We start from the raw sequence: 131690 nt of genomic DNA on the forward strand, positions 1-131690 counted from the left end.
ATCATCGATCATTATTCACATGAAAAAGTAAAACACTGTAATTATTTTATGTACTTATATTGCAGTAAGAGTATTCTTTAAACTTGTATAACAAGATTTTGAATGAGCCAACAGGCAACAGCTAGCTGATTCTTGTCGTCTGAATAATTCAAATCAATACAGTATTAATTACTCTTATAACAGCAACATACTTCACATAAGTCACGGATATGATTTTTTGACTTTGCACTTATTTTAAATAATCGTTTCACATATATTAAATACTTAAACACTTTCTACGTAAGACAAGCCAGGTCCAACCTCAATCTCTTTATAAAAGCAATCAAATGTGTAGATATTATGTAAAAATCATCATTGATATACTCAAGAAACATGAAAATGGTTTCAATAAAATTAGGGTTTGTGATCATTTTTGCTCTAGCAATTACTACTTCAGCTGATGATGATGAGCCATTAAGCTCTGATTTCTACGAAAAATCATGCCCTCAAGCTTTGCCAACTATCAAGCGTGTGGTTGAGGAGGCCTTGTATCAAGAAAAGCGCATCGGCGCCTCGTTGCTGCGACTGCACTTTCACGATTGTTTCGTACATGTACGACTTACTAGATTCCTTGTTATTTATGTGAATAACACTAGTTCTGTATATTGTTATAATGTGTTTTCATGTGCAGGGTTGCGACGCGTCCATTCTTTTGGATTCGACTCCAGAGTTTCAGAGTGAAAAATTCGCAATACCTAATAATAACTCGATCAGAGGATTTGAGGTGGTGGACCGAATTAAGTCGGCGGTGGACGAAGTCTGTGGCGCCCCAGTGGTATCATGCGCCGACATACTCGCAGTTGCTGCTCGTGATTCTGTCGTTGGGGTAAGCCATACCATTTTTATTCATTTCCCTGACTTGATTCATCTTTATAATTCAACTTTATAAAAGTGATAGTATAGGGTTCTATCTTGATCACAATCCTATATATATATATATTCTAATTACATAATCTATATATGACCCAAATTAAATAATTGTCGTCACATAACAACTTATATTGATCAGAAAGCATGGGATCAGTATGTGGTCATTGACAATAAGTGATATTTTCAAAAAATTTAATTTGAATTAATTGGCAGTTAAAGTTATTTTTGAACTTGTGTTAAACTATAAACGATTTTGCTTGTGAGATTTAGCATGCATTATTTGTTAGCTAAGGTTTGATGATCGAATATATCCTTATTTTTAAAGGGGGGTATTGATCCCTACCTGCTACAACATCGAAACTTTGTCCTAATTTTGGTATTTTTTTACTAAATTTAAAATTGGTCTAAAATATTATAGCTAGGAGGTCAGTCATGGGAGGTCCTCCTAGGGCGGCGCGACTCCACATCCGCCTACATTGACGAGGCCAACCGCGACATCCCGCCGCCGTTCCTCGACCTCCCGCAGCTCGTGATCAATTTCGCGAACAAAGGGCTTGACGTCAACGACCTCGTAGTCCTCTCGGGTGGCCACACGATCGGCTTCTCCCAATGCACCTCCTTCCGCGCCCACATCTACAACGACGCCAACATCGACCCCGGATTCCGCCGCCAGCTCCAGGAGCTCTGCCCCCAAAGCGGCGGCGACGCTAATCTCTTCCCGCTCGACGCCACGCCGGCCGTCACCGACACCAACTACTTCAGCAACATAATTGCCGAAAAGGGACTCCTTCACTCCGATCAAGAACTGTTCAATAGCACTGAAACCAAACATTTAGTGACGCTTTATAGCCACGATCTTGAGGCTTTTGGGAAAGCATTTGCGATTTCGATGGTGAAGATGGGGAATATCATGCCGTTGACGGGAGAGAGTGGCCAGATTCGTCACAATTGCAAGGTTGTTAATTGATTGATTGTTGAAATTGCAGGGTTTATTTGATTTAAATTTCTTATGTCACATTTTCATGTAATGTATACGTTGTATCTCACTTCTTCAATAATATGTGGTGTATGTTTGTGATGTTAGTATTTGATAGATTTACTGTATTTGATATGGTGCACATAGAATAGTACCCACCCATGTCATATTGATTCGGTATGAGTTTTAAAGATGTAAAAAAAATATATGGAAAAATTAGTGAAATGTAACCGATACACTTTGGATCAGGAATGAGAATGAACACTAGGTGACAGGACAATGAGGCGTTGACCATGAGGGGCGGTGTCAATTTTCGAGAGCGGATTTTTGAAGAGAAAGAGAGGAGAGAAAAAGAGAGATGAAAGGATATGTTATTTCTATAGGTGGTTCGACTCTCTTCGATTATCTGACAATCAACTCCCAAAAAAAACTCATAAAGAAGTTTATAATACAATAAATTCATTACATTAAGTAAATGACATAATTTAAATGAGGAATTACATAATTATTCATTATATGCCTACATTGAATTCTGCCAATGAATGTGGTTATTTTTTATATGACATATATATATGTGACTTATTCTATGAGAGTGGTCTTTACCTGATATATATGTACCATGAATATATTATATTCTCATAAATTAAATTATATATATAGAGGAAAAGGGTGTCAATTTTTTGTCCCAAATGAATGATGTTGGGTGTAGGCAATATAGTTTAGGAGAAAGAGTGTCAAATTTATATAATTGACATAATATAATTATTTAAAGTGTCAGCAAAACGTATGAAGGTAGGAAACAAAAAAACAAAGACACGTAATTGGCTGCTGGTGATTTTGCCCATTTTTTTGAGAAATAACACTATATTAGCTAGGTAGTCAATGTGGATCAATGTTTGACTGTAAATTATTATTGCATACCATATTTTTTTAATCTTAAACTAGCTCTGTCAAACACCGATATGCAATTTGCCATTTGGGTACAACTACATTAATTAAATTCAATTATTCATGACAAAATAATACTCCATTCGTCCATAGTAATGGATGCGTTTCTTTTCGGCGCGAGGATTAAGAAAATTGTGTTATGTGATGTAAGTAAAGGGAAAATAAAGTGGAAAATGAAAAAAGTAGAAAGATGAAGAGAGAATAAAGTAAGAAACAGTAAAGTAGATGTGGAGAAATGTGTTGACTTTTACTAAAAAGGGAAATGACTCTATTACTATGGAACGTACCAAAATGGCAAAATGACTCTATTACTATGAAACGGAGGGAGGAGTAGTCTGTATACAGCTGGAAATTGGTAACAATTTCGATTAAATCCACCAATTGAAGAAAATAGTTGAAGACAAAAAATAGGGGTAATTTCGATCAAATCCACAAATTCGATATTTTTTATTATTTCCATTAAATCTATTTTTTTTACTTGTATGTTTATTGTTAAAAAATTTAGTTTAGATATGTGGGAAATCTTATTGTTGTATTTCCAATATTAGTCCTTAAATGTAAAATAAATTAAATATAATATTCATAAAATATCCAATTTTTAATATTAAATTATAATTGTATTTTATTTATGATAGAAATCCATATGTTCTATTCTAAGTTATACATGTTATTTTTTAGTTTCAATTGCTAACACCCTCCCTCAAACCCTTCAAAGTGAATATTGGAGGGGTTGGACTTTTTTCATATCGGTTGGATGATTGACCCAAATTTTTTTCGATCGGTGGGATCATTGGCCCAAATTTGAAGTTCAAATATACTATTGGATTAGTCATTTTTTTGATTTTAGCCCAGATATACTGCTAGGTCAGTTAAATTTGGCCCACAATCGGTAACCTGCTTTGATACCATGATAGAAATCCATAGATTTCATCCTATAAAACAAATCGATAATAAGAGGAGTGATCCATGAAATTTATATACTAGTCTTAGTTTTCTCTTGAAATTTATACACCGTATGCAATAGTTATATACTGTATTATTTTTTAGTTTCAATTGCCAACAATTTACTTCGTACATATCACATATAGTACATATCATGGAAAATGTCAATGCATTCCTATCATCAATACATCACAATCCTACCTCTTAATTTCATTTATTTGTAGTTGTAGCAATCACAAGTAAAAACCTTTTGCAAAATAAAAAAAATTATGTAAGATACTAATTACTACATAAATCTCTGACGAAGCCATATTGCAACTAGATCCTATGATCACAATGAAATAAAATAAGAAAGAAATTTAAAATATTAAGGCCCAATAAGTTTAATACACAACTACAGTTAGACAGCTCTTTTGCTGTGTTTGATTTCCAAGGCCCATCTAACTCTTCAAAGATAGCCCAACCCACTATATTTAGTGAATTAGTACTACTATATAAACTATCGAAATATCTGCACAAAATATTCATTTAAAACCAATGAATCCATAGATGCCAAATATTATTATTATTATTATTCCGAAAAAAATAAAACAATAATATGATACATAAATGGGAATATTTCAAAGAATAATAACACTCAATAATGGTATATCCTAACTGATAAAATAAGGGTTGGAAATTGATATAGTCTGAGACATGAAAATCACTCCACATTCATTAGCAGTGCGACAAATTGACAACACATGGCCACATACATTATTGTCCACAACATTAACGGTTCGTATTTTTTTTTACAATTTTGTTTTTGTTGTTTTCGTAAATCATAATCTAAAAACTTTAAAATGATAATGCTATGCTTGGCAGGATTCGCACACCAGTATATATTTATAATTGCAAGCACATATATGTTTTACTTATCTGATAGTGACCTGCACTTACCAATCTGCAGCTATCGTACAAGCAAATTTAATTTTTAATTTAATTACTTGTGGTAACGCTTGGCTGTGCATTACTATCATTTATCTATTTATAATGTGATGATCAGGAAGTTATGAACATGCACCCTTTCTGAGCTGTTATTAAATTACTATTTTGCTTGTACTAAAATGAATGCATAAAATAAAAGAACTCTATTATTATGAAACGGGGAGAATATATTGTTACGAACTCCTATAATTTGTCACAACATGGTTTACGAAGTAATAATTCTGATTTTAACCATTGGGAAGTATTTGGGGAAAAGTTAGAAAATTTAATAGTAGTTAAATTTCAAAAGATACGGGAATGGATTGATCGGAAGCTATTAGCTAGTCTTTTGAAATGTGAAGACTAGAGAGGGAATGCAATTGAAGTAGGAGTATATACTTATATTACAAGTTGCAAACCCCGTTAATGACCGGATAACGACGGTTGCGATTCGTAAACTAAATCATTAACTGCAAGCTTAAATTTATCTCGCCACAAATCACGTCCAAGTCCACTTGTTTTAACCTCCACCACCACCAGCTCTTCCGTTAGCCGGTTAATCTCCACCATAATAACGTATTTCCAGTTCTGCCCGTGCAGCCGCACCCCCATTCCCTTCTTCGTCACTCCCATCCCCTCTTCCCCCGCCGCCGCCTCCAGCCTCCCGATTATCGTCTCCGGCGACTTCTCCGACACGAACATCTCCGATTTCACATGGTAATCGAACAAAACCGACAGATCCGCGCCGGAGGAGTAGGAGATCAGGTCGAACGCATTCAGAAATCGAGATTCGTCGCCGGAGTCCTTGAATTCGAATTGTTTGTCGATCGGGTGGTTGATGCCTTTGTACCCCTTTTTAAACCACGGATCGTTCAGGATCTCGTGGATCGTGATTCGAGTGCTCGGATTCGGATCTAATACGCGGGAGAGGAAGTGGCGGAGCTCCGGCGAGGTCCATTTAGGGCAACGGAATTCGCCTTTGTAGATTTTTCTGTACATCGCCATTAGATTTGTGTCGTTGAAGGGTAAATATCCGGCATTGAGGACGTAGAGGATTACGCCGCACGACCAGACGTCGATCTTCGCGCCGTCGTAGCCTTTCTTCGCGAGGATTTCCGGCGCAACGTACGCCGGCGTGCCGCAGAGCGTGTGGAGGAGGCCGTCCTGCCTCGTCTGGCCGGTGACGGCGCTGAGGCCGAAATCGGTGATCTTCAGATCCCAATTCTCGTCGAGGAGGAGATTCTCCGGCTTGAGATCGCGGTGGAAGACGCCGTGCGAGTGACAGTAGTCGACGGCGGAGATGAGCTGCTGGAAATACTTCCGGCTGAGATCCTCGCTGAATCGGTATTTGGCGATCTTCGCGAAGAGCTCGCCGCCCTTGGCGAATTCCAAGACGCAGTAGACCTTGGTTTTGGTGGCGAGGACTTCGTGGAGGCTGACGATGTGCGGGTGGCGGAGGCGGCGCATGATAGAGATCTCCCGCTTGATGTTGGCGGCGAGCTTCCCCGTCTGAATCCGCTGCTTGCTCAAGGCTTTTATCGCCACGCTCTGCCCGGTGCGAATGACGTGCGCGTGGTAGACCTTCGCGAAGGCGCCGCAGCCGAGCAATCTGCCGAGCTCATACTTTTGAAAGAGGTTAGGGCTCAGCTCCTCTCCGCCGCCACCGGCGGCGGTTGCGTCGTCGCTACTGCTGCTGCTGCTGCTGGCGGCCGTCGATGTATCGGATGACATTGAATTCGATTCCTCGTCGGTGATCTGTGACATAATTTGATCCAGAGATGGCGCAATTACAGTCCGTCGCCGTGGCCTCTCTGCCTTGCATTAATCGATCGAGCAAATCCAAAATTTGCTCGATGATAAAACCTGATTGAAATTGAGAAAGGAGTAATCGACAAAAAATTTATACACCACCAACGCCTCGATGATCAGTGATTAAATTCTTCCTTCCTTTTTTTTGCAAAAAAAAAATAGAGTTTATGTTGATTCTGTATATGAATCAAAGAATTTGGTAATGGTTGATGAATCCAGCAAAGGAAAATATAATTAAAATCTATGAAGATAGAGAGAGATGGGATGATGGTGAGAGAGAACTGAATTCTGAATTGGATAATGCGGTTTGCCAATTGGGATGTAGGGGCTCACCTATTTATTTAGGAGATCTTGTTCATAATTTACCGCGTCACACTAAATTATTTTTTAATCTTATTTACTTATTGGACTTGTAATAATTTGTAACTAAGCATTAATTAGAGAGATAATTAGAGAGAGGTCTTGAGAAAAAAATCATAATCCGACCATACACGTGTCTTTTTTCTTTATTTTCAACAATAACAATAAGAATATGGAAACACACTTCATTAGATTTTTGTTGCTATTCCAAAAATAAACCCGTTAAATATTATTGTGGTGCTAGTCATATTACCAGGATATTTGTTTAGATATTTATATATTTTTTTAATTATAAATGTTGTATTTATGAGTTATTTGACTATAAATACATTATGCTCTGACATTTTATGACTTTAAAAATTACATAATATTAATACAAAATTATAATAATTGAAGTAATTTATCTGATCGTCTCTGCACTTAATATGCTTTTAATAATATAACATTAAATTTAGTTTAATGTAAATCAGAAAGGAGAGTTCTATACAAAAAAAGGTTATCTGATCGTGTTTATTTAATTATTTCGTATCGTATTGTTGACATATAAAACGAAATATTATTTAAGTATACAATGAACTCAATTCGTCTTATATTGTTGATATTTTGTAACAATTATTATTCACGTACAATAGGAATTAGTTCGGTGTTATATTGTTGAAATATAATACTAGTAAGAATTTATTTGTCCACACAAAAGAAGAAGAACGTCATGCGTTTACCTTTTTTATTTAAATTGTTCATTCCTTTCCTCAAAATGATGAAAAGTTATAACTAGTAGTAGTAATTTTAATTTTTTTTTAAAATAAGTTGATAGATACTATATAATAGTACAATATAAAATATTCGAATCTGTAAGAACCTTTGATACTATTAATAATGAAGTTAGGTCCAATTATTTGAATATATTAAGAGATTCAGTATCACGAAATACAATATTTTTATGATATTAGGAGTTATTTTACGCAAACTGACGAGCGACAATAATTGGATAAGGGCAAGCGAAAATCATAGGCACGGCAAAATTTACCTAAAATTCCTCGCTATCTACATATATACATTCTACGAATTAAATTTTATCTTAGTTTGGTGATTAAATCTTAATTACAATAATTAAAGTTTTAATTAAATTTTATTAATTGTTGAGCGTGTGAGACATATGAAAGTGCACGAGAGAGCCTTTCCCTAAAAGAAATAATTAGAATGTTTCTTGTAGAGTGATGGGATACGAACTAAACAACTAAACCCTAATTGCGAGCCCAATAGCAGTGACGACCCATCAGCCCAAAACCCAAGAAAAAGTATCAGTTCGGCACAACCAAAGAGTTCGGTCGCAGCCTATAGCTCGGTAAAAGCCGACCAATCGAGTTCTACTCTCAGATCGGCAAAAGCTGATCGGCAAAGTCCAGCAGTTCGGTCTCAGTATTCGACCGAACAAGGAGATAGTGGACCCCTGCAGGATCTCCACGACCTACATCATCACCCACGATCTCCACGACCTCTATTACACCCACGATCTATTTAGTGGTATGAAGCAGTTATCAACCCCCCTACCAGGGCTGTAAACCACGATCTTAGTTCGAATTGTATAAATAGAACTGAGATCAGATAGACAAGGGTTAAGCTCTCTAGATCCTGAATCTTATAGCAAATCAGTATTGTAATCTGTAAGCGAGACCAAGCAATACAAATTTGCCCTCTCTTCTTCCCGTGGACGTAGATTTACCTCAGTAAATCGAACCACGTAATTTTCCGTGTTGTGATCGTTTATTACTTGCATTTATTCCCATCAAAAATTCGCCACATCATCACTGGCGCCGTCTGTGGGAAACAGAGAACCAAAACTGTGATAAAAGCGAGTTTTTGATCCTTTTCCACCAAAAAAAATGCGTACCAGATCACATAATACCCATACTTCCGTCCGTGATGAAGGTGAGGAAGCTAGTCCAGCCCGTAGGTCTGGAAAACAGCCTCGGGAGAAATCGGCCTCCAGTTCTCTTCGCACCGAGCCTCTCCAGCAGCCCGATTTGAATGAGGCTGTCAAGTTGTTCTTGGCTGAGAAGCAGGATGAGTTCTTAACATTCCTGCAAAAGAGCCAAAAGCCGGAGAAGAAAACGGCGGATTCTCCCTCCCCCTCCAGACATGAAAGTCACTACCGCAGTAGTGTCGTATCTTCCAGGAGAAAGAATCCTCACCACCGACATGTTCCTTTTCCTCCTTGTTACCGAAATCACAGGAGAACTCCATCTCCACCATACCGTAGAGATGTCGGATTCGCTATGTATGGAGCGCTGAAGACTCCATTTTCGGATGATATCACCAGAACTCCGTTGCCTCAGAATTACCGAACTCCGTCAGTGACTTATGACGGGTTAGTGGATCCTCATGATTTCCTGGGACGCTATCAGTATAATATGGCGAACCAAGGTCTCAATGAGGTTCATATGTGTAAGCTGTTTCCCGAGCTGCTCATCGGGAACGCAAGAAGGTGGTTTGATAGCCTCCCTCAAGGCAGCATTAGATCTTACAGAGATCTAATGGATGCTTTTCATAGGAGGTTCTTCCAGAAAGCGGAAACCCGAATCACTTCGGCTCAGCTGCTTTCTATACGTCAAGGTCGCGATGAAAAGATTAGCGACTTCATGACAAGATTCCACAAGGAATTCCTACAAGTAGATGATCTCAATGATCTACTTGTCATTTCGGCATTCCAAAATGGAATTCTGCCAGGAGCTCTCTACAGAAAGCTCGTTGAATGCAGTCCGCAAACAGCTCAAGAGATGTGGGACATTGCGGACCAGTTTTCTCGTGCTGATGAGGCAGACCGTCGAAAACGGTCTTTAGACAGCTCTTCCAGAGGAGACAAGAGGAAGCCCGATCATAGCGATCAGGGACATCCTCGCCGAACTCCTTTTGAAAGAATTCAAAGGGCACCGGTACAAGACAGATTGGGACCACGTCTCAATCCTGAGAAACCACTCGCTCAGTTCGTACCATTGAACAAGTCGAGAGCGGAAATTTTCGAACTGCATTCTGATATGTTCGAAAAACCAAAGCCGATGACGAAATCGGCCACGCGCCGAAGTCAGGATAAATATTGCTCCTTCCATCAAGACCACGGTCACGATACCGAGGAGTGTCGAAATTTGGCAGCAGGTATTGATGTTCTTGTGAAAGCAGGGACGTTAAAAAAATACCAAAGCAAGCCGCCGAAAAAGAATAAGAAACAGAGAAGTGCGAACTGCGCTCCTCAGGATCCTAAAAGGCAACAGGATCCCGAAGACGATGACGAGCCGCAATATGATGGAGTAATCCAGACTATTGACGCTCTCCCAGCCGGGAAGACTAAATCGTCTCTAAAATCAGAGCGCAGATGCTTCAATCGAGAGGAGCCAACACATAAAAGGCTGAAGAAGGAGGAAGTAATTACATTTTCAGATGCAGATCCCGTCCCGGCCATTTCTCCTCATCAAGACGCTATTGTCATTCAAGCTGGAGTGGCAAACAAACTGATCCACAGAGTGTTTGTGGATACAGGAGCGTCGGTTAGCATTCTTTTTAAAGAATGTTTTGATAAACTGGAAGTGGATCCAGCTCGGCTCAGTCCGGCCCCACTTCCTCTGAAAAGTTTCGCCCAGGAGGACACCGGCCCTGAAGGTATTATCAGCCTTCCGATTACGGTAGGAAGAGCGCCTACTAGCTCCAGTACGATGATCGAGTTTTTTGTGGTAAAAGCTCGATCCCCGTATAACATTATACTGGGAAGAGACTGGCTCAACACAGTTCGGGCCATTTGCTCTACTTATCACCTCACGATCAAGATCCCCACTAAAGGAGGGATAGCAGTCATCCGAGGTGATCAAAAGAGAGCAAAAGAATGTCTGCAGATTGCGCTTAAAAGTGCCGAACAATCAGATCGGCACCATCAAGCATAGCAATCACAGCAGCCGGAGTCAGAGGCAGGCGAAATGAACGAAGTCACACCGGAGCCGAACTCACGACCAGTTCAGTTATACGAAGACGATCCATCCAGAACGGTCAAGATCGGTTTCGCGGGAACACCTCTACTCCGGGAAAAGACCATCCAGCTCCTCAAAGAGTACAAAGATGTCTTTGCGTGGTCTCCGTTGGACATGACTGGAGTGTCTCCCGAGGTAATTACACATCGGTTAAATATTGATCCTTCAGTCCGGCCTATAAAACAGAAGCAAAGACTCTTTGCGGCAGAAAGAAATCAAGTCATCCATGACGAAGTCCGCCAATTACTGAAAGCGGATGTATTATTTGAAGTAAAATATCCTTCTTGGGTGGCCAATCCTGTGATGATCAAGAAAAAAGAAGGAGGATGGCGGATGTGCATAGATTTTACAGATCTAAATAAGCACTGTCCTAAAGATTGCTACCCCCCTTCCCAACATAGATAAAAAAGTAGAAGCTTTGATAGGCTTCGAAATTTTCTGTTTTCTTGATTTGTATAAAGGATACCACCAAGTTTTAATGGATGAGAATGATGCTTCAAAAACGGCTTTCATTACTGACTTCGGTATTTTTGCTTATAAAAAGATGCCATTTGGTTTAAAGAATGCAGGAGCCACATATCAAAGGATGGTAGATAAGCTATTTCGGCACCTGATCGGAAAAGAGGTTGAAGTATATGTTGACGACATAGTTGTTAAAAGCAGAAGCACTTCGTAGTACGAAAACAATCTCAAATCCACTCTCGACGTGCTCAAAAAAGCCAACCTCAAACTCAATCCCCAAAAATGTACCTTTTTGGTAGATTCGGGAAAATTTCTGGGTTGTTGGGTTTCAAAGGAAGGACTCAAGGCAAATCCCCTAAAGGTTCAAGTTGTTCAGAACATGGTAATGCCGAAGTCAATACATGATGTGCAAAGGCTAACTGGATGTCTAGCCGCACTGAATAGATTCCTTTCCCAAGCAGCCGAGAAGCAAATGCCGTTCTTCAATGTTTTGAAGAAGGCACCAAAGTTTGAGTGGGGAGCCGAACAGAAGAAGGCTTTTGACGAACTCAAATGTTATTTAACCGAACTTCCTATTCTCTCTGCTCCAACAGATGCCGAAGTGATATTCTTATATTTAGCAGCATCAGATCAAACCATTAGCGCGGTGCTTGTACGAGAAGAAGGCCTAAAACAGCGTCCTATCTACTTTACAAGCCGAGCATTAAGAGGTCCCGAAACAAGGTATCAACCTCTGGAAAAAATTGCTCTGGCATTAGTAAATGCAGCAAGGAGACTGCGGCCATATTTCTATGCTCACAAAGTGTGCTTCTTAACCGATCTTCCACTTCGGCAAGTTTTGACTAAGCCCGAAGCATCGGGCAGAATTGCCAAGTGGGCCATAGAGTTGGGAGAACATTCAATAGAATATCTACCTCGGAAAGCCATCAAGGGACAAGCCTTGGCAGATTTTCTTGTAGAGGTAAAGTTCGATCAGGCAATCCCTACTATTGCCGAACAGAAAAATCCTACCAATGATGAACTAACACTGCCCCAGAAACCCGAAGTAGAGCCGCCGGACTGTTGGATTGGATTCGTGGATGGAGCTTCGAATAAGACAGGAAGTGGAGCTGGTATTCTACTTATCGCTCCCGACGGACACGAAGTAACTTATTCACTTCGGTTCTTATTCCCAACCACTAATAACGAAGCCGAATACGAAGCCCTTCTTGCCGGACTTCAGTTAGCGCAACGTCTACTTGTCAAATCTCTCAAAATTCATTGTGATTCACAAGTCATAGTGAATCACATGCTGGGTACAAGTGAAGCCCGTGGTGAAAGGATGAAAAAATACTTGGACAAAGCGCAAAGTATTAGCCGAAATTTCTCTTATTTTCGGATAATCCACATTCCCAGAGCGGGAAATAGCCGAGCAGATACTTTAGGTAAGTTGGCCTCATATCCGAGCTCAAGGGTGGAGGAATTACCGCACAGAAGCATTGATGAAGCTGAAGTACACTCAGTAACCAGTTCACCAAACTGGATGACGCCAATATTAAAGTATCTAGATCAAGGACAACTGCCCGAGGATAAGAGAGAAGCAAGGAAAATCACATGCCGAGCACGTCGGTATGAACTTCATGAAGGAGTCCTATATAGAAAGTCCTACCTTCAACCGTTATTGCGATGTGTAGGACCAGAAGAGACGGATTACATCCTTAGAGAAGTTCATGAAGGATCTTGCGGTAGCCACATCGGAGCTAGAGCATTAGCTAAAAAAGTTCTGAGATGGGGATATTATTGGCCAACTTTGGTACAAGAAGCAGTACGGCTAGTTAAGAAATGTACGAAATGCCAAATCCATGCAAATATCCCAAGGATGCCGCAGACTGATCTATGTGCTATGCAAAACCCTTGGCCTTTTATGCAATGGGGCATAGACATAGTAGGACCACTACCACAAGCTCCCCGGCAAATGAAATTCTTGATCGTTGCCGTGGATTACTTCACAAAGTGGGTGGAGGCTGAACCATTAGCTACGATAACGAGCTCAAAGGCATTAGATTTTGTCTGGAAGAACATAGTTTGCCGATTTGGCATACCCCATATCCTCATTTCGGATAATGGGACTCAGTTTACTGACAAAACATTCAAGAATTGGTGCCAAGAGTTGAATATTCAACAGCGGTTCACTTCGGTCTCTCACCCACAAGCAAACGGACAAACGGAAGTAACAAACCGTATTTTGGTGAAAGGATTAAAAGCTCGGTTAGAACAAGCCAAAGGACAATGGGTAGAAAATCTTCCTCAAGTCCTATGGTCTTACCGAACTACACCAAAAACCTCCAACGGTGAAACTCCGTACAGTCTAGTGTACGGCACTGAAGCCGTAATTCCGGTTGAGATCGGCATACCCAGCCCCCGAACCCTCAATTTCTCAACAGAACTGAATGACGACGGACTGAGAGCCGAACTAGATCTTGCCGAAGAAAGAAGAGAATTGGCCTGCATAAAAGCAGCCAAGTACAAGGAGCAAGTAACCCGGTATTATAACCAAAGGGTGAAAAAGCTGCAGTTTCAAGTGGGAGATCTCGTATTGAGAAACAATGAAGTAAGCCGAGCAGAAAAGCTGGGCAAACTTGAACCCACATGGGAAGGTCCGTATCGGGTGTCAGAAGTACTGGGAAAAGGGTCTTATAAATTGACTCACATGTCAGGAGAACAAGTACCCCGAACATGGCACATTTCCAACCTCAAGAAGTTCTATTTGTAAGAGACAAGGTCCGGTCAGTCTCGTGTCTAGTTCGGTCCTAGGGGTATGTGCTTTCATATTTGTATTGTTCTTTATACTTGTCGTTTTTTAAAAGATTAAAATCTTTTTCGTCCTTTTTATTTGTCTCTCTATGTGCGTTTTGTCTCTCTATGTGCGTTTTGTCTCTTATAAATGTTACTGAGGTATATTGTTCTTTAAAGGCTGATCCCCTTTTTAGATCAATTATTAAAGACAACTGTGAGTCCAAGCTTCTAAGGAAGATACAAGATTCCACAATTCAGCTTAAGAAACAAGCAATTCGTCTGAAACGAACTGCAATAAGCCGAAAACCACTCTGGTTAACTAGGGAAAGTCCAATCCAAGCGATAAAACTCGCCAAATAAGGACACTAACTAAGTCCGGTCAAAGAAGAGTTTACTTCATAAGACCGAGGACGAGTACAGGGAAAGTCCAATCCAAGCGATAAAACTCGCCAAATAAGGACACTAACTCAGTCCGGTCAAAGAAGAGTCTACTTCATAAGACAGAGGACGAGTACAATAAATGAAATAAAAAATCGCTGAACTGTAAATACGCAGTGATAGAAGCGAAATGAAAAAATTTCATTTACTAAGTCTTGTTGGGCATACAATTCCGCTGCCCTACGAGAATGCGTTACACTATTACAAAGGACTATTCTACTGTCTACGATTGCTAAAGTTGAGCCACCTATCCGAAAAATCCTCATGATGCTGAGTTCGGGCGTTCCGAGCAGATGAAGAATAAGTAGGTGGGCGAGATGCTCTGATCGATCTACCGCCTCTTCCCTGAGTCCGGGAAGTTCTAGCACCTCGGCGGCGAAGAGTCTCTTCACGAAGCATTCGCTGATCTTGCTCACTCATATTCACAACTCCTCTACGAACTTCAGGGCGTTCTTGTCTTGACGTTTCCGGTTGCTCCTGAGTCCGTTGCTGATTTGGAGTAGAAATTTGAGTAAGTGGATTAGAGGTTTGAGTTGGAGTGTGAGCATCTGTTAGCGGGAAATGGCTAAGGAATCTCTCGATTGAGGGACGCCGGGAAAGAATGATGTCGTACAGAGAAGCCAAGCGCCGCAATGATTTCACAACTTGTTGGCAAGCCGAGCTCTCCAGCACATTGTTCTTCCGGAGTACATGAAGCTTCTCCCACTGTTCATCAACTTGATTCTGAACTTCAGATATAGCCATTCCCCCGCGCCCGCAGATGAAATCTTCATATGCAGTCCTCTCAGCGATGACAGTATTCAGCTCGGCCTCCAAATCTTTCTTTATGGACTCTAAGTCCTTATTGTTGGACTCCAGCTCCACTAAACGAGCCAAGAGTTCATCATACTTCATCTGGTCATCTATAGCTTTTTTCTCAGCTTCATTTAAAGCCAAAGAGTATAGCCGCTTCCAGTGAAGTACCTCCAGCTCCTTAGAGTTAAGAATACGAAGCAGCTATGTCAGTTCGGCATTTCAGTTTACCGAGCAGGCAGTAAACCACAATAGGAGTAAAAGAGATTAAGAAGAGCTATAAGGAAGACACGAGTGTAGAAAGAAGAATTTTTTTCATTCACAAGAAAAAATTTACACAAGGAGGGCTTCAAGGCCATTTTACAAATAGAAAGAAAGAAACTAAACTAAGAGAAGGGAGACGAAATCATACTTCGCCAGTTTCGTCTCCGGCTTCCCTGTGGGTTTCAGCTTCTTTCTCCTTGTCGACCTCGGTCTCAGCCTCGGCCTCCCTCCTCCCTCCCTCCTGCTCGGCGCCCCCATCGCCGATCTGCTGCACCTCTTGCTCGGCGTGCCCGTCGCCGGTCTGCCGATCCTTCTGCTCGGTCTCCTTGCCGGCCTCATTTTCCTGCTCACCCTCTTCTTTGAAAATTGAAGCGGGTGAAACAGGCCCCAAGGAGGCAAAGATGGCCTCCATGTTCTCGTCACGGTCAGCACGGCAATTACGGACTCGTTCAGCAGAAAGCAGGACCGATGAAGACGCAAGCTCCTCAAGGAGCGGCAGACTCTGGAGACGCGCTGCAATCTCTCGGCCATACAGCGGCAAGACGACTTCGGGTTCCTGCTCAGCATTATCGGTCATCAATTTCAGCAGATCACCGATAAGGGCCGAAAATTGATTGCTCAAAAAGAGTTTCTCCGTGTAAACACGGAGAGCCTCCCCCTGAGCAACCACGGCAGCCGCTTCCCTATGTGTCGACCGCTCTCTCTGGATGATGAGCTGGTCTTTGGCACGCTGGGCTTCATCCTGAGCCGAGATCATAGCGGCCCTTGCCCTCTCAAAGTCTGCCCGAGCCTGTTCGGCCTGGTGACGAGCAGCATTCAAATTCCTCTGCATCTCATCATAATCGCTGGACGCTTTAGAGAGTTCAACTGTGACGAGTTTGCAGAGCATATTGTTCCTCTGAAAATGGAAAAAGGAAAAAAGTCAACAGAGGGGCCACAAAAAATATAGGAAAGAAGCAAAACCAGAAAATCAAGAAGGAAATTCACCTCCACAAAGTCCTTTGGCCATAAAAAGGGCTCAGAGATATGTTCCGAAGTGGCCGCAACCGCTCCGGATCCACAACCCCCCAGGACAATGTCTCTCTGTGGCGCTTTTGGGGGTTTCTGAGTCTTCGCCTTCCCCTTTGCCGAAGTCGATTCCGGCTTTTTTGGATCCGAAGACTGACTCGAAGAGGTCTTCTGCCTCTTCGGATTCTTCTCGGCATCAGACGCCGAGCTGGTGGCTCTCTGTTTCTCCGGCTCCTTGGATTCGGAGGATTTGCGACCTAGCCTGCTTAGCATGTTCACTGCCAAAAAGCGAGAAAACAAAGTTAGTTTTCGCCGCTAAAGCAGTAAAGCATAAAAAAGAAATCCTCACCCTCAGTCTCTTCGTCCGAAGACGAGGAATCGAACACGAAGTCACCCTTGACGAGCTCAGATTCCGAATACTGTTTCCTAATCATGGGAATCTTATTGAGCTCGCCCTCGAGCTCGTCCAACGGTTCTACCCGAGGATGAGGAATTACGGACTTCGGCCCTCTCCAGGAAAAGTCCGGAGCCGCTGTCCTATTGTAAAAAAAGAAACGATTTTGCCACTTCGGCCATTTGGTTTTACAGAATGCTCTGAAGGGCTGTAAAGGGATCAAGTAAAACCAGGATTCCTTTCTCTTAAACTGAAAGAAATTAAGGATTGCCCTCAGAGACAGATCCTTTTCTAGTCTACGCAGCTCGGCAGCAAAGGCCGATAAGTGCCTCCAAGAATTTGGAGTCACCTGACCTAAAGGAAGTTGAAAAAAATCAAGAAGCTCTACAAAGGCAGGGGGAAGAGGGAAACGAAGCCCGCATTCTAAGCAGGCTTCGTAAACGGTGGCATAACCCTCCGGCGGCGAGTTAGCCCTATGAATGTCGTCGGGAATCACCACTAACCCCCCAGGAAGAAAATATTTTCCGTGTAAGGATATCACAGTATCCTTACTCAAAATGCTGTGAAAATATTCTACCGTCTTCTCCCCGGACCTTTTCCGGCCAGAAGACCCCTTACCCCCCTTCCTACCACTACCTGATTCAGAAACAGATTCAGAAGAAGAAGACATGATTCTTACTCTTTGATGGTCGAAAGTCTCTGAAGAAATTCTTGAAGAAGCGGAAGAAAATTTTACGAAAAAGAGAGAGAATACAGAAGAAATAATCGCAAAAGTATTCCAATGATGAAGAGAGGAAATATTTATCAGATTCGCAAAGGCATTTCAAATTCGTCGCACCGTTTCAAATCCCACTTTTTCTGGATTCTCTGGCCGGATTTGCTGTCACATTTAATGCAGACACGTGCAGAGCACGCCTCCTGACCCCCTTACAAAATGCCGAAGTGATTTACTTCGCTTTTCGGGGGGGTGGTGATGGGATACGAACTAAACAACTAAACCCTAATTGCGAGCCCAATAGCAGTGACGGCCCATCAGCCCAAAACCCAAGAAAAAGTATCAGTTCGGCACAACCAAAGAGTTCGGTCGCAGCCTATAGCTCGGTAAAAGCCGACCAATCGAGTTCTACTCTCAGATCGGCAAAAGCTGATCGGCAAAGTCCAGCAGTTCGGTCTCAGTATTCGACCGAACAAGGAGATAGTGGACCCCTGCAGGATCTCCACGACCTACATCATCACCCACGATCTCCACGACCTCTATTACACCCACGATCTATTTAGTGGTATGAAGCAGTTATCAACCCCCCTACCAGGGCTGTAAACCACGATCTTAGTTCGAATTGTATAAATAGAACTGAGATCAGATAGACAAGGGTTAAGCTCTCTAGATCCTGAATCTTATAGCAAATCAGTATTGTAATCTGTAAGCGAGACCAAGCAATACAAATTTGCCCTCTCTTCTTCCCGTGGACGTAGATTTACCTCAGTAAATCGAACCACGTAATTTTCCGTGTTGTGATCGTTTATTACTTGCATTTATTCCCATCAAAAATTCGCCACATCATCATAGAGAATGAAACTCAACAAATTTAGAAATGATACCATTAGTTATACACAAACCAAAATACTAAGCATTAGTAGAAAACATTTCATCTATTATCATATACAGTATATTTGGTTTGTGCTATTAGTTTAAACTTACAAGAAAATACATATGGGATTTATTTTATAAAGACGTTTCCTCTATAATTAAAGACTCATGATATCGTCTTTCTCATGTACTCTAATAGTAAAAGTTTTTTTTTTTGTATTAATTAATATCATTATCCTTTAATTAAATAAACAATCCAACATCAGTTGTGAATGATTATATAATGACAAATTGATAATAACAATGAGTATATTTTGATAGTAAATACGGAGTACTAAACTCTAATTAAAAGTTAAAAACTTAGTATTAAATTACCAACAATTAATACGGACTACTAGTAATTAATAAAGTGCGGATTTTTTCTTGTCATTTGTAAAGCGTTGTTACACGTATCAATCAAATTTGTGAATTATATTATTGTTAAAATAAAGGAAAATCGTTGTAACTTCAAAGTGAGAATAAAAATTCCAGTAGAAGCAACACATTATGAAACTTTTACATCTCGTGAACCAATTGAATGATAAAAGGTAAAGAAAGTTGTGCATTGATTTTGCTTTAAAGTGAAATTTTAGAACCATGATATATGGCTTAAACTTTAAAGTAACGGAATTTGTTTGGAATTTTGCAAGTGATCGTCATCCAAAGGGGGGTGAATTTGTCTTAACTAAATTAATGTATATCTAAGTTGATGAATTGTAAGTAATTAATTTGATCCAACGCTAACTATAAACATGCCAAACTTGTTGTAAAATTATATAGTATAATACTCTATTCGTCTTACAAGAGTATTTATTTTTAATTTTAAGAACTTTTATTCTAAAGAGAGTCCTATTCTTCAAATAATACTTTAATAATTAGTACTACTACTTTTTAGTCTATTTTTTTCTTACTTTATCAATTGTGCATTAAAACTCGTGTTCAGCCAAAAGTGCATACTTTTATGGGACAGAGAGAGTATTACTTTTATAATTAATCTTTTAAATAAACTTTTATCAAATCTATATCAAAATTCCATTTTTAGCATCACAATATTGACATAACATACTGAAGACTTATGTGTATATTCTCTCATGTGAAATTTTCCAAACAAAAAAATTATATGCCTACCTAATTTCCCATAAGCCTTCGATATGCTATGTCATTACTCATTATTGTGATGTTGGAAATTGAATCCACAAATGTTGACATTAAGTTGAAAATATTATAAGAGATTGGGATAAAAACTATATATAACTAACTCGTATTTTTATTAAAAATATATATTTTTTAAAATATTGGATTTCATAAAATTCCCAAAAAAATATCAAATCAATAGATAATAGTCCAAATCCAAAATATTCTTTATGGTTAACAAGTGACTAAGGTTCCTTTACCAATGCCATACAACGACAATTTTAATCCCTTCCCTATAATTTATTAGCCTTAATAAGCGAGACAATTTTTGTTTTTTGTCAATAATACGAAAAATGGGTGTACGTAATCATAGAAATAGTTTTTTTTTTCTGGGCCGCGAAAGATTGACTAAAATACAATTGTATTATTGCAATAATTAATAGTGTTATGGGTAGTCGTCGTTGTCATTAATGTTTAGGGACATTGCTTAATCTACCACACATTTGGTATATTACGTCACTTTTGATAGAGAAGAGACGAAAATATGGCTCAATCGGATTGAGAAGGCTACACCCAATGAGAAGTGGAGTTCAGTTGTAATGATGCATGCCATTTAAATATTAATTGCAATAGCAACAGCAGAAATATTCAATCTCTTACATTGATAAGCGAAACGGAATGATTGTAGTATATAATTTAATAGTAATACCTAGAACAACTGTTATTAACACCAAAAGAAAAAAAAAGTTTACTCTATAAATCTTACAGTAATTGCCTTTTACAATTGATATGAAATGGAGTATTAAGGATTTTAATAATAGATATTCCTTCAGGACTAATGTTCTCATAGGATGGTGATCATAATATGTAACAATTAACCACTTTTTCAGGGCAAATGTTCACGAGCCATTAGAGTCTACAACAATTGATATGAAACATTAAAGTATCTAACAATTGATCCCTCTTCAGGACCAATGTCCTTATTGGTTAGGGTACTAACGTTAGTGTCTATAACAAGCAATCACTACATTCATAATTTCATATAATCTTTACAATCGATATGGGACATTAGAGTTTGTAACAATAAACTCTTATATAAGATCAACATTCTTGTTGGTCACGATACATTAGCGTTTGTAACAACTAATCTCTTCAATATGTGCTCATTACAATCAATGAGAGACATTAGCGTCCATGACAATCGACCAATGTCCTTGTGAGACATCAGAGTATGAACAATCGACCCTCCTTCAGGACCAATGTTCTCATTGGTCACAAGACTTTCGAATCCCCCTTTATACGCTCTCTATAATTGATGTGGACCATTAGAATAGTAACAATTGACCCCCTCAAGATCAACGTCCTTGTGGAACATCATAATTTATAACAATCAGTTTTACTTCAGAGTTAATGTCTTTATTGGTCACAACAAGTTCATTGTTAGATGATACTTATAAAAGCATCAATATTACATACCAAATAAAAGAATTTATTCTAAGAAGATCAAATGATTAAGGAATAGATCATTTGATTTATAAACTTTACACGAAGTTGTCATTAGCAAGAATTTATACTCCCTCCGTCGCAATAAATATGTAACATTTAGTTTCCAGAATATGATTTTATGGAATGTTGTTTTGTGAGTTAATAAATAGGGAATAAAATAAGTGATGAAAAAATAGAGATGGTGTTATTTCTATTTTAAAAATATTTTATTTTTAATAGGATTACCGAAAAGGAAAACGTTTCATTTTTAATGAGACAGAGAGAGTACTACGTAACATTTTTTTAATACAAGTGGGAGGGCAAGGCCCAAAAGGAAAAATCAAACAAATTATAGTACAACAGAGGATCCCATCTTCATCCTTTCATTCTCGAGCAGTTGAATGGAACATTATTATAGATCTTCAGCGTATCGTCCGCCAACTGATTCAATTCACGAAAACAATGGACAACTTTCACGTTCGGAACTTCCTGGATTTAAAACTTAGATGGTGTCCACCAATGTGATGCCCAATCATTTTCTTTTTTCTTACGATTATATTCTTTCGATTTATTACTAAAATATGTAATGAAATAAATATATTTGTCGGATACTAGTTTCAAATAATTTCAACAAATTCATTATACGGGGCCATTTGGCATCTCACAAATTCAACAAACATAGTGTACTTTCTTCATCTCAATTATAGTTTTTTTTTCATATATTTTAAAATATAGACTTATTTCTCACTTTTAAATAGTAAAAATTTGCCTGAACGTAAACAATTTGGAGGGTTTAGTGTTTAATGAATATATATATATATATATATATAGGGAGATGATCAAAATAAGTATGTGTTTAAATCCAGAAATGCAGACCAAATCTTGGCCCTAGGATTAGATGATCTAATGGTCAATAATTAACCAAAAACACGGAAGGTCATAATTAAACAATTTTAGGTCATATTATAATATTTGGGTTTAATGTCATGCTAAGATCGTTTTAGGTCTTGCTTTGTTAGCATGACCTAAAAATTACCTAATTATGACCTAAAAGTGCCCTAATTATGATATTGTTCTGCGTTTCTGTATTTAAATCTAGTTTTGCATAGATCAAAACCTTATATATATATATATATATATATAATTTATGAGGTAAATTGAACAGGTCTTTTTTATTTTAATTTATTTTATTTACTAAAAGGTATCCGAAGTCTAATTTTGAATAATAAAGAACTATATTACCAAGTATTCCCTCCGTCCCAAGTTACTTGAGTCGTATTCCACTTTGGGTTATCTCAAGTTACTTGAGTCATTTCTCTTTTTGACTAAAAACAAAACATCTAATCACACTTACTTTATTATTTCTTTTACTTTAGTCTCTCTTCTATCTCTCACTTTATTCTCTCATCTACTTTATTTAATTTACTAAACACAACTTTCTTAAATCAGGTGTTCAAAAGAAACGTCTAGTAACGTTGGACGGAGGGAGTAATTGTTTTTTACTGAATAAATAAATTGACTAGGATGCTATGCTTGAAGATTCGATTATTTGGAGTTGGATAAGAATTGAAATTCTCAAATTTGTACTCAACGCTCACTAGAAAACGTCAAATTCAAGGGGCCTACGCAGTTCTGTAGAAATAAATGATAGTATAACAGCCACGAAAAGTTAATGAAATAATTCAATTTAGTTGAGTGATATTGCATTTAAGGATATTGGTTAACATTAGTTTTGGATTACTTAGCTATTTGAAAAATGGAATTTTTTTTGAATGCTCTTGCCTTATGACGCGGCGGAATAAACTACCACGCAATTGGTGTCAATTATTTGTGCCGCCAAAGAAATGGGGAAATGAAAATACAAGTGACACAAGATAAATGGTTCTCTTATTTTCGTGACATGACTTAATTATAATAATTAAATTCATGAAGTGTGGATAGAATTAGGATGGGAAATTCCGCTATTGTGCAATGAGAATTTCGTATGACGTGGCAGGGCAGTGGGAAGTCCGTATGACGTGGTAGGAGGTGTTTTTGGGAATTCTGCAGGGAATTCCGCTCCATTGCTGACGCTCTAAGGGCATTCGCAGTGGCGCGGAATTCTAGGCGGAATTCCCAAAAACACCTCCTGCCACGTCATAAGGACTTTTCACTGCCCTGCCACGTCATACGAAATTCTCACTGCACAGTAGCAGAATTCCCACATTAAAAAATTCACAAATTCACAAATTAAACAATTTCCGGAATTAAACAATTTACGGAATTAAAATTTCAACACAAATAGGAAAAAAATTTCATTAAAAAAAGAAAAGTACATTTCACCAAATAAAAAAAATACATTTCAATAATTAAAAACTACATCAACGACGACCCCTACGCTGCCACACTTCTTCAATAATATCGTTATGGAGTCGAACGTGGGCTTATTTTTTACGTATGTCGGCAAATGCACGGACTCGATCGACTTCGTCATGTGGTATCCCCATGCGTACATTGCTAGTGGCCACGCCATGGCTTGGACCCGCAACATCAACTTCATCATTGACCCAATCGGTCAGTGTTAGACCTTCATCTTCGACGATCATGTTTTGTATGATAATACATGCGTACATGATGTCGGCGATGCTGTCAACGTACCACAGCCGTGATGGACCCTTAACTTCCGCCCATCGAGCCTGGAGCACACCAAATGCCCGCTCCACATCCTTGCGCGCTGCCTCCTGACGTTGCGCAAAGTATATCTTCTTTTCATCTGATGGGCACCTGATCGTCTTCACAAAGACAGGCCACATCGGGTATATCCCATCCGCCAAATAATAGCCCATGTTGTGTTGGTTGCCGATGGCGACGAAGTTGAAGGCCGGACCAACGCCCATGCACTAGTTGTTGAAAATGGGCGACGACTGGAGGACGTTGATGTCGTTATTCGCCCCGGCTACTCCAAAATAGGCATGCCAAATCCACAAACGGTAGTCAGCTACCGCTTCAAGGATCATCGTGAGATTCTTGGCCTTGAAACCGGTAGTGTACATCCCTTTCCAGGCAGTGGGGCAGTTCTTCCATTCCCAGTGCATACAATCTATGCTGCCCAGCATCCCCGGGAAGCCGTACTGAGACCCGTGCATATCCAGCAGAGCCTGACAATCTTCGGGGGTAGGCTTCCGAAGATACCTATCCCTGAATATCTCCCTAACGCCCTGACAAAAATACTTCAGACAATCGCGGGCTGTCGACTCGCCGATGTGGAGGTACTTGTCGAACATGTTCGTCGCACCTCCGTACGCCAACTGCCTGATTGAGCAGTGCACTTCTGAATCGGCATGTGGCAGGGTTTACTAGCTGCATCCTCCCGCACCCTGAAATACACGTATCGACGCTCCAATGCTCCAATGATACGCATAAACAGCTGTCGCTGCATCCTAAACCCTCGCCGGAATAGGGTCTCCCCAAACCGTGGCTTCGGCGCAAAGTAGTCCTCGTACAATCGACGGTGGGCAGCGAGGTGGTCGTGGGGTACTATAGTGCGACGATGGATGGGTCGAGGCACCGCGGGTGCCGAGGCCGCATGTTCCTCTCTCGCCGTGGCCTCCCGCACACGTGCCCAAATCGGAGCCATTATGTCTTCATGATGGCCACTACCACTACCACTACCACTACCAGCCATTACTATTATAAAAAAGAAATTTAGAGAGAGAGAAACTTGTTAAAACAAGTGGTGAGAATGAAATGAAGTTCAACGAGCAGTATATATAGACGGTACCAAAAAAATGAAATAAAGTTGAATTCCACGAGAGTCAACGCAATAGCGGACTTCCCCGCGGAATTCCACTTAACGCCGCAGACTGCGACGTCCTCGGGGGAATTCCATATCCGTTGCGGGCATGCACAACGGCGGATGTCAGCGACGGAATTCCCGCACGCCGATGGAAATTCCACCCCAATGGCCGCCATTGCGGATGCTCAAGGATCAAATATTGTGGTCGACACCAAATTGTTGAAACGCGGCATTCCGCCGCGTGGGTTTAGCAACTTGGCCACGTGACCAACCTAATTGAGCTAGGTGCAAATCTAACCTATAAATATTTATTTATGTAGGTTAATTTATCAAGTAAGATATTTTAAAATATTCGAAAAATGTGGTGATATTGGTAAGGTAGATGAAGACAATTTTGAAGAAATGACTGCGAACTTTCCCCATTATTTGGTCATTTTCCCTCTGAAATTACTGAGAAATTTCCTGTGATTTGGTCATTTCTACTATTGCAGGACCATTACCATGATTTCGAAAATTTTATTCGATTAATTCGTTGCAGCAAAATATTATTCTTTATGTTCTGATGCTCGTGTATATGAATGTAGATGTAAATCAATCTTTTATCGAAAAATATTACAGCATGAATTTGTGGAATATTGAATGTGACATGTTATGCCGTACTGGTTTGTTTTGTCACATTTTGGAAAAGAACAAAGGGGATGATGTATTTCCTTTGAACAAGTAATTTCACTTTATAGGTGTAACATGTACACACTTAATCCATGTACAATAATTAATTAAGAGATAAACAAACACGGCACGAATTTTATTGTTTGTTGAATCAATAAAGTGCATACATATGGAGTATATGCTATATGGATAATTGTAGTTTAAATCACAATTTATTTTGCATGATCAATCCATAATTCTTTTAAATTTGAATATAAAATCAATATTTTTTAAATTTTTTGCGGTAAAAATTCGAAACTAATATTCCATCCGTCCCCATAAAGTTTTGTGTGATGGAGGGAGTAAATGATCTTATTTTGGACAAAACAATGTCATTCTGTTTTGATATTAATTACCTATTGTGGAAGTTATGTATAAATTATGTTATTATACTGAAGTTTGATGGTTTATCATCCATAACGCACGCTGTCTGAATATATATACTCCAATTGGAGGGATGAGAGTATTTACTTCATAAAAGAAAGCATATCAAAATAATATTCGAACGAATAAAATAAATAAAGGTCGAAGCCCAATAAAACTATTGAATCAAATCAATATAAAACTGGGCTGTAATTGGGTCAAAAGATGGGCTTCTATTAGATAGTGGAGATTATATGTCGGAACCACTAACAACATCAATTTATTTCATAATTTTCCAATTTGCCACACCAACGCAAAACATGAAATATTTGATATATTTTCAATTTGTCACACTAGAAATATTTTCACTATAAACAAGAAATATATTTGATATATAGTAATCATTAAATCATGTCTATAAACGAGTGATCTAGAGTTCAGTCCTCACGGTTTCTCACACCATTCATGCACGAAAACATTAGTGTACAATCAAACTTAATTAGACAGCCCCTTGAGGAAGATGATTGGGCAGTTCGACTTGATTGTCCAAGGGCATGTACTGAGCCATTATAGCCCTTATCTCCGAATCCATGTAACCCTGCACGCATTTTCCATCTAAATCAAACCTGCTCGCCATAAAAAGTACTCTATCCGTCCCGGGCTACTCGCACATTTCCTTTTCGGCACGGAGATTAAGGAATGAGTGTATAGCAAAGTCAACAATTGCGGCTGTAGGTGATAATTTTTACTAAAAATGGAAATAGTGCAAATAACTTGGGACGCCCAGAAAGGAAATAAGTGCAAGTAGTCCGGGATGGAGGGAGTAATACTCTGTTGAGGCTTACTCGAAGCCTATATTTGTAAAGAGCATAGCCAACTACTCCAGCCAGGCACAACCCTAGGATGACCACCCACATTATGCCCCAACTCACCTCACTAATACCACCACCACCCTCTTTACCTGCACCATATATATTTCCTTTTATTTCCACTTCCTGATAAAATTAATTTGGCCAATCACAGGCAAATTTTCGCTAATATGTATATACTTACTAATACAAGTATCATGTTCATGAATGTAAAGTAGATGGTTTTTGCAACTGCATTCATAACTCCCCCATGTGTTTTTGCATTTGCAATTTGGGCATTGGCATGCTTGCTCTTCCTTGCATTCATCCACATCTAACAAATCATTCATCACCAATTAGTAAAACCAACAAACCCACTATTCTCATTACATAAGATGTTCTTACCTTCACAATCTCTTACACCATCTCCTCTAAATCCCTGTGGGCAACTGCAACCTGATATATGATCATCCTGCAACTTTCACACCACAATCAACAATATTTCAATAGTTCAAAATCAGCCATACTACTCACAGTGCAAGCCGTATACGTTCGACCGTGCCTCTTTTCCTTCCAACACCCTCCATTGCTTATCCCACACCTCAAAGGCCCTGAAGCTGCACAAAGAGATGAGCAAAATGCATTATTCATCACTCTCGCAAGCCCTTTCATGCTGTTATAATACCTTCACAGTGAGTATAGCCATCGCCTACGAACTTAACCCCTTGCACGACCGGGCAGTGGCACACCCTACCCCGGAAAGTGTCCTACAATACTCTTTGCTATTTAGTACAACAACAAACCACAACCACATTAAGTTGAGAAATGAAATAAAATACCCTGCAAGCGGTAAAGTTAGCAGAATCATCCTGCCAGCATCCTCCATTGTTCTGTAGGCACTCGTTCGTCTCCATATCTCGACTCAAGCAAATGGCAGGCTCAGTAGTCTCTTCGAAACCCGAACATATGGCCTTGAGAATTGCTGCTTTTTCCAGCTTGCCTAGATCAAACAATGCACAAAATCATTCTTGTCACATCTGTCATATCACAAAGGCCATTTCTTGCTCTTGATACCTCTATATTGCCGATTGTTTATAACTAGCGTTGGCAGTATAGTCACGTCTCCGCGCGGGCCCTTCCCAACCTGATCACAAATTGCATCCACAAGTTTCAGCCAAAGAAGGCAGAGTAAAGAAAACTAAATCCAAACCTGTGCTTCTTGTTCTGCTTTTAGGACAGGGTTGTCTACGTCCGCCTCAATGTCTCCAATGCACTGATCGATCTTCCTAACATCGTATCCTGTAAAACAAGACTCAATCAGATCATCAAGAACCATAGAAAAACATACTCAAACTTTGGCCTACCAAGTGACTTGATCACTCTATCAGCACACTCTTTGTTATACTTCTTGTCTTTCATGGGACACCTGATCGAAAAGTCTGTCACGTAGTCCCACCATTGCCACGGCTTCCCACTTTCCTTCGCAACCTTAAAGAAACACGCCTGCCTCAGGTTTTGGACAACCACATCCTTGCCATCATACCCTCTGCTGAAGTCCTGCTCGGGGTCAGGATCGCAGTACCTCCCATAGTTTATGCACTGCGACTTGCACTGCTGGCTCATGATGAACGCCACGGGACAGTACCACGTGATGTAATGAGGAGTGAACTCGGTGTAGCCCTTCCGCTCAAGAATCTGAGCAGCCCCTTTGAAATTCATCAAAAAGTTCAACTGGCTCTCACACTTTGGGCCACATTCGTCGTTGCTATTAGTCCAAAACTCATACTCAACTCGCTCATCCGGGTGTGGGAGAGCCTCTCTCCAATCAAGATTGATGCTCACAAGCTCCCCTTTCGACAACACTTCTTTGATCCTATCACCTAGCCCTTTGCTGATCAATGCTGAAGGAATGCTTATGTTTTGGAGGTAATCCGGCTGCGTGTCACCATTCTCGGGTGTGTCCATTGTGATCAGAGGCTCGACTCGGTCATCTGCAACGAGGATGGCCGCCACGCCCACTTTCTGTGCGTTCCACGCCTTCAACGTAAAATAGCATTCTGCCACACAACATTCAAGAATGTTTAATACATGCAAAAGGAGTATATATGTAATGAGGTGGAATAGATATCTGTATCATATTACCTCCTCGATCTGCAAGGAGGAAGACGGGGATGCCACCGGGCTTGTTCTTCCACGAAACGTCAGAGTCTTTGAAAGGCTTGCAGCCCTTCTGATTGGATTTGGGGTAGAATATTGAGCCAACCATTGTTCCTCCATATTGAGGCACTCCAAAATTTCCTATTGCACATTCATAGACGCCTTTCACTGACTCAGGTGATGTCACCTTCAAATTGTTCTTCTCCACGAGGAAAGCTCCCCAACACATTGATCCAAACATTAACACACAAACACACACAAAAACGCTCACTTTTTCTCTCATCTTCTTCTATCAATGTGTATATCTTTTAAGATTCTCACTTTCAATCAAGAAGGAAAGAGCCCTTTTTCTCCAATACTCCGATTTTACATCAACAAAACAAATCCCACAAGTGCAATATAATAAAGTTTGAATCTTTAATTCTGAAGACTGTTTTCTGAATGAATATAAACAAGAGAAACAGATCAAGGAGATAGATTTTGTATTTATTAATTATATGCTCAAGGCATGAATGTATGATTAAAACTCAAACTCAACGAGTTCATACATGTAGAACTATTTTTATTTTTATTTTTTTAACAGCTGCAAAGACACTAATTTAGGAGCGTGAAAACAGTATGCATGTAGATCTAAGAAACCGCAGTTAGTTGATCAGGTCTAAATCGGGAATAGTTAGTTGGTCAAGACCTGAACACAGCAATTAAAGTTATCATTCACACTGAATTCTTTAGTATTACATGCTCATTTATCTTGAAACCAAATCTGTTACACTGAATTCTGTACAATTTTTGTACAAATTAATAATAATGTTGAGATTGTGTAATTGTTGTACTACTTAATTCAAAGAGTTCTTTTAAATAAAAAACAGAAACATTACAACAAAAACATTCTCAAATAAAATATTACTATTATGTACTACTAATGATAATGATAATCTGCCTCTGATTTTCCAGAGGAAAAACAGAAATGGCGATGAAAAATAGTATCCAAAATCACTTCAGTTCTCACTCATCATGCTTTCTTCTTTCACTTCTTCAGACTGATTCTTGGCCTGAAAAACAAACACAGCAACTAACTCACAACAAATTCCATTTTCAATTTCGCAGCTGAATGAATCAATAGATGAAAGTGAGAAACAAAAGATAAACCCTAACCCCCAAAATTGCACTTGCCTTGAACTGATCCTGCTGCTGATTCATCCTCTTCGCTTGCTCCTTCTGCCTCAACGATCGAATCGGCGATACGCTCTACACATTTCCACCAACAATCAGCTCCGAATCAATTCGACATTTATCAAAAGTGTTAACTATCTACAATGCATACCTTGCAGGAAAGCTTGATCTCCTTCAATCGGAAGAGGCGATCGACCTCAATCTCGAGCTGCTTCTGCAGCATCCCTCTATCGACGATCTCCTTCATCTGCGAATCGAGCAGGAGCGCTCTCTCTCTCAGCATCTTATCGGTCTTCTCCTTATCGATCCGCAGCCGCTCGACCTTTTCCCGGATTGCGTTCAGTTCCTCCGCGAGAGAAGCATCGAAGGAGTCAAACTCGATCTGAAATTGGATACGCTCCTTTTTCACAGGGGTGGAGTAGATATTCTCCTTGTTACTCTGATCGATTTCACTCCAAAAAACAGCTGCGTGATTTGGATTTGGATTTGGATTTGGATTTGGTTTTAGGTTTGTGGCGGAAGGAGTCGCCGGAGAGTTCTTCGGCTGGAGCGGTTTGCGGCCGCTGCTCGGGCGGTGGTGCATCTTGTGGCCGGAGATTGGGGATCGAGCTACCAGCATTTTATCTTCGAAGAATGTGATTGAGATTGTTGGTGAGAAGAGGAGTGGTTAAGAACATAAAAAAGAGTGAATGAAGAGGATGAAGAATGAATGGATTTGAATTTTTTTAAAAAAAGCAACGGCTAGTTATGTGGGAGTTGGTCATACAAAATTAAATGATTCAAATTCAAATCAAGATTAACTACTGATAAATCAATACTTCGTCCTATCTCATTCAAGATCACCATTTTCTTATATAAAACATAATTTTAGATGAAAATTTTGAGTCCAATAAAGTAGAGAAAAAAATAGTGAAGTATAGTAATGAAGGGCGATTATAAATATAGAAACGTGATCATTTTGAATGACACTAAAAAGGTATTTTTACATTTTCATTCTGAATTTTACTTTATGGTTCTATTCAATTTTTGACATGTTATGAAATGCATTTATTGTGCTTATCATTTATTCAAATTTAAAGAGATTTGTAATGACAAAATAAAAGGAATTTAGCGCACTTTGTGATCATGTGATTTTTGCATGTTTTTTACTTTTAGTGTCTATCCATTATTGATTATTTTGTTAATTAATGTTCAAATCATGATATAATGTGTAACTTTTATAAAAAAGAAAAGATAAATGTACCAATTGTACATGTACATAGTATCCTTAAATTTTTAAATTTAAATAAATTAATTAAAAATTAATTTTGTCATTTATCGTATTATATGTAGCAATAAGAAAGAAGTGATATAAAAATTTTATGTCAAATCGTAACATGATTATTTCGAGCTTGATTCAAATTAATTATACAATTTTTAGTAAAAAAATATTTTTTTACTTGTTTATACAAATATTTAAATTAAAATTTCAATTTTTTTTGAAGTGTTGCAAAATGATTAGTATGAAATTTATTTTAAATCAATTAATATTTATAAAACAATTTTCAATGTTAAATGTTAAAAAGAGTTCGATTATATACGTACAATTGTACATTTATCACTACGTGGTGACTATATTGTAGGGTTTAATTTACTATTTTTTTATTTAAATTTAAATATGAAGATTATAGAATCATTATGATATATCCAATACTTAATCCGTCAACAAATATTTGTCTCATATTTTCCTTTTCGGTTTGTTTAGAATCCATAGCATATTTACTTTTACTGTTTTTGGTAATTGGACTAGCAATCTATTTACATTTTATTAACATATAATTCATATTTCAAATAAAAGTAGAACTCACACTTTATTAATATTTTCACTTATTTTTTAAAACTTATGTCGTGTCAAAATTGGTCGAATATGCGCGATAGTATTATTTTTTTAGTAAGAGGCTACACTGAATATTATGATAGCTATTTGGACTAACCCTTGTGACAATTTACTCTAGTTGAATAAGTTAACCTCATCATAAAACTAGCCCAGCCCAAGAAAAGGGAAAATGTAAATAGATTTATATCAATTTTTAGTTTGTTTTATTATTACAATTGAATCTTGACTAAGACTGAAAACAGTTTTTTTTTTTCGAAAATAATCCGACTCATGGTAGTGATTGACCTCGGCTAATCGGCTGCTTGATTTTTTTTTATTTTTTTTTCTGATTTGTGTTGTGTACTGGCTAGTTGAGTTTTATAATTGTATTATTACTATTATTATTTCTTATTATATTTCAAATAAAATAATATGATTAACAAATATACTAATGCTTAGGCCATCCACAACGCTGTTCCTATACCGTTCCTATACCGTTCCTTAAACCACTATTTGAGGGCCCCACTGTACTTTTTTACTCCATTCCTTAACTAAGGAACGGAACCTGCAACCCTCCGTTCCTTAACCGTTCCTTAACCGTTCCTTAAATTACTATTCATTCTATTTCAATTTTTATTTTTATTTCCAACTAAATTAAATTAAATAAACACACTACAAACATACTTTATTAAAAAACAAACATACTTTATTAAAAAACACACAATATTAAAAAAAATTACAACTTAAACTTAAAAAAATTAAAAAAAACACACAATTCAAATCCTAAAAAAATAAAAAACACACAATAAAAAACACACAATTAAACGTGGGAAAATAAAAAAACTACTCCGCCGGCGAATCATCCTCCGGAGGCGGTCGAGGTTTAGGGGGAGGGGGAAGACCAAGTAGTCCTGCCATATGCACAATTCCGTTCCACCAGGCCGTGAATTGGGCGTACGAGAAGCGGGAAGTGTCCGCCATTGTGGCGGTTATGTACGCCACCATAAGTGTGTTCGAGCCTCCTTGTGAGCCCGATCCCGAGGCCGACTGGCTTGATTCTCCTCGGCCCTTCCTCGCTCTAGCCGCTTTCGCCGCCTTCGTCCCTTGCGGACGACGGCGCCCACGGCTAGATCCCTCGTACTCGGCGGCCGTAACCCCAACCTCCTGCGTGCCACGATCACTGGGCGCATCGGTGTCACCAGACGAGTACTGGCCGCTCGTCGTGTGCTTCGTCCGCTTTGAGGTTGATCCCGAGCTGGAGCGGACACCACCGGCCCACCTTTCCTCGTCCTTGACGAGCTGCCAAATATCAACATATTTGAACTGTACACCGGTGTCCTGGTGGAAGGCGCGCATAGCCGCCCTCAGTATGTCGGCGCCCGAAGCTCCGCTTTGGTAGTGCGCCGCTTCGGAGGAGTAGATCCCGCAGAATTTTTTGACCTGTAAATCGACTCGGCCAAAGTGAGCACGAAGCATTGTATATTTGCGCTTCCGGGCCCCTTTCGGCTTAGTCTCGTGGTAGACATCACGGACCTTTTCCCAGAAGCACTTGGCGGCTTGTTGGTTGCCGACGATGGGATCATATGAGACGGTGAGCCAGGCGGTGTACACCGCCTTTGTTTCTTCGTTGGTGTAGGGATGCCGGCCCAGATCCTCCGGCTCCTCCTCCTCATCCTCCTCGGGTGCCTCAGACGCAGCCCTGTAGCTTCCACCGCCTCGGCCTCCTCCCTGAGTGGGTTCAACGGGGATATCCTCCCGAATCTGGGACAAACCCTGGGAAAGCCGCGAGCCGGAGCCTCGAGCGTAGGCATCCACATCGAAAGTGGGTGGTTGGTACCCACCCGGCGTCGCCGACCCCTGCGTGCCCGGCGTCGATGACCCAGAACCACCAAGTGTGTTGTACATGGTCTCCCAATCGCCGAACGCGTTGAGATCCCACCCTCCGGCGCCGCCACCACCGTAATTGCCGTCGCCGGACATTTTTTGAAGAGATAGAATATGAAAATTGGAGAGAAATTGATGTTGATGTAGGAAGAATAGATGTGTAGTTGTGTATAAAATGAATGAATTAGGTGTATTTATAGAATAAGAAAATAAAAATAAAAATTAAAAAAATTAAGAAAAAGTTAAAAAAAACGGTAATGTTACCGTTTAAAAAAATTTTTTTTTTTTTTAAAATTCGATTTTTATAAAAAAAAATAATTATTGCGTCATTGCTGACGTGTCCCACTCGCGGGCCGGCGAGTGGGAAGCACGCACGCACGGGGATCGGCCACGTCGCCCAGGCGCGTGGCGGCTTGTTCCGTCCCGCGTTACGTGCCGTCGGCACCCGGCACGGAATGGGAACGGGACGGGAGCGGAATGCAGCGCCGCAACGCGTTCCGCGGCGAAACCGTTCCGGCGGAACGGCACGCGGAACGGTTTCGGCACGCGTTGCGGGTGCTCTTAGGTCGTCTCCTTCATGCAAGCCAACATGCAATTGAGTAGCTCCCATATAGTGCAATGGGTCACATCGTGTTTAAGGGAGTATTCATTTAAAAAAGTGGAGTACTTTTTAACTTTTGGTTGTGGCTGGTTTCGCAACTTGACTGCTACCAAATTTCATATACTACTAGTAGTTATATATTAATGATAGTAGTAGTTCATTAAAAGAACATTTCATTATCCTCACAATTCATTGTTTTCCTGACATAGACATTGCGTGACTCTTTCAGCATATCATCGACAACCATTATACTAGTAATACTATAGTATATAGTATTACTCTTTTAATATGTTTACGTTTTACACATTATGTTCCATTTATGGATGGTATGCTTAAGGGGAACAACTAATTAGTTTATATACTGCACTATTATTAGCCATCGATTTGCCTTAAACAATTACCTTAATTCATTATTATTAGCCATCAATTTGCCTTAAACATATCAATCCTTTTCCCCTAAAGCGTATGCAAAGAACTCTCATATGCACAAAACGAACACTTCTATCTGTTTAAATCTTTGGCCAAATTGTCGAAAAAATCATCAAAGTCAATCTTGGAACTTAAAAAAATAAACCAGTTATATTATAAATTTCACATTTTTGTCAATTATTCCATAATCTTGAATTCAGGGAAAATTATGTATGATATGACATACGGAAAATATTATGTGAACAAAATGTTCGGCCATGTATATAAACAATGTCATTTTAAATTTTTAATACATTTAGTCAATCATGTCTTTAATTTTACTTATTCACATGCCACATCAAAAAATTTCATTACTAGACAATTAAGAGAAATACATAAACCTAACATTTGTAAAAGTTGCAAGAACAACTAGAAATTAACTTGTTTTTTAGACAATTTGCCTGAAATCTTTTAAGCTACTCCTTGACAATGGAGCTTTGAGTTATAAGGTTACCCACTCAAAGTCCAGTCTACACTAGAACACAAATTTACCTTCTTTAATCCCTGAAAACAACAGAAGAGAAAAACACAAATCTCTTAGACAATAAAATAGTAGTAGTAGTAGTAGTAAAGAAGCAGGATTTTCCGACCAAGAATTAGTTAGATTGAAGTAATACTTGGTCGCAGTTTCTTGCAACTTGATTTAACTTTCTTAGCATGCTTCTGCTGATCAAACCTTTTACCCCTTCTCTCTCTCTCTCTTGCTCCTACTAGTATTATATTTGCCTTGCCATAGATGATCATGAAATTCATTACCACATTCACTTGATAACAAATTTTGTTTATCTTTTTGCCATGAGAAACATCATTCAACTTCTGGGAATTATCACTATTTGCTTCTTAACTTATAACCTAATCGATGTCAAATCCCAAAATCAAACAAACTACGTCCCAATTGATCAGATTTTCTTGAACTGCGGAGGCCCAAATTCCACCGAATCCGACGGCCGAAAATGGATCTCCGACACCACCTTCTCTCCCTCCACCACCGCAACCGCTGCCACCGCCGCCACACAGAAGCCCGACGTCAGTCAAGTCCCCTACATGACCGCCCGAGTCTCCCGCTCCAACTTCACCTACACCATCCCAGCATCCCCAGGCCGCGTCTTCCTCCGCCTCCACTTCTACTCCGCCGCATACGGAAACCTCACCGCCGCCGACGCCCTCTTCTCTGCCACCTCCAGCGCCTACACCCTCCTGAAAAACTTCAGCGCCGCGCAGACCATGGAAGCTCTCCAACTCACTCACATGGTGAAGGAGTTTTCCATTAACATTCCCGCCGGAGAAGAATCTCTCACGGTCACATTCGCGCCGGCTTCTGATCACACCAACTCTTACGCTTTCGTGAACGGGATCGAACTCGTGTCGCATCCCGACACTTTCGCCACTGCGTCTGCTCTCGCAGTCGGTCAATCCAGTGGTTTCCAGATTGACAACGCGACGGCCTTGGAAAACGTCCGCCGCCTTAACGTCGGAGAAAACGCCATCAAGCCGTCCGACGACAACGGACTTTTCCGGTCGTGGGGAAACGACGATGATTACTTGTTCGGCGCGGCGCATGGTGTCGTCAGAAGACTTGATCCCAACGTGACGGTGGCTGCGCCGGTAAACTACGCGGCGCCGCTGGGTTTATACACGACGCTGAGATCAATGGGGCCGAATTCGTCTGTTAATCGGAATTCAAATCTTACTTGGTACTTCAAAATTGATTCTGGATTTTCATACCTTGTTAGGCTTCATTTCTGTGAGATAAGCGGCGATATATATAAAACGAATCAGATTGTTTTCACCATTTTCTTGAACAAACAGACTGCGGCGGCGGTGGCGGATGTGATCGCCTGGGCCGGCGGAAATGGAGTTCCGATTCACCGGGATTTTGTGGTGTTCGTCGCTACCGGTCCGTCGCAGCAGAATCTTTGGCTGGATTTGCATCCTTATACTGCTTCGAGTCCTCAATTCTACGACGCGATCTTGAACGGATTGGAGATTTTCAAGATTAATGACAGTAGAGGGAATCTCGGTGGCCCGAATCCAACCCTAACCCTACCCGAATCCGACGCTCCTTCAAGCAATAAACCGCCGTCTAAGAATCACTCCGCCGCCATCGGAGGAGGTGTCGGCGCCGGAGCTTCCGCTCTTCTAGTGGTTGTAATTGTAATCCTAGTTGCTCGCCGCCGCCGAAATGCCGCCGCCGGTGAAGAAGATGGGTGGCTCACTTTATCAAAGTACGGCAATTCACCTTCGTTATTTTCCGGCACCACCACCACCACCGCCACATCAATCGGCAGCAGCCTCCCTTCGGGACTCTGCCGCCACTTCTCCTTCGCGGAGATCAAAGCTGCCACAAACAACTTCGATGAGGCTCTCCTCCTCGGCCTCGGCGGCTTCGGAAAAGTCTACCGCGGCGAGGTGGAGATCACCGACGGCACCACCACCAAAGTCGCCATCAAACGAGGGAACCCTCTCTCACAGCAAGGGGTGCACGAGTTCCAAACAGAGATCGAGATGCTGTCCAAACTCCGCCACCGCCACCTCGTCTCCCTCATCGGATTCTGCCAAGAGAAGCACGAGATGATCCTCGTGTACGACTACATGTCGAACGGGACCCTCCGCGAGCATCTCTACAACGCCCCGAACCCCGCCACCCCGGCCCTCTCCTGGAAGCAGAGGCTCGGGATCTGCATCGGCGCGGCTCGGGGACTGCACTACCTTCACACGGGAGTGAAACAAACCATCATCCACCGCGACGTGAAGACCACAAACATCCTCTTAGACGAGAAATGGGTGGCGAAGGTGTCCGATTTCGGGCTGTCGAAAACAGGGCCTTCGATGGAGGACACGCACGTGAGCACCTTAGTGAAGGGGAGCTTCGGGTACCTGGACCCGGAGTACTACAGGAGGCAGCAGCTGACGGAGAAATCAGACGTGTACTCGTTCGGGGTGGTGCTGTTCGAGGTGCTGTGCGGGCGGCCGCCGCTGATGCGGAAGCTGCCGAAGGAGCAGGTGAGCCTGGCGGAGTGGGCGCGGCGGTGCTACGAGGAGGGGAGTCTTGGTGGGATAAGGGACCCGTGTCTGGTGGGGAAGATAGCGGCGGAGAGCTTTGAGAAGTTTGCGGAGACGGCGGCGAAGTGCGTGGATGAAGTGGGGGCGGAGAGGCCGTCGATGGGGGATGTGCTGTGGAATCTGGAGTTCGCGCTGCAGCTGCAGGAGAGCGCGGAGGAGGGACTTGTGGTTGTTGCCGATGATTTCGATTTGTCGAGGAGTGTTGCTAGTCTGGACTCGAGTGGGGCGACTCCGAGTGCTGTTTTTTCTCAGATTATGAATGCGGATGGGCGATGAACTCATTCTATGCTGCATTTCGACATTGTATGCACCTGTGTTTTTATGTTGACTCAGAATATTGACTCGTCTGTTGTCACTTGTAGAGTATCTCAATTCTCAGACTCTCGGTATCGGTTGTGGCATTTGCGATAGGGCTGCAAGAGATACGGGTAATTAGAGAAAATTTAAGAAAAATGAATGAGCGAACCATAAAATATACTCCCTCCCTCTGTCCTATAAAAATATATGCACTTTTTTAATTTGTGATCGTGCATTTCTTCTTACAAATAGTGTGGTGGGCATTAAGTATTACGGAATAGTAAGTTGTAGGAAAAAGATAGAGACAACTAAATACAATAAGATAGCAACAGAGACAACTGCAAAGACTAGAGACCTATTTTCATACCAGAATTCTAGGAGGTAAGAATTTAATTATTTAAATTAGTTCTAATTCACAAATTGAGAAAAGCATGTATGCAAGTAAAAAAGGGGAAAATCACCATTAATACAAATAAATTACCGGTATTAAATTTGTTAATAAGTATGTAAAATTTTGGAAGCTCAGCCAATGCGACTATATTATATGCTATGAATATTTAATTTCATTTGTTGATCTGATCCAAGTATTAAATTAAGATTGACTTGGTCCATAATTTCTCCGAATTTAGAGGCCTTCAAATTCTCATCACGTTGTTTGCGGCATAGTTTTCTCTCTCCCCCTCAGTGTTTGCTATAATGCTTGATTCCCTTTTCAATGAAATGGTAAAAATCAAGAAGTGATCAAGAAGAAAAGCAGGCAAAATGAACGACCAACAAGTGTCGAAGCAGATACAGCAGATGGTGCAGTTCATCCGCCAAGAAGCCCAAGAGAAAGCCAACGAGATCACCCTTTGCGCCGAAGAGGTTGCTTTTTCTCCTCAATTTCTTACCATACTATCTCGTAAAATACTCACGATGCCTACACACAGGAATGCAATATCGAGAAACTGCAAATAGTCGAGGCCGAGAAGAAGAAGATCAGACAGGAATACGAGCGAAAGAGCAAGCAGGTTGACATTCGCAAGAAGATAGAGTACTCGATGCAGCTCAACGCCTCGCGCATCCAAGTGCTTCAGGCGCAAGACGACGTCGTGAACGAGATGAAGGACGCTACTCGGAAGGAGCTCCTGCAAGTTGCTGGTAAAAAGACCTCATACAAAGGTGATACTGATAGATGGAGTATTTATTTATTTTGTGCATGCTAAATAAAAATAGTCTCATTTATGAACGAAAATATGGTAGATGAAGTTTCCACAAATGAAAATAGACTAATTTTGATGGACATATCAAAATGAAAATATGAGACTGTTTTTCGTGAATGGATGAAATATTTTTTATTTTAAATCTCTATTGAAAGGTCTTGTCAGAGCGTTGATTATTCAGAGCTTGATGCGGCTCAAGGAGACTTCGGTGCTGTTGAGATGTAGAGAAATGGATGTGAGTGTAGTGAATTCAGTGTTGGAAGAAGCGAAGCGTGAGTATGCAAAAAAGTCGGGACTCGTGGTCCCGAACGTCGTCGTTGATAAAGTGTATCTGCCGCCTCCACTTACCGACAACAGAAACTCCATTGGTCCTTCTTGGTTAGTTAACTATGGTGGCGTTCGGTTGCCATGACTAATATCATGAGACTATCCATCTAGGATTAAGTTGTGAAATTATTTTAATTGGAGGGGGGGCTATGACTAATTATCATGAGACTATCCATCTAGGATTAAGTTGAAGGGTTCAATCTTATGAACCAAACATGATACATATTTAATCATGAGATTTAATCTTGACAACCGAACACCCCCTATATACACTATCATCTTACAACGGATTATAGAGTAACAAAATTTGTCTCACGTCTTAAATTGTTAATAGTTCTGGAGGGGTAGTTTTGGCTTCCCACGATGGCAAAATAGTATGTGAAAATACCTTGGATGCACGATTAGAACTTGTCTATCGCCAGAAACTTCCCGAGGTACGTATACTTCATTAGTTCTATTTAAAGTGATATATTTTTAAAAATGAAAACTCTACACTCCCTATTTTCTCTCATATTTTATTATCTTTTCACGTCATTAAACAATACTTGCTATATAAAATTTAGTGAGAGAAAAAAAAAGAAATGTTCCGCTTTATATTAGACATAGGAAGTAATAATATCCTTGTCACATGCATCATCTTAATCTCAACTCTTTCTTGGTTGCAGATACGCAAGCATCTCTGTGGCTAGATCAAAGCACTACAAAATTCAAGATTAATAAGTGGATTTGCATCATTTGTTCGTGTTGGAAATAAGAAACAAACAAGACTAGATCTCAGAGCTTATGCAATCAGTCGACAGAAATGTGCCTCAATTCCTTCATACTATAAAGAAACGAAATGTAACACTTTTGAAATATTACAATTAATACGAATACAATGATCTCTAGTCTCTGCTATTTCCTCTTTTTGAATTGCAATTGCGCACACACTACGAATGTGGACATTAGAAAAGGAAAAGAAAATAAAGCGAGTTCGATATAATATGTCACACCTTTAAGAAAATGGTGTAAATGAGTCATTTTTAAATTTTAAGGTTGATTGTACTAGTGTCAAACAGGCCCGTCCCTTGGCCCGTGCGGCCGCACAGGGCCCCCAATTTTCAGGGGCCTCTGAAATATTTCAGCCCATATACATGTATTCCTATTTTTTCAGCCCAACAAAGCTATTTCTCTTGTATAGCAACGCCCAGGCCTTTTTCTAGCACCGTGACTCCAATTCTGATCGGTTTCTTTTCCCGATCGTAGACCTGGGAGCCGCCTGTTCGTGTTCGGTGTTCCTCATCGACAAACGCCGCAACAGGGACCAGCTCACCAGAGCCATCGTTGATCGCTTCTGCAGCGCCTGCCATCGTCGGCCATTGCGATTGGGAGCTGCGCAAACGCATCAATTTGTCTTTTTTTCTATAGTATATTTATTTAAAATGCATTGTCTTTTTTTCTTTAATTATCATATAGCTTTAAAATACATTGTCTTTTTTTCTATAGTGGTAGGCCTCATTTTAGATTTTTGCACAGAGCCTCTGATTTTGTCGGGACGGCCCTGGTGTCAATATAGGGGTATTATTCACTTAGTTGTTGTGGCGCCAAACTTTTGATTGTATAGTTATTTTATAGTTCGATTATTAAAAAAATCATATAAATGACACGATCTTGAACTGTCAATACTCTTAATATGAGCTCGTGATCATTTATTTTTTGCACCCAACAAATTTTGTGAACATTTGTTTTTAAACACAAACTAATAGTCTCTCTTTTCAGAATTTAATGTCCCGTTATAGGCTATAGCTCCACGATTTTAAATAGTACATTAATTTTATAATAAACTAGAATGAAATGAATTAATAATATAATGTGATTTTCAAATATTAAAAATAGTAAAAATGAAACGCAGAACATTTCATTTTGAATATCCTAAAATAACAATATGAAACATTTAGTGTCATAAATGAGTACACGAATATGTTGCTTTGATTTTGAGTTGTCGCTTACAAAATGTGATGAATGATAATCCTAAGTCATAGTAGCATTATGTGAATATACGTGACGTTTCAGACAATATAACAGTGAGAATTAATATAAGATAAGCCAAAATATTGTTTATCAGTAAGTAAATTAGTTATAGAGGTGGACGTGAGATGAATAATCATGATATTGTGCAAACCGGCCAAAATATATTTTCATGGACCAAATTTTTGAAAAAAAATGCAATCAGGTAACAGATAAAATTATGCATGGCACTAAACATGACAACATAAGTTTTTTTTTTAATCTTTAAATAAAGAACAATTATAATGATAAAAGATAAGTGAAAGTAAGACCGTGTTGAAAGGAGCAAAAACTACATTTCATTTGTTCTATTATACTCCGTACCTCAATCGTATTTATTTTATCAACTAATTATTATAGTTGATTCATCTCTTTTTATTAAAAATCAATGCTTTTATCTCTTTTATTTTATTTTGTGTTTTACTTAATTTTCAATTCATTTATTTATTCTATTATTTATGTCATTTTATTTCTTATACAAACATTATTTTCTGAAATTTATATCCAAAACAAATACTTCATATTACTTGTAATGAGATGAAGGGAGTGTATGATTTGTTGAGTTCAAATAAGATTGGAGGAGTACTTGTTATAAAAGCTTTGATCACAATTTATTTACTACTATAAAAAAGTACGACTCCTATTACTAATAAAACAGATAAAATAATTATTTAAAGTAACGGAAGATATGAAATACTATATAGTGGTAGTATTATTATTTGTTTTGGTCCTTTTGGATGAGTTGTAGCAGTAGAGTTAATAAAGAAAAAAAGTCGTCCAGGTTGGAGCACAAGTTGTGAGGGAGAAGAAAGTGAAGGCTGCTGCCGGCGAAGAATGAGACGGCGACACTGCGGCGGCACAGAAGATGGGAAATTGCGGCACTAGGGAGGAGTCCGCGGTTGTATCCACCGCGCATCAACACCACCAAGGTCCGCCCTCATTAATTTACCCACATTTCTCTTTATCTCTCTCTCCCTCCCTCCACAATCAGATCTAGGTTTCACTCCTCAATTCATGCTCAACTCTTCCTCATTTTATTAATTCTTCTACCACACTTATTTACCTGCTTGAGAGGAATTTCAAGCCTGAACATGTCTGGAGATCGCTACTCGCAGTTAGGGTTTCTCATTAATTATGATGTAAAATTGCACTGTTTAATTGCTGGAAAAAAGGAGTATTAATTTAGAGCGCAATGTGCAGTGCACCAGCAGCTACAAGTGCTGTCATTGCCGACTAGGAATCCAGCCACAGATAAGAAGCACAGCCGCTCCATTTCAGATCTGAGCGATCCTTCAACCCCTCGAAACTTCGAGGACTTCCGTAAAAACGCCCTGCTCTACACCCACGTCATTGCTTTCACCCTTTTTGAGCTTGAGACCATCACTAAGAGCTTCCGTTCAGACTACATTCTTGGAGAAGGTGGTTTTGGGACTGTGTACAAAGGCTACATTGATGAGAATGTTAGGGTTGGTCTCAAATCTCTCCCTGTAGCCGTCAAAGTGCTTAACAAGGAAGGTCTTCAGGGCCACCGCGAATGGCTAGTGAGTTTCCCATGTCTATTCCTGGGACCGGATGTTAAATTCTGTTTTCCTTGTCCCATCCATAAACACGAGAAAGGTTATATGCTAATTTTGAACTCATTGATGCAGACTGAGGTCAACTTCCTTGGGCAGCTCAGGCATCCTCATTTAGTGAAGTTGATTGGATATTGCTGTGAGGATGACCACAGGTTACTTGTTTATGAATTCATGTTTAGAGGAAGTCTTGAGAATCATCTGTTTCGAAGTATGTCCCATTTCCGATCCCTTTTCAAGCAATGCTTTAGAGTTGTTTCCTATGCTTCTATGCTCAAATTGTCTCTGTATATGACTGGTATTGAAAATTTTAATGATACCTAGTGGGGTCACATAATATTTTTTTAGAAGTGAACTGAAAGAAAATTCTTCATGCATTTGCCATCCTAATGAAAAGATTGTGTTGTTATATGATACGATGTTACATGCTCAATAAGTCCAGAGATCTGAAAATGTACCGTTCCGAACTAAATTTTTTGCCCAAGAGAGATGCTCTTATGGCCCACTGTATCATCTACCACACTTTTCTGTATGATTGTTTCATTGTATTTCTTATTTAAATAGTGCATGCAGTGTTTTCTACTTATTGATTATTTCCTACTTATTTTTTCTTTTGCTCTATTTTTTCTTCACTATTACTCTTAGCGTGATTATTCTGTTCTGCTATGTGCTTGCCAATTTGAATAAAGTTTTTATTATGTCATAATCATTTGCTGAACACAATTAACCTGAAATTTTGCTGAGGCATCTAGAAGCAACTGTTCCACTATCTTGGTCGACAAGAATGATGATTGCTCTTGGGGCTGCTAAGGGGCTTGCTTTCCTTCATAATGCCGAGAGGCCAGTTATTTACCGGGACTTCAAAACTTCCAACATTCTGCTAGATTCAGTAAGTGATGCGATTGAAATTCTATGGGGACTTTGTTTGAAAGTTAAAATTATGCATTCACTTAATTTTTTCAGCAACATAGTTTTATCTGGTATCACTTGCTTTCTTGATCTGGTATTTTATGCCAAATCTCTTTGTTGCAGGATTATATAGCCAAGCTTTCTGATTTTGGTCTTGCAAAAGCAGGGCCGCAAGGTGATGAGACCCATGTATCTACTCGAGTAATGGGAACCTATGGCTATGCTGCGCCTGAATATGTTATGACTGGTAATACGAAATATATTTTGTTTCCTTGCACATTGCAAGATAACTGCTTGGGGTTTCTGTAGGAAATGCATATCCAAAAGCATTCTTTTTATCTAAATATTAAGGGCTAGAAGCTTGATTTTCTAACTGGTATTTATAGATACAGAAGCCTTCTGATGGTTGTTTTGTTGGTTTCTTTTTGTCTTGTTCCAAAGATTCCCTTCAAATAATGTATATAGGGGGTTTTCTAAATGCTTTCCTTTGGTCTTGATGTCTGGATTTTTAATTTTTTTCACTGTGGAATAAAGTAGATTTTTCAACAGGCAAGACCATGCTTTTCAGTTTAAATGAACAATGTTGATAGGAAGGACATCTGAATTGAACACAACAATTTTGGAAAAGGAAAACACTTTATTCCATGGCATATATGTCATTCTTTGTTTTCCTAATATAAAAAGATGTCAGTGTGGAGAATGATCATAAATAGATATGAAAGTATTGAAAACTTGAAATTCATTCAGATTAGCCTTGTAAATTTTGCTGCATTTTTACCTTAGATTAGATTCACACTTCAAGCCAATATCAGCATTTGAAGCGTGCACTCATTAGTCTTTTAATACCAATATAAGAAAACTGTATGTTTTTTAAAAGTATTCCAGGCAGTTCTGGGATAGATGTGAAAAGTTGATTCTCTTATTTCTCTTCAAACATCTTCAACCTTTGTATCACTTATCTATATGTAGATTCACCTCTTGTGCGTTTTTCGTTCCTTTCCCGCCATGAAATTAAGTATCTAGACTTACTGTATATATACATAGCTCTCCTATCTAATTAAACTCTACATGAGATGCACAGGACACCTTACTGCCAGGAGTGATGTGTACAGCTTTGGGGTAGTTCTTCTGGAGCTATTAACAGGGAGAAAGTCAGTAGACAAGACGAGGCCTAGCAAAGAACAAAGTTTGGTAGATTGGGCGAGGCCAAAGCTAAATGACAAGCGGAAGATGCTTCAAATCATAGACCCTAGATTAGAGAATCAGTATTCAGTAAGGGGAGCCCAGAAAGCTTGCAGTTTGGCATACTATTGTCTGAGCCAAAACCCAAAGGCCAGACCATTAATGAGCGATGTGGTTGAGACTTTGGAACCGTTACAGTCTAGTGGCGGTAATGAAGTCTCTCCATCATCGTCATCAACCCCTACGCTCCTGTGCAGTGGCAGTCCGTTTGTGACAGGAAGGATTCCAGATTATCGGGTGCATCGTAGATTTGCTGGGGCAGGCGGAACTGGTGTCGGTTGTCGGTCCACCAACCCGAATTGCTCCCCTGGTGGCCCTGCAGCTTGCCGGGTTAGGTGAGCCAAGAGTCACGGCTGTAGTAGCCTTCAAGATGTATGTACACGGTGTTAATGTGCCTGCCTGGATATGTATATCATAATTATGATAGCAACAGGCTTGTTGATTGTTAATGTAGCTAAGTGCTTTTGTGTTGATGATGCTTTGTTCCAACTTCGAAATTGCAATCTGGAGTGAGAGTCGATTTTACCGTCGATGTATGTTATATGTGTCCTTGTAGTAGTTTATTCTTTCGCATATCCGAAGATTTGCTGCCTTTTTCCACTTTCAATCTTTTGTACATGTAGTGTTACGCCTAAAAAGATCTCGAATCTGGTTCAATAGTAACAATTAGTTTTACTAAAAACTGGAGTAATATAATCATTGAAAGCGTTATACAACAAACATATAAAGACATTCATGTAAAATGATTAGATTACATGAGTAATTATCATTAGAATATACTGTACTACACTAGTAATTAAATGACTTAAATGAGATATACATAATTAGTAAACTTTAATATTCAAAACGATATGCTTCTTATAACCACTCTACATATTCTTACATTTCAATTTAAATCAAACTCGTGGGAAATTCACTACAAAACGTAGTTCATGACATTAATAACTGAATTTTAAGTTCTTAGAAAATATCAATTTCAGCCAAAATTTATAATTTTATGTACCCTCACCCTACTACTTCATTTGTCCCCTAGAAAGGAAAACATTGTACTGTACTAATTTTTTTTGCAAGAAATTTTATACTATATTGTTATCTGTGTGTTTAGTAGGTAGAAAAAAAAAAGAAATAGAACTAACAAATAAAGTAGAGAAAATGATATTTTTATTAGAAATATGTCACAAAAAATTAAAAACAAAAAAAATCAAATTGAATACATGAAAAAATGATAAAAAGAAAAGAATATCCGAGAAGGAAAACGGGTATCTCAGTCCCCAGGGCAGGGCAGGGCCAGCAAGCTGCGGAAGAAAGAAAGCCTAACCTAAGAAAATAGAAATAGAAGCAGGAGGCAGCCTCCCTCCTTTCCTCTCAATTCAACCGATTGGATTGGTTGATTCATTCACTCACCAACGTAACATACTAATCCATTCACAGCACTCGATTTCCTCTGAAACTTTCATTCACATACATACATACATTCACACATACATATATCGAAGAGGAAATGGGCTGGGAAGGTGCAAGCGGGCAGCGGATTGCGGTGTCATGGTTGATCGGCGGCCTTGTAATTGGGTTATCCGTGCTGGGTTTCCGCCGCCTTGCTTTGCCGCACAATAAGAAGAAGAAGAAGAGGCCAATTAGGGTGTACATGGACGGCTGCTTCGACATGATGCATTACGGCCACTGCAATGCCCTCCGTCAGGCCCGAGCTCTCGGCGACCAATTGGTCGTCGGCGTTGTCAGCGACGACGAGATTATCGTCAACAAGGGCCCTCCCGTTACTCCTCTCGACGAGCGGTATTCCTCAATTCTAATTTTAATTACCATTTCCTTACTTCTTTAAACTCTTTGTTTTATTGTTTATTCATACCTGATCTGTAATTCTCGATGTTGTACATCCCTAGCATGATCATGGTTAGTGGTGTTAAATGGGTGGATGAGATTATCCCCGATGCTCCCTATGCTATCACCGAGGAGTTCATGAAAAAGCTGTTTGATGAGTACAACATTGATTACATTATCCATGGGGATGATCCTTGCGTTCTTCCGGATGGGACTGATGCCTACGCCCTTGCTAAGAAGGCTGGCCGTTATAAGCAGATAAAGCGCACGGAAGGGGTTTCCAGCACTGACATTGTTGGTGTGTAGTTGCAATTCTTGTTTACCCGAAATTGGTGTTTTTGTTTGCTTGCTTAAATATGTGTGTGAATAATTACATCACAGTTGTTGTAACGTACTAACGATGTTAAGATCGGATTTATATGTTATTGCTCTATATTATGGTAAAAGCTTTCCACGAAAAAAAAATCAAAGCTTATTGTTTAAATATTTTGTTTTAGGTCGTATGCTTCTCTGTGTGAGAGAGAGGTCAGCTGGGGACAGCAATAGCCACTCATCTCTGCAGCGACAATTCAGCAGCAATGGCCGCTCAACTCTGCAGCGACAATTCAGCCATGGCCGCAACAACAAATCAGAAGATGGCGTGTCTGGTAGTGGGACACGGATATCTCATTTTCTACCCACCTCTCGCAGAATTGTACAATTCTCGAATGGCAAGGCATGTGGATTTAAAATGAAAATTTCACTCCTTATCTTAATAGAGTATATTCTTTCTAGCATCATCAAGAATTTTTAGTATTTGGAGACCATTTCATTTTGCTACCCTAAACTCTCTCTTTTCTATCTTGCTAACTAACATGCTTTAATAATTATGTCTTGAGTTATTCTTTGTGATGTTATTTTGATTGCAGACTTTGCAGTGTTACTTAACCTTTCTTCTCTCTCTTGCTAACTTGTATTGATATTATGTCTTGAGCTATTCCTTGGGATGTTATTTTGATTGCAAATGTGACTCAACCTCTCTTAACCATAGCATGGAACCAAGGAAGCTTGATAATGTGAGTGTTATGGGATTCATACAGAAACTAAGGCAGCTAAATAGAAACCTCTGGAATCAAGCAAAAAAAAACCCTTAAAAAAATATGCAGTGCCCTTGCCAGATAGTTTGGTGTGCTGTTTTGCCTTTTGAATAAATTTATAAACTGGGTTTGTTGGACATTAGAATCGAACAATGGACTCTCATGGATATCTGTAGCTAATCTGGTCCAAATCAGATACTAATTTTTTACTCCATTACCAAGTTCACGTTTTTATAATGCCATTATACTGCAACCAATCCAAGCTTTGCTTCTTCCTTCATAGTTCATATGGGATGGCGAGATAGTGATCTATTTTGATAACCATACTATAATATCAATTAGCTTTTAAAATTTAGGTATCTACAATATCAATTTAGATATCCAAGCTTTGCTTCTTCCTTCATATGGGACGGACAGAAAAGTGTCATTTAGGTATCTATAATATCAATTAGTAGCTTTTAAAATTTATCTTTGATTCTCTTTCAGGGGCCTGGACCTGATGCTCGTATAATTTACATAGACGGTGCATTTGATCTTTTCCATGCCGGACATGTGGAGGTATGTTATGGTTCCAAATTCCAATCGTTATTACTTAATGCATCTATTAATTCAGATTATATTGTAGCCCAGAATGTATGCTTTATTTAAAATTTAATGTCTATCTGTCTAATCGTATTCATCTCATTCTTTTGTCTCATGTCACGGACTTTGTTGAATTACTTTTGCTACATTATTACTACTTTTCCAATGCTAGCAATTTTTTTCTTCATCTTCTGTTAATATTATGTACTGAGTTTCTATTTGTTGTTTTATACAGATACTAAGGCTTGCCCGAGGGCTTGGTGACTTTCTTCTAGTAGGCATCCATACCGACCATAATGTCAGGTATGATCTTTATTTTTCTTCATTCCTTAGATGAATTAATTTGCATGTAAAATCTGATGTATCCTGTAAAAGATCACTATTCCTAGGTGAGAACTTTTTCTTAGAGCTAGTAGATTATAAGCTTTCGTGGATGCTCTTATATCAAATTTATCCAGAATGGGTTGTGACACATGATGCTTCACATATCTACTAGTAGAACATAATCACCTTAACTATTATAAATCCTACAACATCCGTCCACAACCAATAGTCATTTTTTTTCCATTTTTGAACTTCCACAAATATTAGTCACCTTCTATTTTTGGTACATTTCTCTCTCTGATGAGGTGGACCTTATTCTCCACTAAAAACACTCCAACCACCTTCTCTCTCTCACTTTACCAATTTTGCATTGAAAACCATGTCATCCATTACCAAGACTATTGGTAGTGGGCAGAGGTAGTATTGTATTTGCTGTTCTATCGGATGAAATATGAGTAATGATATCCTAAGTGAAGCTTACTGTTGCGGGATCATATTGTCCAGAATGGCAGAATGCACTTATGGTCTGTTTGTTTTCTTGGTTGAGATGACAATTGACTGGTTAAAGAATGAGATTGTGATTTAGACCGAGTTTAAAGTACACAATAATTACTAGTGCCTGCTTTGTGATGTTGAATAATTTGATTCTCTTTAAATAAACTGATGGATGAATGAAACCTACTAAAGTTCCAAGTCTCATTGCAAGTCACTTACTAAAATGTTTGATAGAGAATCAGTGAAGAACAGACCATTGGCTGACTACACGAAATAAATGTCTGTTAGGGACCTGGGGTCTGGTTTGATCAGATGCTTTAAGGGGGTGGGGTTTCCAATTGTCTATCAGCTCTTTTTAAGGTTTATGTGGTTTCTAATGTCTTTTGTGATAGTGGGAACTTAAGTAAAAAAATTTTTTTGATGAGGGATGCTTTTGTGATTTGTCCCTGGGCAAATGCAGCCAACCAGAATGGAATATGATAAAATTTTAGTTTTAGGATTTCTTGTCCATGGAAGACAGAAGTTATGTTGAGTTTTAGTACAGAAAGTTGTACCTGTAAAAGTTGGTGGGATGATTTATTGCATTGCTCTCCACAAAAACAACCAAATACTTGGGCCTTATTGTAGTCCCTTGCTAAGATTTAGAGAATGAAAAGAAACCTTTTATTTTCTTAGTATGGAATAGAATGTGAAACTTAATGTTTGAATATTTCTAGTGACATAATTATCTGAAGCGTGAACTATTTATTCTAAGGATAAAGACACCAAACTGATCTCCAGTATCCTTTTTATTAGTTCTTTTACATCCCTAACAAGGAAATGTGTATAGTGAAAATCCATATATGCTTTGAGATACAGCAGGGCAATGGACAGATGATGGGAGAGAAAGTGATGGGAGAGTCTCTTATTATTTATATGAAGAAACTGTCATTATTGCCTTGCTGCTTGCTCGACATAGTTATGGATGTCATTGTCAATGTTATGAATCAAACATGCTTTTGGTCATTTTTAGTAGTGCACTCTCTAATGGCTTCAAAAGTATATCCAGGTCTTTTTAATGTACACTTGTACATGATTTTCACAAACTGTGATGCTTTGTACTAATTGTGTGCCTGGAGGGTTTCTTCCACTTTGAATCGAATTGATGGTGCCTTTTAATCGCAAGTAGTAAAATCCCACTCAGCATTATGTACTGCTCATGAAAATATTTATGTTTACATAGCCAATATCAAACTTCAAAGTTCCAATAGTGTGATTAAAGTCAAATTGTTAGTGGTGCATGTTTGATTCATAACATTGATAATGACATCCATAACTATGTCGAGCAAGCAGCAACGCAATAATGACAGTTCAAAGTTCAAATTGTATTTGAATGCTAAGGCATTCAAATACAACTTATTTGAAGTTGCTTGCTAACTTTGGCCTCAGGGTGTAAGAATATTGATAATATTGCAAACTTTTGAGGCAGATATTTGATAAAACTTCCACCATGTCTGTTGTAGTGCAAAAAGAGGACGTCACCGTCCAATTATGAATCTTCATGAAAGAAGCTTGAGTGTACTGGCTTGCCGATATGTGGACGAGGTTATAATTGGTGCCCCAATGGAGGTGTCAAAAGATATGGTAAGTATGATGAATTCACATTTAACTAGTTACTTATCTGCATGAATACAATATTCCATCCCCTGCATTAATGATTTAAGTCTAGTAAGAGGGAAAAAAAGTTAGTGAGAAAACATAGAATGTGATTGGTAACAGACAGTTGGCACCCACATATATAAAATCAACTTTTAATTTCTACTTATTTCTCTGGTTAAAACACTTCTTCCTTCTTTGGTATTGAAATCATAGTTGACATCACTAGTTCTGAATCAGCAAACAAATCCCAATGTGACTTAATGTACTTTGGGATTTCTTTTTTTCAGACATATTCCTACCGTTACTATAACTCTATGCTTCTTTGACCTGGTATAAGTTAATAAGCAAGCTAAAAGGCTTCAATGCCAAGTTCAAATTAGATACTTGCAACTGCAGACTGTAAATGCTGTAGATTTGATTTTTGGTTGCATTCTTGATTCTTTTAATTAGTGTAGCCTTTTTTAGTGTCTTGAAGAATAAAGTACTATTGATTTAACACAGAAAGTAGCATATGCTTGCAGCCTTGTTCTATTGTAAGCATGTGTTAACTTACTACAAAACTAAGCGAGTTACTTGAGAAATGAGAATATAGCCTCTATATTCTGAGGTCCAGTTATACTAATAAATTTCTCACTTCATGGATTATACGCCAAAGTAATGCTTTGAAACTTAAATGGCTGAGATCAACCCTTCCTATCATCAGTTTTCCATCTGGTTTCTAATTCCTGATGCTGCAGATTACAACTTTCAACATCTCTTTGGTTGTGCAAGGATCTGTTGCTGAGGATAATGATTTTCAGAAGGTACTGCTAACAAATAAGTGTACCCATTTAGTTGTTCAGTTACAAATATGATTAGTTAGGTTTGCTGATGCTGTAGGACAAACACTGTTATTTTTGCAGGAGAAGGAGAATCCATACGAGGTTCCTAACAGTATGGGTATTCTTAAGCTCTTGGAAAGTCCTCTGGAGATTACAACCAGCACGATAATCAAGAGGATCGTATCGAACCATGATGCATACCAGGTTTTCACACATCTAGCCCTTTAGATTCACGAGTTAATTGGAAAAGGATAAGTGATTAAAGCGATTGTTGCAGAAACGAAATGAGAGAAAAGCTGAAAGTGAGAGAAGATATTATGAAGAGAGAGCTTTTGTGACAGGAGATTGATTAACTGTTATGAGTGTGGAAAGAGTAAGACCACATAAGTTGAGCCATTGTTTTCATATTGTGGTAGATGTGTTTGTACTGAGTAAGCCTAGTTTGATTTCAGGTGGAGGCGACTTGGTTGACTTGATGCTATGTGGACCACAATAAAGAGGATCCCTCTCATCACTGATGTCTTTGTCTACTCGTATTTTTCTTTCGAAAGAATTTGAATTTGGTAGAAGCTGTAGAACAGGGCAATATCACTATGACATGTAGCAAACAACGGAATACTTAAAACTTTGATGAATATCTTAACTTTGATGAATATCTTAACTTTGCTGAATTAATGATTGATGAGTTTTGGAATACATTTGAGAAGAAAACTAAATTAACTATTGAAGAATAGTACAATCGACAAGGATAAAACCTAGGCTTCCATTCGAAGATTAAGTCTTGGGCAGTCTAGAACAGCCTTCTGCATATATCCTTGTCGATGGTGCATCGTTGTCTTGTCGTTGCGGACTTGATGGGTGCTGCTGGGCACGTCTCAGCAATCCCGGTGAGAAGTTGTGTGGATCTCGGTGTCCCTTGCTCATCCGTGCGCGTCTCAGCAATCCCAGTGGAAAGTGGCGTGGATCTCGGCGCCCCTTGCTCTTCGAAAATAGCATCCATGATGGTGCCATACACAATCTCAAACAAACGCTGCTCATCATCATCACCACCTTCACCACCATCATCAGCAACATTATCAAATTCTTCAATGAGAGAAGAGGCAAAGTTGAGGCGACGAACGACGTGGCTGTGTGACTCATCCTGGTATTTGAGGCGGCGCGGAGCAAGCAACAGCTTGTCGGAGCCTGGGGCAAAGGAATCGAACAAGGTCTCTTTAGGGGTTTCGACGTCAGGAGAAGAATGGGGCGGGGAATGCTCTGCTTTTTCCTCTGGAGTTGCTGGCCCAGCTTCCTCATCACCTGTTTTACAAATCAAACTCCAATTTTTTCCACAAATAGCTTGCTGTTCATCTGCACAGACCTCAGACCCCATGGCTTCCTTTTTTTCGCAGTCAGCTGAGCTAACCAGCAGTTACTGGAATTTAAAAAAAATTAAAAAACAATTTCAGTTGGGGAAATCAATTAGGGTTCCGGTGAAAGGGGGAAAAACGTGAAATGGAAACGGAAAATCGAAGCTGAGCCCTAACAAAACGGAGACGAGGAAATCGAAAGCAAGGAGAAGAAAAACAGACCGGCGATTGATTGAATAGAAGAGGAAAGCGGCGGAGAGGATGAAATTGGCGGGCGATGGAAGTGATAGTGAAAGCTTTGTGGTTCTTCGCTGCCGCTGAAATTGGGACAATTTTGACTCTTCACCTTATTTACCGCACGTGATGGATGAACCAGATGCTCTGTGGGTCCCACTTCTCACCCCTAATTTTTCATTAGTATATAAAAGCATAACTTTCTTATCAAAAGTTTTTTAAAGTACTCCATTTAAAAGCTGTAATATTTTCTGATTATTAGTATATTTGATAAATATAAAACAGAGAATTTATTCTTTATCATTTTGTATAAAATTTCTTAATTCAAACGGTATTATTTCATATATATAATTTTCTTGTGATGACAAATGTGTATAATCAAATATTTTATTTGTTTTATTATAGAGTGAACTTCAAAAATAGTTCATGGAATATGAGTTTATCTTGCATATAGTCACTGGACTTTAAAAATATCTTCAGTAGTCCCTGGACTAAGGGTTTATTTCGAAATTGGTCCTTTTGCACTGTTTTCTTCTGAAAATGCCCTTTTTGGGGCGGAACAATTTGGTCTTTTCTCATTTTTAACTTTTTCAATCTGATATTATTTCAATGATGTATAAAATACGATATTATTTAAAAAATTTATTTTCTTTTTCCCTTTGTCATCCTTCACTTTGTTTCTTATTTCAATATTAAATTTAATTTTATAAAATAAATTTGAAATTTATATTTTTAAATATCAATAAATTATTTTAATTAAAATTATTAATTTATGTACCTATTATAAAAGAGTTTTGTGTGAGCTTACTGCATAGTTTTATTTCTATGTATATAGTTGTGAGTTGAGAAAGAATACATAAATTAATAATTTTAATTAAAATAATTTGTTGATATTTAAAAATCTAAATTTTAAATTTAATTTTATAAAATTAAATCTAATATTGAAATAAAGAGACAAAGTGAAGGTTGGTAAATGAAGAAGAAAATAAATTTTGAAATAATATTAGATTTAGTACATCATTGAAATAATATCAGATTAAAAAAGTTAAAAATGTGAAAGATCAAATTGTTCAGCCCCCCAAAAAGGGCATTTTCGGGAGAAAACAGTACAAAAGGACCAATTTCGAAACAAACCCTTAGTCTATAGACTAATGGAAATATTTTTAAAGTCCATAGACTATGAACGAGATACACCCATAGTCCAATGACCATTTTTGTAGTTCACTCTTTATTATAAGATTTCATTATTATAAGATTTCAGATCCAAGTGATCATATATTCATTCATCTAATAATATTACTTGTCAAATTTGGTTTTCCCATTAATTTTAAATTTTATTAAAAAAATCATGAATTTATCCCTTGTAGTAAATTTTCCCATGAGTTGAGAAAAAAACTTTTCAAATCATGAATTTACTTGTAGTGAATTTTCCCATGAGTTGAGAGAAAAACTAATTTCGTGGAAATTTCACTACAAAACCTATATTCAGGATTTTCGCGACAAACTTTATAGTTCTTGAAAAATGTCAAATTTTAATCAAAGTTTTTTATTTTAAAATCCAATATTCTTTATTAAATAAGAAAATCCAAAAGAAAATAGAAGGAGAAAAAACTTATTTTATTCAAATGGGTATAACCAAAATACATTGTTTTATACACAGATGTGATAACTAAAAAAAACTGGAACTTCATTAATAAATATTCACTTTATAAAAATACTAGAAATAATTATAATTAGATCAGATTTTTGTAGTTTTAAATAATTGTTAGTATACCTTTAATGAATTAAAATATTTTTAGGTATATAATTAAAGTAAAAGATATGAGAGTGGAAAAAAGAGTTGTTGCGGAATGACGAGGATATATAACTGAAAAGAGAAAAAGTCGTTAAGATTTTGGACGTCCAATTTCTTATTCTTTTTTCTTACCATAAGAAAACATCCTTAATCTGTTGCCGGAGAGAGAATGGCGTACCGGAGGAAACAAGGAGCGATGTCTAGATCATCCACCTTCAAGGAAGAAAAGAACCCCCCACCCCCACCCGACGACGGAGAATGGGCCGCTGCCTCCTCCCTCGCCGCTGCCGCCTCTGCCGCCCACCGCAACTCCACGGTTCGGTCTCTTCATATATACACATTCCATTCATTTTTGAATTAAAAAAGGAGAGATCCATTTTCTCTTATTTAATGGTTTCTTTGCATGAATATATATCATGTCCCAATTAGTAATTATATATATACATGTGATTAATGTGGGATTGATGAATGGGACAGGGAGGTCCCACGTATGACTACACCGCCATGGGAAGCTCGAACGAAACGGGGAGTTTTTGGGGAGTTCTTGCAAGAAAAGCGAAGGCCATTCTTGAGGATGATGACATTAAATCACGCCCTCATCTTCTTCAATCCCCAACCCAGAAGAGACTAGACTCGCCCAAGGCTCCTCCTCCTACTCAGGTTTTCATTTCCATTTTGTCCAAATCGTCTCAAATCATCTTTAGCTTTCACATTGTCGGAGCTTGGGGAGGCCTGAAATTTTGAGAATACAAAATAGTATACGAAAAATGGCTTCACAAAGAATATGATGGATGTGAGTGATGAAGAAGAAAATTAAAATAGGATATAGAAATGTATTGTGAATCTGCATTATACTAGTTGAATCGTTTCTTTTTGACACAAAGATTAAGGAATTAGTGTTTAGTGAGTTAGGGGAAGAGACATAAAGATTAAGAAACTATTGTTTACTAAGTTAGGTGAAGATAGAATAAAGTAAATACGTGAAAAGAGAATAAAGTAGAAGAGATAGTATTTTATAAAGAAAATGGCTCAACTATATTAGGACGACAAAAAAAGTACAAAAAAAGTACAGTATATGAATCAAGGTCAGACATAGCTAAGAAAGAACATGGTTGTTAGAAAATATGTTTAACAAAGCTATACCAATATTGTACAGTATATGAATCAAGGTTAGACATAGCTAAGAAAGAACATGGTTGTTAGAAAATATGTTTAACAAGGCTATACCAATATTTTATTTCTACGTTCGCCATTGCAGACTGAAATATCGAAGAAGCTAGACACTCCCACTCCGAGTCACGCCGCGATAGCATATTCCACGAGGAGCAACATTGCCAAAACCTTGGACGACGGAGGAGAGAGCAAGGGCCCTGAAACTCCTAAAATACAGATAGTAAGAAAAGGAAACAATCTAGGACAAGAGATGGGAGAACACCATAAATCAACAACACCTCAAGTACCTAAGAATCCCACCACCCAAGAAGATCTGCTCAAGGCATCTCGCGACGTAAGGTTGCTACACTCTCTTGTTTTATAATCACTCTGTCCCGTAATATGTGTCCCATTTTTTCACATCAGTTTAAGATCTCACACTTCATTATAAAACTAACACAGTATATAAAAGAAATCTATATCCCACAAACATTTTATATTGTCATTCGTTCATCTTTTTAAAATCTGTGCCGAGTCAAAGTGGGACACATTACTGGACGGAGGGAGTATTACTATTTCAGTTACTGCATTACAGTTTCTTGGATTGAATATCACAGGTGGCAATGGCGACTGCTGCCAAAGCGAAACTACTGCTTCGGGAGCTGAAAACGGTAAAAGCTGACCTAACTTTTACGAAGCAGCGATGCACTCAGTTGGAAGAAGAGAACAGGATCCTCAGACATAATGGTCCGGCTCACCATGACGACGACATGGTATTTATAGCGAATTCTTTTTTAAAATTTAATGCAAGAGTAGTAGTACTACTATATTTGTTCTTTTAATCTTCAAAGGTAGTTATGGTATGTCACAAATTATGAAAGAAAAACATAGAGTGATATTATACATGTGTGATGTATATTGATGAAAAATGATATTCAGATTCGGAATCAGCTGGAGACACTGCTGGCGGAGAAGGCGCGTTTAGCTCATGAAAACTCAGTGTACGCGCGTGAGAATCGGGTGTTGAGAGAGATAGTGGAGTACCATCAGCTGACGACGCAGGATGTTATCTACGTGGACGAGGGGAGTGATGAGGTGGCAGAAGTTCATCCAATCTTATACTCGGCCTCTCTCCCTGACTCCCCTACCTCTCCACCGGATCTCTCCTCTCTCTTCCGAAGCGCCTCCGCCACCGCCCACCTCCGATTTGACCCTTAGTTTTTTTTACTTTTAATTCATTTTGACTTGTTTGTTTGTTGTTAATAGGCGTTTTGGTTTGAACATCATTGATAAACACTCAACGTGTATATTGACTTCGAATATCTAGCTTCGTCTTGTTTCACTTGTGTTGAAATATCTTTACTTTAAAGAAAATGAAACAGCGTTATGTAGAGATTAAGAATGTCTATCGCTTCCTGATGATGAAAGAGATCTTTCGACAGCCAAATGTGTATCACTTGCTGCCTATACATCTGTTCTTACAGCACTCACTCTCTTCTTGTACCAAAAAATGAGATCCATAACTTAAAGAGCATTTCTAGGTTTACAGAGGTTGAGGTTTTGGTTTTCAATTATAAATGAATATGTATTTATTATTTTTCCCAAATACAAGGGAACCCAAATTTGAGAATCTAATTTGTTTCTTTAAGTAATTAATAGTATTATTTTAATATCTAATTATTACACTTAATAGAGTAGAATCTCTTCCGTTTCTATAAGTAATGCGTCAAAAATAATTCAAGAAATGAGATTAGGTATTAATGTAGAGAGAAAGAAGGAGATATGATTGAAAATTAAAAAAGATATTAGCATGCACGCTTTTAGGAGATTCGTTACGGTTTTATTGATGATACACATATATAGAATCGGATAGATGTAGCACGAAATATATATGTTAAAAAGCATGATTTTGTTGTTAATAATGTTGTGGACATGTAGAGTGAGTGGTGAATTAAGTAGTAGGGACTTGGATGGTGTCCTACAAAACTATGCTTTGGAAGCATTTGCTCGGCGGCCAAAGACAGGACGATGGAGCTGTCTCGGGCATCCGAGTATCGGCGATGAGGCTCAAGACCGGAGCTTTAAAGAGGAGAGGAGTGAGCATGTACCAAGAGTTCCAAATTCCAAAGGGAGTGGTGACACATCCCTATGTGGAGAGGCTTGCTCTTCTATACCACAACTTGGCTAATTGGTCCTTGGCATATTACCGCTACACCTATCTGGCCCTGGTGATCGGTCTCCTTGCTTACGACGCCTCGCAGTTGAAGACGCATCTCGACATACGTGCATCCGGCAAACCCATATCCATCAATTTCTCAAAGCTGCTGCTGGCTCCCAGAGCCGTGCACGCGCATCCAAAATGTGTGTTCATTGATGTCAACGGGTCGGTCTACCTCAGTGACATGATGTGGGGTAATATCTGCACGACTTTTCAAGAGGGCCACTATTCTGTTGTGACTAATACTAGTATTGCGCGAAGATGGTACTAGTACTAGTTCGACTCGTTTGAAGTGGTGGATGATTGTTGGTGGGGTGGTGTTGGAGGTGTTGGCATTGGGAGGAGTTGCGGTTGTGGCGAGGAGAAAGTACGAGCAAAGGACGAGTAAGAAGATGGTTGCGGAACTGAGTGAAGCTTTATATGAGTAGCAATGGCACACCGGCGGCTATGCCAACAAGGACTCTTCCTAAACTTGAGAATGAATATGTACCCTAAATTCACCCCTTACCATCTTTTTTTCATTCAACTGTTAGCTAGCTGCCAATTGCTTGTACACTCAAATTGACCAAGGAAATATCAAATATGATAAATCACAAGCATTAGATCCATAAATCTTGTTTTAGATGAAAGAAAGATGTTTTAAGGTCCAACAACTTCATTAACCAACTTCATAAACCATTCTGATTTCTGGTTTCAAAACCAACACTTTCAAACAATTCTAATCTCAATAAAAATAGACTTGGATGTTAAACAACACATGTATTTCAACAGATTTATCATTAACCACATCCAAAAATCACCATAATTCTTGCACAGTTTGTACAGAAATCCACCCAACACATTATTCATTCCAGCAAGCCACCAAGCATTGTTATCTACATCACAATAAAAGAAGCCAGAATAAGTGATAAATAAAGAAGCACATCCAAGAAATATGCTTAGGCCATAAGGCACATACAAGAGATTGTAAATAGTAGAATACTGGCGAACAACTTATTCAGATACAAACACTGAAGAACCAAAAAGACCAAAGGTATGGATGACAAACCAAATTGTGCCTAACTACCCTGTTTTAACATGAGCAGTACTACTACCAACTGCCACTATAAACTAGTTGTGCTTCATTTAGCTTAAATTTATCCATGATGTATTAAGAAAGTGGTGCATAAATATCCCCTATCCCATACAAAGTTATGACTGAAACACCTAGCTGTCAAATAATTCTGTGATGTACTTAATCCTTGTGAAACAGGGAAACTTACGAAATAAAATGAATGGAGAACATGGTCAAAGAATTGGATGAATGTTAAATATAATCCCACTATCTCAGTATTCAGTATTTGCAAGCTCTGGCTCAGGTTGAGATAAATTACCACTAGTATCAAGGAAGCATTAAATAATCACTCTAACTTAACCGACAAGGCCTCATTACACCTTGAGGACAAGACTTTCCTAATACGGATAGTTTTCTTACGCATGAATTATGATGAGAATGGGTTAAGGTGGGAGATGTATCCCTATGCATGATCATGAATAGGGAAATATATCCAGACCAATGTTATCAATCTCGTATGGCGGCTTATGGCGGTTTGCCTAAAAACCGCCAAAGAGATATGGCATATTAGCATGGCGGATATGGCGTCAATAATTAAATAAACAAAATAATACATATATATTTATTTATAATTCAAAAAATAAAAAATATTAAAAATATAACACATCTAAAACACTTTAAACAATTAATAAAGCATAAAATACAACTCCAACCTCCATGTTTCTTGCATAATGCCTCATTCCTAAATGCAGTACACACGCAATGTTGTCTTATGTCGGATATGGCAGTGCTATGGAAGCGACATGGTGCTATGGCGTTTCCACCACCGAATGCCATGCCATAGCGTCATGGCGCCGCTATATCCGCTATTTGATAACATTGATCCAGACCTGCCATTAACTCACCTAGTTCAAGAAAACTTTTGGGAGACTACAAGGGCAGTAAGGTGGGTGTCGTGGTTCATAATCTTGAACCCGCTAAGGTTGGGCTAAGTAACACTCATTACAATATTTTATTTAGACCTGCTCCATGTATTGAAAACTCCCTTGACATCTTTCAGATTTTCTAGTGTTTCATCTGTGAGAGAGGAGGAGAAGATGGAAGAAGACCACAAACTTTTGATTGATTGAACGGACTAAAGGAGGGAGGGAAAACCAGATCTGGAGAACAGGTTTGCAGGCCTAAACCCAGCAGTTTTTATGAGGGGAGAGACAGGTTATGGATGACTATGAAGCAGGGCACTGCAGGTCTTGGGTTTCATCAAACCCACCCAGTTGAACATTCTACACATGGATCTTATAGAGGATAATTAGTACGGCAAGGAATCAATTATTTAGATTATTTCATCAGTGGAACAACTAGGATGCCTTATCATGAGCATAATAAGTTCTAATGGAAGAACAAAAATGGTAGAAGGCAAATAAGTGTGAGGCAATTAACGATTTTCATTTTGGCCTAGTGAACAAACCAACTCAGATATGAAACCCCTGGATTCTTAGTCTTTGTTTCTATTTGATGCTCTTTGTAAAATGCACTTGGTCAAAATACTTGAGCAACTCACCATATTTGGATTCCCAGTGGCATGTCAGTTTTCAGATCAAGCATGACTCATGGCCAAAATACACTTGTTTGTGTGATTGAATGTTCATTCAACATATGTAACTCATTGCATTCATCAATACAGGGCAACAAATGAAGTTCTATGCTTAACATAAATCAGTGCAGTCATCTTTCCATTTCATCAGCAAACTGAACACTTTATTCAAGTGTGATGTTCTATGAAATATATCTTTTTTTTTAATCTCCAAAACAGATATTTAGTAGTATTAGATTTTATCACGTCTGAACTAGTTGCATATACATGTATTTTAACATGATAAACTTTCATGACTGTGGAGTGGAATAACTCAATACAACATTTCTTGCAAACAAAGCACTTGCAGCTACATATCTTATAACTTCAATCCCAACCACTCACATACTACTATAAAGTCTAGGAAATCAGAGACAAATTTGTCTACATGACAAAGAATCTTGTTCACCAGCTCAAACTTTCTAGATGTCAGTATCAAATTAGGTCAACTAATACACTGAAAATGCTTATAATATCAGATGGTAGTATATCTAGAGTGGAGAAACAAATATCATATGGTGAAGATAGAGGCAAACCTAAATCAGCTGGAAGCAGGAGGCGAAGAGAGCATCTCGATGATTTTCTTATCGCGTTTCTCCATAGCCACATCCCAGACGTCGTTCCCAATGTGCTTAGGCTGCCGAATCAATTACGAATCATCAAAGGAATGTAATCAAACAGATTTCGGAAATAGATAAAAGTGGAGAGGAAGGTACGGACGCGGCCGTGAGCAGCTTTGTGGATGTGATACTGAGCGTTGCCCATAACGCAGAGCATCCCTGCTATGATCCCCAATGGCAGCATCGCTTCCAACCACACCAGCCCCATTCTCTTCAATTGATAAGATCGGCGACCACAAATCCCTCAATCCAGTTCTGGGAGAATGCAATTGGATTTTCGATTTTCCTTTCCCTTTTTACTCTCGGTCTCTCAAAAATCAAAATAACTACTGCAGATTTCGGGAAAAATAAGTTTATTTTGGCAAATTGTCAAAAAAATATTATTCATATTCTGAAATTGTTGTTTTCTTTAAGAGTAAACAGTAGCATTGTTTAATTTTTTTCTTTTCTCTTAACCTTACTAGTTTCTTCCTATTTTTCTTTTTATTTTAAATGAAACAATTTCGTTTGAGCACCACAAAAAAATGTGATTTTATACAAGAATGAAACATTTGATAAAAGTTTAAACTTTGCAATTGTTTTTTATTTTCAAAACTTACGAGACTAACCATAATTTGATCAATATTTGTTATTTAAATGACAATCATCCCAAAACATAATAAGAAAAGGCTCAAATTGTCTTCATATCTTCGGACTTCTGTCTTTCTTCTTCAAGTACCGATGGTTCGGTTACATCAATAAGGCTGTTGAGATCATGGTGATCTCCACTGTGTTGAAGCTGAACAATTGAAGTCTTTAAGGAAACTTCTACCTTGGCATTGTAGATATAGATGATCTCCAACTAGGATTTTGAGGCTTTCAATTTTTTGACCTTGGTATCTTGTCAATCATGAAAAGTAAACTGTCACCAAAGCTACCGCAGAAGCTTTCATAAGAATGCAACTCCCCATCTCCTTCATATTTCAGAGCAAGCCACCGAGTAAGCATGTGCAGTTTTAACTGGACCGGTAGTTAACCACTAGTTCTGGGTCGAACCAGAACCGGACGCAAACAGTTCAACCATAACCATGCTACTGGACCGGCGGTTAACCACTAGTTCTGCATCGAACCGGAACCGGGCACAAACAGTTCAACCTTAACCATGCTACTATAAAGTTACCTGGTCCGGTTACGGTGTGCATTTTCATGGAACTGAAACCAGCAGCATGCATAACATGCACTACATGAATCTAACATCAAACATACTGAAAAAGGCAGCATAATGTGAATGGTAAGAACATGTAGAATTGTGGATAGTTTGTCCCAACAAAAAATCTACAAGACCAAACTTCTCAATGGCAGTCTGTACAAATAATAACACATCTCACACTAGAATCAATCAAATGAATACATATTTCAGGAACTGACATGAGAAAAACCTGGTTTAAAACCAACCCTGTACTATACAACCATTTTTTAAAACTTTTAGATGTTCTGCTTAATCAAAAAGAAAGTAAACCCAACCCAAACAATCAGCTTCACATCCATTGAACAATTATCTCTTTGTTGTATAATCAACTTGGCAGCAAATACGGATACGATGCATTTCAATAGATATATCCATGTATAACTCCATCAACCACGGAAGAAAAACTCTGACGAGCTTGTGTATTGATCTCAACGTCCTGTTTTTGCACGTTTCATGCTGGTATTAAAAGGTGAGACACTGCCACTTGGCCCGGGGCTCTCTTCTCTAAAATTTGAATTTAGCATGGCAAGCTCACGTAACTGTTGCCTCTTTATGAAATCCTGTGATTCATCCTACATGAAAGTACAAGTACAATCAGTTAGAAACTCCAAGACTACATATAGTGGTGGCCTTTTGCAATTGCCGACTGCCACATGTGTATTACAGCAAAGAAAGTTTTACTCAAGTCATGGGAGACCACCCATGGGCTCCAAGAGACCAACCGCAGCCACACTTGTCACTATGTGCAGTTCAATTTTATTCAGATATCAAGCTAAATGTTTAATATCTTTAGTAGTGTATTATATGTATAGAGGTGTAATCAATTGCAAATTGCAAACTACAAACTAAAATTTGGCCTATTAGATTTCCAGATCTGATGTCAACAGACAACTGATGACAAATAACGTCAACAAAAAATGTCTAAACAACGTCAATTGGGTGACATTGTGTTGACTTTTTTTGCTGACGTTATTTGTGATATGTTGATATCAAATCTTGCGATCTAATAGTCCAGATTTTAGTTTTTAGTTTGCAAGAGAGACGTAGGTTACAATATAGTAGGGCCTTATACATATATGTATATTTATGGGTGTGTTAGAATAAAAACCTAGTTGTTATGAGATTGTGAGACTAATTACATTTAGTGTTGTTAGGGTCCCGGGTCGGTCCGGGGCACTGAGGCTGGACCTCGGGTCGCGGGGCAACGGGGCGCTGGGGCGAGGGACCCACAAATCGGGGCTCAAAATTATTTATTATTTATATATTAGTAATAATAATGATTAAATATAATTCACTAATATATAAATACTTATACTTACATAACAGGAAGAAAAAAAATTAAATTTCAATCTTTACCTTGGATAGAAAATAATTATTGAAGGAATTATAGTCCGTTTACTTGTTTTGATAATTAAAATGATTTTTTTGAGGAAAGATGAAAAGTTGGCAGTAATAATAAATTAATATTATAGAAAAGTGGAAAAGTAAAAAGTTGAATGATTAGAGTTAAAAAGAGGCAGTGGTGGGTGCCTAGGTTTGATCAAAAGAAGGACTTCATAGTATTAAAATACTAATAAAAAGAAAAGATTCCAGCTTCCTCTCTCTTTACAGAGAAACGAATCGCTCCCCTTCGTCGCTCCACTCGCTACTACCGCCCCAGGCGCGCCCCGATCGCGCCCCACGTATATTGCTCGGCCACCCATGTTGGGGCAAAGCCGGCCTCGACCCTGGCGATCCACGCCCCGGGCGCGCCCCGAACGCATTTTTAACAACACTGATTACATTGAACATATAATAAAATTTCCTTTGCAGAGAAATTAACTTCATAAAAAAAATTAGGCCCCTCAAAGTTTTGAACCCAAGTCTACATTACATTCGTCTAATGGCTGAAAATAGTTCACAGTTTTTACATTATGAATTTTTTTTTTAACCTTATGCTATATATATATAAGGAGTTGCTAAAATATAGGATGCACAATGGATTCATCTCCTTGTTACATGAAATTCATGGTCATGGAGCATGGATCACTTATGAATTTACTAGGAGATTGTATGAATTCAAAAAATAAAAAAATATTGTCACCTTTGGGATTCAAACTCAGAACCATGGACTTATTCAATAAGGAGATGAATCAATTGTAAATCTTCATGATCTAAAGGCTGAAAATGGCGCTAGTTTATTTTTTCATTCCCTACACCAATATTCCCATAGTCATATGTACAATTATCTAATCTTCTCTACATATAACATCATTAATTTCCTTTTCCGTATTTTAGAAGGAAGGGTGAGCATCTTAATCAAGTCATATGTGTAGGAGCTACTGGGTTGAGATTGCTGAAAATTCTATGTTCTTCTCAATATTTTTTAAGAGAAGAATAATCAAAGAGTGTCACTATGGTGAACTCCCGGCATGATCATTTATCATACTTGGTAAGAAATTTGAAAATCAGGTAGGTTTTTTAAGGAGAAAAAAATCAGTACAGATCTTACCACTGGTTTCAGCAATTCTTCAATTATGTCCTGTGCTTGTCTCAGTCTCATATCAACAACATTGGCTGGTAAATCAGCCTCAATTAAGATATGGAGGGGTTCATTAAGGTGCTCATAGCCAGGTCGTCCACACAGCTTCTCTTCCTGCAACTTGACAAATGCAGTCAGTGACGAAGATTTGCTTAACACTTGCAACTCAATTTACAATGTAAATGAAGTAATGAACATCAATAATAATCGTAATTCCAAATGTTTTATATCCTGTTTCTTTTCTTTTCTCTACTTACAATGTAGCTGTTTCATGCTCAGTCGGAAAGAACAATAAAATGAAGCATCATTAAAACACTGCATTACCTTGTCAGGGTCTTTTATTGAACCTTTCCCTCTAATATATACCCGGCATCCAGTAGTGGCTTCAACTCTTTTAAGTGAATTTCCTCTAGGTCCCAACAGTCGGCCAACAAAATTGAACTATGAAGAAATTAAATACTGATAAGAGGAACATCCATTTTGTTGCTAAGAATGTACCAAACTATGAAGGATCAACAAGAGTATAAAAAAGTAAATCATGCCCATTCCATGTTCTTACATTAGGAAAGCTGTCCACAGGAATTTCTAAACGTAAAATCCTTTTGACAGTGTATGAACTGGGACTCGCTGGTGCTCCTTGCCAATCCATAGTCATTCCATGAGGCCCACCCAGTCTCTGCCAGTTAAACAAGAAGTTAGAGGGAATCATCTTAATTTTGGAAGAAATTAAAAGGAATAATTAGATACGGAGTATGATGCCAGTATTGAAACATGATATGCATGTAAGCAGAAGTTCCCTGTCAAGCAAAAAGTGATAATAATAATTATTATTATTATTATTATTATTATTATTGTTAGTATTTGGTTCTCATCCTTTGCAATGTTCAAGCCAATGAGATATGTTTCATCACTACTGCAAAGGCTAAACTTTAAAAAGCAAAAGTATATTAGATCATAGCTAACGAAATGCAAAAACAAACCAATCAATGATCAACCAGAAAGTGCGACCATCACTACGAGCTTCAGAATTTCACCTGTTAGAGTGACTGGACAAAAGATGGAATGGACTCACTTAAAATGGTGACAGCAAACATGACCTCCATAACTAAGCTTAAAGCTTACCTACAACACAGCGATAATTTAAAGCTGAAACTACGGTTGATCCTGATTTGTGTCGAAAGCAGGGCGAAAGAGGGTGTTCTCAAATCCAACCAGAAGTTCTGATTGCAACATATCGCAATGGCCAGTAACAAAACAAGCTTTTATGACAAACCAAATCAACTTACTTCTAACATTAAGTAACCAATTGGAACCACATACCATATTATAGTTCATTAACCATCTAACACTTCCACCCAGTATGTAGCCAATCGAATGTAAAAGGTCAATTGGATGGGCAGTTGATGATCAAATGAACATATCATAAAACTATTGCAAGGTTTAAATTTTAAAACATTTTCCATATAGATTTTTTCCCAATATGAAGTATGTTATGAGTATGACAAAAAGGTGACAGAAAGAAACCACAATTAGAAAGAAGTTGCAATAGCACTAAATGGATATGCAAAAGAAGTACACGGAGATTGTGGTTGATAAGTTAGGATCATACTGGACAATGGAAGCTCCTTAAATTTAAAGCACCAGAAACTTAAAAAGGCAAAGGAACAAAAAAAATAACTTTAGGAAAAAAGTTCCTAAATGAATAACATTATTTTTCAAGAATAGTTGAACCATCCTTTACAAGTCTGAATTGCATTCAAAGTCGGTACCACAACCTCACCTTTTTTTCTTACCAAGTCAGAAACCATGCCTAAACTAGTAGACATGTTTCAATCTTGTAAAGTTCAGATAAACTACCTGATATCTGTTGCATCATTTCTAAAACTAAGATTCGTTTTACAGTTACACAAGACATAACACATAGGAAATTACACCAGAGATCATACTTTTCAAAAGTTCAAAATGTCCACAATTCTAAGATTGTGAACTTTTATTAGAGCCAAGTGATTGCAAAGAAACTGCAATGGGAAAAACAATAGCTAGATATCAAACTCTCTAACAGATCCATTTTAAGCATAACAGCCCTTCCTGACTGTAAATTATAGATTAAAAAGAAAGAAAGAGAGTTTTGTTGAGTTGGGAATTTAATTACCTCTTGCGGTAGTCCATTCCAGCTTGATAATCCAGTCCCAGCAACATTTGACAGAGAGTTTGCAGAGGCCATAGGGCTCGGACTTCTGTGTCTTAGTCTCTCAAGTTCACTGAAGCCGTGATTCGGTACCATCCCAGTAACCCGCATGATCTCTTGAAGATGAAAACAAGATAGTTGTGAATAATAAGAATGAGAAAAACACATTGAGGCCTCAGAGTTCCACTACAATTTAGCAAGCCAATCAGTAATTTTATCCATAAAATGCATAAAATTACATGCTCCCATGGAAACCATTGTAACACAAGACAGGGCATTTCAAGTAAGAACTATGAATGAAGAATCTAATACTTATGATTTTACTAATATTGAGTGAAGATACAATGACAGAAACAAGTATATTTCTGCTATAAGTCATGCTTGTTTTGAAAACCGACACAACAATAGAAATCTCAATATGGTGATGATTCAGATCCAATCTCTACAAGAAACAAAGTAATCCATCAAAGTAAATTAGAGAAAGGAAGAACCTTGATTCAAGAGCCTCGTGGAAATGGGAAGAACTTGCATAAATGGCCCAAGCTTGTGATGCTCCGCCAAGAGCTCCGACAAGTACCGATTACTAAATTCGGATTAAAAAAATATAAAAACTCTAAACTAAACACATGATCAAAGAAGATAAGTAGAAAAGAAGCGATATACCTCTCTACATCAGGGTTAGTTGAAGTAATCTGCGGAGAGGCAGCCCGAGCAGGCGAAAAGTTGGAATTGTAAAGACCCGACATAGACAGGAGCTCCGCAAATCAGATGCAAGCGGCACAGCTAGCAACGATTTGAATCAAATCGATACAAAAGCATCTAGCAAGCAAGCAAAGCTGGGAAGAAGACGATGGAGAGAAGGTCACAGGACTATTCATGGGATGCCCTCATTTCCAGCTCAACGAGCTTTTATCCTCTTCTCCAACACATGGGCTTGGTTTGGGCCTCTTTTTTCAATAATATTTTTTTTTTCTAAAAAAAAAGATGATTTTTTTGGGCTTCATTAAAACCAGAATAATATTTTTGTATTTTCTCCTCCAATTCTAGGGGGTAGCAGAGGGAAAGGGAAAGGGAAAGGGAAAGGAAAATCGGAAATCAATCTGCATTCTCGTAGAGCTGGAATTGAGGGATCTGAGTGAATTTTTGGTCGTCGATCTTATCAATTGAATAGAATGCGGTTGGTGTGGTTGGAAGCGATGTTGCCATTGGGAATTATAGCAGGGATGCTCTGCGTTATGGGCAACGCTCAATATCACATCCACAAAGCTGCTCACGGCCGCGTCCGTACCTTCCTCTCCACTTTTATCTATTTCCTAAATCTGTTTGATTACATTACTCTAACATTCCTTTGATGATTCGCAATTGATTACGCAGCCTAAGCACACTGGGAACGACGTCTGGGATGTGGCTATGGAGAAACGTGATAAGAAAATCATGGAGATGCTCTCTTCGTCTCCTGCTTCCAACTGATTTAGGTTCGTCTGATGTTTCTTCTTTTACTATTAGTATGTCTTTATTCTTCATTATCTGAAATCTGTGTATGTAAGTAGTGGAGACATGATAAAAACTAATCTAAAGATTAATTTTTGGGGAAAAACAAAGCATACATTTTCTCCCACTTGAATAAAGTGTTCAGTGTACTGATAAAGTTGGAGTTTTTAGCATTCTCCGACTTTGAAGTGTAACTCCATTCTTTGGTTTAGGTTTAGGACTTTTATTAGCCTTGTGCTACTTTGGTTCTTTTCTCTAATCCTGGCAATCACTTCAATTGCCCTCTCTATGATTTTTAATTCAAAAACCTCCCCATTCGTCATCTTGTCCTGATGAACCAGGAATACATCTCCTTCGGTGTAAGGCTTAGTTATGGATCCAAATAAATCATGGCCTAATATCTATAACTGTATGTGAACTCTTCTTATGATGTCTATTGTCTACGAAAAATCCTTGGCAATTCTTATTTTTTAGCATTCACTAGTGCATTCACTATTAAGTTCTAACATGCATGGTATCCTCATGATCAAGTAGTAGTTCTTGCTCCATGAAATGTAAATAAGCTCTTCAGGTTGAAAAAAATATCTCGACACTTTATTGTGCTCTAGCTCGTGCTCTAGCATTACCTTCTCGATTAGTTAGCCGAATGAAAACTAAGCTATGGGGCAGCTCCATGAGCAGTGGTGGGAGTCTGCTAGTTCCTTCATATTCCTATGCACAATTACCGGAAGGACCATATGGAGAGTGCACATCCAAACTCTTAGACCACCCGCAACGCGTTACGCGGGTGGCCCGTGTTTCGTTCTGCAGTGACGGAACCGGGACGTGACGCGTTGCAGCGTCTCGTCCCGTCACCAGCCCGTCCCCAGCACGTCCCGCAACCCGTCCCGCAGTGACCAATCACGTGACGTCTCGCCACGCATCGAGGCGACGTGGCGAGCTCCCAGGCGATGCGTGACGCCCACTCACCGGCCCGCGAGTGGGATTCGTCACGCTGACGCAATAATTTATTTTTTTTAAAAAAAATCAAAATAAAAAAAATTAAATTGTGAAAACGGTAATGTTACTGTTTTTTATAGCCGTTTTCAATTTTTTTTTATTTTTTTACTCTATAAATACTCCTAATTCATCCTCATTTCACACACAACTACACATCTATTCTTCTCAAATCATCTCCAATTCCTCTCCAATTTTCACACACACACACACATCTATTCTTTCCAAATCATCTTCATTTCCTCTTCAATTTTCATATCAAATCATCTCTATTTTATTCTTCCCTCGAATTTAATCGATCTCATGGATCCATATGAGCAAATGCGTCAAATAATGGAAGAATCACTTGAAGAAGATCGACGCCGGGAAGCGGAGGAAGCCGCACCGCCCCAAAGACGCTCCCGGACTTACATCCATCGTAACCGGGAGGAAGCCGCCGCAAGGTTAGTCCGCGACTACTTCTGCGATAATCCCGTGTGGGGAGATACCTACTTCCGTCACCGTTTCCGCATTCGGCGACCGCTATTTCTCCACATCGCAAATACATTGGCGGACCGTGAAGAGTTCTTCCAAGAAAGGTTCGACGCCGTCGGCCGTCCCAGCCACACGACGCTGCAGAAATTTACTGCAGCAATCTGTCAGCTTGCGACTGGACAAACGGCGGATGTGTTCGACGAATACCTCCACATTGGAGACAGCACTGGGAGAATATGCTTGCTCCAATTCTGCAAAGGCGTCCGGGCAGCCTTTACCGACGAATTTCTCCGGAATTCAAACACGACAGATTGCAAGTTCCTGCTCCGCCTTCACGAACAAGTGCATGGCTTCTCCGGGATGCTTGGCAGCGTCGACTGCATGCACTGACAATGGAAGAATTTACCGTTGGCGTGGAGGGGGTCGTACACGAGCTGCCACAAAGGCACCCACCCCACCGTTATACTCGAGGCCGTCGCCGACTACCGGCTATGGATCTGACATGCGTACTTCGGGGTCCCCGGCTCGAACAACGACATAAACGTGCTCCAGCAATCCGACCTCTTCGCCGAAGTTTTAGATGGTAAAGCGTCGGCCACCAACTTCACCGCTAACAACTGGCGCTATAGAATGTGGTACTATCTTGCCGACGGCATCTACCCGAAGTGGCCAACCTTCTTGAAGACGTGCGCTAGGCCTGTGAACGTTAAGCAGACGCTTTTTGCGCAGAAGCAGGAGGCTGCTCGGAAGGATGTGGAGCGGGCGTTCGGGGTTCTCCAAGCGCGCTTCAACATTATCAAAGCCCCGGCTCGTTCGTGGTTCATGGAGAACATGGTCGACATCATGTTTAAGTGCATAATCTTGCACAACATGATTGTCCAAGACGAAGGACCCGAGCCGGGAAATTGGTTCGACCCCGAAGCCCCCGGAAGCTCAACTGCCAGTAGTCCACCTCGAAGTGGAGTGCATCCGTCTATACAAGAACGGTTGTCTATTCGGGCAAGGACACGTGACTCTTCTGCCCACGCCCAACTTCAAGATGATCTCATGGAGCACATTTGGGCAAAAAATAAAAAAAAATAAAATTGAATGAATAGTAATTTAAGGGACGGAGGGTTTCAGGTTCCGTCCCTTAGTTAAGGGATGGAGTAAAAAAGTACAGTGGAGCCTGCAAATAGTGTTTTAAGGGACGGTATAGTGAGAGCGTTGTGGATGGCCTTAGGCAGTTTTGGCACTTGACTTCTCATGAGTAGTAAGCATTGATTAGGTGGACCATGTCGAAGGCATGTCTTGTTTGAGTGGGTAGTTGGATTTGCCAGTGCATTCTATGTGCACAGAGTGAAGTGTGGAGACCTTTTCAACCAATTCATGAACATAATAAATAAGGTCAAAGTCCTTCATTTCTAATCTTGCTAGTTGCTACCATTGACTTCCAATATTACTCATCTTTCCATTAGAGGTTTTAACAATCATCTGAAGCAGCATAGATTGATAGGATGATCTAAATTTCTATCTAAAGTTCTCAGATCTTGAAAAATGTGAAGCACCTTATTTTAAAAAATGTTTCAGTGCATATTGATAAGTGTCATGACTGATAGGTTTCTTTGCAGCATTTGTTTCTGGGGCATTGTTCTATTTACAATCTCTTGTGTGAGCCTTATTGCCTACGCATTTTTCGTGGATGTGCTTTCTATCACTTATTCAGCTTATTTTCTTGTGACGCAGGTAACAATGCTCGGTCGCATGCTGGAATAAATAATGTTCAGGCTGGATTTTCCCTATAAACTCTTCTGTACTTGTGTACCTTTCTACATTATGCAGAACTGTGATATTTGGATGTGGTTGTTTAACATCCAAGTCTGTTTTTATTGAGAATATTATTGGTAGAAAATGTTGGGTTGAAATGAATAATTGTAAGATTGTTGGACCATCTATATACAATGTTGTACTACCAGTTTTCACAAACAGAAGATTGTGTATCGAAAGTGTCATAACTTCTCATTAACTTCTCATCAAATACATGAAAGCTTTCCTTGTAACTGAGCAATATTTCAATAACTATAACTAATTGATAAGGTTAAACCTACAAAGACTGTAATCAGTCTGTTTCTTCTCAAACTTCATCTTCTTCGCTTATGGTCTGATAAAATAAACAGCTTTCACAGAATCCGCTGCTTATTGGTGGAGCTCTTGCTCCACAGCACCTGAGAATCGATGAGACTAAGCTTCTTATCATCGAGGCGTTTCCATGTTTTAATGGACTTGACTGTTCCCCACGATCCCTTCTGTGTTTTCTCAAGGGAAGCTACCACCACTCTCGCCCTCCGAGACCACCCTGCCTTCCCGTATGCGTGATATCCGAAGCCCCCGGCATAGCACAGATGTATGCCGGACAACTCACCACAGAAGTCATTGAGATGATCGTGGCCTGTAAAAACCGCCTTCACATCCCCTGCAGCCACCAATGTTGTGAAAAATCCAGAGTTCACCGTCGCGGAGCTTATGCCTTCTTGCCTCACGCCGGTGGAATTTGTTGGGTCAAAGCTTGCGTGCTCGGGCAACGGAATGTGGAAGTAGGCAAGCCCCGGGGCAGCACCCTTTTGCCCCTCTGGTTGGGTGCTGTAGATTTTCTGAATTTCAACAACAAATTGTCAATATTCAAACAATATAGAGTTTCAGAGCATTTACTGTAGTCAAATGGATACAAATCAAACAAGTTGTCCATTTTTACACCAAATTTGTAACTATTTAAACTAATTAACATAATAAACTCACTCCTATGCGTGTTAATCGATAAGTAAAACTAATGAATGCATTAATTCCAATCCCGATTCGTTTGATTCCTAATTAGGATTATTAATGTAGCAAGAATTTAAGAGAGAGTCAATTAATTCAGTTACGAGTTTTGATACCTGCAGTCTAGCAGAAGTGTGCTGAAACCAGAGTTGCTGAGAGGGCTTGATCCAGCCATAGCCAGGAATGGAGGGGACGGTAGAGTAATCGCCACTGTCGAGCATGTACAGATTGAGAACCGATTTGTTCTCCATTCTAGAAAATTCCGCTCCATGGACCTCCAGATTGTAGTTCCCGAATCCATCGACGACGTGAGCTCCGCCTGGATTCAGCTGCGACAGCGTGTTCTTCATCCCCACTATATGCGTCATCACACCTTCCCTCGACAGAGTCGACTCCTGGTCGTGATTCCCCAGCACCGCCGCCCACGGGATGCCGGAGTTAACCGCAGGACCAAACGCCTGGTTCATTGACTTCACCGCGTCGCTTGCATCGAATCCGAATATGTTATCCCCTGCAACCAACAGCTAATTTCAGCAAATCTATCGGCAAAATCAAAAGCAGCAAGGGTTAATTAACTAACTGACCGGTGAAGACGATGAGATTCGGCTTCTCGGCGAGGATCAAGCGGCGGACGAAGGAGGTGGTGTTGAGATCGGAGCAGCTGGAGGCCTGGCGGGGGAGGACGTCCAGGCAGGCAGTCCGCTTTCCGTCGCCGAAGTGCATATCCGCGACCTGAAGAATTTTGAACTCGCCTCGTTTGGCGTTGAACTTGAGCTGCCGCCCTACTGCTGAGGTGCCGCTGCTCAGAGAAGCCATAACCACTAGCAACGCTAGAGCTCCCATTGCCTTCGCCGAAGCCATAGGAAGCAGTGGAGTGAGAGGAAATGGAACGAGTGTGAGAGAATTGGGGAAAAGTTTGTTAGCATATAAGAGCTGAGGTAGGCACGCGATTGATGTGCCCCAACTGTCACGTTGCCCGTGATATTTACTGTGAATGCATTAGGGTTTTTTGCTTTCAACCATTTTTCTATAAACCAGATCGATAAATTGATTTTGTTTCGGTCCGTGAGACACTGTTAGGGATGTCAATTTAGCCCGCAACCCGTGGGCTGGCCCGAATAGCCCGCCAAATTTATAGGGTTAGGGCTGAAAATTTCTAGCCCTATAAAATTACAGCCCGATTAGCCCGCACCCGATTAACCCGCAACCCGTTAGGGCCAGACCCGAAAACCCGATGGGCTGGCCCGGAAACCCGATAAAATTTATATTGTTCTATTTGTTTGACTCTAATTCGACACTTCATTGATTATTTTATAATATAGATTACTTAAAAAATAACTTTCCATTTTATATATTAAATATATAAATTATATATTAAGTTTTTATTAATATAATAATAGATAAATGAATTAGAAACTTCAAATTCACTAAAAATATATTTAAATTTCTAAACATGCTTTAAAATTTCTTGTTTATGTTTTATTTTGCATAAATCTCAAATATTAGTATTTGATCATGTTTATGTTTGAGTTTAAGCATATATCTTAAATTTATAATAATTAAATATTTTACATTTTATAAATATAACTAATTTTCATCATTATTTATTGGATTGATCGCATGTTAATTTTATCGATAGCAACCCGATTAACCCGATGGGCTAGCCCGAAACCCGAGCTTTTAGGGTTAGGGCTGAACTTTTATAACCCGGAAAAATAACAGCCCGATTAGCCCGCACCCGATTGACCCGCAACCCGAATAGGGTTAGCCCGAAACCCGGTGGGCTGGCCCGATTGACATCCCTAGACACTGTTATCATTAGAAATTGAAATCATTGATCAAATGGAGATAAAATTGGCAATTCCGATTCAATCATTCAATAATAGTATTTGTCATCTTTAATTTTTACACAAATTCTAGTTTTTTAACCAAAAAATCTTTAAATATTTCCAATTCAAACCAAACCGAGGTCGGATTCAACTATAGATGCCGAGTTTGTGCATTTTTTATCCACTATTTATAGCAATTTTCTACTACAGTACCACTCAGTACTTTTTAGGATATTTTCCATATGGTGTGTGCTTGTGTGGGTCCATCTATCTTATCAACCTTGGATGGCGTGGCCATACGCGCGTAGTCATTAATTTAATGTGTTAGGATATTAATCAGATGATCAATTACTTTAAGTCAATAGATTAACCTCCTACTTATTATGCTACTCTATTTTTATTCTCTGAGATACATGAACACCAACAATAATTAGAATACTCGACTGGACCTACACCTACCTATGAATATTTTATTAGTGGTATATTTTAATTTTGTAAATTATGTGATGTGACATTCGTTGTATTGTATTTATCGTTGATTTGCATACGCATTTAAATTTCGGACTTCAGAGTTAAAGTAAAGATGTCATTTTTCAACTGATTTGACGAGTGAGTCTTCGTTGTTTGGGAAAAACACACTACATGGAATATTCCAAATAGCAGTAATTATCTTTAATCCGCACCATAAAACAATAAATAAATCTACATGACCAAATTTTATATAACTAAAAATTAGTTTTTATTTAAAAAAAACTAGTGTATTTATGCATTTAATTAAAATATATAGACACATATATATATATATATGGTACATGGAACGTGCATAATATTATGGTCATATATTAATGATTTGTGTATAAATTTTTTATTTTTTTGGAACATAAAATGTAATTAATACATGTGTATAATTTTTTTGTTTTTTTGGAACATAAAATGTAATTAATACGTACTTTAATTCAAATTTGAAAATAATAGAAAGATAATTCAAATATAAAAATAAAAAATTGAAAATGAGGTCGAAGACTAATAAAGTCTTTTTAACTTGTCCACTAACTACATTTATTATTTTAATATATAAATTAATACATCAAAATTACTAATATAATCTTATTTTGATTGTACAAAATTTGGTTGTTTATCATCATTCTTCATAAAATTAGTTTGAAACTGTTGCATTTCTTTCATTTTTTTATTATAATCATAAATAACTATATTACATAGTGATATAAACGAATTAAATCTTGGAAATTTTAATGCGAATCAGGAAACAAGTTCGTTGTATTGTATAACATCCAGAGATATTATGAGTAAATTATAATTAGACGGTCTCGATAGAGAAAGCGGCATGGGCTTTGGGATTGGTAGATCCAATTATTAGATGAACTCATATCGAGAAAATTAGTAAAATAAAAACTCAAACGTCATTCTTGCCTTTCGTGACTGTCGGGAGAGCCTAAGGCCATCCACTACGCTGTCTCTATACCGTCCCTTAAATCGTCTCTTAACTACTATTTGAGCACTATTTGAGGGCCCCACTGTCCTTTTTTCCTCCATCCCTTAACTAAGGGACGGAACCTGCAACGCTCCGTCTCTTAACCGTCCCTTAATTACTATTCATTCAATTTCATTTAGAAATTTTTTTTCTACCCAATTCAATTTAAACAAACACACTTTATTAAAAACCACACTTTATTAAAAAACACACAAACTAAATAAACACACAAAATAAAAAAGACACAAAATAAAAAAACACACAAAAAAAAAAAACTACTCCGCCGGCGAATCATCCTCTGGAGGCGGTCGAGGTTTAGGGGGTGTCGGAAGGTCAAGTTGTGCTGCCATAGCAACAATTCCGTTCCACCAGGCCGTGAATTGGGCGTACGAGAAGTGGGAAGTGTCCGCCATTGTGGCGGTCATGTACGCCACCATAAGTGTGTCCGAGCCTCCACGCGAGCCCGAGGCCGGCTGGCTTGATTCGCCTCGGCCCTTCCTTGCTCTAGCCGCTTTCGCCTCCTTCGTCCCTTGCGGCCGACGGCGCCCACGCGCGGATCCTCCAGCATCGCCGACCGTACCCGCAAACTCCCGGGATTCAGCCTCAGGTTGGCTGATGCCATCGGTGTCACCACCAGACGCACCACCAGACGAGTATTGGCCACTCGCCGTATGCTTCGTGCGCTTCGAGGTTGAGCCCGAGCTGGAGCGGAAACCTCCGGCCCACCGTTCCTCGTCCTTGACGGCCTGCCAAACATCAACAAATCTGAATTGATGACCCTCGACCTGGTAGTAGGCGCGCAAAGCGGACGTCAAAATGTCGGTGGCCGTGGCGCCGCTTTGGTAGCGCGCCTCTTCAGTCGAGTAGATGCCGTAGAATTTTTTGATCTGTCGGTCGACTCGGTCAAAGTGAGAGCGGAGCATTTTAACTTTGCGCTTGCGGGAGCCTTTCGGCTCTATCTGGTGGTAGACCTCGCAGACCTTTTCCCAGAAACACTTCCGGGTTTGTTGATTCCCGACGATGGGATCGTACGAGACCGTGATCCAGGCGTTGTACACCGCCATCGTTTCGAAGTTGCTGTACGGATGCCGGCCAAGATCCTCTTCTTCTTCTTCTTCTTCTTCTTCCTCCTCGTCCTCGCCCGCCTGGGGTTGTACACCGCCAGTGCCACCTCCACCGCCTCGGCCACCTCCACCGCCAGTGCCACCGGGAAAATCCTCCCGGATCTGGGATAATCCTTGCGAATACCGCGTGGCGGAGGGACGGACATATGCATCAAGGTCAAAATTGGGTGGTTGGTACCCCCCCGGCGTCGCCGAACCCTGAGTCCCAGGGGTTGACGAACCGGAACCGCCCAATGTGTTGATCATGGTCTCCCAATCGCCGAACGCGTTGAGATCCCACCCGCCGGAGCCGGAACCGCCGTAGTTGCCGTCGCCGTCGCCGGACATCTTGAGTTGGTTTATGAAAATTTGAGAGAAAATTTAGATGATAGGAAGAATAGATGTGTAGTTGTGTGTGAAATAAGGATGAGTTTAGGAGTATTTATAGAGTAAAAAAATCAATAAAAAATCAAAAAAATTATAAAAAACAAAAACAAAAAACGGTATTATTACCGTTACAAATTTTTTATTTATTTAAATTCAAATTTTTTTTAAAAAAATATCTATTGCGTCAGCATGTGACGACGCCCACTCGCGGGCCGGCGAGTGGGCGTCACGCACGACGCCGGGTTGCTCCACGTCGCCTCGGCGCGTGGCGAGACAGCCCGTCTCGTGGCTCGCCGGGACGAGACGCGGGACGAGATGGAGGCTGCAACGCGTCGCGCCGGCGTCCCGTCTCGCCGGGACGAGACGCGAGACGCCGGCGAGACCCGTAGTGGATGGTCTAAATGTTTGAGTTACCCCTCTTGAGTATAGAAATATATTCCTTTTCAACACATGTCATATAATGGTTTTTAACAACTAAGATATCTATGAATCAACCCTCATTCTCTGGAACCATCATTGTTTCTGCATATCTCCAAATTCGTGATAACTAATCCATAGAATCATATTCCCAACAACATAAAATTATAGGCCCAAAAAAGATAACTAATCTTGAAATTTGAATAATTAATTCCGTATTCGATATGTTTGCAGAATTGAGATCTTGACAAAAACAGAACTAACCGCATCCACAATGAATGCCCCAATGGAAGCCCTTGTGGTTGTTACATCAGTATACCCATTCTCTCTACAATGGTTTAGCCTTAGTGGGTACCCTATTTATTATTCATTTTTCATTTCAATTTTAATATTTATTTTTTATGGTTACCCATTATAAATAGCAAAATTAGACTCTAAATTAAAGAACTAGCAAAAAAAATACATTACTTAATTTTAAAAAAATACAACGAAAATACTTAAAAATACATTACTTAATTTCGTGAGCGGGGATAGACCCCTTTTGTGGGCCGCATCTTGTCGTTGCTGGAAGTACTCGTCGCGCGCCTCCAGCGCGTGAACAATCTGGGGAAACAGTTCTCACCGCATCCTAAACTGTCGGCGAAAAACCGGCGGTCCCCACCGGGGCTCATCGGCGAAGTAGTCCTCGAACAGACGTTGATGAGCTAGGCCGTGCTCTCGGCGGACGGATGTCCGATGGCGGATGGACCTCGGGACCTGCTCTTCGGCCTGCTCTTGCTCTTGTATTGCACGAATACCTGCGAGAATCTGGTTCCCGAAAGCAAACATTGCGCGTTCCATAGCCCGACCCATATTTTTCCCGGGAAACATTTTGGAAAAGTGAGTGAAAGAGAGATATTGGAATGGAGAGCGAGTTGAGAGATGTGTGAGAGTTGTGTGAAAAATGAGTGAAAATAAGGTATATTTATAGATAGAAAATTAAAAATTAAAAATTAAAAATTAAAAATAAAAAAATAGGAAAACGCGTCGATCGGGCGTCCGCGTCATCGGGCGCGACGCTGCAGTGGATGCCCGATCAAGCGCCCGATGGATTGAACGAGAGATCAGGCGCGGCCGATCTTTCGGTCTCGCCCGACGACGACTAACGTCTGCAATGGATGCCCGACGACGCCCGAGCCCGATCTCGGGCGATCGGACGACCGATCGGGCATCCATTGTGGATGCTCTAACGAAATACTCTCCTGGTCTCATTAAAAATACATTTTCCTTTTTTAGTTGTCCCATTAAAAATGAAATGTTTCCTAAAATGGAAACAACTCTATCTCTACTTTTTCATCTCTCTTACTTTACTCTATCTTTATTAACTCACAAAACAACACTACATAAAATCTCATGCCGATTTTCAAATATTTCATTTTAAATGGGATGGAGGGAGTGTATGTATAATTGAATATGAGGATCAGAGGATCAATTTAAGTGTATATCCATGCAAAATTTATACTCCATGCAATATGAGGAGTACAAATGTACAATTGTGAAGTAATTGGTCCGAGCCATACAAAATCAACATCTCCGTGCTTTTTCTCGACTTGTTGATGTTAAATGAGCAAAACTTGATCATCATCAATGTGTACACGTTTAGATTGAGTCATTTTGGAAAGGAATGACCTTCTTCAAATTCTTGACGGTTTTCTTGAGCATGTTGTTGATCAGCCATGTAATGTAAGCACTGATAATGTGATCTACTGTGGATGTTTCCCCTTGACTAGAGCTCTTGAACCGACTCCCCAACCAACAAGATGCTCAAGAAATCCATCAAGAATTTGAAGTAGGTCATTGATAATGTGATGTATGGTGTATGTTTTCCCTCGACTAGAGTGGAAGTACTCCTTAGATATTGAACTTTTAATTTGATAGAATTTAAACGCAAAAGATGTCATTGCCTTTGCCCTTTATGTACATAGAGAAACAAAGAAATTAAAAGGAATTACAAATTGAAATAAAATATGTTGGTCTATATTAGATAGGGTGAAATTAAAAAACCCTAATGATTCATATATGGTAAATCAAGTGAGAGCTATTTATATGTGTTACTAAAAAATAACACAAGAGTTTAACGAAATTCGAACTAATTATTAATTTCACAATCGATACAATCATAATTGAAGCATAAGCACTTGATAGGAACAAATGAGAATTATTATAGTATTAAAATTAACGTCGGAAGGAATGAACATAAACTGAAACTCATGAAAACCTAAGCAAAAACATAAATATTGTAACGAAAAGCAACATAATCTAAACTCCTGAAAACCTATTCTTGCGAGCAACGTCTTCGTCGACGAATCTCTTCCAGTACGGATGCGTCTTCCAAACCTCAGCAATGTCCTCAATCGGAATCCCCTTGGTCTCCGGCAAGAAATAGTAGATGAAAAGCGCCATGACGAAGACGAAGGCGGAGAAGAATATAAAAAGCCCAAATTTCATGACGCACAGCATTCTGAGGAAGCATTGAGCAATGATGAACGTGAAAATCATATTCACCGACACATTCACGCTCTGCCCCGCCGACCTCACCTCCAGCGGCAGTATCTCCCCGGGCACCAGCCACCCGAGCGGGCCCCACGACCACGCGAATCCCGCCACGTACACGCATATAGTGAACACGACTATGCCGGCGTACCACACCGGCAGCTCCCCGGGGTTGCCGGAGACGCCGAATTTGAGGCCGATGCAGATCGCGACGATGATCTGGCAAATGAACATCTGAATCGCACCTTCTAGAAACCAGAAGCGTCGGCCTAATCTGTCGACGGTGCAAATTGAGACTAATGTGGCGACGCAATTGACGCCGCCGGAGATTAGGGCGGAGGCGAGGGAGGCGTTGCTGCCGAATCCGATCGTTTTGAATAGTACCGGAGCGTAGAACATGATGACGTTCATTCCGGTGAATTGCTGGAAGAAGGGGATTAGAACGACCATCACCAGCTGCGGACGGTACTTGCGGCGGAGGAGATTCGACCACGGCTTCTCCACCTGTTTCGCCGCCTCACTCGCCAAAACGATGTCGGCGAACTCATCCTCCACGTCTTCGACTCCGCGGAATTTCTTCAACTGTTCCTTCCCCTCTTTGAGCTGACCTCTCTCGATTAGAGAATTAGGGGTATCGGGGAGGCAGAGTGATCCGATTAGAAAAATTAGGGCGGGGATTCCGGCGCATCCGAGGCTCACGCGCCACCCTTCCCCATTACTCATCTTCGCGCTGAAGAAATTGATCAAATTAGCCGCTAAAATCCCCACCGTGATCATGAGCTGGAAGAGCATGTTGAGCTTGCCGCGGTGGTTCGCCGGAGCCACCTCGCAGAGGTAGACCGGAGCGGATTGATTAGCGAAGCCGATGCCGACGCCGAGGAGGATCCGGCCGATTATGAGCATCGCCACGTTGTGGGCGAATCCGTTGACCGCGGAGCCGGCTAAGAAGACCAAACCGCCGAAAACCATCGAGGGTTTTCTACCGAACTTTCGAGTAATGAAAGAGGCGAAAACCGACGCCACAAGCGCGGCCAAATAGAGTGAGGATGTGAATAGCGTGAGCATGGCGTCGTCGAACTTGCAGTACTGGTTGGTGCCGCCGGAGTTGAGCTCCTCGCGGCGGTAGACGCGGGGGAAGAACTTTTGGAGGAAGGGAGCCATGGAGGTGACTCCGCCGGAGATGCCGATGTCGTAGCCGAAGATGAGGCCGCCGCAGCCGGCCATGATGCACGTGATCACCATGCGCCACGTCATCTTTCCTGGGTAATCCTTCCGCTCGCCGCCGCCGCTAGTAATGAATCCTGCCGCCATCTTTCAATATTTTTTTTTCGTTTGTTTGAGATTAATGGATGATTGATTAGCAATGATGCGAACCCCTATTTATAAAGCTCCATATCGTATCTAATTAGATACGAAAAAGGAGTAAATCTATTCTAGCTTATCTGTTTAATATTTTGAGTTGATTTAGGTAACAAATTGAAATTACTATGATTCTCTCTAACTAATCTGACCGCTTATTCACAATCAATAAAAATCCGAACAAACTATAATCCTTAAATTATCCACTTGTCCATCTAATTGTAAGATATAGTAACATCCAATAAAATATGCAGGAGTATTACTTTATGATTGGCTAGTGATCTAGAGACATAATGTCTCTATGCCATAATGCCGCTATGTCACTTTGACATAATTATATTTTATATTGTGACTAATTTACCCTATTGTTATTTTAGAAAGACAAATCTTAAATTATGAAGTTTAATTAACACATGCTTATCATGCTTACATTCAATGTAATCGTAATTTTAATTAGACTATTTAAAATCTTAATTAGAGTAATATTAAATGTACGTTTGATAATTTTATGAGAAATGCTCATAGAAAGTTTAAAATATAAAATTAAAAATGATTGTTCTTATAAATAAAAATAATTGTTTTTATAAATAAAAATAATTAAATTTATAAATAATATAATTCTTGTGAGTAAAAGTTATTAATATTATTTTATTAAATAAAATTTATTATATTCATTGATAAAATTTATTGTCGTAATAAATAAAGTATATTTTTATTTTCAAGAAAAAAAAATATTTTATGAATAAAAATTATTATTGTAAACAATGAATTTAATTAGTTTTAAAGCATCAATCGTCTTTTTCAATTACTTAAACCTTTTGATTTATTGGATAGATGGGAGCTTATTACCAATTGAACATGAGCTTGTTTTTGGCGTATGTCGGCGAATGCACAGACTCGCTCGACATCGTCATGGGGTATCCCCATGCGTACATTGCCAGTGGCCACGCCGTGGCTTGGACCCGCAGCCGTAGCATCATCGTTGGCCCAATCGGTCAGCGTTGGGCCTTCATCTTCGACAATCATGTTGTGCATGATAATACATGAGTACATGATGTCGGCGATGCTGTCAACATACCACAGCCGTGATGGACCCTTTACTGCCTCCCATCGAGACTGGAGCACACCAAATGCCCGCTCCACATCCTTGTGCGCTGCCTCCTGACGTTGCGCAAGGTATATCTTCTTTTCATCCGTTGGGCATCTGATCGTCTTCACAAAGATGGGCCACATCGGGTATATCCCATGCGCCAAATTATAGCCCATACTGTGCCGGTTGCCGTTGGCGACGAAATTGCCGGTCGGACCGACGCCCATGCACTGGTCGTTGAAGAGGGGCGACGACTGAAGGACGTTGATGTCGTTGTTAGACCCGGCTACTCCAAAATAGGCATGCCAAATCCACAGCCGGTAGTCAGCTACTGCTTCAAGGATCATCGTGGGATTCTTGGCCTTGAAACCAGTAGTGTACATCCATTTCCAGGCAGCGGGGCAGTTCTTCCATTCCCAGTGCATACAATCTATGCTGCCGTGCTGATTCTCGTGCATATCCAGCAGAGCCTGACAATCTTCGGAGGTAGGCTTCCGAAGATACCTATCCCGGAATATCTCCCTAAGAGCATGCGCAGCGGTGGCGTCCGTCGCCACCGCCGTCCGCGCCGCTGGCACGGACGCCATCCGCCGCCGCCGCTGCGCTCGCGCCTCTGGCACGGCGCTGCTCGATGTATCGAGCACGTCCGCGCCAGCGGACGCACACGTGGCGGCACGGGATTGGGCAACGGCGTAGCCGTTGCATTCAAACTTTTTTTAAAAAAAATCGGTATTTAATTATAAATAATGCTAAAAAAAATATATATTTTCCAAATCCCAAAAATATGGCCATTTTTTCCCGTTTTTTCTGAATTTTTTTGATTTTTTTTAATTTTTTCCCCAAAATCATCTATAAATACACACATTCATCACTCATTTATCACATCAATTCATCTCTCATTCATACTTCTTATACAAACTATCAACACATTCAACCTTCACTCAAAACATCAAATGGATTTCACTCATCTCAGCGCGGAAGGACGTCGAAAGAGCCTTCGGGGTCCTTCAAGCTCGATTCAACATTGTGAAGGCCCCGGCTCGGCTGTGGTACGTGAATAATATCGCCGACATCATGTTCACGTGTATTATATTACACAACATGATTACAGCCGACGAAGGGCCGAGGGCGGCTAGCTTCTACGACGAGGACGAAGCCGGAAGATCAACAGCGAGGTCTCCCCCACGCCGAGGCGAGCATATGACGGTTGGCCAGAGGATCGAGACAAGACACACAATGCTCGATACTCGAATCCACAATCAACTACAAGAAGACCTAATCAACCACATGTGGGCGAAATTCGGCAACGAGTAGTGGTTTTTTTAATTTTTAGGATTTTAATTATGTAATTTTTAATTTTTAGGATTTTAATTATGTAATTTTTCATTTTTAGGATTTTGATTATGTAATGTTTAATTTTATTTGTCATTTGTAATATTTATTGTGGTTTTTAAATGAATTTTAATATTATGGAAATGTTATTGTTTAATTGAATTTTAAATTAATTGTGCTCGTCCTTGCGGAAGAGCACAGTTGTGGGTGTTGTGCTCTTGCCAAAGAGCAGGCATGAATAGTACCGCCCGGGCCCACAACCGTGCCGCTGGCAAGAGCACGGTTGTGGATGCTCTAACGCCCTGACAAAAATACTTCAGGCAGTCGCGGGCAGTCGTCTTGCCGATGTGGAGGTACTCGTCGAACATATCAGCCGCACCTCCGTATGCCAACTGCCTAATTGCGACAGTGCACTTCTGAATCGGCGTGTGGCCGGGTTTACCAGCTGCATCCTCCCGCACCCTAGAATACTCGTGTCGACTCTCCAAAGCGCCCACGATACGCAGAAAGAGAGGACGATGCATCCTAAACCGTCGCCGGAATAGGTTCTCCCCAAACCGTGGCTCCGGCGCAAAGTAATCCTCGTACAACCGACTGTGGGCAGCGAGGTGATCCCGGGCACTATAGTGCGATGATGGATGGGTCGAGCCACCGCCGGCGCCGAGGCCGCTTGTTCCTCTCTCTCCACGGCCTCCCGCACACGTGTGTGTATCATCTGCATCATGTGTTCATAATGCCCACCACCACCACTACCACTACCACTACCAGACATTACGGAAATATAAAAGAAATTTAGAGAGAGAGAGAAACTTGTTAAAACAAGTGGTGCAAATGAAATGAAATGAAATGCAACGAGACGTATTTATAGAATTTTTTCAAAAAAAAATAATGCAAAAATCGGGAATTCCGCGCCGACGTCCGTGGGAGTCAACTCAATGGCGGACGTCCCGACGGACGTCAGCGGAAAGGCCATGCGGTGTCCGTATCCGCTGAACAGTTGCACAATGGCGGACGTCCCGTGCGGACGTCGCGCACGCCGATCTGACATCCGCGCGGAAGTCCGCCATTGCGGATGCTCTTATTATCAAATTATAGATATGCTATGGAGAAAATAATAGCTAGGCTTTAATTATTTACTGTATTTATTTTATATAGGTGCATTTGTATTTATATGCCTATAGAAGAAGGATCAAATGATCACAAACTTTGTCATTATGTTAGCAACACACCAAGAGATGGGTCCTTCCCAAAAGTTGTTTTTTTTTTCTTTTTTTCAAAATTTTCAATATTTTTATATTCTACTATTGATTTATTTTTTTTTCAAACATTTTTCTTCAATTTGAAATCTTTCATTTTACTTTTATTTCATGAATATTAATTAGGCTTCATTGTATCAACAACGGATTTGAAATATTTTTTAATATATCTAAGCCAAGCCAAAGAAAGAAGAGAAAAGATAAAATTTCTTAATTATCCTAAAACATCATCATGTCTAGGAAGCTGTACAAAATAAAACAAATACTACTAACTAAATTGTCAATTTTATCATATTCTTATTTTCAACAGATTATAATCACCTAGTCAAGTACTACAATAAATGCACACATTATCCTTCATTATTTGCCCCATAATTTAAAAGTTTAAATGGAGTAGTAGTAAAATAAAATAATTAGCGTCATTAAATTCACACTAGGTAGCCCCACTCAATATTTAAACATAGTATTGACAATTAAATTTTCCAGGCAACTGACAATGGTAAAATTTAAGGAATCAGATTACTTTCTCAGAGAGAATCCTGGCAACCAAACATGGCATAAATATTACTCCCTCCGTCCCCGAATAAGAGTCGCTAATTTCCTTTTTGGGTCGTCCCCCATTAAGAGTCACTCTTCATTTTTACCATAAATGGTAGTAGGTCTCACATTCCACTAATTCACTCTACTCACATTTTATTATAAAATCAATATAAAAAAGTGGGTCACACATTCCACTAACTTTTTCAACCAACTTTTCTTTACATTTCTTAAAACTCGTGCCCGGTCAAACAACGACTCCTATTAGGGGACGGAGAGAGTATATGAACTCTAAATTTTGATTTGGACCGTTAGAAAATGTCAATAGATAACAAAATAATATAACAAAAATTAGAAAAAGATAACAAAATAATTGAAAAAAATAGATAATTCATAAAATATTTTAATTAATTAACTATAAATTTTAAAATACATATTAACTAAAACACTTTAAAATTATATAATACATATAGAGCAATCACACTTCAATGACATACTACAACTTCGTATAAAAATAGTTGTATTATTTTAATATTCAGTTAAACTCAAGAATAATTAAAACTTTCGGTCATTCAATTGAATCGAATATAAAAAATATCTTTATTTTTATGAGGATGAAATATTAAATATTTTAATTAAATAAATATAGCATGAAAATTAAATTATATATTTGTGTTGCCATTTAGTTTATAGATTAATTCAGAGAAGAAATTATTACAATGATGAATAAAATTTTAATTTTAACCCAAATAGAATGCAAATTAAATTCTTTAGCACAATTCCAATTTTAAACTCTTTAGCACAATTCCAATTTTAATTCAAATAAAAGGCAAAATAACAATACATAAACTTAATTACAAAGATGAATTTAAATTAAAAAAATATTTATACAAAGTCCAATAAATTAATAGTTCAAAATTAAAACTTAATTTTTAAAACATAAATATAATGATATATACGTAACACCCAATTTAAAAAATTCATAGTCCAAAAATAAAGTTTTAATGGTCTAAATCAATTAACATTCAGTAGCCCAATTTAATTAACATGTAGAGGCCCAAACAAATATACTCCCATCCGTCGCTGCTTCCTCTCTCTCCCCCTCATTTCTTCTCTCCATTCTTCCCCAAATCCTCAACCCTAGTCTCGCCCTCTCTCTCGTCGCGGCGAATCCTTGCTCGCGTTCGGCCGGTGCCGCCGTCGTTATGCACCGGCGACGTTTCCCTCTCTCAATCTCTCTCCGATTTTTTCCGTTTTTCCGCCGCCATTTGCCTCCGTCGTCTCCGGTGAATCAACGCCAATCGTCCGTCAATCCCTCGCCTTCTCCGTCCTAGAATGGAAAAACCAGGGTCTGGCTTATTGAGGCAGCAACGTTCTCCTTTCGCGGCTGAGTCGCCGATGAGGCAGAGATGTCGCCTCGGTGGTCGCGACCTCGCCGCCTACGGTAGCCTCAGTGTCGCGTCGAGGCAGCAATCGCCTCCGTCGGCGCTGTCCCCTCTCCAGCAGTCTCGTCGAGCCGCCGCCGCCGAAGCCCAGCGGGGAGGCAGTCCTACTCCCCGTCGTTTCAGTCGCCGTTGCTGCTGTCTTTCAGCCGTCGCCGGGTTGATTAATCAATATTAATGCAAATTCAATTAAAGGTGTGTGTATGTATAGGTGTTTTATCTTGTTTGAGAAGCTAGGGTTTCATTAGATCAATTTTTTGTCCAATAATATCTGCCTCTTTTCTGTCCAATGTTGCCATTTTTTAAATGACCAAAAGGGTAAACAAAATAGCTTTGCATTTTCCCGCCAAAAAGGGTAAATAAGTCTTTTCATTAAACTGACACTTTAGATTATGATAGATGATAGATTATATTCTAATTAGTACTATACTAATCACGACTACTCACCTTGTATCGTTCTTATTAACATGGTCTTCGTCATAAAAAAATAATCATATTTTTCTGTTTAATTCGTTTATTGTGTTTATCTATAAAAAATTTCTCTCTAATCACATTTTCTATTTCGCACTTTCTTATTTTATTGATTTTATACATTAAAGTTAATTTGTATTTTTACTAGAAAAATATTTTTATACTATACAACACATTAAATATCATCATAATGTAAGAAAAATTAAGGAAATCACTTTAATTTAACTTAGAATTTTTCGTTAGACTTGGGTTGAATTTTATAACTTTTATAACTAGATTATAAAATCGTAACTTTTCAATTTTTAACAATTGTCACGTAATAAACTAGTACTACTAATATGATAAAAGCAGATACTCCATAATGTGATAACAAAATAACGTCATTTAATTTTAAGTGTTAATTAAAATAACATCAATGTATCTGACACAACTTAATCAGTTTCGATTTTGAGCATTGTGGCACAAATGGAAAAATAAAAAGTTTGTGATATTATGTACTTTCAAATTAAACAAAATTATGGGATAAACCAAAAATAATCAAGAAACTTATCAAAAGATCCAAGAAGTTGGAGTACAATGTTATGGGATAATCCAAAAATTATCAAAAAATAATAATTAATTAAATGATAACTTTACCGAAAATTAATGCCTCAAATTTTTATGGCAAAATTTTAGTGTGCACCCAAGTGGGTGGCAATTACAACTGTTCACCAAGTGTATCATTACTCGAGTTCATACCTACACTTAATAGGGGTGCAAGTTGACGACATAACGATTGGGAAATGCATTCTAATTTCTAAATAACTCTAAATTTAATACTTCTGTCTCCCTTTGTTCCACAATATGATTATAATAGGGGTTTTAAAAAATGTTAACACAAATGAGTTAAACAAGTTAGTGGAATATGAGTCACACCCGTATATATTAATTTTATAACAAAATATGAATAAAATAAGATTATAGAATGTAGAGTTTACTTACCATTTATGGTAAAGTGAAATAATACTATTATTGTAGTACAGGCCGAAATAGCAAAACACGACCGACTCATATCTTTATTGGGCGGATCCTTATAGTGGTATGGAACGAAAGGGAATAGTATAAAGAAGAAATAAAATAAATTAATAGTATACTGCATTATAACAATCAATTTTTAAATATTATTGTAATAACTATGAAGTGCAGCTGAGCTCGTCCATCCAAAAAGTATTTTAGAATGCATTTGCCAATCCTACCACCAATATAGAATCCACTATCTCAAGCTTAATTCATTTATTAACTATTCAGATGTATTAAATTATTAACTTTTTTCAGAAAATATAATGTACAATCAAAGAAGGTTATCTCAATGTTTAATAGTGCATAACTTTTTCTCTTTAATGAAATAAGTCTCATTTATATTAATAATATTTTAATCATTTTTTTTCTATCTCTTACATTGATAGAAAAAGTTTAATAATGCATTTTTGTCTCAAATTAGCTTTATTATATTGTTGATATGTGATTTTTGTCCTTGTGGCACTATACAATATTACGTATGAAGTACCAGAACAAAAATTAGCTTCAAACACTGTATAGCAGAAATCACAAGTCAACAATATAGTGCATTTTCAAAATACTACTCATGTTTCAATTTTATCATGAATGACAAGAAACTAATTTATATATAAAGATTGAATATTCATATGATGTTAAAAATTTTAGTTTGAGCTAAATGAAAATTCTTAATAAAATATCAATAAATATAAATTCGTCTCAAAGTTAGGCTTAGATTAACAAATTAGTTCGATGATATATAATGAAATAATATTTGTCAGTGTTTTCAATAAAATAATTACTGTATCATTTAATTAATTGTGAAATATTTTTTTTCTATGTATTATTGATTCAGATTTCAGATTTTATTTCATAAATTAATAGCTTCACTTTTCCATATTTTTTGTTGTTTCTCAATGAATTCCCTACATGATATTACTAGTATATTGTTACCACTAACTAAAAATAGAGGAATATAAGAAGTTTTTTTTTGTATACAAATATTGACAAAACCTTAATCACGTATGAAGTACCTAAACTTATTAGGAAATCACATAAAAAATTGCTGACAGAAATGTGACATAATTCATATGTCAGTGAATATAGGGATTGCCAAAAATGCCCTTCAAGCTATTTGGGCATTTTCGTCCGAAAAGTGGCTAAAAAACATAATTCGTGATTATGTTTAACGTTAGGGTCATTTGATGATAATTTTTTTGTTAGAGACATGTAGTGTCACAACCCGAAAAGTTAAGGACTTTTGAGGCAGTTGTTCACTCTTATTAAAATTCGTATTATTCACTATTAAATTCTTTTGGCCGATGGAGTATATACTGAAAGCAGATTCTAGTTAATATTCATTTCAATGATTTTAATTTTAGAACGTAATGATGAAAAACCGAAATTCAAATACTATATTATTATTCATTGATAATATAGACAAGCGGGGATAGGTCAGTTGGGAGAGCGTCAGCGCTGGTTTTATTTTCTAAAGTACTCCTATTAATTTTTTTCATGTTCTAGTTTATAAGTCTATACTTTGTTTAATTATCTCAAATTAGCTTCTTTCTAGATCGAGATTTTTCATATTATTAGTGGGAGGATAAACTATGATTTTGGTGAGGCAGTAACCACTAATCCACCATGTTGCATTCTGCCAAAGCTCAACTATATATTCTAGGAAAGATACCAATTTTAAACATTGATGATACAGATAAATACTATTCAACATATAAGTTATACAAAAAATATAACCAAGAACATCTCTACTCATGTTCCCTCCCCTCTGTATATTGTACAACAATCACAATCTCAATCACAAACCAACCGAATAAAACTGTGCAATTATGTGATTACAGCAGTCATGCCTTGAACGTTGATGGGTCACGATCCCTTCCCACTTCGTTGCTTCTTCTCTTCGAGCATGGCCGCCTCATTCAACATGTCAGCTGCGTCCTTGTGCATGTCAAGCTTCGCAAGGGCCACAGCCTGCATGTAAAATGCCGTTGACCAATCTGGGTAGATGCATTGAGCTTGCATTGCATCCCGAAGTGCAGCATCTGGCTGGTCACACATGAGATAACAAAGACTTCTCCGAGCATGAACAGTTGGTGAAATCATCGTACCCACATCAATGAACTGCAAATATAAACACCCAGTATATGTAGGTGCCAAGGAAACTAAATAAGAAAAAGGCTCATTTAATTGATAAGCTGCCGGGTAAGATGGACTAATTATGAAGAAAATCTTTGCTGGTAAATGTTAGCTAGACTCAACTGATATCATGAACTTGACTAAAATTACCTGAGAATAGCAATCAATAGCAGTTTTGAAATCTTTATCGCGGAATGCCAAGTCCCCTCTCTTCCTAGCGTCTAACATATCTCTCATTTGTTGAGTCCATTCTTGAAAAGACAACTATTTGACATCCACACATGCACTTCAGAATACAGATCGATATCAAAATAGAATTCACGATAGCACTTTAGCTAGCGCTGTTTACCTCATTGGTTCCCTCGTCATCCTTGTAGTGCTGCATCACCAAAAACTGATGAATAGCAGTGAGATCCATTCGTGAACAGGCGTCACCCATTGGAGAGAGTGGATGAGGCGGTGGAGATGGCGTTTCTTCGTGCTTTGGAATTCCCAGCATCACATAAGATGGAACCTACAATGAATAATTTATCCAATAGCAACACATATTAGACAAGCATGCCAAAAAAAACATATAAGAAAGAATCAAGTGGCACTCGGAGAAAAGAATATGAAAGAACAAAATGAGAGAGGGATGATAAATATCCAACCACATTTTATGGTATGCATCAAAAATACAGTAACAGCGGATAATAAATTGTACTATATTTTATTATCGCAGGGATTAAACAGGTATAAATATGAATCTTTTAAAAGCAAAGGATATCATTAGAACTTGCATCATTCTTATTTTGCAAAGGGGCAAGTGTGGAAACGAGATCTGTTGTCTTTGGCCTCTCCCTTGGCTCATACTGCAAACACTGTGAAGCAAGATCAAAAACAGCAGTGGCCTCTTCAGTTGAAAAATTCCCCTCTAAATGGGAATCCATTAGTAGAAGAATATTCTTTCCTCGTATCATATCAAGTGCCTGAAATGTAGAAAATTATTATAAGATGACAGTCACCAAAAAATTCAGTAACAGCACAATATCAATAGAAAAAATTATAATCAGAGCAACACGTGTGCACCACAACCATGACAGTGACAAAATAACGTGAAATACAAAAAAATGTGAAGCCGGAATAAGCAGGTCAACAAAAAAGCCAATCACCATATATTCTCACTTGAGAAAATAATGCCAAACCCACTTATTCATTGAGGAATCATTTTAGCTGGAATATATACCAAGTCTTGGAAAAGTGTTCAAAAGAATATTGTTGTAATAGTGAGAGAGTAATATATCAGAATGAATAAGTAATCAAATATTGGTTAAGAGCAGTGAATTCATGTATTTCTCCATACATGTTTTCCCTTGTACAAATACATCCAAATTGCTCCGTTGGGGTAGTGGAGGAGAATTTCAAATCATAGCAAAAAACATAAATAGCAAAATGCAAATACGTACATGACTTGGAGGAATATGCTTTCCACTAAGAAGATCCAGAAGGACGGTTCCAAAGCTGAAAACGACACTTTCCTGAGTGACCCTCCCTACAAGAGATTCCCGTCACATGCTAATACTCTTGAGAGAAAGAAACAATAGGGGAAAATGTAACATAACACAACCAAATCAGGAAAAGCAAAGGTGCTTGAATAAAATCATCAATTAAGAACAATTTTTCCAACTCAATATTAGACAATTCACTTCACGGAATGCTCCAGAAAATACCATACCTACATGACAGTAAACCTAAGTCAGCACTGAGAGCTAACAACTGCTATGCAAGGTTTTGTACTGATTTTCCAATAAAACCGTATTTTCCCATGCTAATGTATAATGGTGCAAGTAAACTAAGCTCAGGGATATTGCTCAAAATCTAGGAGAATTGTCTGATGCTCATCCTTGCAGCACTAAGTCACACCAACTTTTAAAAAGATAAAATCATGATCCGCAATGGAAAACATATAAAAATTGGTTTATAATACAAAGAACTTTAAGAACTCAGTCTAACTTACCATTTCTTAGATACTCCGGAGGTGTATAAGCAAGATTTGTGCTATAACTTTTACCATCCCTGCTATTCTTCATCAACCCAAAACAGGAAAGACGCGGGTCTCCATTCTGCGAAAACTAGCCTCGTCAACAAACGTACACATTAAAAAAAACTAGGGCCCAACTGCATGCAAAATATGCATATAGCAAGACTGAAAAAAACCCTAGCTTAGATATAGTAATAGAACAAGAAGATGCTTCAAAAGCTTAAAATAATTAACCTCGTCAAAGAGAACCCTGTAAGCATTTAAGTCATGGTACAGGGGGCGACCTTCCCTGGTGCAATAATCAAGCGCTTCAGCAATATATAGAGCAACTCTCAAACGCATGGTCCACTCAGGGGTTTGATTCTCCCCTGCAGAAGGTGGAGAAGAAAACTTTTAGAATAGAATTGAGAGATAAACAAAGGGCATCATAAATTCAATTTCACGGTTTCTATCGAAATGCTCAATGGCGGAGAGAGACGAGCCCATCCTTGTGCACCCCCTTTAGCAAGCAGAAAGCCCGGACCACGATGAAGGTATTTAATACGACAAAACATTACAGGTACCAAAGTCTGTACCAGGCAGATTGCTGCCAAGGATAATAAGACAATAATATGATTTTCTCATAATCCCATGTTGCCGGAATGAATGAAAAAAGACATAGATATGATCCACAAACTCAGAATCGAAAGAACTATAATGATTAATGAGACAAAGGAACTGAGATGATTTAGCAAAACAAGAAGTTCCTAGAGTATCTATTTTATCTGGCAAATCAAATGGTTACCTTACCATCTGATCCAAAATGGTTATCTCTAATTAACAGAAAAATCACAACAATCCTTAAGGACCTATTTAACACATTTTATATCTGAACATGGCCAACATTGTTGATGGCTAAGAGAAACTTCGTGACAGACCTCAGGAACTTTTTAAGTTTATTGAGTTCATTAAGGTTAGCCTAGCTACTCAACCTTATGCCATCAGACAATTAGCAGATAACTTGCTACAGAATACAGACACTCCCTATATTCCCTGTGCCAATAAAAATCATTCTCCTGGATGATCCCAATCTTATGCCACGTTTCTTACATCCGAAACAAGAAACAAATATCCAAGGCCAAACCTTCACCTTGGTTCCTACCATCATTCATCCTAAAATCACTCATAACTCCACCAATAAAAGAGTTTAAAAGACCAGGAGCACAGACAGCCTCACAATCCATAACATGCTTTAAACAGATTATAGCAGCAATCAATATACCAACTCTACAGAATCACCCCCAAAAAGAGATGGTCCTTGGATTTGACAAAAATGTGTAATGCCAATCAAAGACAAACTAACCACAGATTTAAGCTCACATAAATTCAACAACAGAGCCTTACAGTGAAATAAATGCTTAGCGAGAGTCTCATTCGGCATAAATTCAGCAACGAGAAGCCTCTCATCCCCATCGCAACAATAGCCTATCAGATTAGCCAGCCTCTTATGCCTCAGCTTCCCCACCTCCTTCGCCTCCTCCTACACATCAATCGAGACATATCAAACAGTTCATAAACTCAAAACCTAGTTCCCAGCTCATTAAATACCAATCAAATTAAATACGATACACACGGCAAACTGTTTAGGATCAGGCCACGCCATTTTCGTGAACTTCTTCACTGCGATCCAGCGCTGGTTCTGCAGGCGTCCTTCGTAGACGACATTGGGCGCTTTCTCGCCGCTCTCCGATACGATCTTGTCGGAGCTGAAGTTGCCGGTGGCGGACTTCAGCTCCGCCAGCGAGAACTCGGCGAATCCGCCGGTGGCCGCTCCGTTCACGGAGGAGGAGCGGCGGTGGCCGTGCTGCAGCTGCTGGTGATCCTTCTCCGCCGCGCGCGGTGGATACCCCTTAGATACGCAGCAGCCCATGGCGACTCGGTTGAGTTGACTCACCCGCAGCTGAAATTGTTGAATCAATCTGTAGCTCGGAAAATCAATCACGCAATCATATGGCTGGAGTTTTATAAGTTTGCACTATTTTGGTTTGCAAATGCGAATTTTATAAGTATACTTTTTTGGCAATAGAAATTTAAAGAATTCGTTCGTTCGTGCGTGCTATGATATGTGGAGAAAAAGGGATTCAAAAGTTTAAAACTTTGGAAGAAAAATCTTACTTCTACTCTTTTTCCCTTCTTCTCAGTTTTTTTCCTTTTCTATTTTGTGTTTAGTTTTTCATCATCACAATATTTTGTTTCTGTATTTGGTAGAAGGTATAATACTCCCTTAGGCTATCCACAATGGCGCCCAGCGCACCGCCTAGCCGAGCGCCGGCGCTAGGCGGTCGCTAGGCGAACCATTGCAGCTTCCGAAAACCGCCGAGCGGTTTTTCGGAATTAAAAATCGCCTAGCGCTAGGCGGTCGACGGGCGCTGGGCGATGCGCTGGGCGATCCGCTCGGCGCCATTGCAGCGCATCGCCCAACGGGTCTTTGAAGCTGGTCGTTGGTGACAGACATTATGTCTGATGACTCCAGCAATCCCTACAGGTGGAATTGGCCTATAAATAGGCATGCATCCCTTGCATTCTCTACACAACAAACTCAAGAATTCTTGCATACACACTCTCTCCCTCTCTGCATAATCTTCCTGTCGAAGCTCTGCCCTCGCCTTACTCCTGTTCGCCGAAGATCTGCCGTTAGCGGTGCTGCTACTTCAGAGACGAAGTCGTTTTATCTTTGGGGACGACACGGCAATCCGAGAGCACTACCGGGGCGTATCTCGTCTTGCGGAAAGAGAACTTCTCGACTCGGCTTACCGTTTTCCACATGTTTATTCCATGTAATTTTTCAGTTGATTCCGTGTAATTTTCGTATACTCAAAACCAACGGTAATCTTTTTAGTCATAATGTTTTAGTTATTCTCAAAATGGTCAAAGTCTAAGAAACACCCTCATGTGAGAATTTTACTAAAATAACGCCAACAAGGTTTCCAAAGAAAATACTTATTTAATTTATGAATATAAAATAATAGTACAACCAAAAAAGGAAATAGAGTCGGTCAACAAGCAAGTATTTGGATTGTTCCTTTCTAGAATTAATTGCTGGCCAAATCATTTTCCACAAGACGAAATTTTGTCTACTATTCAATGAGAATGGGGTAGATGAGAAATTGAGAATGGATCGAAGTCGAACATACTATATCGATTAGGATCACTGTATTTCAATTCAACTACATTTACATTTATTTGAATCATTTCTTTTGGTATGAAAATTTAAAATTGATGTTTATTAATCAAGTGGAAAAAAATGATATATAAAAAAGAGAACAAAGCAGGAGAGACAAAAGAGAAAGAGAACAGAAATAAATTTATATTGCCAAAATGAAATGGTACAAATAATTTGGGATGATCTAAAATAAAATATGTTGTGAGTAGCTTAGGATGAAGAAAATAGTAGATTATAAGTATTATATACTACTAGTAGTAGGGGTTAAGGGACTCTTGCGCAATTCTCTTCTTGAATCCATTCTCTCTCGCCGACAGTATAATTATATAATCGATTTTGTTTAATTATAATATGGATTAAATACCAATCAAAATCCTTTATCGACAATGCTGAATTTTTTCCATAGATTGTTGTGATTTGAATTAAAAAAAAGGAAGAAATACAAAATGACAAACCAAACAATGTATCTGATGAATCCGCGAATTTTCGGTGGTGATGAATGCTGGTAGAAAATACGGATCACGACACAGAGAATTTACGTGGTTCGATTTACTGAGGTAAATCTACGTCCACGGGAAGAAAAGAGGGCAGAGTTGTATTGCTTGATCTGTTTTCTACAGCTTACAATACAGACTTGCTATTTTGTATTTGATCTCTAGAAAGCGAGAGAGTCTAACCCTATCTATCTGATCTAGGTTCTATTTATACAAAGGACCAAGATCGTGGCATGCAGCACCATTTACTAGGTAGTGGATGTCGTGGAGATCGTGGCGATCTTGCATGGGTCCACTATCCTGCATGAGTTAACGACTGCTTGACACCACTAAATAGATCGTGGGTGTAGTGGAGGTGGAAATCCTGCATGAGTCCACTATCTCCTAGTTCGGTCGAATACTGAGACCGAACTGCTGAATTATTGCCGAGCAGCTTTTGCCGATCTGAGAGTAGAGCTTGATGCCGACCTGAGAGCAGAGTTTGATTGGTTGGCTTTTACCGAGCTGTAGGCTGGGGCCGAACTCTTTGATTGTGCCGAACTGAACTCTTTAGTCATGCCGGACTGATACTCTTTAGTCATGCCGAACTGATACTCTTTCTTGGGCTTTAGGCTGATGGGCTTTGCTGCTGTTGGGCTTGTTTAGTACGTACTCCATCACTACCCCCCCCGAAAAGTGAAGTGAATCACTTCGGCATTCTGGATAAAGGTACGGGGTAAGTTGATGTTTGTCCTCGGTCTGATGAAGTGAACTCTTCTTTGACCGGACTTGGTTTGCGTCCTAATTTGGCGAGTTTTATCGCTCGGATCGAACTTTCCGTTGTCCTAATTTGGGGATCGGACTTTCCCTTGTCCTAATTCGGCGAGTTTTATCGCGTGGATCGGACTTTCCCTTGTCCTAATTCAGGCAAGTTTTATCGCGTGAATCGGACTTTTGTTGCAGTTCGTTTCAGACGAAGTGCTTGATTTTTAAGCCGAATTGTGGTCTTGTATCCTCTTTAGAAGCTTGGACTTCACAATCGTTGGCTTATTGCAGTTCGTTTCAGACGAACTGCTTGTTTAAGCTGAATTGTGGTCTTGTATCCTCTTTAGAAGCTTTGACTTACAATCGTTGGCTTGTTGCAGCTCGTTTCAGACGAACTGCTTGTTTAAGCTGAATTGTGGTCTTGTATCTTCTGTAGAAGCTTTGACTCACAATCGTTGGCTTGTATATGTTCTAAGAAGGGGATCAGCCTTCGAAGAACAAGATACCTCAGTAACATTTGTAAGAGACGACACGCACAGAGACAGACAAAACACACAGACAAAACGCACAGAGACAAATAAAGACCAAGTAAACCAAATAAAGCACATTGACTGAACAGGACTCAAGACTGACTGACCGGACTGTCTCTTACAAATGGAACTTTTTGAGGTTGGAAATGTGCCATGTTCGGGGTACCTGTTCTCCTGACATGTGAGCCAATTTGTAAGACCCTTTGCCGAGGACTTCTGACACCCGATACGGACCTTCCCATGTGGGTTCGAGCTTGCCCAGCTTTTCTGCTCGGCTTACTTCGTTGTTTCTCAAGACGAGATCTCCCACTTGAAATTGCAGCTTCTTCACCCTTTGGTTGTAATACCGGGCTACTTGCTCCTTGTACTTGGCTGCTTTTATGCATGCCAATTCTCTTCTTTCTTCGGCGAGATCTAGCTCGGCTCTCAGTCCGTCGTCATTCATTTCTGAGGAGAAATTTAGAGTTCGGGGACTGGGTATGCCGATCTCCACCGGAATCACGGCTTCAGTGCCGTACACAAGACTGTACGGAGTTTCACCGCTGGAGGTTGTGGGTGTAGTTCGGTAGGACCATAGGACTTGAGGGAGATTTTCTACCCATTGTCCTTTGGCTTGTTCTAACCGAGCTTTTAACCCTTTCACCAGGATACGATTTGTTACCTCCGTTAGTCCGTTTGCTTGTGGATGAGAGACCGAAGTGAACCGCTGTTGAATATTCAGCTCTTGGCACCAATTCTTGAACGTCTTGTCGGTGAACTGAGTCCCGTTATCCGAGATGAGGATGTGGGGTATGCCAAATCGGCACACTATGTTCTTCCAGACGAAATCCAATGCCTTCGAGCTCGTTATCGTAGCTAATGGTTCAGCTTCCACCCACTTCGTAAAGTAGTCCACGGCAACGATTAGGAATTTCATTTGCCGAGGAGCTTGAGGAAGTGGTCCCACTATGTCTATGCCCCATTGCATGAAAGGCCAAGGGCTTTGCATAGTGGATAGATCGGTCTGCGGCATCCTTGGGATATTTGCATGAATTTGGCACTTCGTACACTTCTTGACGAGCTGCACTGCCTCTTGTACCATGGTTGGCCAATAATATCCCCATCTCAGAACTTTTTTAGCTAAAGCTCTGGCTCCGATGTGGCTACCGCACGATCCTTCATGAACTTCTCTGAGGATGTAGTCCGTCTCTTCTGGTCCTACGCACCGCAATAACGGCTGGAGGTAAGACTTTCTAAAGAGGACTCCTTCATGAAGTTCGTACCGAAGTGCTCGGCACGTGATCTTCCGAGCTTCTCTCTTATCCTCGGGCAATTGTCCTTGATCCAGATACTGCAAGATCGGCGTCATCCAGTTCGGCGAGCTGGATACTGAATGTACCTCGGCTTCATCAATGCTTCGATGCATTAATTCTTCCGCCTTTGAGCTCGGATCTGAGGCCAACTTACTTAAGGTATCTGCTCGGCTATTTTCCGCTCTGGGAATGCGGATTATCCGAAAATAGGAGAAACTTCGGCTGATGCTTTGCGCTTTGTCCAAATACTTCTTCATTCTCTCGTCACGAGCTTCACTTGTACCCAACATGTGATTTACTATGACTTGTGAATCACAATGGACTTTGAGAGATTTGACGAGCAGACTTTGCGCTAACTGGAGTCCGGCCAGGAGGGCTTCGTACTCGGCTTCATTATTAGTAGTGGGGAATAGGAACCGAAGTGAGTAGGTTACCTCGTGTCCGTCGGGAGCGACAAGTAAAATACCAGCTCCACTTCCCATCTTGTTTGAAGCTCCATCTACGAATCCGCTCCAGCAGTCCGGCGGCTCTTCTTCGGATTCCAAGGGCTGTGCTAGTTCGGTATTGGCAGAATTTTTCTGTTCGGCAATGACAGGGATTGCTTGATCGAACTTGGCCTCTGCAAGAAAATCTGCCAAGGCTTGTCCCTTGATGGCTTTTCGAGGTAGGTACTCGATTGAGTGTTCTCCCAGCTCTATGGCCCATTTGGCGATTCTGCCTGATGCTTCTGGCTTGGTCAAAACTTGCCGAAGAGGCAGATCGGTTAAGACGCATACCTTGTGAGCATAGAAGTATGGCCGCAGTCTCCTTGCTGCATTTACTAACGCCAGAGCAATTTTCTCCAGAGGTTGATACCTTGTTTCTGGACCTCTTAATGCTCGGCTTGTAAAGTAGATGGGAAACTGCTTTAGGCCTTCTTCTCGTACAAGCACCGCGCTAATGGTTTGATCGGATGCCGCTAAGTATAAGAAAATTACTTCGGCTTCGGTTGGAGCAGAGAGAATAGGAAGCTCGGCTAGATAACTTTTGAGCTCGTCAAAGGCCTTTTTCTGCTCGGCTCCCCACTCGAACTTTGGTGCCTTTTTCAACACCTTGAAGAACGGCAGTTGCTTTTCGGCTGCTTGGGAAAGGAATCGATTCAGTGCGGCTAGACATCCGGTTAGCCTTTGCACGTCATGTATGGACTTCGGTATTGCCATGTTCTGAACGACTTGAACTTTTGAGGGGTTTGCCTTGAGTCCGTCCTTTGAAACCAAACAACCCAGAAACTTTCCCGAATCTACCAAAAAGGTACATTTTTGGGGGTTGAGTTTGAGGTTGGCTTTTCGGAGCACGTTGAGAGTGGATTTGAGGTTGTCTTCGTACTCCGAAGTGCTTTTGCTTTTGACAACTATGTCGTCGACATACACTTCAACCTGTTTTCCGATTAGGTGCCGAAAAAGCTTATCTACCATCCTTTGATAAGTGGCTCCGGCATTCTTTAAACCGAATGGCATCTTTTTATAAGCGAAAATGCCGAAATCGGTAATGAAAGCTGTTTTCGGAGCGTCACTCTCATCCATCAACACTTGGTGATATCCTTTGTATAAATCAAGAAAACAGAAAATTTCGAAGCCGATCAAAGCTTCTACTTTTTTATCTATATTCGGAAGGGGATAGCAATCTTTAGGACAGTGCTTGTTTAGATCGGTAAAATCTATGCACATCCGCCATCCTCCTTCTTTTTTCTTGATCATCACAGGATTAGCCACCCAAGAAGGATATTTCACCTCGAATAGTACATCCGCTTTTAGTAATTGGCGGACTTCGTCATGGATGACTTGGCTTCTTTCTGCCGCAAAGAGTCTTTGCTTCTGTTTTACTGGCCGGATTGAAGGATCAATATTTAACCGATGAGTGATTACCTCGGGGGGCACTCCGGTCATGTCCAACGGAGACCATGCAAAGACATCTTTGTACTCCTTGAGGAGCTGAATGGTCTTTTCCCGGAGTAGAGGCGTTCCTGCGAAGCCGATCTTGACCGCTCTGGATGGATCATCTTCGTATAACTGAACGGTCATTGAGTTCGGCTCTGAAGTGACTTCGGTCATCTCGCTTGCCTCTGACTCCGGTTGCTGTGATTGCTATGCTTGATGGTGCCGAACTGATTGCTCGGCACTTTTAAGCGCAATCTGCAGACATTCTTTTGCTCTCTTTTGATCACCTCGGATGACCGCTATCCCACCTTTAGTGGGGATCTTGATGGTGAGGTGATAAGTAGAGCAAACGGCCCGAACTGTGTTGAGCCAGTCTCTCCCCAGGATGATGTTGTACGGGGACCGAGCTTTCACCACAAAGAACTCGATCATCGTATTGGAGCTTGTAGGCGCTTTTCCCACCGTGATCGGAAGGCTGATAATACCTTCAGGGCGGGTGTCCTCCTGGGCGAAACTTTTCAGAGGAAGTGGAGCCGGACTGAGCCGAGCTGGATCCACATCCATTTTATCGAAACATTCTTTAAAAAGAATGCTGACTGACGCTCCTGTATCCACAAATACTCTGTGGATCAGTTTGTTTGCCACACCGGCTTGAATGACAATAGCGTCTTGGTGAGGAGAGATGGCTGGGACGGGATCGGCATCTGAAAATGTAATCACTTCGTCTTTCTTCAGCCTTTTATGTGTTGGCTCCTCTTGATTGGAACCTCTGCGTTCTGCTTTTAGGGACGACTTAGTCTTCCCGGCAGGGAGAGCATCAATAGTCTGGATTACTCCATCATATTGCGGCTCGTCGTCGTCTTCGGGATCCTCATGCTTTTTCGGATCCTGAGGATTGCAGTTCGCACCTCTCTGCCTTTTGTTCTTTTTCGGCTGCTTGCTTTGGTATTTTTTTAACGTTCCTGTTTTCACAAGAACATCAATACCTGCAGCCAAATTTCGGCACTCCTCGGTATCGTGACCGTGGGTTTGATGGAAGGAGCAATATTGATCCTGAGGTCGCCGCGCGGCTGATTTCGTCATCCGCTTTGGTCTTTCGAACATATCGGAATGTAGTTCGAAAATTTCCGCTCTTGACTTGTTCAGCGGTACGAACTGAGCGGGCGGCTTCTCGGGATTGAGACGGGGTCCCAATCTGTCTTGCACCGGAGCCCTTTGAATTCTTTCAAATGGAGTCCGGCGAGGATGTCCCTGATCGCTATGATCGGGCTTCCTTCTGTCTCCTCGGGACGATGAGCTGTCTAACGACCGTTTGCGACGGTCTGCCTCATCGGCCCGGGAGTACTGGTCCACAATGTCCCACATTTCCTGAGCTGTCTGCGGACCGCACTCAACGAGCTTCCTGTAGAGAGCTCCGGGCAGGATTCCATTTTGGAATGCCGAGATGACAAGAAGATCGTTGAGATCGTCTACTTGCAGGCATTCCTTGTGGAATCTTGTCATAAAGTCGCTGATTTTTTCGTCGCGACCTTGACGAATGGAAAGCAGCTGAGCCGAAGTAATTCGGGCTTCCGCTTTCTGAAAGAACCTCCTGTGGAAAGCATCCATTAGATCTCGGTAGGATCTAATGCTGCCTTGAGGAAGGCTGTCGAACCACCTTCTGGCGTTCCCGATGAGCAGCTCGGGGAACAGCTTGCACATATGGACCTCATTGAGACCCTGGTTCGCCATATTATACTGATAGCGTCCCAAGAAGTCATGAGGATCCACTAGCCCGTCATAAGTCATTGACGGTGTCCGGTAGTTCCGCGGCAAAGGAGTTCGGGTGATATCGTCCGAGAACGGAGTCTTTAATGCTCCGTACATGGCGAACCCGACATCTCTTCGGTACGGAGGAGATGGAGTTCTCCTGTGGTTCCGGTACCGAGGAGGAACAGGAACATGTCGGGGTTGAGGATTCTTTCTCCTGGAAGACACGTCACTACTGCGGTAGTGACTTTCATGTCTGGATGAGGAGGGAGAATCCGCCGTCGTCTTCTCCGGCTGTTGGCTCTTCTGCAGGAAGGTTAAGAACTCCTCCTGCTTCTCGGCCAAGAACAGCTTGACAGCTTCATTTAAATCGGGCTGCTGGGAAGACTCGGTGCGATCTCTCCTGGAGTGGCTTGTTCCTTCTTCGTGAGAACCGGAGGTAGATGTCTCCCGAGGCCGTTTTTCAGACCTGCGAGCTGGACTAGCTTCCTCACGGTTATCACGAATGGTATTACGGGTAGTGTGTGATCTGGTATGCATTTTTTTGGGGTGGAAAAGGGTCAAAAATTCGCTTTATCACAAATTTTGTTCTTCGTTCCCACAGACGGCGCCAGTGATGAATCCGCGAATTTTCGGTGGTGATGAATGCTGGTAGAAAATACGGATCACGACACAGAGAATTTACGTGGTTCGATTTACTGAGGTAAATCTACGTCCACGGGAAGAAAAGAGGGCAGAGTTGTATTGCTTGATCTGTTTTCTACAGCTTACAATACAGACTTGCTATTTTGTATTTGATCTCTAGAAAGCGAGAGAGTCTAACCCTATCTATCTGATCTAGGTTCTATTTATACAAAGGACCAAGATCGTGGCATGCAGCACCATTTACTAGGTAGTGGATGTCGTGGAGATCGTGGCGATCTTGCATGGGTCCACTATCCTGCATGAGTTAACGACTGCTTGACACCACTAAATAGATCGTGGGTGTAGTGGAGGTGGAAATCCTGCATGAGTCCACTATCTCCTAGTTCGGTCGAATACTGAGACCGAACTGCTGAATTATTGCCGAGCAGCTTTTGCCGATCTGAGAGTAGAGCTTGATGCCGACCTGAGAGCAGAGTTTGATTGGTTGACTTTTACCGAGCTGTAGGCTGGGGCCGAACTCTTTGATTGTGCCGAACTGAACTCTTTAGTCATGCCGGACTGATACTCTTTAGTCATGCCGAACTGATACTCTTTCTTGGGCTTTAGGCTGATGGGCTTTGCTGCTGTTGGGCTTGTTTAGTACGTACTCCATCAGTATCCGGTTAGAGCCAATCAAGAAACGATATTCTCTTTCAGCATCACGACGTTTATCAATTAGTATCATGTTACTATATCCGAATAAATAGGGGCCATGTGTTCTTTCGTGCATGCATCAAGTCATCAACGTAATATGGCGCTCAACCATTGTTATTAAGCTAAACAATGGCTAATTGTATGATTGTATTTCATTTGGCATAGCATTCCCAAAACAAGTTAAATTAACTGAGTCTATGACAATACATGCAGATTCGACATCCTTCAAGAAAATCTGAAATTTTAATTATGCAAAATTCTCATACAGTACCTTTTTTTTTCTTTCAAATCTCATCAGTTCAGAGAAGTTCCATCAGAGTGACAGTTGAGTATATTTTTTCAAATTACCCATTGAAACTTTGTAGATGCAATTAGTTATACTGAAATCCAGAGACAAAATATGATATTAAACAGAGTCTAAATGTAGAGAAGGACAAGCTGCGAATCTTGAACCATGATGTTTCATTCATAACTGCAGACTCCCAATTCGAATTCTGAGCCCAGCATGTCGCCTTAGTGAATATGTCTGTTTGCTGTTCAAGAGCATCGCAATTCATGAAAGAGATGCAAGTCACCAGCAACCAACTCTCTTGTAAAATCCTCCAACTTTACCTCAATGTGCTCTTTTCTTCCATGCTGTAGCGTGTTCTTGCTCATGTCCGCATTCTCACAGGAAATCCGAGTCACCTCCTTTTGCTGGTGACCCAAATCAGCCAACACATTCCTAACTCCTAAACCACATTGCCAAACAAACAGCAGCCAAATATTCAGTTTCGCTCTCCGTAGAGCTCCACGCTGACCAGAAATTGAAGACGAAGCCATACCTACTTGCATCAGCACTACGGCTTCCATCTTCAGCCTGCAGAAACGCATGGGAGTAGACAGCTTTGCAGTTGGACAGGTTGAATTGTTGCAGAAGACGGTCAGCAGCATTAATTTGGGGCCAAATCCCAAATCCTCTTATCTGAAACACGTGCATCATGCACCCAGCAACAAAAGAGGGAGACGATTCCATGTAGATTACATCATCGACATAAACGCAAACGACCATCCATACATGTAATGTAATCAAAATGAGGTGACTTTCTCCATTCTGAAACTTTTGAGTGAAAGAATGGTTGGAGTGAAATGCACAGAGGTCAAATAGTAGCACTCCTCCGGTTCACCGAGCAATGAAATTTGGTGATAATCCTTAGTGGTGTTGGAGTAGTAGAAAATCTTGCTGTAATCACACGCCATCAACATATCACCATTGGCAAAAGCTTTGAGAGGCTGAATATATGTGAATTGAACTCCACTAAAAATAGCAGAATTCAAGGGGATCACAAACTCCTTCGTCCAAGTTTTCTCAATCTCATAATCCTTCACCAACCAGGTAACCATTTCATGGACAGACGACCGCTCACAAAAACACAAACAATCCCTCAAAGTAAGCAGTCGCGAATGAAAATTATTCCCTTGAATAGGAGGGCCAGGAAATGTGCTAAAACACTCTGTTTCCAAATCAAAACAGGAAATCAATCGACAGCTACACGTTTCCCAATGGAGAATGCCATTTACCGATTCAGCAAAAGACTTATGACTGTGCCAGATCGGGACAGGTTCAGCAACGTGTCTCCACGAACCTCCTGTTCCGAGAGTGTATACATGATATCCAGATCTGCCATCAAGTATCACAAACTTGAATTGCCCGCCGATTCTGCTCTTCCCGAATCCGTGAGAACATCCTTCTGGGGCCGGATACAGGCGAATTGATTCGCGAGTGATCGGATTACACACGTAAAAGGCTTGGCGATGTTTCTCGTATTTTTCGAGGATGAGCAAACCGTTAGCGGAAACCTCTATTCGTGCTCCTCTGCGGAAATCGAAGCAGGTGAGTGGATTGTGGCAGTCGAGATCGAGATCGTCTTCCAATTCGAAAATTTTGCAGCGGTATTTGGGGCTCAGTGGCAGCATCACAGCTAGGGCGGGGGATAATCTTGAAAAATAGGAATTGATAAAGTAATCATCCTCCAGCAGATTCAGCAACCGTTTGCAGACACATTTGCTGATTGCAAGGGTTGAAATTGGGAGCTTTGAGAAGATGATGGCGATGATCTCTGACGGAAGATTTGTCAATGGGTAGGGCTTCATTTTCGGATAGATTCAGATGGTGAAGGCGAAATGAGGCTGGCCTGGGGATTTTCAGCATATATCTACTCTATCCAGTCTGACCTAAATTTACAGCCCAGCCCGCGGCTTTATGGGCCGCACGAGCGGCGGCTATCGTGATTATGCCATTGTTTTTTAATTTTTATTTTTATTTTTTTAAATTGAAATATACTCTCTCACCTCTTCGTTAATAGCTATGTTTCATTTTCTGCCATCATTCTATTCTGAAAAAATAATAATAAATGGTTAAAATAGAGATAATAATATAGAGAAATGTAAAGAATAGTGAATTAAAAAAGTTAGTGTAATATGTGGTCTAACTTTTTTATGTTGATTTTTTAATAAAACATGAGTGAAATGAGTTAGTAGAATATGTGGTCTAACTTTTTTATGTTAATTTTTTAATAAAACATGAGTGAAATGAGTTAGTAGAATATGTGGTCCAATTTTTTTATATTGATTTTTTATAATAAAACGTGAGTGAAATGAGTCAGTAGAAGTGACACCTGCTTAACATTTACGGTATAAAGTGAAATGCGACTATTATCGTGACTAGTGTTTTTCGAAATGATTGCAGAAAATGAAACGCATCTATTAACGCAGAACGGAAGAAGTAGTTTTTAATCAAGGTCGTGTAGATATCTAAATTCTCGTGACATTCACAACTCAATTGAAAGAGAACTTAGAACATACATTATTCATAGTAGTACGTACAAGTTAGAGACAAAGGGGAAGGAAAGGTTTGCCAATGTGTGAAACTGGCAGAATGCGAACCTTCAAGTTCAAAGAGGACCAAACACATCACAGACAGTCAATTCAACACTAGCTAGGAGATCGAGCCCGTTATTACTAGGACCCAAGTAGGCAAGTAGGAGTCGTCCAACATGGGGCAAAAGGAGGCAAACCGAAAGGCTTAGGATAAGGGGAAATCCTCACAAAATAAAATTATGTAGTGCAGTAAAGCTCGACATATTCACGAGTGACATAGCTAGAGGTTCATACCTGTCCAAAAGAAGAAACCAATTAGCTCAGTTCAAGAGTTAGAAGTGACAATCTTAATTACTGGAGTAAAACACATGTTGCAATAAGGTGATGTTAGGTTCATTAAGATACAATATAGGATAAGCCAAAACAAGATTTGTCTAGGATTAAATAATTAAATTAGTTTATAATTGAGATGAATAAGCATAAGAGTACAATGTAATCTTAGTCACATGGCAACCCAAGTAGGATAAGATAAATATAAGCACATTAAAGAATGTGCATTTCTTTGAAAACATGGAAATTAGTGTATAAAAAGCAATAAGAGAGGTAGTATGTGATAGAAAAGCATACATGTAATCAAAATGAGGTGACTTTCTCCATACTGAAACTTTTGAGTGAAAGAGAGGTTGGAGTGAGAGGCACAAAGGTCATATAGTAACACTCCTCCGGTTCACCAAATAAAGAAAATTGTCGATAAGCCTTATGGGTGTTGTAGTAGTAGAAAATCTTGTTGCAAGCACACCCAATCAGCATGTCACCATTTTCAAAAGCTTTGAGAGGCTGAATAAATGTGAATTTAACTCCACCGAAAAGAAGAGGATTTAAGGGGATCACAAACTCCTTCGTCCACGATTTATCAATCTCATAATCCTTCACCAACCAAATAACCATCTCATGAACAAACGATCGCTCGCAAAAACACAAACAATCCCTCAGAGTAAACAGCCGCGGGTGAAAATCATCCCCTTGAAGAGGATGGCCAGGAAAGATGCTAAAACACTCTATTTCCAAAATCATCCCCTTGAAGAGGATGGCCAGGATAGCCCGTATCCGCGAGACAAGGGACGCGCCGGCCCGTCACGCGCGCGGGCGACGTGGCGCGCCCCCGATGCATGCGTGACGCCCACTCGCAGGCCCGCGAGTGGCCGTCGTCACGGATGACGCAATAATTCATTTTTTAAAAAAAATTGAATTTTAATAAAAAAAAATTATTTTTCAAACGGTAATGTTACCGTTAATTTTTTATTTTCTTTTTTTTCTTTTTTTATTTATTTACTCTATAAATAATCCTATTTCATACTCATTTCACACACACATCTATTCCTCTCAAATCCTCTCTATCACTCCAATTTCCATCTTAAATCAACTCAAACAAATGGATCCTTTTGAGCAAATGCGTCAATTAATGGAACAATCACTTGAAGAAGATCGACGACGAGAGGCGGAGGAAGCCACGCCACCCCCACGACGCTCCTGGAAGTACATCAATCGGAACCGGGAAGAAGCCGCCGCACGGTTAGTACGCGACTACTTCTGCGATAACCCGATTTGGGAAGATACCTACTTCCGTCGCCGTTTCCGCGTGAGTAAATCGCTATTTCTCCACATAGCGAATACTTTGGCGGCCCGGGAAGAGTTCTTCCGAAAAGGGTTCGACGGGGTCGGCCGTCCCAGCCACACGACGCTGCAGAAATGTACTGCAGCCATCCGTCAGCTTGCGACTGGACAAACGACCGACATATTCTACGAATACCTCCACATCGGAGACACCACTGGGCGCATGTGCTTGCTCAACTTCTGCAGAGGCGTCCGGGCAGCCTTCAGTGACGAATTTCTCCGGAGGCCAAACACGGACGATTGTCAGTTCCTCCTCAACCTGCACGAACAAGTGCACGGATTCCCCGGGATACTTGGCAGTGTCGATTGCTTGCACTGGCAATGGAAGAATTACCCGGTGGCTTGGAGGGGGTCCTACACGAGTGGCCACAAAGGCACCCACCCAACCGTTGTACTCGAGGCCGTTGCCGACTGCCGACTTTGGATCTGGCATGCGTACTTCGGGTCCCTGGCTCGAACAACGACGTAAACGTGCTCCACCAGTCCGACCTCTTTACAGAAGTTTTGGATGGTAAAGCGCCGGCCATCAACTTCGTCGCCAACAACCGGCTGTATAAAATGGGGTACTATCTCGCCGACGGCATCTACCCGAAGTGGCCGACCTTTGTGAAGACGTGCAGCAGGCCTGCGAACCCAAAGCAGACACTTTTTGCGCAAAAGCAGGAGGCTGCGCGCAAGGATGTGGAGAGGGCGTTCGGGGTTCTCCAAGCGCGCTTCAACATCATCAAAGCCCCGGCTCGTTCGTGGTTCATGGAGAGCATGGTCGACATCATGTATACGTGCATAATCTGGCACAACATGATTGTCCGAGACGAAGGACCAGATGCGGGAAATTGGTTCGACCCCGAATCCCCCGGAAGCTCAACCGCAAGTAGTCCGCCGTGAAGTGGAGCGCATCCGTCTATACAAGAACGGTTGGCTATTCGGGCAAGGACACGCGACTCTAGCGCCCACACCCAACTCTAAGAGGATCTAATTGAGCACATTTGGGAAAACTTTGGCGGAGAAGATTAAATTATGTCATTTTTATTTTTTTAGAATTTTAATTATGTCTTTTTTTCTTTTTTTTTTTAAGTTTAAGTTGTAATGTTGTTTTAATTTTAATGAATTGTGTTTGTTTAAATTGAATTGGGTTGTAAAAAAAATAAAAAATGAAATTGAATGAATAGTAATTAAGGGACGGAAAAAGGGACGGTTAAGGGACGGAGCGTTGCAGGTTCCGTCCCTTAGTTAAGGGATGGAGGAAAAAAGGACAGTGGGGCCCTCAAATAGTAGTTAAGGGACGGTATAGAGACAGCGTAGTGGATGGCCTAATAGAGTTAACCACTTGAGTGATCCAATATTCCACAATTTGCAAGACCAATCTTGAATGAATCAAATATATAAAAGACAAACTACCGCATCTTCTTGAGAGTTTAGCGACGTAGTTAGATTTTAATTAATTAATGTAATTGCAGGTTTCGAAAAAATGTATTTTCTTTTTAATTTGTTTAGGACATTAATTAATTTATTTATTTAAAGAGCAAACTACACAAAAGGTCCCTAACTTTTCACCTTGTAACAGCAGAGACCCCTAACATTTAAAAATCCCATCACAGGTATCTAACAAATTATATAATCACAAACCTTGTTTTTTCGGACCATAACACCCTCAGGGATTGAAAGGGCAAACTCGACCTTTTGTGACGCCGCCACTGCATCCCACTTGCTACATGTACTGTGGATTAGACGTCAATCCTAATTGATGTAACAGAAACATCATGTCTTTTGTCCTCTCTCTTCTCTTCCCACTGTAGACGCCTCTTCATCTCCAGACCTACATTGATATTTTAGTTAACGTAAATTACAAAACACTTAGTTTTTTGTTTCTCTTTCATATTTCCCTCCAATTCACTTTCACTTCATCATTTTCGTGTCGCACACCCTATCTCACCACTGTTTTCTACTCATTCTCGGAAAACGCCGCTGCCATTTCGACACGCCGTTTTCATCAATGCCTCCAAAACAGAACCGAAGTTCCGCTGGAGCGTCCTCCTCCCGTAGTTCTTCACGGCTCAAAAAGAAGCCGCTAACGCCACCGTCTTCGTTACCATCACCTCCGGCATCACCTACATACGGTAGATACGGTCGAGGACCGGAGATAATCGATGTAGACCCAGAAACATGGAGCATTCGCGATCCTCGGTTGGATTCCTTTGTCCCGGAAGAAGAATATAGTGAGTTCAAATTTAAAATTGCACAAATCGTTCACTTTAATTAAAAACTCCAAGCAAGCGATTTTGACTGTGATTTAGGGCTCCGAAAATTGGTTGTTTTGTGAAATTGTTTTGATGTCGTCGCGTTTGGGAAATTGTTTTGACTGTGATTTAGGACTTTATATGTGAAATTTATTGGTTTAAATTTGGAATTTTTCTAACTCTATACAAACCCTAACAGGGGACCGTTTCGGGATGTTTTCCGTCGCTTTTCATCACGGAGGGTCAATCTTCGAAATCAATGGACAGAAGAAGTATGTTTGGGGCAATTGACATTCTTTGACTTTTGCAATATTCTCCAATTCGAGCTCTTAGATCTTTCCAGTATGGTGTTGCGGTTGAGGTATGATAGGAAACCCGTTTGTGAGTTCTATTACGTTCATCCAAGGTACAATGATGGTTGTATGGGCGTGGACATAGGAGGTCCATTGCTGCTCATTATTGACGATCCACATCTGGCCTCTTTTCTCGAAGTCGCGGTTACTAGGACAAAGCTAGTTCACATTTATCTCGTGGAGATGACAGAGGCGGCTGCCTTACTCAAGAAGTGAAAGGAATAAGCGGAGGAGTTTCTAAAATTTGTGAAAGCTTGTAAAAAAACCACGGTGGTCATTGAAGAGATTGACGAACCGGAAGCAATTGTGCCGAAGCGTAAACCGAAAAGGAAGAAACATCAGCACGAGGAGCAAAGGAAACCATCGGCACCATTATTGATGCTTGAGTGGTACCCTAGGGATGTCGAGTTTGAAGAGTATTTGACCAAAACTTTAGAAGACAAACGCCGGGAATGGATGAGGGAAGAGGAGGCAACACGTAAGAATTTAATGGATGCATTTGCATCATGTAATGCAGAACAAGCCGAAGCTGTTGTGGTGGAGGTTGAAGAGAATGATGCAGTTGATGGAGTTGTTGGACAAAGAGAGGTCCATGCATGCGAAGCTGTTGTGGTGAAAGATGTCCCAACCCTAATTCACCCCATGTCAAGACCTCATACTGGGAAATCATTGGCTACTCCAATTCACCCCTCTGTGACAGATATACAACCTGAGGTTGAGGTAGAAGATGGAGTTGAAAAAGTTAGACATGGTGAACAAGTTATATAACCTGAGGTTGAGGTTGAATCAATTGTAGACCCAGAAAGCGTTTCAGAGGTTAGTACACCACTTTGGACTATGTTTGTGATTTGTGATTTATGTTTCGTATTCATATGTGATTAATCTTTTGGTCAGATGTGGCATTCAAATCACACCCACCAAGAATTACAACATGAGGTTGAAGCAGTTGTAGACCCTTTAGAGGTTAGTACACCACTGTGGACTATGTTTGTGTTTTGTTATTTATGTTTGGTATTCATATGTGATTCATCTTTTTGTTAGATTTGGCAATCAGATCACTCCCACCAAGAATTACAACATGAAGATGAAGCAGTTGTAGACCCTGATAGCGTGGCAGAGGTTAATGCACACCTTTGTACTAGAGTTGTGATTTATGTTTGTATGTATGGTGTTCATTTGTTATTTTATGTTTAAATCAGATAAGGCAATCAATTCATAGCCAAGATGTTCAACATGTTGAAGACAGTGTGTACAACCCGACCCTGGGTTTTTCAGACGAACCTCAATGTCAATTGCAGTCGGAAGTTCTCATTATCGAGGAGATTTCTGATGAATTGCTAATGTCCGGATTTGAACGTGATGTGGAACATGCTGGACATGAAGTACATGATGGGCCTGAAGTGCATGCTGGACCGAAAGTACAAGCTGGACCGGAAGTACATGATGGGCCGAAAGTAGAACCTCAAGAGGAGATATACGTTCCGGATGGCTGCCATCTCCATAACGTGGGACCGCCGACTGATGATGAAGATGATGAGATGGACCATTTTATCTTGTTGGCACACATGTGCCGAGATGAGCAGCTTTTTACTTCATATTACGAATCTATTTTCCAACAACAACATGCGAGTCAGGAGCCAGAGAATGTAGACTAGCCGGGTGAAGGCGAAGACCAGCCGGGGTCAAGGGTGTCAGTGGATAAACAGCGGAGGAAGTATTCGCCTTATGTGGAAAAGAGGAACATGATAGATAATCCACTTTTCGAGGAAGAATTTGTGGACGAGCTACAAGATATTGATGACCTTGCAGATTTGGAGGGTTTGAAGAAGAGAGGCATAAAGTTTACCCCGTTCAAGCTCATGCCTAATGAGCTTCCGTTGTGGAAGCCTGGTGATGTTTTTAAGCATAGAGATTTCTTCTATGACGTATTGAGGCAGTATGCAATAATGACCAGAAGGCGGGTGCACGTGAAAAGAAATGACGGCGACAATCTTCGTGCGATTTGTAAAGGGCAAGGATGTGAGTGGTATGTGTACTTGAGGAAGCTCGAAACACACAACGCAGGATTATGTGGTGATGAATTTGCAACGCGATCACGCGCACACATGCTCTCAGGTGTTGGATTCGAAGTGGCTGACGACAAAGTGGCTAGGTGAGCGTTACATGGAGAAGATCAAAGCCAACCCTTGCATTCCACTGGCAGCTATAAAGCAGTTATGTCGGCCAATTATCTTCTTCGACGCTTGTTTCTTGCGAGGAATGTACAAAGGACCGCTCATGACAGCAATGGGAATTGATCCCAACAATGGTTGTGGCCGATTGCTTGGGCTGTGACTGAGGCGGAGAGTTATGTCCAGTGGAAGTGGTTCGTGGAGTACTTGTCTGATGACCTTAACTTGCATGCAAATGGCCCATGATATGTGTTTATGTCTGGCCAACAAAAGGTATGGCCGCCGTGATTTCAATATTACATAATGTACTTGGTATGTGATTTAATTTTTTTTGTGATTTGATCAATACGTTATGTACTGGAACTGTGATTTTGTGGTAATTTTTGTTTTGTTGTGTTACATCAGGGCCTTGCAAAGTTGATTGTTGAGGAATTCCCACAGAGCGAGCATCGCTTCTGTGTTCAGCACATATACAACAATTTCAAGAAGAGATTTGTCGGAGAAAATTTCAAAGACCGGTTGTGGGAGATTGCCACGAGTACCACCCTCGAACATTATGTGGACAAGATGGATGCTCTGCAGACCGAGTATCCCCAAGCACATCAGTGGCTTTCTGGAGTTGCTCTCAAAGAAAAGTGGGTCAAGGCATTTTTCTCTCCACATATTTGTTGTGATGTGCTCCTCAACAACATTTGTGAGACATTCAATTCGAAGATTGCATTGGATCGAGAGAAAGCAATTATCAGCATGTTGGAGAACATTCCAACAAGTCAAATGGAAAGGATTCAGATCAGAGGCCAGTGGATCAAAAGCTACGATAACGCAGTCCCTTCTGTTATCAAGGAGCTTGTGGATAAGTGGTACGCGCGGGCTTCATCGTGGAGGGACATTCTTCATACATGCGCGATTTTACATGGAACGGACATTCTTCGTACCAAGTAACTGGGCCGTCTGGCCAATATGTTGTCAACATGCGCGATTTTACATGCTCCTGCAGATTGTGGCAGCTATCCGGAATCCCGTGCACTCATGCTATTGCAACAATCAACAAGCATGGCGACGATGTGACGCGATACGTCTCCCGCTATTATTTGAAGTCAACAATTATCATGTTGTACGAGAATGTCATTTACCCAATCAGGGGTGGACAATTAGCCCAAGACTACTTCTGATGGTGTGTTGGAACTGGCGCCCCCGAGGTCAAAACGACAGCGTGGTAGGCCGAAGAAACTGAGACGTGAGGAGCCCCAGATTCGTCTTCATGCGGACGGAGGTGAGTCATTGCGACGAACCTTCGTGATGAAATATCGTCGGTGCGGTCAAGAAGGTCATAATAGGAGGACATGCAGCAATGATCCTCGGACAGATGCTCGTTCTCAGGTTGGGGAGACTTCGCAGCACAACGGGTCGCGTAAGCGTGGTGAGAGTACTTTGCCTGAATCGTCAAACAATGCCGACGTCAAGAGGTACTATTCAATAAGCATCTGCAACTATATTCTCTACTTGTACACAGTGCTTTCTCATATATACTTATTATACTATTAATTGTTGCAGCCTAATGTTTCGGATCCGGGACCTAGCACTCGGACCAGGACTCAGCCTAAGAGATGTGGCCACCGCGGTGATCAAGATTGACTGGCCTTACTTACTCTAAAAACTTGGTGTTTGTTTGGGATGGGTGAACCGTTCGTATATTACAAAAATACTTGTTTTTGGTTAATATTTTGGTTAATATTTTGTGGCAGTGATGATATGATATGTATGTTAACAAAGAGTTATTGTCGTTTTAGCAATTGTTAGCGTTAATGCTTCACACTCTTCAGTTTTCATGCCCAGTTGTAACTTCAAGGCTTCAAACTCCACAGTTTTCATGCGCAATTTCTCTTGAAGAACACCTTCAAGAGTGAACACCTTCAAAAATTTTGCATTGATTAGTTATAATGTTACATTACTAGTAAACACATGATTACATTACCAGCAATAACAAACTATAATGTACATAGTAGTGCTAAATAATGTAAACATCAGTTGCAATGATGTGTAAAGGCGCAATGTATGCTTATTTACTATACCATTAGGGAGTAGATAATGTAACTGAACAAATTTATTAATGTAACATACCATAGTCTAAAACATAATGTAGCACATCGTTTTGAAATAATGTAAACATTTGCTTAGATAATGTATCAAATCCTAATGTAAGCAAATACAAAACCCTTAAGAGGCATGCAATGTAACTCAATAAACTTATTAATGTAGACAAAGCAAACAGCAACACACAATAATGTAGCAGATTAATAAATAATAATGTACATATATGCTCAAATAGTGTATCTAGTCTACTGTAAGTTGATAATGTACCCTTATGAAGCATATAATGTAACACAAGATAATGTAGCAAACCAGTGAAATAATGTACAAATTACTTTCAATAATGTACAAAAGCGTACTGTAACATATAGTTCAATCACATATTTTTTCACTTGCTTGGCTATTGGAAGGACGTTCTTTTTTCACCATTTTCGGTATTAAGCACAAAAACACAATTACTCACTGCAAAATGACCAAATTTACGCTATCAAGAATCAATTTTGACAATGAGGGAGATGAAGTACAAACGATTCAGTCTAATGAACAGAAACAATAATCCGATGAACACAAACCCAGAAAATTGGAATCTATAATTAATGTAAAACTAAACTATAAGTAGCGAACAGTAACACAAACAATTGGAATCGATAATCACCAAAAACCTAAACAATCACTAATGAACAGAAGACCATTTGCAAAAACCAAACAATTTATGGTACCACCTTCTGTTTCTTGCTCTTCCAAGTGACCAAATTCCCTCCAACGAAGGTAAAGTATCCTCCAGTAGACTTTCGGTCTATCGGGTTGCTTGCCCAATCAGCGTCGGTGTATCCATCCACTTCAAGATCAGTATTCTTTCTTAGCAGTACTCCGTAACACGCAGTCCCTTTCAAGTAACGCACCACCCTTAGCGCTGCATCCATGTGATTCTCCTGAGGTTTGTGCATGAACTGGCTTATGACTCCCACTGCATAGGATATGTCAGGCCTCGTATGGGCGAGATATATTAGCTTACCGACCAAACGCTGATACTCTTCTCGATTGGCGAGCTTCGCTCCATCTTCAAATTTCAAGCCGTGGTTCACCATAAGTGGTATATCTGCCGGCTTGCAGTTAAGAAGCCCGGTTTCTGCGAGGAGATCCAACACATATTTCTTCTGTCGCAGGAATATCCCTTCTCTGGATCGAAGCACCTCAATCCCCAAGAAATATTTGAGAGCCCCCAGATCTTTCATCTCAAATTCCTGAAATAAGTGTTTCTTCAAGTCCTCTATTTCTTCTTCGTCATCTCCGGTTATGATCATATCATCTACATAGATGATTAGACAGGCCACCCGGTCACCCCTTTTTTTAATGAACAAGGTGTGGTCTGATTGGCTTTGGGAGTATCCGTACTTGTTCATGCCTTATGAGAATCTCCCAAACCATACTTTGGGTGACTGTTTCAATCCGTAGAGGGTCTTCTTTAGTCTGCATACATGTCCTTCTCCAAATTCACTCGAGTATCCTGGTGGGGCTTCCATGTATACTTCCTCATCTTTCTTCAATTCTCCATGCAGGAAGACATTCGTCACATCAAACTGGTGTAGCTTCCAATCCTTGCAGGCTGCCACTGAAAGCAACGTTCTGACTGTATTCATCTTTGCCACAGGGGAGAATGTTTCCCCATAGTCGATCCCATAGGTTTGAGTGTACCCTTTTGCTACCAGCCGTGCCTTGTACCTCTCGATGGATCCGTCTGCCCGCCGTTTGATGGTGAACACCCATCGACATCCTACTGGTTTCTTTCCTTCTGGTAGACTGCATTTTTCCCAAGTATTGTTTCTGAGGAGTGCGTCCAACTCCTTCTTCATTGCCTCTTGCCAGTGCTGATGTTTCATTGTCTCTTCAACCGATCGTGGGAGATCCTCTTCATACAGGGCTACTTCAAAAGCTCGAGCCATCTCGGTTAGGTGTCCGACTGCGAGGTTTGCCATATAATACCTTGTTTTGCGTCCCTTCCAGTCGGGTGAGTATCTTTTGGGTGGTACTCCCCTCGTGCTTCTTGGTGGTAGTTCGAACATTCTGCCACTCACTTCAGGTTCTTCATTTGTCTCATTTTCCTGTCTCCCATGGTTAGTGTTAAGTGGAGGGGTAGAATCAATCTCAGGATTACTAACCTCAGGATTCGTAGACGAGTCTGACAGCGGAACTAGTTCACTGCTTTGGCAAGGTTGAATGTGGACTGAAGACGGCCCGGTAGTATCGCAGCTCGCATCGTCTGTTGGACCATCTTCTGTCACGGGGCTTGGCAGTGGCATTGAGGTTGGAGGATCTGGAGGAAGTGGGTGGCAATATGAGTGTGGGGACCAACTTAGCAGATCACTGACGGGTTCAGAACCCTTTTCCTCCCCCTGACCGCTAGGTTGGTCGTAGAAGTACTCGTTTTCCACAAAATCATAGTTCATGGTGATGTAAAGGCGTTTGGTTTTGGGATCATAGCACTGATACCCCTTCTGATCCTTCCCATAACCTACGAAGACACACTTAACGGAACATGGAGAGAATTTTGTCCTGTCGTGTTTTGGGATGTGGACAAAGACAGAGCATCCGAAGATTTTGGGTTTGAGGGTAAGCGGTGGTGGTATCTGATTTTGTGTGGAGAAAATATCGAAAGGAGTTTTGAAGTTTAGGATATGGGTAGGCAATCGATTTAGTAGGTAAACTGAGGTGGCTACTGCTTCTGGCCAAAAGGTTTTAGGGACATGTGAGTCGATTAGAAATGCCCTAGTCATTTCAAGTATTTTCCTATTTTTTTGCTCTGCGACCCCATTTTGCTCAAGAGTATGTGGACACGTAGTTTGATGAACTAACCCTTTCTCAGAAAAAAACTATTGCATTTTTGAGTTAACGAATTCCCCCCCCCCCCCCCCCCGTTATCGGACCTAAGGATTTTGATTTTCTTGTTATACTGAGTGTGCACCATATTGTAGAACAAGGTAAATTTCTCAAAAACATCGGATTTGGATTTCAAAAAATATACCCAAGTTAGACGAGTGCAGTCATCGATAAATAACAAAAAATACTTAAATCCGAGGTTGCCCAAAACGGGTGTTGGGCCCCAAACATCAGAGTGAATCAAAGAAAAGGTAGTATCCAAACGAGAGTTATTGAGCTTGTATGAGTGTCTATGGCTCTTAGCAAAAAAACAAGTATCACAATTGAAAGAAAACTGAGTGCTGGCAAAATCGGGAAAAAGCATACGCATGTATCCTATGGAGGGATGTCCTAACCGGCGATGCCAAAGCTAACCCTGTGATTCTGTTGGTCCGTGAGTCAGCATCGCATCACCGGGTTGAGCCATCTTGTCCACATAATACAGTCCTTGCTGTTCAGTGCCACGCCCAACTATCATCCCCGTCTTGATATCCTGTAAGACACACAAATTGGGCTCCATTAGATGTTTGCACTTTAATTCTCTAGTGACATGACTAACTGAGAGTAATTTGTGTGCTAATAATGGCACATAGAGACAATTTGAGATCTGCAACGATGGAGTGATCCTGATTGTGCCTGCTCCCTTGACTGGAATTACACTCCCATTTGCTGTCTGAACATACTTCTTATGTGGAGCAGAAATATTAGTAAAATCAGTAAGTTCATAAGACATAGTATCAGTAGCACCACAGTCAAACATCCATTTTTGCTCTTTAGGTTGTTTTCCAGATATCGATCAGTGTGCAAGGGCTTGGAATTTATTATGGCAAGGGATGTTGGGGCTAATTTCAAATTCTGGCCAAGTGGGGGGTGAATTTGCAAAAACACAGAAACTAGTGGATGTATTTAGATATTTCCCGGAAGTGTGTGGGTGTATTTTTGGAGAGTATTTATCCCGGGGGTCAAACTGAAAATACTGGGGACTTGATGGCTGGTTTCGCAATTTATAGGGAGGATGGGGCTATTTTGTGATTTCATGAAAATTGTGGATTAAGGTTTGAAATTCACTACCTCCATCAAAAAACCTAGCCGCCACTGCCTTCCCCATTTCGTCGCCGCCGTGGATCGGTCCTCCTTCCGCTATCTCTCGGCCTGTTGTGCCGGCGCTACCCGCCGGATTTCCGGTGTCGGCAGCCCGATCAGCGACCGCAACCGCCGCTCGACCACCGCCATTCTTGTTCAGCGCTCGCACCGCTCTCGCCTTCTTCATGTCGTCCCACCAGTCGGGGAATCCGATGAGGTGAAAGCACCCATCTTTGGTGTGCCTCTTTCCGCCGCAGTGTGAGCACTTCAGCCGGCTTTTATCCTTGTCGGAGCGCCTGTTCCAAGGTCGATTGGCGGTGGTTGGTGGATGAGTTGGGCGTCCTCGGTCGATGGCTGCGAGGCCGGAGCCTATTCCGTCTTTCCCGGTTCCTCCAGATCCGACTCCGAGTATGGCATCGTTGTTTGATTCTCGGCGAACGATCTGTAAGCTTCGCGCACCGTTGGTAAAGGGTCGCGCCTAATTATCTCCTTCTTGATTGCATCATATTTATCGTCTAATGCGGTGAGAAATTGATAGAGGCGTAGTGTCTGCTTGTCCATCGGCTTCAATTCTCGTCGATCGATCGATATCCATAGCCCTTGGAACTTATTCCATATGGCTTCGAGCGATGCTCCTTCCTGTCTGACTATGTTTGTTTGTCGGTGTAGGTCATAAATCTGGAGTGGGTCGCCCCTGCTGCCATACGTAATGGCGAGACCTTCCCACAGGTCGTACGCCGTCTGATATTGTGATACTTCATTGATGAGGTCTGTCTCTATATTGTTGATTATCCAATTGAATACGCAGTGATCGCGTTGTTGCCATTTCGGAAAGAATGGATCGGTTCGGGCGGGGGGGTTTGTAACTCCATCTATGTGAGACGACAACCCCTTTCCCCCGATTCCTCGATCCATCAGATTTGACCAGAGAGGATAGTTCTCTCCGTTTAGTTTCGGCTTGACTGTGATCTCACCCAATGATTCTGGGTGATGAGGGTGGTATGGTGGTGGGTTTTCCTTGGTTGGCTCAGCGGTTGATTTGAGGCTGGATTGTTTTAGGAACTCCGCGAATTGTGCGGCTAGTTCCGGTGGAAACACCATCATATTTTGGGTGGATATTTCCGTGGCTTGGGTTTTGACGTCGCCGGAGTTGAATTCCTCCGTGTTCGACATGCTGCTGATTTTGCCAAAGGGTTGGGAAAGGTTTAGGGATGATGATGATAATTTTCTGAATCCTTACCCGCTCGTGATACCATATTGAGAGATTGTAGTAATTTTCGATGTATTGATTCATCAATAGGTATGCCTTAATATAGGCCATATTACATTTATGTAAGGTAAGGAATAATCTATTTCTAGACAATGTAATTGTGTATCATTGTACCTATTAATTGATATCAATCACCTATCAATTACATATTTCTTGCCTTCTTCTTCTATGGTAAGTCTTCTTGACAATATAAACCTATGGTGGAATATGAACAAAACCCCCACAAGAGCAAAACCATTCAAAGCAACGGCAGAGCCACATGGTGATGGGGGCTTAAGCCCCTCTCAATCAATGTTTTTGTTTTTTTTTTCCTTCTTATAAAAATCTCACAAGCCTCTTCACCTACAACAATTGTATTAATAATTATTTTTAATTCTGTTTAAACTCAAAAATAAAAATAAAACACCCAAATTCTGTTTTATTTATAAACTTCAATTTCCACCTAATATGACGTCCTATACAAAATTGATGAATCATAGGATTAGATAAGAAATGCACAATGTAGGAAAATTTGTGTTTGGACTAGCATGTGTAAAATTAAATGTGCGTTTGCTGTTTTACGATAATTCAATTAAGTTGCCTAGTAGTTAAATTGGTGAAATCGAATATGACAATACATAGATTTTCTATTTGTCCAAGGACCAAACTGAATATCAAATGAATTATTCGTGAATAGCATAATTACAACTATAATGATAACTCCGATTTGTTTTGTGGTTCAATTATATTTTGATTCATTGATTCCAGACTATCGAATTAAGATCGAAAGAATTGTACTCCCATTTATTGGGATAACATAACATGACACTTGCATTATTCATTAATTCATTTCATACACACCAACAGAAATCAATAATTCGACAGTTATAACTTCTTCATATTGAATATTAAAAGTTGTTATGAAGAGAGTCAATTATTTAGGTTGTAGATAATGTGGAATTATTAATGTCCCTATTGCACATTTAAAGAATAAAAAGTACAGCGTTTATATGTGCATGCATGATTCATCACATTAATTATAATTATAATTAATTATAATTCGAGTCCATAGAACTTCAAACTGCATAATACTTATATTGACGTAAAGCAGTAGATTATATATTTATATATAGATCACATTATATTATATTTCTAATTATGTTTTAGGAAATTAATAAGTTCTATGATTGTCTTTATTTTAGATATGCTTTTCAAAAGAGGAAAGGCATGTTCGAATATAAATTTTTTTTATTCACAATATATTAACCATGAAATAAAAGCTAACACGGACAATATGTGAACAATTAAAATAATGTGTAGTGTTTGAGGATTTAAAAAAGAAGAATATAATGTTCGTTGTCCACAATAAAACAATGGCTTGTATTAATTGAAAATTGAACAAATTATCAAATGAGACATTTTTTTTCGATACAAAAGAAAGTGATCAACCCATTAGATGGCGAGCCAAATAAATTAAGTCATAAATCATAATAATGGATACAACATAGAAACCCAAAACTAAAGAATAAAACAAAGCAAAAAACTCATATCGACAACAGACACAAGAACAAACTAAGCAAATAAAAAACCTTCAAATCATAACTTTCCGAGTACAAATTTTTTCATTAAGTTACAACTCATATATACCACATACCATACTATCACATCTTAAATGAAGGAAAAACTTTACATCAAGACTATTTAAAAATCTGACTATTATTTCAAAGCAACTAATTTGAAAGGTGGAATCATAAATTATAATTAATCCTCTTAAAACTAAATTAGTTATGGTGGAAGATATTGTGATTGATAAGCCATAAAGTTGACCCTCACATATCTTTAGTGGACAATGTATGGCTAGCCATCTCCATGACAAAATCTCCAATTATAATTTGAATCTATTGCCTAAGTAATTAAATTCTAACATCTCTACTCCAAAATTATTTTCTGAAAAATGCATGCTATGTTGCCAATTAACCACCAGCCATGAAAGAGAATCCTAATTATTGACTCGACCCATCTCTCCTATCATTTCTAATTCCAACTACAATCAAAACGTGACATTTGAAATATTTTTGAAAAAGTAAACCGATTAGGAACTTAGTAGTTAGAAGAATGATGCATAGATTCTTTAGGGATGAACATATTTAATTAATAATCCACGTAGCCAATTGTGTAGTGTAGATAGTTTGTTAATTGAATGCATGTTGAATATAATCATATTTGTGGCCAACGTATTTATAAGATGTTTGTGTAGAGAAGAATATGCCTCCCGACGTCATTTTATTAATTTATAAAATATCATTATATATGAAAATTTAAGCAACATCAGATGTTGTACTGAAATTGCAACAACAGATTATAATGGCGAGAATAGTTTCAAACTACTATAGTGCCACTTCACTCTTCGCTCTATTTTTACATATTTTAAAGTTCAAAATTTCAAATTGTTAACGTAAAGCAAAACTAAGTTCTATAATTAAACGCAAAATTAAATATTCATTCCGATGGGTTTAATCATTTTCGATATTCAAAACATTATCTTTGTAGTTACTCACTTCATCCCACTCATAATGCTAATTGGATACAGATAATAAAAAATATTTAGATATAAATGTATTGGTTCTTACGTTTTCTAGACAAAAAAAGATAAAAATAAAAGACAACATGTGTGAAGTTATTGTTTCTAAAAAAATGGAATGTTGAGATAAATAAAAAAGAAAAAAATGAAATAATTCGAATGCGACGAATGAAGTATCATTTTATATATACCTTTTATTTTTTTAAATTATATGTATGTCACTGCAAGGACGAGCCACATTCGAAGTGCCAGCTAAGCAATATCGACCGCATTTTTGTAGTAATTAGAGCACACCTGTGAAAAAAATGACATTATCCGAACCTTGATGAGTGAATATATACTTATGTTATTAGTTAATACCAATGTAAAAAGTCATAAAGATTGGAATATTAAGTGACTTTTATCTTAATAATTCATAATTTTATAACGTAGTCTTTGTCATATTAGAAACACATTGTACACTTTGAAGTAAGCGAATACATAAATAGTCAAACATCTACGTGACATATTGACAGTTCGCTTTGTTCCTAACTTTCTGCAGCTACCGAATCAAAACGTAATTAAATTAGAACATTTTATTATGAAAGACTAACGTATTAGAAACTTAGCACAAGGATAGATTCTCTTAGAGCATCTCCAATGGCGGCGTCAGCGTAGGCACGCGAATTTTTCGCGGACGTCGGTGCTAACGCCGAACCATTGCAGTCGGCGTCAAAATCGGCGCGCCTACGCCGATTCATGGACTGACGCCGATTCTGACGCCGACTCTCACGGCGCCATTGTAGGCCCCGAATCGGCGTCAGACCGGCGTCAGAATTTTGTTTTAAATTTTTCGAAACACTATATATACACGCTTTGGACGTCATTTTCATTCGCACCACTTGTATTAACGAGTACTCTCTCTATCTTAATTTCTGTACAAGATCAACAACGAGAAATGGAGAACAACTACAAATGTACTCCAGTGACGACCGGGTCTCAGACTCCCCCGACTCCCGGGGGAGGGTCTCAGACTCCCCCGGCTCCCGTGGGAGGTGGTTGGCCTCCGATGACCGGGTACTACAACATGTACCAGTGGCAACAGATGATGCCACCGATGGTCACCGGGGGAAGTTTGTCGGCTTAGCAGGGGGTACCGCCGATGCAACCCCCTATGCAGATGATGCCGGGGTGGGCACCCGGGATGCAGCCACCGGCGCAGTAGATGATGCCACCGCCGCAGGGGACGCCCGGGGGGAAAACGTCTATCGGTCGGCTTTGGATTTTTCCACCGGTTCTTCGCACACATCGACCCCAACGGATGCACAGTACACACCGTTTGAGAGCTTCTCCTTAGAGGAGTTGGGTTTTTATATTAACGAGGTTCCGGAAACCCCCATTCCAAGCCGGGGAGTAGGGCGGGGTCCGAGCGCCCCTAAGAAGAAGGGCAAGGCCAAGAAGGTCGGCGAGTCGTCGCAGCCGGTTGAGGATAGCGGGGTCCGGAGGAAATGGACGGACGCGTAGAACGTTTCGCTGGCCAAGGCGTGGGTGAGTGTCTGCGATGATCCTCTCGTTTCGAACAACCAGAGGATCGTCAACTTGTGGGTCAAGATAGCCGCAGCCTACAGGGCATTTTACCCTGAAGGGAGACCGCGCACCGGGGAGGAGTGCCGGAAATACTGGGACCGAATCAGGTCTGTCGTCTCTCGATTTTCGGGTTTGTACGCCAACGCCCTCCGCATGCGGACCAGTGGCCAAACAGAGGAGGACTGCAGGAGGTTTACGGAGAGAGCCTACCCGGATCCCGGGAAGTACTACGACTTCACCTACTGGACCTCCTACCTTGTGCTCCACGAGTCGGAGAAATTCCGGGCAGGTGTCGAGGCTGACTGGCCGAAGAAGCAGAAACTGAACTATACCGGTGAGTATAGCGGCAGCAGCGGTGGTTCCCACGACCTCCCCGAGACGGCCCAGGAGCTCCCGACCCCTCGTTCGTTCGGTCGCCGACCTCGCCCGGTTGGCCAAAGGCGAGCGCAACGGGAAGCGAGGGGGGCACCCCGAGTTCCCAGGAGGTCCAGTCGGCATCCCCCCTTGGCAGGTCCATCGATGAGCTCAAATTCTTCGCGGGTCAACAAACGCGCGCTCAAATGGTGAAGACCTTAGCCGACTTCCGGACGGCGGTGGACCCCGAGGAGAAGACTTATCTCCGCGTATTGCTCCGGAGCATGCGTGAAGAATTGGAGGGGTTTCAGAGGGATACCGGCGGGAGTAGCGGCGGCGTTGGGGGCGGCGACGACGGAGGCGAGGATGGCGGCGAGGAGTGATTTTTTTTGTATTTTTTTTGTACTTTTTAATTTTTGTATTTTTTTAAAATTAATGTACTTTTTTATAAATTATTGTACTTTTTTATAAATTTTAATATTATTATTCAATTTTCCTGTATTTCTCTCGTAAATTAAATTCCGTATGCTGCTACGATTGTAAATTAAATTATATAATTGTTATTAGTGATATGGATAGGCTATGAGAGGGCTATTGCATGTCCAGTTGCATGTCCAGATGATGTGGCAGGAGGATTTTAGTGCAGATGATGTGGCAGTGAGAAGGCTATGGGAGAGCTATTGCATGTCCAGAATCATTGGAGATGCTCAAGTTTTAATCAACTAATCCACGTAGGCATGATTGTGTTATTCGTTAGTTATCTGGTGACATTGAACATGCATAGATGTCACGTGAATAATGCGACATTTTTTACTATTATAATTGGTGATCAAAGATGAATGAATGTTAGAGAAGAGAATAACATTAATATTATAGAATATTATTTGCTGGACTTTCGGTGGAGGCAAGAGCCGGACTCAAGTCAAGCTAAGTCTTTGGACAAAAGTATAATATTTTGTTTCCAGTCATTAGTTTGTTTGATTATATATATAGTCTAACACATGCTTATAAAATTGCCAACATTGTTACATAAACTAACATTTTAAATAACATAAAATAAACATGTTCAAATATTTTTAAAATCCAAATTTTATTTTCTGATCTCTCAAGCTTCAGAAATGTGAACAATTCTATTACCAAATCAAGATATAATTAATACTATGGGATATGACGAAATGCTAAACTCTATAATATGTTTAGAGAGTCGTGAAATGGGAACTTGTATTCCTCAAATTGCGGAATAAATAGTACTGCCCTCTGTCCCATTGGTTTACATTTTTTTTATCACAGGTGTACCGAATTTGCCTTACTGCGGAATTCGATCTCCCAGCGGGTGACGGGATTTGAACTCGCGACCTCAAGGTCACTTCAATTCCGCGATGCCAAATGCGCTACGATCCGTTGGTCCATTAGTTTACATTTTCATCAACCCAAAATAATTTTACTAGTAGTAGTATATGATTTATGGGGAGTATTACTCTTTCCGTCTCACTGCGTTCGAGGTCTTTCAACATATAGACTAAAAAATATAAATATTTAGCCGATTAATTTAAATGAAATTGAAGTTGAAGTGAAGATTAAAAAAAAGAATAAAAAGAATTAATTATATATTTAGCATAATGTAGTCGTTCTCATATCTAGCATAATGTAGTAGTATATATTTACACAATATGTAGATTAATTATATTGTAGTGTGGCTGACAAACAATTATATGATAATGATGTTATTCGAGTGCCTCATATTCATATTGTACGTAAAAAACAATATTCTATATATTCATAAGATAACAATTTGTTTTGTTCTTCTTCTGGGCATACACGTTATTTGTAAATCGAATTTGAACTTATATTTTTCTAATGCAAAAATTAACATATTAGGAACTTGGCACAAGGATATATTCTTTAGCCATCAACTTTTTTAAATAACAAATTAATCTACGTAAGCAGTTAGTATACTTTGTTGGGGACATTGAACATGCAATGAATGTCACATGAATAATGCCACGTTTGTTATAAGTGATAGGTAAAGAACTAAAGATGAATTGAATGTGTAGAGAGAAAAAAGAATATATATATATATAGGGGAGCGTTATTCTCCTTTTCACATCTTAGATCATTTTTCCTTCTTAATATTACGCGTTAGATCTAAGGCATCAACGGATCAGATTGATTCTATAAAACTGGTTCCGTGTTGCATTATAAAAGGTGGTTGTATGCATTACAGGGTTATTATTGACATTTGACGGAAAAGTAACTGCCACATTTTGGTATCTGCGAATAATGCACCACATGGTCACGAGTAATGCATATAATTGACTATATAATGCACAATATATGAACTGCAATGCATACGAATAAGATGTACCATGTTATGATGTTTGGACACACGTTTCTTGTTTCCCCTAAGGGTTTAATAAGCTTAGGGGCTAGGGTATAGTACGTACACACGTATGCAATCTTCACATGGTAACGAGTAATGAATATAATTGACTATATAATGCACAATTGTGAACTGCAATGCATACGAACAAGATGTGCTGTGTTATGATGTTTGACACACGTTTCTTATTTCCCCTAAGGGTTTAATAAGCTTAGGGGCTAGGGTATAGTACGTACGCATTAATAACAAATTATAAAACGATACGAATAATTCACCAAATTGTCACGAGTAATGGATGTTATTAACTATATAATGCACAATATGTGAACTGCAATGCATACGAATAAGATGTATCATGTTATGATGTTTGACACACGTTTCTTGTTTCCCCTAAGGGTTTAATAAGCTTAGGGGCTAGGGTATAGTACGTAGACATTACTAACAAATTGTTGTTATTGGAATATACGTATGTGCATTATTTGGTTTAGGTAGTGCATTATGTAGCTGTTAATTGTCATTATCTCAGTATATTATGCATTATTAGAGGTATTGTGTATATGGGTTAATCAACGGATTGAAGATTACATACGTGCATTTAGTAATGTCTCCGTACTATACCCTAGCCCCTAAGCTTATTAAACCCTTAGGGGAAACAAGAAACGTGTGTCAAACATCATAACATGGTACATCTTATTCGTATGCATTGCAGTTCACATATTGTGCATTATATAGTTAATAACATCCATTACTCGTGACAATTTGGTGAATTATTCGTATCTTTTTATAATTTGTTATTAATGCGTACGTACTATACCCTAGCCCCTAAGCTTATTAAACCCTTAGGGGAAACAAGAAACGTGTGTCAAACATCATAACACAGCACATCTTGTTCGTATGCATTACAGTTCACAAATTGTGCATTATATAGTCAATTATATCCATTACTCGTTACCATGTGAAGATTACATACGTGTCTACGTACTATACCCTAGCCCCTAAGCTTATTAAACCCTTAGGGGAAACAAGAAACGTGTGTCCAAACATCATAACATGGTACATCTTATTCGTATGCATTGCAGTTCACATATTGTGCATTATATAGTCAATTATATGCATTACTCGTGACCATGTGGTGCATTATTCGTAGCGGTTTCCAGCCATTATTAGATTACTATTGTACCCTCATAATGCACAAAATAGGACAAATAATGCAACACGGGATTAATTACCCAATGTTGATCTTGACCGTCCATTTCTCTAATCTAATGGCTGATATTAAGAAGGAAAAAGGAGGAAATATAGGAAAAGGAAATGAATACATCCCTATATATATATATATATATATATACATAGGGTGATGATCTATGGCAAACACCTCTTAACCATATAACTAGAGAACAAATCACAGCCACAAGATCAAGAAAATCAAGGGCTAGTATTAATACATGTAATTTTTTAATTTAAGGAGAAATTAGTTCCTTCAATTACAAATTTACTCCACAATAACAATGCGGGGTATAATAGTCATTGCAGCCAAAATTAGTTGTTCAACTTTGCGTGAGTTTTGAATTCATTTGATCAAATCACATAATTGAGAAGGAATCTGCGCAATATTTTTATCTCCATTTTTAACTAGTTTCAGTTGTCGTCGGAATGCTGCAGCTCCAGTTCCGCCGCTTGCGGCTGCATTGCGATGTGATTTTGACCCCTACATCATATCAACTCCAAATCTCTGCCGCGGCCGTTCAGTTTTGTGCAATTCCGAGCCCAATCACGGCTTCATTTCGCCCATTGTCATCTCCAAGCACCCACGGGCGTCAACTGCAAGTCGAGATGCCGACTTTTCCAGCGGCGGTTCTTCTACTGTTGCGTCCACGAACGATCACCTGTATCTCCTTGGATACGGCCGGCCTCGGGTCTCTTACCGATCGGCGGAGTTTTCCTTTGGTGCCGGAGCTGCGGCGGCGGCGAAAGGTGGGGACGCAGAGCGACAGGAGGAAGAGAATGAGCAAAATCACTGCTCCGATTACTATTCCGATCACCACCCATAGCTGCAGCCCGAAGATCGATGTCCTGTTAGAGAGCTTCATGTTCCCAAGCAATGTATGTAAAAATGACATTTTTGTTGTCACTC

General features: G+C 39.9%; 16 protein-coding genes across 19 annotated transcripts; 7 read left to right on the plus strand and 9 right to left on the minus strand.

The window, feature by feature from the left end:
* Positions 1-328: 328 nt before the first annotated feature.
* Positions 329-1992, plus strand: LOC121770251 (cationic peroxidase 1-like). Its single transcript, XM_042167020.1, has 3 exons — positions 329-591; positions 671-865; positions 1328-1992. Exons 1-3 carry the CDS (start codon positions 373-375, stop codon positions 1874-1876), a joined length of 963 nt encoding a protein of 320 aa, XP_042022954.1. The 5' UTR covers positions 329-372; the 3' UTR covers positions 1877-1992.
* Positions 1993-5042: 3050 nt separating this feature from the next.
* LOC121785391 (CBL-interacting serine/threonine-protein kinase 14-like) lies at positions 5043-6869 on the minus strand. Its single transcript, XM_042183809.1, has one exon. It carries the CDS (start codon positions 6503-6505, stop codon positions 5165-5167), a length of 1341 nt encoding a protein of 446 aa, XP_042039743.1. The 5' UTR covers positions 6506-6869; the 3' UTR covers positions 5043-5164.
* Positions 6870-26513: 19644 nt separating this feature from the next.
* On the minus strand, positions 26514-29439 carry LOC121769826 (vacuolar-sorting receptor 1-like). The gene is made up of 11 exons (XM_042166592.1): positions 29142-29439; positions 28364-29056; positions 28210-28298; positions 28074-28143; positions 27839-27999; positions 27685-27766; positions 27534-27616; positions 27405-27471; positions 27205-27333; positions 26997-27112; positions 26514-26749 (listed from the first exon to the last, which is right to left on the minus strand). Exons 1-11 carry the CDS (start codon positions 29437-29439, stop codon positions 26651-26653), a joined length of 1887 nt encoding a protein of 628 aa, XP_042022526.1. The 3' UTR covers positions 26514-26650.
* Positions 29440-29857: 418 nt separating this feature from the next.
* On the minus strand, positions 29858-31055 carry LOC121770664 (high mobility group B protein 6-like). 2 transcript variants are annotated; one of them, XM_042167431.1, is made up of 3 exons: positions 30481-31055; positions 30312-30404; positions 29858-30208 (listed from the first exon to the last, which is right to left on the minus strand). In XM_042167431.1, exons 1-3 carry the CDS (start codon positions 30946-30948, stop codon positions 30155-30157), a joined length of 615 nt encoding a protein of 204 aa, XP_042023365.1. In that variant the 5' UTR covers positions 30949-31055; the 3' UTR covers positions 29858-30154. The 2 variants fall into 2 exon arrangements, with proteins under 2 accessions (XP_042023365.1, XP_042023370.1); XM_042167436.1 differs by having other exon boundaries at positions 30330-30404; positions 30481-31053.
* Positions 31056-35544: 4489 nt separating this feature from the next.
* Positions 35545-38748, plus strand: LOC121785402 (receptor-like protein kinase FERONIA). The gene has a single exon (XM_042183817.1). It carries the CDS (start codon positions 35933-35935, stop codon positions 38474-38476), a length of 2544 nt encoding a protein of 847 aa, XP_042039751.1. The 5' UTR covers positions 35545-35932; the 3' UTR covers positions 38477-38748.
* Positions 38749-39024: 276 nt separating this feature from the next.
* LOC121785429 (V-type proton ATPase subunit E-like) lies at positions 39025-40840 on the plus strand. Its single transcript, XM_042183850.1, has 5 exons — positions 39025-39361; positions 39427-39658; positions 39855-40077; positions 40361-40460; positions 40692-40840. The coding sequence occupies exons 1-5, from the start codon at positions 39260-39262 to the stop codon at positions 40713-40715; spliced, it is 681 nt and encodes a 226-aa protein (XP_042039784.1). The 5' UTR covers positions 39025-39259; the 3' UTR covers positions 40716-40840.
* Positions 40841-42798: 1958 nt separating this feature from the next.
* On the plus strand, positions 42799-46333 carry LOC121785410 (probable serine/threonine-protein kinase PBL8). Its single transcript, XM_042183830.1, has 6 exons — positions 42799-43001; positions 43273-43613; positions 43722-43857; positions 44399-44535; positions 44679-44802; positions 45637-46333. The coding sequence occupies exons 1-6, from the start codon at positions 42938-42940 to the stop codon at positions 46134-46136; spliced, it is 1302 nt and encodes a 433-aa protein (XP_042039764.1). The 5' UTR covers positions 42799-42937; the 3' UTR covers positions 46137-46333.
* A 720-nt stretch (positions 46334-47053) lies between these two features.
* On the plus strand, positions 47054-53247 carry LOC121785419 (ethanolamine-phosphate cytidylyltransferase-like). Its single transcript, XM_042183839.1, has 10 exons — positions 47054-47591; positions 47699-47934; positions 48134-48351; positions 49199-49270; positions 49530-49597; positions 51616-51736; positions 52489-52554; positions 52654-52776; positions 52850-52945; positions 53025-53247. The coding sequence occupies exons 1-9, from the start codon at positions 47299-47301 to the stop codon at positions 52919-52921; spliced, it is 1269 nt and encodes a 422-aa protein (XP_042039773.1). The 5' UTR covers positions 47054-47298; the 3' UTR covers positions 52922-52945; positions 53025-53247.
* On the minus strand, positions 53204-54297 carry LOC121785437 (unknown protein 1-like). The gene is made up of 2 exons (XM_042183863.1): positions 54144-54297; positions 53204-53986 (listed from the first exon to the last, which is right to left on the minus strand). The coding sequence occupies exon 2, from the start codon at positions 53942-53944 to the stop codon at positions 53363-53365; it is 582 nt and encodes a 193-aa protein (XP_042039797.1). The 5' UTR covers positions 53945-53986; positions 54144-54297; the 3' UTR covers positions 53204-53362.
* A 1822-nt stretch (positions 54298-56119) lies between these two features.
* Positions 56120-58320, plus strand: LOC121762835. The gene is made up of 5 exons (XM_042158844.1): positions 56120-56266; positions 56428-56610; positions 57209-57457; positions 57720-57875; positions 58042-58320. Exons 1-5 carry the CDS (start codon positions 56120-56122, stop codon positions 58318-58320), a joined length of 1014 nt encoding a protein of 337 aa, XP_042014778.1.
* Positions 58321-59072: 752 nt separating this feature from the next.
* LOC121762884 lies at positions 59073-59748 on the plus strand. Its single transcript, XM_042158903.1, has 2 exons — positions 59073-59514; positions 59570-59748. Exons 1-2 carry the CDS (start codon positions 59073-59075, stop codon positions 59746-59748), a joined length of 621 nt encoding a protein of 206 aa, XP_042014837.1.
* A 4138-nt stretch (positions 59749-63886) lies between these two features.
* LOC121785450 (KH domain-containing protein At3g08620-like) lies at positions 63887-69735 on the minus strand. The gene is made up of 7 exons (XM_042183889.1): positions 69228-69735; positions 69056-69147; positions 68529-68680; positions 66936-67052; positions 66701-66817; positions 66347-66490; positions 63887-64427 (listed from the first exon to the last, which is right to left on the minus strand). The coding sequence occupies exons 1-7, from the start codon at positions 69308-69310 to the stop codon at positions 64284-64286; spliced, it is 849 nt and encodes a 282-aa protein (XP_042039823.1). The 5' UTR covers positions 69311-69735; the 3' UTR covers positions 63887-64283.
* A 3762-nt stretch (positions 69736-73497) lies between these two features.
* On the minus strand, positions 73498-75313 carry LOC121785445 (probable inactive purple acid phosphatase 29). Its single transcript, XM_042183876.1, has 3 exons — positions 74906-75313; positions 74438-74832; positions 73498-74155 (listed from the first exon to the last, which is right to left on the minus strand). Exons 1-3 carry the CDS (start codon positions 75180-75182, stop codon positions 73685-73687), a joined length of 1143 nt encoding a protein of 380 aa, XP_042039810.1. The 5' UTR covers positions 75183-75313; the 3' UTR covers positions 73498-73684.
* A 6425-nt stretch (positions 75314-81738) lies between these two features.
* LOC121768328 (sugar carrier protein C-like) lies at positions 81739-83416 on the minus strand. The gene has a single exon (XM_042164801.1). The coding sequence runs from the start codon at positions 83390-83392 to the stop codon at positions 81848-81850; it is 1545 nt and encodes a 514-aa protein (XP_042020735.1). The 5' UTR covers positions 83393-83416; the 3' UTR covers positions 81739-81847.
* An 8880-nt stretch (positions 83417-92296) lies between these two features.
* On the minus strand, positions 92297-96904 carry LOC121785458 (serine/threonine-protein kinase BSK1-like). The gene is made up of 9 exons (XM_042183902.1): positions 96390-96904; positions 96161-96296; positions 95012-95145; positions 94754-94859; positions 94203-94288; positions 93537-93725; positions 93107-93271; positions 92908-93021; positions 92297-92742 (listed from the first exon to the last, which is right to left on the minus strand). Exons 1-9 carry the CDS (start codon positions 96684-96686, stop codon positions 92488-92490), a joined length of 1482 nt encoding a protein of 493 aa, XP_042039836.1. The 5' UTR covers positions 96687-96904; the 3' UTR covers positions 92297-92487.
* A 9420-nt stretch (positions 96905-106324) lies between these two features.
* On the minus strand, positions 106325-108225 carry LOC121760122. 3 transcript variants are annotated; one of them, XM_042155743.1, is made up of 2 exons: positions 106871-108225; positions 106325-106773 (listed from the first exon to the last, which is right to left on the minus strand). In XM_042155743.1, exons 1-2 carry the CDS (start codon positions 107091-107093, stop codon positions 106580-106582), a joined length of 417 nt encoding a protein of 138 aa, XP_042011677.1. In that variant the 5' UTR covers positions 107094-108225; the 3' UTR covers positions 106325-106579. The 3 variants fall into 2 exon arrangements, 1 of the variants encoding a protein (XP_042011677.1); XR_006041824.1 differs by having other exon boundaries at positions 106867-108225.
* Positions 108226-131690: the final 23465 nt, after the last annotated feature.

The sequence above is a fragment of the Salvia splendens genome, chromosome 2 (genome assembly GCF_004379255.2).
Source record: "Salvia splendens isolate huo1 chromosome 2, SspV2, whole genome shotgun sequence".
Classification (NCBI taxonomy): domain Eukaryota; kingdom Viridiplantae; phylum Streptophyta; class Magnoliopsida; order Lamiales; family Lamiaceae; genus Salvia; species Salvia splendens.

What these genes read in the sequence shown, in the direction of transcription:
- LOC121770251 (XM_042167020.1), top strand. Translation starts at nt 373, where the DNA reads ATGAAAATGGTTTCAATAAAATTAGGGTTTGTGATCATTTTTGCTCTA. An exon ending in TTCACGATTGTTTCGTACAT is followed by an intron (nt 592 to 670) that starts GTACGACTTACT and finishes TTTCATGTGCAG; the next exon opens with GGTTGCGACGCGTCCATTCT. An exon ending in CTCGTGATTCTGTCGTTGGG is followed by an intron (nt 866 to 1,327) that starts GTAAGCCATACC and finishes AAAATATTATAG; the next exon opens with CTAGGAGGTCAGTCATGGGA.
- LOC121785391 (XM_042183809.1), bottom strand. Translation starts at nt 6,505, where the DNA reads ATGTCACAGATCACCGACGAGGAATCGAATTCAATGTCATCCGATACA.
- LOC121769826 (XM_042166592.1), bottom strand. Translation starts at nt 29,439, where the DNA reads ATGAGAGAAAAAGTGAGCGTTTTTGTGTGTGTTTGTGTGTTAATGTTT. An exon ending in AAACAATCGGCAATATAGAG is followed by an intron (nt 28,000 to 28,073) that starts GTATCAAGAGCA and finishes TGTTTGATCTAG; the next exon opens with GCAAGCTGGAAAAAGCAGCA. An exon ending in CTAACTTTACCGCTTGCAGG is followed by an intron (nt 27,767 to 27,838) that starts GTATTTTATTTC and finishes AGAGTATTGTAG; the next exon opens with GACACTTTCCGGGGTAGGGT.
- LOC121770664 (XM_042167431.1), bottom strand. Translation starts at nt 30,948, where the DNA reads ATGCTGGTAGCTCGATCCCCAATCTCCGGCCACAAGATGCACCACCGC. An exon ending in AGATCAAGCTTTCCTGCAAG is followed by an intron (nt 30,405 to 30,480) that starts GTATGCATTGTA and finishes GGAAATGTGTAG; the next exon opens with AGCGTATCGCCGATTCGATC. An exon ending in AGGCAAGTGCAATTTTGGGG is followed by an intron (nt 30,209 to 30,311) that starts GTTAGGGTTTAT and finishes TTTGTTTTTCAG; the next exon opens with GCCAAGAATCAGTCTGAAGA.
- LOC121785402 (XM_042183817.1), top strand. Translation starts at nt 35,933, where the DNA reads ATGAGAAACATCATTCAACTTCTGGGAATTATCACTATTTGCTTCTTA.
- LOC121785429 (XM_042183850.1), top strand. Translation starts at nt 39,260, where the DNA reads ATGAACGACCAACAAGTGTCGAAGCAGATACAGCAGATGGTGCAGTTC. An exon ending in TCACCCTTTGCGCCGAAGAG is followed by an intron (nt 39,362 to 39,426) that starts GTTGCTTTTTCT and finishes GCCTACACACAG; the next exon opens with GAATGCAATATCGAGAAACT. An exon ending in ATCGCCAGAAACTTCCCGAG is followed by an intron (nt 40,461 to 40,691) that starts GTACGTATACTT and finishes TCTTGGTTGCAG; the next exon opens with ATACGCAAGCATCTCTGTGG.
- LOC121785410 (XM_042183830.1), top strand. Translation starts at nt 42,938, where the DNA reads ATGGGAAATTGCGGCACTAGGGAGGAGTCCGCGGTTGTATCCACCGCG. An exon ending in CCAACATTCTGCTAGATTCA is followed by an intron (nt 44,536 to 44,678) that starts GTAAGTGATGCG and finishes TCTTTGTTGCAG; the next exon opens with GATTATATAGCCAAGCTTTC. An exon ending in GCCTGAATATGTTATGACTG is followed by an intron (nt 44,803 to 45,636) that starts GTAATACGAAAT and finishes TGAGATGCACAG; the next exon opens with GACACCTTACTGCCAGGAGT.
- LOC121785419 (XM_042183839.1), top strand. Translation starts at nt 47,299, where the DNA reads ATGGGCTGGGAAGGTGCAAGCGGGCAGCGGATTGCGGTGTCATGGTTG. An exon ending in GTTACTCCTCTCGACGAGCG is followed by an intron (nt 47,592 to 47,698) that starts GTATTCCTCAAT and finishes GTACATCCCTAG; the next exon opens with CATGATCATGGTTAGTGGTG. An exon ending in CATACCGACCATAATGTCAG is followed by an intron (nt 49,598 to 51,615) that starts GTATGATCTTTA and finishes TGTCTGTTGTAG; the next exon opens with TGCAAAAAGAGGACGTCACC.
- LOC121785437 (XM_042183863.1), bottom strand. Translation starts at nt 53,944, where the DNA reads ATGGGGTCTGAGGTCTGTGCAGATGAACAGCAAGCTATTTGTGGAAAA.
- LOC121762835 (XM_042158844.1), top strand. Translation starts at nt 56,120, where the DNA reads ATGGCGTACCGGAGGAAACAAGGAGCGATGTCTAGATCATCCACCTTC. An exon ending in AGGCTCCTCCTCCTACTCAG is followed by an intron (nt 56,611 to 57,208) that starts GTTTTCATTTCC and finishes TCGCCATTGCAG; the next exon opens with ACTGAAATATCGAAGAAGCT. An exon ending in TGCTCAAGGCATCTCGCGAC is followed by an intron (nt 57,458 to 57,719) that starts GTAAGGTTGCTA and finishes TGAATATCACAG; the next exon opens with GTGGCAATGGCGACTGCTGC.
- LOC121762884 (XM_042158903.1), top strand. Translation starts at nt 59,073, where the DNA reads ATGGTGTCCTACAAAACTATGCTTTGGAAGCATTTGCTCGGCGGCCAA. An exon ending in CCTCAGTGACATGATGTGGG is followed by an intron (nt 59,515 to 59,569) that starts GTAATATCTGCA and finishes GACTAATACTAG; the next exon opens with TATTGCGCGAAGATGGTACT.
- LOC121785450 (XM_042183889.1), bottom strand. Translation starts at nt 69,310, where the DNA reads ATGTCGGGTCTTTACAATTCCAACTTTTCGCCTGCTCGGGCTGCCTCT. An exon ending in GGAATGGACTACCGCAAGAG is followed by an intron (nt 67,053 to 68,528) that starts GTAATTAAATTC and finishes TTTAACTGGCAG; the next exon opens with AGACTGGGTGGGCCTCATGG. An exon ending in CAATAAAAGACCCTGACAAG is followed by an intron (nt 66,491 to 66,700) that starts GTAATGCAGTGT and finishes GTCAAGTTGCAG; the next exon opens with GAAGAGAAGCTGTGTGGACG.
- LOC121785445 (XM_042183876.1), bottom strand. Translation starts at nt 75,182, where the DNA reads ATGGCTTCGGCGAAGGCAATGGGAGCTCTAGCGTTGCTAGTGGTTATG. An exon ending in GAATCTCATCGTCTTCACCG is followed by an intron (nt 74,833 to 74,905) that starts GTCAGTTAGTTA and finishes TGTTGGTTGCAG; the next exon opens with GGGATAACATATTCGGATTC. An exon ending in ACACTTCTGCTAGACTGCAG is followed by an intron (nt 74,156 to 74,437) that starts GTATCAAAACTC and finishes GTTGAAATTCAG; the next exon opens with AAAATCTACAGCACCCAACC.
- LOC121768328 (XM_042164801.1), bottom strand. Translation starts at nt 83,392, where the DNA reads ATGGCGGCAGGATTCATTACTAGCGGCGGCGGCGAGCGGAAGGATTAC.
- LOC121785458 (XM_042183902.1), bottom strand. Translation starts at nt 96,686, where the DNA reads ATGGGCTGCTGCGTATCTAAGGGGTATCCACCGCGCGCGGCGGAGAAG. An exon ending in TCCGGAGTATCTAAGAAATG is followed by an intron (nt 94,289 to 94,753) that starts GTAAGTTAGACT and finishes AATCTCTTGTAG; the next exon opens with GGAGGGTCACTCAGGAAAGT. An exon ending in CTATTGATTGCTATTCTCAG is followed by an intron (nt 92,743 to 92,907) that starts GTAATTTTAGTC and finishes TTATATTTGCAG; the next exon opens with TTCATTGATGTGGGTACGAT.
- LOC121760122 (XM_042155743.1), bottom strand. Translation starts at nt 107,093, where the DNA reads ATGGTCGTTTGCGTTTATGTCGATGATGTAATCTACATGGAATCGTCT. An exon ending in AAGCCGTAGTGCTGATGCAA is followed by an intron (nt 106,774 to 106,870) that starts GTAGGTATGGCT and finishes AATGTGGTTTAG; the next exon opens with GAGTTAGGAATGTGTTGGCT.